General features: G+C 35.4%; 1 protein-coding gene and 1 non-coding gene across 2 annotated transcripts; both read left to right on the forward strand.

Moving 5' to 3' along the window:
• Window positions 1–28,107: 28,107 nt before the first annotated feature.
• Fsip2 (fibrous sheath interacting protein 2) lies at window positions 28,108–100,502 on the forward strand. The gene is made up of 24 exons (XM_034496493.2): window positions 28,108–28,328; window positions 28,603–28,728; window positions 32,026–32,187; window positions 33,404–33,493; window positions 34,608–34,747; window positions 36,116–36,257; window positions 36,864–36,974; window positions 40,459–40,582; window positions 43,681–43,767; window positions 48,536–48,651; window positions 51,071–51,107; window positions 52,066–52,169; window positions 53,994–54,057; window positions 56,402–56,459; window positions 59,983–60,016; window positions 61,866–70,818; window positions 71,531–77,767; window positions 77,930–81,369; window positions 88,060–88,554; window positions 89,817–89,908; window positions 91,807–91,853; window positions 94,941–94,984; window positions 98,996–99,065; window positions 100,293–100,502. The coding sequence occupies exons 1-24, from the start codon at window positions 28,230–28,232 to the stop codon at window positions 100,427–100,429; spliced, it is 21,009 nt and encodes a 7,002-aa protein (XP_034352384.1). The 5' UTR covers window positions 28,108–28,229; the 3' UTR covers window positions 100,430–100,502.
• Window positions 100,503–102,023: 1,521 nt separating this feature from the next.
• LOC117704739 (small nucleolar RNA SNORA38) lies at window positions 102,024–102,165 on the forward strand. Its single transcript, XR_004606274.1, has one exon. It is a non-coding gene; the product is annotated as a small nucleolar RNA SNORA38 (small nucleolar RNA).
• Window positions 102,166–144,179: the final 42,014 nt, after the last annotated feature.

A 144,179-nucleotide genomic window follows, 5' to 3' on the forward strand; every position in this document is an offset into this window, starting at 1 on the left:
TTTTTATTTTATCTCATTCTATTCTATTCTATTCTATTCATTCTACTTTTAGAGAAACATATTTTACAATTTATCATTTTAATCCTAGGCTCACCCAAATAAAGTCAAATATTTGCCCCTGTCCCCCAGCTGATATCACCCTTCACTGGTCCCTTATCACTCTGAACTCACTATTGTGATCATACCAGGTTTACTGTAGCATGTTTGATTTACATGTTTTCCTTGACTTATACCAAAAATCAAACAAAACAATCAATCAAAACAGGTATCAAATATCTGTTTGCAATTCCTCTCCTGTTCTCATATTCTCAGAGCACTGTTACCACCATAGTTCTCACTGCTTTCCAGTGTCTTACTCCATACACTGAGGAACTCCCTTCTCAACTTGATAATTTACATCATGGCATGCATATCCATTTATATTCTAGATTACTCATTATCTTTATATCTGTTTATGCATTTGTGAGGGAAGATTCCTGTTAAGAACTATACCTTCCACTGAAGACTTAGCAAAGCTGATTAACTAATTGGAACTTCAGTGACTATAGAAGTGGGATGTTGCAAGTCCAAAGCCCAATTATAATTTATCTTAGGTTCTTCTCAACCCTCTTGATAGCTATTCCATTTGGACCTCCTAATAATCCTGTGACAAATGGGTAAAACCTTTCAAAATATATTAACAAACCACTAAGTTTTACCTACCAAAAAGCTAAGAATGTCATCAGATAGCATCTGAATCCCGTTTGAATCCATATATTAATGTTTCCGTCATTGTATTTGACAAATGCCTTTATGTGTTACCTACTTCATTCTGTTACTATAAAAACTTCATTAAACTGTTACCAACTTGGAATATGAAATTGGCTGTAACTTAAATCTCCAATCCAGGGCTATGGTCTCCCATACTCATCTCCATAATATACTATTTCTTATCTCATCTAGGATGAGAGTTTCATTTTGCATTGATGGTTTGTTGGTATTTACTTGTCTGCTTTTTTGCTTAATAATCAGCACCAGAAAGATAATAGTTTTGTTTGATTAATTAATCTATCACAATTAATTAAAACAGTAGATACATAGTATGTGGTAAATAAACATCTGTCTAATAATTAAGAAATATATGGTTGTTCGTATAAAAGAAAACAATCACAGTCACCAGAATAAAGGTCACACTGAATCCCCAATCTCTGGAGTCTGATACCTAGGAATGTGATCTTATTGGAAACAGGGTCATTTCAGAGAAACCAAATTAGTGTAAGATTATTAGAGTTAAATCTAATCAAATATCACTGGTATGTCTACAAAAAGGAAATTTGAGCATAGGCATAACCACAGTGGAGTGCATTACCTGAAGAAACAGCTACAGACAGACCTTTAAATAACGGTGAAGACAGAGACTGAAGTGCTGCAGCTGTAAGTGGAGAAACCCATGGGGCCGTCAGCAAATGACAAAAAGTCAGGAAGAGGCAAGAGAGATCCTTCCAGACCTCAGACAGGTGACCTTGCTGACACCAAGTTTCGTGACTTCAATACACAGGAACACCAAGATCTCTTATTTCTGTTTTAAGCCCCATGGTTTGTTTTACCTTCTTTGAGCAGTGCTAGGAAACTGATACAGTAAGATTGAAATAGTTCATTGCAAAGAAAAGTTATGACAAAGTTATCACCAACAAATTCACTGATTTTGAGGAGCAATCTGATGCCAATTTAACTATTTCATTCGTTTTCAAAAACCATTGTAGAATATCTAGAGGACCTTTGAATTTTTATACTGAAAATTATTTCAAATTCATTGATCCTGTTTGATAGCTGTTCTTATTTTATAATTTTATAAATTCTATAATTTATAAATTAAAATTTTAATTGTTAATTAAAATTATAAAATTTATAATTTTATAAGTTACAATATCTTCCTCTTAATCTTGTCTTTATTATTTCTGCACAGTGCTGTAGATTTATTTTCTACTTTTTATGCAATATGTTTATTTCTATTCACTATGATATGTCTCTAAAATTACATAGTTTTCCCTATATGTATTGTATTTATGTTATATATAAAAATATATTTATACATATATGTATAGTTTATGTTACATTAACATTTTAGTAATTTAAAATTTCTTATTTAATATTCAATCAAAGCATTAAAACATTAATATTATAATATAAATATTTTTAATATAACTTCTAATCTTCATCATCTGAAAGATTAATCTTTTTTATACAGTCAAATAGGAACACTATGTTCTAGAATTCTAGAAAGAATGTGATGAGGACAGCCTAAGATTCAAACATAAAGATGTATAGAGAATCTCTTAAGTACTGTATGGAAGCATTACTGCTCAATAAAAAACTAATGGGCTTTTAGGTGAGGCAGGAAATAGAAGGTAGGAATTCTGGTAGAGAGAGAGAAACTCTGGGATAGAATCAGGCACAGGAAGAGATTTACCCCGAGCTCTGAAGGACTTATGAAACTGAGGAGAGGTAACTAGCCATGTGGCAAATATAGCCTACTATAAATGGGTTATATAAGTTACAAGCTAGTTGGGGAATAAGCCAAAGCATGACCTACATGTTTATTCATACATAAGTATCAGAGTTATTATTTCTGGGAACAAAGAGGCCAGGTACAAACTTTGTGATTATATAAAGAAATAACTAGCTGGTAGAAGTTATCCTGATTTGATTGTCACACATTCTATAAATATTAAAGTATCCCATTTTTACCCCATAAACACTTATAATTATAGTGTATTGATTAATAAATTTTAGAAACTTGAAGTTCTATGTTTGATTTCATACATTAATTAAAGCAATATATTTCCTCATTAAAAATCAAAATCTCTAATTCTACTATTAATCTCTTCAGATTTTAATTACCAGGGCATCTCTCTAGGTTTGGAATTTATTTAACTAAATGCACCAAATAAAAATGCAAGTAAACTATGTGCTTTTCATTTTTTCTACCATATTAAAGGCTTGTTTTTAATGGCACTCTGAGGTTATCTAAGAGTCTTTATTATCCTTTGGGTTCAAACTTTCAGCCTCATATCCCATTTCATTAAAATATATTTTCTTGCCTGGATTATTAGTGCTTGCCAAATAGCCGTAGATAAAATTAAGGAAGTAAATCAAAAGGTAGTCTTCAATTGCTATGCATAGGTAGTTCAAAAAAAAAATCATGTGTAAACCATGGGCTTGAAACATGACACCAAACAACCTTTTTCTCCTTCAGTGTCTACTATAGTCATTTGCATTACATGTCTTGTCCATAAATACAATGCCATGAATATATTATTTATTATAATAACAACTCACTTTAGGATGATCAAAAGAGATAAAAATGAATTTCCAGTTTTATGACATATTTGATCAATTCATACTTCATCATTAATATAGTTCTTGAGCTTATTAGCAATTAATTGGAATATGAATTGGTAAGGGGAGAAGACAATTTAATTCCCTTAAAATTTTGTCTCAGTATGAACTAATAGTCCTCTGCACATCCATCCTTATATCATTTCAAAATACACACACTTTAAAAACAAATATAGATTGTATTGTCATTTTAGGTACTTTAAACTATTTTGCAGTACTATCTCCATCCTTTGTGTCTATCTACTCTGTAGTTTCTATCTGGTGCACAGAATGATATTTTATACTTAAATCAATGTAGCCCATCCTCTTAACAAGAAATAACAATTAATATTGTCTTCATGTCCTTGTCATTATAGATAACATTTTAATAAACAGTTTTTATGCATTCCCAGTATTAAATTATATATGCTAGCTGATAGGCAGGATATTTGTGCCCAACAACAACAGCTAGGATTAGAGTAGAAGCCGTTGTCTTTTGGGATTGATGAACCATTAAATATTCCCATAGGGAATTTATTTTTATCTTCTTCAAACTCAGAAACCTTGCTTAAGTTTTATGTAAATGCCTCATTCTGCTATGCTTAACTCTTGGATAAAAAGTTAGTCTGTCAGGCAGAGATAAAGGGATTAAAGGTAAAGATTTAATTATTGGAATCAAATGTACAGATTCTGTAAGTACAAAGACAGAAATAATCTGGCTCTGAGTAAGGAAGGTCTCAGATTCTGCAAAGGACCTGCGAGAGAGAGACATTAATGAATCCTTGTATCCCTAGAATTGCTCCCACCATCTTCATGAAAGACACTTCTCTAAAACTGTGATGACTATCATAAATTTAATTGGCTGTAGGCTCTGCAATTCCTCTGCAAATAACTCTAGCTATGAACTGTTTGTCATTGCTTTTTACCTTTCTGCCTCTAGCCTCTATATTTATGCAAAAAAAGAAACCCATATTTATTCTATACCTTCATTCTCAATTATTCTGTGGGGGTGTAACGGAAGCCACCTATTTAAAAAAATAAACAGGCAGGACACATTGAATTAACTGCCCTCATGTAATCAACTGAAACTTTGCTACATTAGAGGTATTTTCTATATAAGTCTAATATTGATCCCATTGAAAAGGGAGACACGATCATTAAAAGCGCTACTTTCTTTGTGGGGTCATATTTACAGGATTGTATATCTTGAGTGCAAGCTGATCATGAATGTACTTGTTTTATACAAACCCAGTGATTGTTTTTTGTTTTGCCTTTAGAGTATTCATAAGTACATTTCAAGTAGTTTATACAGCTCTCATTTGATTAAGGAGTTTGGGAAAAACAAGAAATTTAGTTTAATGTGTATAGCACAAGAAAATTGTCCAATACTAGTAGTCATTCCATTAAGAAAGTTGCTACCTAATTTGTCCCTAATTTTAGTTGAAGTAATTGATGCCAAGTGAGTCAGAAAATGAATTCTGCTCAGTTTGAACTCCCTAGACAGGGTAACTACATACTGTACTGCTTCCCCAGAATTCTTTGTGAATCAAAATGAAGACTGTACAATGACTAATACATATCACTATATCTGGATTAATGCTTTTGGTCAGGTGGAAAGGTCAAAAAATGTTTTAAAAAGATATTTATGTACTTACTAAGTAGATTTCATTAGGCTTTCAACAAATTGAGGTTGGCACTCTAGGAGTAGACTTAGATAATAAATAACACAGATTAACAATCCATTGTGATAGTTTAGTCCTTTGGTGGAGGCTAAGTGTGTGCAGTATGGAACAAGGTGAATGGTTAGAGTACCATCTTTTTTCTCTGCTCCCACCTCCAGGCAGCTAAGCAGATCTTTTCCTACACCACTTCCTTCTTCATGCCACCATTCTGGCAGATCCCCATTACTGTATGACAGGTTCCCCAGTAATCACACCAAGCAGGCAAACCGCAGATAGCACATGCTCCTAAAATCCAGGGAAGAAAACAGAAACAAAGGAACAAAACACAACTTCCCACAAAGACAAGACCAATATAAATACCTGGAATTCTAATCATCCTAAACCAGATGCGCAGAAGCCAGCATAAAAACACAATGTTATTACAAGAGCCCAGCAATCCTACTGAAGTAGGCCATAAGAAATGCAATACAGCAGAAGCACAAGACAAGAACTTCAAAACTGATGTTATATGTATGATAAAGAATCTTAAAAGGGATATAAATAAATCCGTTAGTAAAACCTATAAAAACACATAGTGGAATGAAATGAAAACTGCTCAGTATGTGAGACAGGAAATGAATCAATAAAAATCTCCCCAATATATTTTGGGGATAATACATTGCATATGTATATGATATGATATATATATATATATATATATATATATATATATATATGATACATGTATATATGAAGCCTATGTCTATGTACATATATATATATATAAAATGATATAATATATGATGTATATGCGTATGTATATATACGCATGCATATGATATATGCATGTGCATTTGTATACATAAATGTGTATGTGTGTATATGTATATGTACATGCATATGTATACTATGGGAATTTATTAGAACATCTTAAAGGCTGCAGCTCAGCTAATACAAAACTAGCTAGCTGTGAATGGAAAAATCTAGATCTAAAAATTTCTCAGTACCACAAGGATGGGTATCTCAACTGGTCTTTTGTATATGCTGGAATCCTGAAGAAGTAGGCTCCAATGCCAGTGAAGGAATGAATGTGCTAGCAGAGCAAGGCCAAGCAGACAATGAACAAAACCTTTCTTTATCTTCCATTGTCCTTATATAGGCTTCCAGCAGGTGTGTCCCAGATCAAAGGTGCACAGATTAAAGATATGTCTTTCCACCTCAAGATCTGGATTAAAGGCTGGTGTCATCCTGCCTCAATATACAGATCAAAAACATGTTCCAGCTTCAAGATTCAGACCAAAGGTATGTTGTGATCCAAAACCTGGATCACAGGTATACCCTTCATTTCTGGCTTGTAGTTCATTCTAAATACAGTCAAGTTGACAATCAAGAATAGCCATCACAAATAGGAATATAGAAAGACAACCAAATCCAAGTCAAAGGTTCAGAAAATGTGTTGTACAAAATCATAAAAGAAAAGTTCCCTAACCTAAAGAAGGAGATGTTTATCAAGGTATGAGAAGAATACAAACACCAAATAAACTGGACCAGGAAAGAATTTCCTCCAGCACATAATAATCAAACACTAAATATACAGGACAGCAACAACAAAAAGAAGATTAAAAGCTTCAAGGTAAAAAGACTAATATATAAAGGAAGACATATTAGAATAAGAACTGACTTCTCATTGGAGACCTTCAAAGCTGGAAAGGCCTTGATAAATGTCTTATAAACTCTAAGTGACAAGAGATAACAGCCCAGAATGTTATATCCAGCAAACTTTCATTTACAATAGATATATCATTAAAGACATGCCAGGATAAAACCAAATTGAAACAATAACTATCTACAAATTCAGCCCTACAAAAGATGCTACAAAGGAAAATTCAACCTGCAAAAGTTAACCACACCCAGAAAAACAGAATGAATAATCTTAGACCAGCAAATCAAAAGAGGTGAGGAGAATCCACACCTTAATAACAAAATAACAGGAACCAACAAACACAGTCCATGGATAATACTTAACACCAATGTTCTCAATTCCCTGGTAACAAAACACAACTAAACAGATTGGATATAAAAACAGGATTCATCCTCTGTACATTGAAGAAACATACCTTAACATCAAGGATAGGTATCATCTCTGCATAAAAGAATAAAGAAAGATATTCTAAGCAAATGGCTCTCCCCCAAAATAATCCAGTATAGCCATTTAATATCTGACAAGAATATATATCAAACAAAAACTAATAAGGATAGGGAAGGATGCTTATATTCACCAATTTTTAAGGTGGTAAGTTCTGCCATGCTTATGAATCTATAGGAAAACTACAGTAAAACACAGCATTCCTACCAAAAGCAATCTATAGATCTAATGCAATCTCAAATAAAATTTAAATACATTATTTGCAAAAATTGAAAGGACAATATTCAGCTTCATATGTAAATACACACACACACACACAGAGAGAGAGAGAGAGAGAGAGAGAGAGAGAGAGAGAGAGAGAGAGAGGTACACACATGCACACAACCAAAACAGGATAGATAAAACAATCCTAAATAATAAAAAAACTTCTAGAGGTATCACCATTTCTAAACTCAAATTATACTATGATGCTATAGTAATAAAAACATCACAGAAGATGCAGACATAAATCTGCATAGCTAAGTATAAGCACATGCCTATACTTACAAAATCACCTGATATGGCCATGAGGAATTAAATCAGGCTAGGCTGGAGGAGGTCATAGCACAACTGAGGCTGTGGCAATTTTATTGAGAGGAATCAGATTTTTTATACAGAAACAGAATAAAATGGCAATTACCAGGACCAATATAGTTGTAATCGCCAGGATACAAGGATGCTTGAAAATTATACAGGATATACAAGATTAATATCTAAAACCAACTGTCTTGTCAAGCTTCCATGCTTCCTTGCCTAGTAATGGAACATATAGAGAAACACAAAGCAGCCTGAGTAGTTCTTCTGAGTCTCCCTGATGCCTGGGAGAGTGCATCAGTCTCTCAGGAAGAGGAAGACATATCATATCCCAGGAGCCATGACTATAACCTGAAAAATCTATGATGCATGCTTTTCAAGGAAGCAAGGTCAGAACAACTCAAGCTTTCCTGACCCTATGGATACATTATTTTTGATCCAGAAGCCAGTAATACACAATGGAATACGGACAGCACCTTCAACAAATGGTGCTAATAAAACTGAATGGATGAATGTAGAATAATCTAAAGATCCAAAATTTACCATCCAGTACAAAACAAAACTTCAGATGGATCAATGACTTCAACATTAAAAACAGATGCACTGGACTTGATAGAAGAGAAAGTGGAGAATATCCCTCAACTCATTGACACAAGAAAATATTTTCTAAGCAGAACATTGTTAGCTCAGGCACTGAGAATAACAACTAGTAAATGAGACCTCATGAAGCTGAAAAGCTTATGTATAACAAAGGACAAACCAACAGGTGACAGAATTGGAAAGTATTTTTACCAGCTATACATGGATAGAGGACTAATATATAAAATATATAAAGAACTAAGAAAAAACTAAGCATCAAAAAAAAAAAAACCAACAACAATAACAAAAAACAATCTCAAAGAACCCAAATAAAAATGGTGTACAGGTCTAAACAGAATTCTCAAAAGAGAATTTTCAAAAGAGCAAACAAAAATGGCTGAGACACACCCAAAGAAATGGTCAATACTAGCCGGGCAGTGGTGGCGCATGCCTTTAATCCCAGTACTTGGGGTGCAGAGGCAGGTGGCTTTCTGAGTTCGAGGCCAGCCTGTTCTACAGAGTGAGTTCCAGGACAGCCAGGGCTATACAGAGTAACCCTGTCTCGAAAAAAACAAAACAAAAAACAAAAAACAACAACAAAAAAAAAACAAACACACAAAAAAAGGTAAAGAAATGCTCGATATCTTTAGTCATCAGGGAAATAAAAATCAAAATAACTTTGAGATTCCATCTTACATTAGTCATAATGGCCAAGATGAATAAAACAAATTGCAGCACATGATAGCAAGGATGTACAATAAGCAAAACACTTATTCATTGTTGGTTGGCATACAAACTTGTACAGCCACTATAGAAATAAGTGTGGCAGTTACTAAGGAAAATGGAAAGATATCTACCATACGTTCCAGCTATTCTACTCTGGGGTATATACCCAAAAAACCCTACATCCTACTACAGAGATACTTGTTCAATCTTGTTTGTTGCTGCTCTATTCATAGTTGCCAGAAATTCGAAATAGTCTAGATGTCTATCAGTGGATGAATAAATAAAGAAAATGTATTACATGTACACAGTTGAGTATTTCTCAGATGTAAAAAAAATGAAATTTTCAGGTAAATAGACTGAGCTAGAAAAATAGCATCTGAGTGAGGTAACCCAGATCCCAAAATACAAATGTTATATCTATAAAATAAGTGACTACAGGGGAGGATTGGATCACTCTAGGAACGAAAATAGAATAGATCATTATGCATAGAAGGGAGCATGACTGGAATAGGCAGATCAATTGAGTAGTAGAGGAGAGAGAAAACAAAGTTGAGAGTAATGGCCAATTGAAGAATTGTATGGAAACCTAATACAGTAAAAGCATGCTAAAATTATATACATATATATATATATATAAATTATATATATATATATGTATATATATACATACATATGTGTGTGTCTGTGTGTGTGTGTGTGTGTGTGTGTGTGTATGAAGGATCTTATGGAATCACCAAAGAAGGATCATATGGATTCACCAAATAACAGAGATTTGGAGCCCCAGCTGGATATAGCTCTTCTTGTCAAATGAAGACTCCAGTTCTGGGAATGAGTTATATCTAATTGTGTTGTTGACCAAGGGGAGCCTGTAAGAAGTCTCAACTGAATCAAATTATTGTCAAGACAATTGATGGTTCTCTAAATACTGATGGGAAGGCACTATTGCTGAAGACAACTACATAACTCACTGTACATGGAGAAGTCAATCAGGTGCCTGTCTAGAGCCTTCACCCCTACTGACTAGTGCTTACAGTACTGGAAGGTACTCTGCATACTACCAAAGTATAAATTTAAAGGTCAAGCCAGCTATAAACACATTCAGTAGTGTCACAAAGCTTATGAGACTAACAAACCAGTATTTTATTGGACTTAAGGCCCACTCCTTGAGATGGAACCCATCAGTAATACTGCTTGCATTGACAAGGGCCTGACACTAGATAGGCCATAGATCTGTGGGAAGACCAAATACTATTATTCTACTAAAGAAATGTAGCAACAAAATGACCACTAATGACATTCCACTAATCTTGTAGATCAGGGTGTCTTGCTCAGCCATCATCAGAGAAGTTTTCCCCTGCAGTAGATGGGAGCAAATCCAGAGACCCACAACTGAACAATGTGCAAAGAATGAGAGACCTTGGAACACTCCACCTCAAATCAAATGTCTCCATCAATTCCCTCCCACAGGTTTCATGGAACCCTGGAGAAGAATAGACAGAAAGACTGTAAGAACCAGAGCAGATGGTGAAGACTAAGGAGAAAAGGATCCCTAAGCAAAGCAGGAGTGATGCGTATACAAAGTTAACAAGACTATGGCAGCATGCACAGGGCCTGCAAAAGGTCTGGACCTGATACGATCCCAAAGGTGATTGTGCAAGTGGACACAAGTCTACATTTCTAATCCAGAAGCTATAACCACTCACAAATGAAAACTGAATTTCTCTACGTAAGTCTCACTGAATAGATAAACCACTCTTAAAACAAGGCTCCATGATCAGCTGTAGATGACCAACACAAAACCAAGTCAATCGTAATTTTTGTAAATTTTAAAAAATCTTTTCCTTTGTTTTTTTTATTGTTTTGTGTTTTTATTGCTTTATTTTTGTCTCATAATGCTTTTCTAGTTTTTTAGTTTGAGGAAGTGTTTAAATGAACAAGTACTAACTCTTAAACTATCTTGTTAAAGAAAAAATTGAATCTATATAAATACATTCTATAAGGAAAACATTACCCTGACATAAGATCAGATAAAGCAACTTGAAAAAAGCTGTAGAATCACATTCTTGATAAATTACATAAAAATTATTCATTAAAGATCTAGCTAATAGAATCCAATAACACAATAAAAAACACTATCATGATTAGCTGAGATTTATCGCAGGACAAAAAGATGATTCTTTATTTGCATATCAGAAAACAGCATATCAACACAATGGAGAAAAAAGTATGATCATCATCATAGACATAGAAAAGGCATGTAATAAAATTCAACACCTTGGGATGATGAGAAGGCTGAGCTGGTGATGACACTTGCTTCCAAGCATGGCCATCTGAATTTCTGAGTTCTATCCATAAGACACATATGGTGGAAAGAGAACCACCTTAGCCTTGGATTTACATTTGGCTTGTAAATCCATGTATGTGCTGGACAGATAGCTGATTCATATGACTTTTTATTCCTGGCTGTATTATTTGTCCAGATATTTAATGAATTACTTAGTTTCATAGATATTCTCTCTCAATTTGAAAGCAACATGGGTTAAACCAAATGGCTATTGACCTTCAGGAAATAGAGAGTGGAAGAGATTCCCAACTGCTCTCATTACTCTCAACAGTGACTTCATTTTGAGCAATAGCCTTGAGAATCTAACACTCAAGAAGACTCCTTGAACACTAAACTCTGCTATGTGTTTGTTGTGAGGCTCTAGGTTGCCTAAGTTTAATGGTGCCAATGCCTTATGTCAGTGTCATGTCCATTACTCTTTATTTATTGAAGACCAGTTACTAACAGTTTAATGCCTTTTACATAATGGAGGATATCTGAGTTCAGAATGCTTAGGGTATTGGGAAATCTCCCATTTTTATAACCCTGTACCTAGAACATCATAGAAGCTGATTGAATGTTTACATGAGAAGTGCTAGCCACCATGTTATCAATATTCACAAGCAATTTGCATAAAATGCACCATATAGAAACACAATATGTTGTTATAATTATCTCACTTTGTTTTTCAATAGTGCAATTGGAACATATTCTATTATTCATCCTCCAGATTAAGAACTTTGCATAACCTAATAAATCAAAGAAACTGTACAACAGTACATTTGTCTGCAAAATATTTAGTTGAAAATGTTCTATTTTTCTTCCCTTTTGTTACTATGGGAATAGAATTAAACTAGGTCTGAAATTATTTTGTAAATAATAAAATATTTTCCCAGTAGGTTGTATTTGAAACCCTATGCATACTTATTCTTTATTTCTTACATGCTCAACACATATGCAATATGAATAATATAGCACTACACTCACTAGAAAACTTAAGAGCCCATGAAGCTTGAAGGAAATTGACATAAGAATATTTTTTCTTCCATTTGTGTTGAGTTGCATTCCAATCTGATTTGGCCTGCTATGTGAGGAGCCGCATTTGCCATTAAAAGATGGCGCAGGCTTCTGCTTCCTGGTTCTTCACGGAAGCTTTACTTGAGAATGCGCCTGCTCATGGCACGAAAACCGAGTATGACAATTGGATGAAAGATTTGAGCCAATGAGGGATCTGCAGGTCTCACAAAGCTCTATTTAAGCAGAGGGCTTTCTGAGCTCAGCGTCCTTCCCTCCACCTCACCATATTGAAGAGCTGTTCAATAAATGCTGTCAGAAGAATCCTGAGTGTGGCGTGCTCCTTATCGGCGAGGCTGTTTGCTACATTTGGTACCGAAACCTGGGCGGAGCCGAACGTCTCAGAGTTTTGACCAGTCATGAAGGACCCTGTTGGCTCGCAGAGGATTCAGAACTGGTGGCGCGGAGAGTCTAGACGCTTTTCTGCAAGGTATGGTGGATCTTGTTTGGCTTAACAAGATAGCCTATCAGAAGCAGAAAAGGGAGAGAGCGCTAATAAAATAGAAAAGAAAACTAGGATAGAGAAGAAAACTAAGAAGGAAAGGCTAATTTGGACAGAGTCTCAATGTTAGAGCTCCAGTAAGCAGGATACAGTGAAGGACACCACGGGAATTGGAAGCGGTCATCCTCACTCCTGCGCTGGAGAACTAGTCGACTGACGGAGCTGGCTGAATTCAGAAGTGAAACAAAGGTGATTACATAGTAACAAAAATGGGGCAAGAAATAAGTGAGTAAAAACAGATGAAAAAGGCTTTAAAGACGCGAGGAATAAATAGAAGGCTGCTCTAGACAGAGAGCTAAGCAGAATGATAATGTTAATTGGTTTAACTTTCAAAATGGGTGTGATTCTGAGTTGTATAATATTTTTCTGGATAAAAACTCAATGTAAAGGTTTTTCTGGTTACTGGCTTAAGGAAAGGTTAATTTGGAAAAAAAGGTTTTTCTATGAGTTTTCTGATGAGGTCATTAAGGTAGTAGTTATGTCTTCCAGAATTATATGGATCAGACATGACAGAGGTAGGCCTCCAGAACACTAGATTTCAGAGAATCAAAATAATTATCTAGATACTAAAACTTGTTTTGAGATTTGTATATTGCAGAATACACAGCTTTGGAGAATGAATCTTATCACCTGCATGTTCACTGATGCCCTGGACTTCCAGCTGGATGCAGTTAAGACAGACTTCAGATGCTTATCAACTTACCCTTCCCCTCATCATTCCTCTTCTAATATCTCAACACCCATGTTCAGCTTGAAGAAGTTAATGAAGAGTCGGCGCCCCAATTCCCTGGACTTGGGGACTGAGGTGGTTAATATTAGGCTGTCTTAATCTGTATAATTGTTACTAAGCTGATGCAAAATTCAAGGATTTCATTGGTATAAATTTGTGGTTACAAGGCTTAGACCTTTCACTTCTCAAACAGGGGAAGTTGTGTGTTGCCTTAAAGAGTGTTGCTTTTATATCAACAGTTTAGATATTAAGTCTCTTGTCTCTTGGGTTCATGCTGTTCAAACTGATGGCTTTGGTATGGAAAGTGGCTAGATCAACTTTGCAGCCATCTGGAACCATATACCCTGATGAAAGACTTGGTTGTCAAAAGCCTATAACAGCTGAAGCACACTCTGATAAATATATTGTTTATCCCACATAGCTTGTTTTGCTGTTTAGTGACCTCAGCTGTATGGTGCATGTGGTAAAGTGTTTTCACCTGTGTTCTCCTGCTTGTGTATATAAATACCTCCATTCAATAGGAAAATTTTACTCTGGTAGCTAACCTTTCAAGAATCTTATCTCAGCAGCTATTGCAGAATTGGACGGCTGATTTTGATGAGACCATGCAACGATTGCGGATTGCTATCGTCCAGATCAATTCTACTCGCTTGGATTTCTCCTTGACCCAGGGACTCTCCTCATGGATCTCTTCGGTCTTTTCTTACTTTAAGGAATGGGTGGAGGTAGGGTTATTTGGCTGCATGATCTTTGGGGGAGTGCTGCTTACCCTCTGGTTGCTCTGCAAATTCAAACAACAACATCAAAAGGATAAGGTGGTGATCACACAAGCATTGCTTGCCGTGGAGCAGGGAACATCCCCTCAAGCCTGGTTGAATCTGCTTAAACAATGAGACACCATCACTTAACAGGATATCCTGAGGGCTCGTGTTCCCATTGCACCAGGTATCCTAGTGGTGGTCCTCCACACTTCCCGGAGCTCAGGTTCCCATTGCACGGGATAAAAGGTGTGGAGGGTCTCATACTGTTTAACTGCCTTGAACGCCTATCGGTAGAACGGTGGGCTAGATCGGCAACCTAACAGCCCTCGATTGTTGTTGCAGTTTAATAAGGAAGGGGGAGATGTGAGGAGCCGCATTTGCCATTAAAAGATGGCGCAGGCTTCTGCTTCCTGGTTCTTCACGGAAGCTTTACTTGAGAATGCGCCTGCGCATGGCGCAAAAACTGAGTATGACAATTGGATGAAAGATTTGAGCCAATGAGGGATCTGCACGTCTCACAAAGCTCTATTTAAGCAGAGGGCTTTCTGAGCTCGGCGTCCTTCCCTCCACCTCACCATATTGAAGAGCTGTTCAATAAATGCTGTCAGAAGAATCCTGAGTGTGGCGTTCTCCTTATCGGCGAGGCTGTGCGCTACACTGCTATCTCTTACCAAGGACATCTGAATGTTGACTGATACTAGTCCTCCATTCAACTCTTATTGTCTAATTCAAGAAAAACTGGTATCTTGATGGAATAAGTCTTTGACTCTCAGGACTGCAGATACTCAATGAATAAAACAGAAAGAATTAGGAAAAAAATTTTCTCCTGCTACTTTGAAAGATATTTTCTCTGTTTTATTTACTTTCGTCTTAATTTAGTTACATGTTTTTGTAATATTCTACATTATATTTTCTTTATGATTGAATTTTGAGCATGAAATTAATATTTAATCCAAATTACATATGAAAATATCATAGAAGAAAAGGAAGTTCTTGTGCATTTTTAAGGGTAATAATAAAGAAGAGAGTTTTTTTAAATTATTTTCAATGAATTATACTGAAGTAGAGGTTTCTCAAGAGACATGATTTTTTTTATTCTGGAAAGCTAAATAGCTCAATGCATCAAAGATGACTTTAATACTAAGATGAATCTGTGAAAGTAACATAGTTAACTGTAGTTCTTAAAGAATCTCAGGCACATTAAAGTAACATTAACTTGGGAATAGACTCCTTGAAATAATTAAAAATTGTCTTACTCCAGAGATTGCCTCAAAGTGACTGTGAAGGGAGCTGATTGCACTTGATTTACTATCATTTCAGCCACTTGATATTTAATGTTGTAATAACTTTACCTAGGATCTTCTGCCTACCTGAAGGCAAAAGATTGGTTTTTACTTTGCCTTTTACACTTGACAAATTCACAAGTTAAGAGATATAATGCTATGTTTTCTAGCAAGTATAAGTTTTGTAATGGCTATGTCTGGTGATTAGTATAGCACTACCTTAAAGAGTTGCCACTGATTCACATGCAAGCATTTCATGTCCCCTAATCTACATTTTGAAGTGAACAATACTTATTGTGTATCATCCCATTTATGCAACACAAGAAATAATTACAAGACCTCATGCACATGTGGAATCTAAACATCTGAGATCATAGAAGTCAGAAGAATAATGGTCATTGTAGACTGAGAAAGAATGGGCCTAGAGAATGGTTAGATAAAGATATTACAATTATGATGACAAAAAATACTTTCTCTCATGGGAATAGTTAGTAAATTCCAAGAAATCTATTTGACAATTTTTTTTACTTTTTTTTGTGACATAATAGCTAAGTCAGGGTCATGTTTTATATACACACTGTGGTTTCTATAGATTAATAATTGAAATAAAGGATATTTTACAATAAGATATTTTTGTTCTTACAACTGTAGACAATAGAAAATTATAGGTTTTTCTATGTGTTTTTATTGATTGAATTTTACATATTTGTAATGTACTTTCATTATATTTCTACCTTTCAACTTCTTCTAGATGCCTGACCTGTATACTCCTCTTTAGTCCCCATTTTTAAAAACAGTCCACTATTTTATATCTTGCATTCCTTCCTGACTCTGGCTCTAATGGGCTTTCTTCCTTGTCTCTAAAACAATTTTTTAAAAGGCATGATTTTTAATTTTTCATGAAAGCCTTTTTCTAGAATCAGTTTATTGAGCAAAAATATCATTGTATTAAAAATAGGTCTGATTATAAATTGCTCACATGACAAATCGGCTAAGATTGTTATTTAGATTCATTATGTGTATTTAGATATTTTAGCAGAATTTTCATTTACACTAACTACTAATTAATTGCTGTAGTCAAATGACTGAATAATGTAGAAACTCTACATGTGTCTACATGTCTCATTAAATTTACCTGCTAGTGTTAAATTATGAGATTTATTTGTAACCAGAATTCAGGATTCAAGGAAAGATTCACCTCTTTGCTCTTTTCTACATTAAATAGGAAATAAATTTTGAACAATGGATTATTATAGAATATACAAGATTAATTATATTCAGAAGTTAATCCAAATTGCATTATAGGTGCTTAGAGTCCATACCACAGGTAAAGAGAAATGTTAGAAAAACAACAAAGGAACACAATGCAACATGTGTGAGGACGGTAACCCACAGAATGTAGAAGCATGTTTCACATATTTTTATAATTTGTCTGCTCATGACTTAGAAAATATGGTGGTTTAAATATTAATGGCCCCATATGTAGGCCAGTGGACTGTGCCACTTGATAGAAAAACTAGTAAGTTTGAGCAGACTAAAAAACCCCAGCAATTTTCATAATTGAGAATGGTAGGCATTTAAATATACTCCTGACCAGGTTCCTGTCCTGAAGTACGTGATTGTGACACTCCACTAAGAGGACCATAACAACTGGTCAGGTAGAATAGAAACCCAGAGTTCTTCATGCTAATGACATATCAGGTAGGTTCCCAGGGCCTAGACATTAAGTGTCCCTTCCAGCATATCCCTTTCTACAAAAGGTATTTAATATCTGCTTCACCCAGAGTAAGTTCTATGCATCCTCATTTGCTAAGAATAAACAGTTTGGACAAGCAAGGACTGTCCACTCCATCATGGACTGGCCAGATCAGGGGCGGGCCTTCATATACAGAGGCGCACCTAAGTCTCACACAGAAGGCCCCTCCACACTTCTGGCACTCACCCTGAGCTAAATCAGATCCTCCCATCCCCCATCCCAGGCTCATCTCAGGCCCACAACTTGTTCTCAACTCCTCTTGGTCTTCAGTGGCATCTGGGTACACAGGAGGATGGGAGTCCCATTCTTAACTCTTCATGGTTTCCAGCTTTGTCTGAGTGCCCAGGAGTTTGAGAACCACAGCCTCATTTGGAGAAATATGAGCCAGGACCCTTATCTTAGGCTGACTTTAGTCTCCCCTAAGCAGACAAGAAAGGAACACAGTGTTTTGCCTCCACAAGTGGCATCTCTGTGGCATCTCAGTTTCGAAGAAAAACACAGAACCACACCCATAGGCTCATATATTTGAGTGCTCAGTCATCAGTGAATGGCACTATTTCAAAAGCATTGTCTTAGTTAGGATTTTACTGCTGTGAAGAGACACCATGACCAAAGCAACTCTTATAACAACAACATTTAATCGGGCTGGCTTACAGGTTCAGAGTTTCAGTCCATTATCGTCAAGACAGGAGCAAGGCAATGTCCAGGCAGGCATGGTGCAGGAGGAGTTGAGAGTTCTACATCTTCATCTGAAGGGCACTAGGAGAAGACTGGCTTGCTAGCAGCTAGGATGATGTTTTTAAAGCCAACACCCACAATGACATACTTTTTCTAATAAGGCCACGCCCACTCCAACAAGGCCACACCTCCTAATAGTGCCACTCCCTGTGCCAAGTATATTTAAATCATCACAAAGATTAAAAGTGTGGCCTTGTTAGAAGAGGTGTGTCAAATGAGGTTTCAAAGCCTACACCAGGCCCAATATTTTATTTTTTTCCCTGCCTACAGATCAGGATATAGCTGTCAGCTACTCCTCCAGCACCTGTCTGCATGTCACAATTCTTCCTACCATGATGATAATACACTAAACCTCTTAAGCTGAAAGCAAGCTCCAATCAAATGCTTTTTCTTATAAGTGATGCTTTCATCATTGTGTCTTTCATAGCAATAGAAAACTAAGACAGAGGTTGGTAGCAGAAGGGGGTACTGCTCTGACAAACCTGACCATACTGCCTGTTGGTAGAACATGTACAATGGGACTTTGGATTAATAAAGCAATTGAACAATTTAAGTGGAGCTGAATGGGACATACTAGTAGAAACTTGGAAGACAGTGGTATTGAGAGCAATGTAGATTATGATGGCCTAGTTCAAGAAGTTTCAGAGGAGAAGAATATTAGTAACTGTCCTAGAGACCATTGTTGTGATATTTTTCAAAGAATGTAGCAGCTTTCCGGATGGTCCAAAAAGTCTACCTAAGGCTAAATTGAAGAGTTTTGATTAATGGCATTGGCAAAGAAGATACTAAATAGCCTAGTACTGAGTCTGTTGTGTGGTTATCACTGGCCATCCTTATGCAGATCTAAAATGGAAAAGAACAATCTAAGCAAGAAAAAAATACAAAATGTACAGTTTGAGAAGAAAAGGAGGACCAGGAAGTTTAATGAAGATATAAGTCAAAGATATATGCTCAAAGGGGATAAAACATTTAAAGAAAACTCCTAGCCGGGCAGTGGTGGTGCACGCCTTTAATCCCAGCACTTGGGAGGCAGAGGCAGGTGTATTTCTGAGTTTGAGGCCAACCTGGTCTACAGAATGAGTTCCAGGACAGTCAGGGCTACAGAGTGTTGGGAGCCGACTTTAGCAGAAAGCAGCTAGATCAACTTTGCAGCCATCTGGAACCATATACCCTGACGAAAGATTTGGTTTTCAATAGCCTACAACAGCTGAAGCACACTCTGATATCCCACATATTTTGTGTTGCTGTTTACTGGCCCCAGCAGCAAGGTGCACGTGGTAGTCACGCCTGCAAGGCATGCAGTTCACATGCTGTCCACGTGCTATCTACACCATACATGCTTATAAGGCGCATGTGCTATCCACGCCTGCAAGGCATTGCGGTGCACGTGCTGTCCACGCTATAGACGCCTGTAAGGCTTATGTCATATCAACACCTGCAAGGCACGTGGCAAAAGCCTATAAATAGCTCAGAATTCCCTTCAATAAATGAGACTTGATCAGAATCTCTGTCTTGTCTCCATTCTTCGCGTCTCTTCCCCTTTATCCCCACTCTCTCTCTCTCGCTAGACCCTGACCCTCGGACCGGAACGGGCAGTACGGGCTGCAACAACAGAGAAACCCTGTCTCGAAAAACCCACAAAAAAAAAAAAAAGAAAGAAAGAAAGAAAGAAAGAAAGAAAGAAAGAAAGAAAGAAAGAAAAAGAAAGAAAAGAAAACTCCTGAGTTTGAATGGACTAAGGGGAAAAATTTTGACTGTCCCTACAGTCAGGGCCTCTAAATATTTTTTTTTCCTAGCTTGCTACTCCTGTGAGAGGTACAGATGCAGAGTTAGCTATGCACCATGTGCCATGGTAGCCAGAAAGATTTTGAGCTGAAGGAGTGAGTACACACCCCGATGCTACACCTGAGAAATAAACAGAGCTAGAAAGAAAAATTAAAATGAAGCAAAAAGACAAAGATTATTTACAGAAATCAAAAACAAATACTTTCATATGTAGCTAAGTAAAGCTAGTATTTTGATAGATATTACAAGTAATTGATGCAAATATTAATGTAAATTGGGTAAAGAAAGGAAAAAAATTGTTGGAAAAAATTATAGATAGAAAAATCTCACAAAATAAAACAATTTTCCAAGGAAGACAATAAATTTGAATCAGGGCTATGAAATGACAACTTGAGTTTTATAATTTCTGCTTTGTCTTTCCATGGAAAGACTCTGTCATTCTTTATCATGATAACATATTCTCTGCTACCAATGCCAATAATATTAAATGTCACTAACAAAGTTTAGGTGTTCAGTGCTTATCTAATTAGTCTTTCAAATATAACTGCTGTAAAAATTTAAATTATTTGGTGATTCAATAATATAGGAAATACATACATTTAATTTTGTTATATTTTTTGTTGTCTTGAACATACAAGAGTAAGTTAGATTCATTTAAGTAATAATCTGTATTATGGTTGTTTCTGTGACAATATTCTATTTATGTAACTTTGTTGCTTTTATTACATACTTACTATAAATTTTAGTTCTTTAAAACTTTAGATTAGCCAAGGCAATCTTGAGGAAAAGAGAAAACAGTTGGAGACATTGTAACATATAACCTATGGCAAGCAAAATGGTATGGTACAGGCAAAGAACATGGTAAACAAAGAGAATATAAAGGAAGCCATAGAAATAAATCCATACATCCGTAGTCAATTAATTCGTGACAAAGTTTCCAAAATCATGTGTGCTACCCTTACATATTTTATAAAATAGGATCACATAAAAATTTTAGAACATTAACATTTTTAATGTCAGAATGCTATCAATTAAAAAATGTGTTCTTATTAATCATCAATTTCATATAAAAAGTAGGAATTTGAATGATTGCTTGATGTTTGAATATCATCACAAAATTAATGATTCTAACTTTGAAAGTTTTCTCCACAACAGTAACCTAGCACTCTCCATAGAAATGTAAACATTCTCTCTCATGTTATTTTGATAAAATTGGAGAAAACTGATGGATAGTCTGATTTATTTGAGTATAGACTCGGGGAAAAAAGTTAAGAACATTCAAGAAACTGAGTATTCCTTTGAATTATTTTTGGTCACAGAAAACATAATATATTCAAATTAATGCACTAATGCTTGCTTCCATAGATAGAAAATAAAATGCTAATAAAATGAGAGCAAGACGCAACATGTACTAAGTCACATCTGTTAACGATTGTACAGAATCTTCTTGCATATTATTTAAAATGAGTGCTATAACAATTTTAAATAGGTTTTATAATGGTTATCTTTCATACATTGAGATTCTGATGTTTAATGTCCATTTGGTTAAGAAGGAGGTTAAGAATAGGCTCTGATGTTTAAGTACTTAAGTTTCTCTGACAAAGATACCCACCATATAGGGTTAACAACTGAAAACTATGTGACTAAGAGAGGAATTTGAAAGTTTAAAGACTCCAGCCAATTCTACTTTGTCCTCTCTGCTATGTGCTTACAGTTAAAGACATGCCTGATGCCACACTTGAAGCTCCCCTGTGATGATAATAGACTCTTCTCCCTCTGGAACTGTAAAACTAAATAATTCAACTCTGCCTTTTATAAGTTGCCTTGGTCATGGTGTTTTTATCACAGAAATAGAAAAGTAAATATGTGATATAAATTTACAAATAGGCATTTTTATAAATGTCTACTAGATTTTGCTTTGTTTTATTGCTTGTTTTTATTGTAACGAAGAAAACTTGTTTTACTAAGATAACATACAAAAGCTCAAAAGTATGACAAATATTCCTTTTCTAATTTGTGGAATTGCCCAATCTATTAAGTCTTGAGATAACTCTAAGGCTTACATTTTCAAATAAGGCATACATGATTTGTGAACCTTATTTATTATAAAAATTTACTAATAATTTCAAATGTGTACACAATTAATAACACAGCCTAATCGGATTTCAGATTTATGTGTTTTTAATTTAGTCCTGTCTTACATAAATACTTTCCTATCAGCTATAAGCTCAGAAAGTCACTAAAACATGTTCATATTACAACAGAATTTAGGGAGTATTTTCAGCATAAAATCATTTTGCCAAGAAAACACAACATTGTCAAAGAACAAGTGATAATTCTAAGAAAATACACTAGGTTGCATTTTTGTTCTGTTAACTTTCAACCTTAATTTTTACATATGTGTTTTGCCTGCATGTGTGTCTGTGTGTCATGCAGGTGCCCCTAGAGGCCAGAGATGGTATTAATTGCCCTAGAACTAGATTTTGTGAGCTTCCATGTACATGCTACAAATTGAACCCAAGTCCTCTGGAAAGCAACCAGTGTAACCACTGAGCCTTCTCTCTGCAACACTGGTGGTTAAGCCAGATACCAAAGTACCCTATACATAATGAGCCATTCCCAGGAAATGTTATCAGTTTATCTGGGGAGAGATCAGTTATTTACATTTATTTTACTACTAGAATTTTACGAATCACTACCTTCTTCTCCCTTGGGAACACTTACCACTTTTACTCTTAAATGGAAGGGAAATAGATTTAACGTCATCTGCTTTGTAAAGGTCCAATGAAATAATTCAGGAAAGGAACTTAACACCATGCTTGCCAAATTTAAAAATACAGTTAAAAATTATGAGCATGCTGTTGTGATCGAGCCTGAAATCCCAGCCACTCGGGAAGCTGAGGCTTGAGAACTGCACCCATAAGGCTGATATCTGCACAGACGAGGCTGAGGACTGCACCCACAAGGATGGCTTAAGTGGGAGTTAGCAGGTCCAGGAAGGTCTGTAACTTAAAGAGAGCCTGACAAATAAAAACTGCGGGTAGCAATAATTATAACCATCAACAGCCTTCTTATATTTGGCCATAGTACAGGTAAAATTCAGCCATATTTAATGTGGGAAAACACAAAGTTGTTGCTCTTTCATTCACTTTTGGTTTAATCACTAAATAGAAAATATCTATTCTCTTTTTAAAAGACACCAGTTGTAAGTAATTGTCCCGACACCACAAAGGTGAAAGGTTGAAGAAAAGTAAAGTAACAAGTAACAACTGAATATTGATAAATTTAAAAAATGATACTGATGATCATTACTAGTTTTCTGATACAGACCACTAAAGAATAAAGCAAAGTTTTCTAGCACATCTTTGTAGCAGAGTAAACTCATAGACTTGCTTTAAAAATTTTAAGGAAAATTTAGTTTAAGTATCTGAGCCTCAAAATTAAACTTATGAAAATCAGTTGTCTAATTGTTTCTGTTATAAAAGAAAAGAAAAAACACTTGAGACAATTAGTTAAAGTGCAGTATTATAAGTCCTCCACTGTAAGAACTGTTTCATAAGAGACAATTATCCCATAATTAAATTCACATAGAAACAATGCTCAGAATTTGAAGAGTATCAAAAGCATAACAACTTTAATTTTAAATAACAACAGATCTAAAACAGCTGTAGACCATATTTGAAATGAAGCACCTGTGTGACGTGGGCATATGGGCTATTTAGCCTTCAAAGGACACATTTTCTCTGAGCTCTTATAAGGAGAAATTTTACTTTTGTATCTGTAAAATCACAGAAAAATAGTTCCTAACTTTAGTAATATTCACTGAATGAGTTAGGACAGAGAAAAAAATCAATAAGACTATTAAGATCATACCATGCATGGCAGAGTAGTACACTCCTACAATCTCAGTCCAGAGACTGATGCTGGATTGTGAGTTCAAAAGCCTGGACTACAGATTTAGACCGTTTCTCAAGTGCACAGATATACACAAACAAAAGAGCATATCTTTATGAGTCAATACCATTATATTGTAATATTTTTGCATAAGGCTTTCAAAATTAGAGGCAGCATATATATAGTTCAATTAAGATTCTTTATGCTGAGAGTAAGAGAAAAGAGAGAAAGAACCAAAGATATATTAAACACAAATGAAGGGTATATTTATGCTGTTTATGTATTTATGTATTTATGAGAATAATTACAAAGACTCTTTCAACGTGCACTATGAAGCAAAACCCATCAATGCTCTGCTTGTAGCTAGATAGTTAGGGTTTCCACCACTGTGATAAAGCATCATGACCTAACGCAGCTTAAGGAGGAAAGGGGCTGTTTGGCTTATGTATTCTGAGTCACAGTTCATTGGGGAAAGCCAAGGCAGAAACGCTAACACAGAGAAACCTGGAGACAGAAGCTATACAAAGGCCATGGGGAGTGCTATTTACTGGCTTGCTCTCCAAGATCAGACTAATCTTTTATACACCCTAAGGCCATCTGTGAAAGGGTGGAACCATTCTTAATGGCACTGATCATCCCACATCAATTACTAATTAAAAAAAAAAAAAAGTACCACAGGCTTCCTCACAGGCCAATCTGGTAGGGCACATTTTCTCATTTGATGTTTCCTTCTTCCCAGTAACTCTAGTGTGTACCAAATTGACATAAAACTAGGCAGCACTTAGGGACTATATCTAAAAATAACATGATTGAGAAGTGCAGGTTGCTGTGGCTGGAACGCAGAGAGGTCCTCCACGAAGGCCATAAGTCAGCAGGCCCCAATAACCCGAGGTGGGTTTCCAAAACTGCTTTATTGGCATGATGGATGATGGTTGAATCTGGATGTGCACCCCAGTGAAACTCAGGGCAGACCTGAGTTAAATAGGGAGGGAGAAAGGGGGAAGGGTCTGGGGAAGAATGCTTAATTGGCTACTCCCTCTGGTCTTCAGGTATCTCATTAGTATGTAAATCTTTTGAGGCTGAGGCCTGTAGTCACACCCTCTGCCTGTGTCCTTTGGGAGGAGCTGCTTCCTACAAGACTGCCAGGCGAAGATCAAATGGAGATCATAGACCATGTGTCAGGAGTTTGGAATCTCAGGGCATGGTGAGATATGTGCCATCCCTACCCAGGCAATGGACACCTGTTGGATCTCTGGCTATCTCAAACGAGTGCTCTACCAGAGACCAAATTATCATTTCATGGTCCTACAGAAAAGAATTTTCAAGAAGAAAACTGGAAAAAGTATGACAAACATACAGATGTACTGTATAACAGAATGAATAGCTTATAGCTGACAAGGTATTATGTATGGAAAAGCCTCAGCACGAAGAGGATGGAGAAGGTTTCATTGTTTTCTTTGCTTTGGGTTTTGGTTTGTTATTTGTTTGTTTCTTACAGAATGTCTCCAAAGATTCACCTTATTCTCAACTTCATTACATGTGAAGCCACACTAAACATAAAGCTTTTCTCATACTGTTCACTAATTAGGTAAAAATATTAGCAACAATATAAAACCAAGCTATAACTGATAAGGAGCTACCTTAAATAGCACTGTGATCCCCTGCAATGTTAATATAAACAGCCAGCTGGCAGGAGATGATAAGAATGTAGTAATATTTTAATTGGCACTTGTTCTGAGCACATGCATTAAAATGGTTACAATACCAACTACATGAATCAGTGACAATTATTCCATGTTAACAAAAAAGAAATTTCCTTTAATTTGGTACCATGAAGATTAAAAAGTAAAGAAATTACAAAACCACAATTAGAGGCACTTTGCTTAACTGTGTTAAAATGAATGTTTATTCTTTGAAAAGCGCCACCTTATTTCTATGCTAGTTGTACATAATATGATGTGGTTTTTGCAGAATAAGAATAACAAAAAAGCCTTCTGAACTAAATACTCATTTCTATTTAATAAAAAGAAACTTAAACTTAAATAATTGGATAGTTAGCATGAGCCTCTGCTCTATTAGTATTGATTTGGGTTACAACTTTAAATAAAGACTATTATATTTTTTATGTTTTTAATTTTTCCATATTATTTGATCCAACATTACCAATATTACCCTCCCAACATTATCCAAATCCCCCCAATCTTCCTATCCATACCACATTATGTTCTTTCTCCCAAAAGAAAAATAAAAAAAAAAAAACCACAAAAGTAAAGATCAAAACATTCAACAAGTCAATAAGACAAAAAAACTTCCAAAACAAAACAAAAGTCTAAAAACAAAACCAAACACTATGGCATTCACTTTGAGTTGATCAACTACCCCTGAGCATGGAGGCATGAAGCCTCCCTAGAGTGTGATTGATATACACTTCTCAGTGCTAAGACTCTGTCTGTCTTAAGTTTGTACAAGTCTTGGACATGCCTGGCACATTTTTGAGTTCATATGTCTATCAGGTTTTGCATCTGGAAGACACTGTTTCTTGGAGTGGTTCATCTACTCTGCCTCTTATAATCTTTTCACCTCTTTTCAAATGACCCCTAAGCCTTCAAAAGGAAGTTTGATGGACATATTCCATTTAACACTGAGTGATCCCAAATCTGTCACTCTGTCCATTGCCTACCTGTGGGTTTCTGTGTTATCATCTACTATAAGAAGATGATACTCTGATGTATGGATTATCAGTATATCATTAGAAGCCATTTTACCTCTGTGTTCTTTTAACAGAATAATAGTGTAGGCTGTCACCTGTCACCCATGCCCTACCTAGCCCCAGGTTTTTGGCCTCTTTAGCAGTCAGTGTCAGGTATTGGTTCCATCACATGGAATATACCTTACAACCACTAAAGAGTGATTAGTTATTCCCATAACTTTTGTACCACTATTGAGCCAGTGTATTTTGCAGACAAGTTGCTGTTGTGGGTAACAGTATTATCTTTCCCCTCGGTGTGTAAAGTGCCTTCCTGTACCACAGATCTATTTCTTCATGTTCAATGACGTAAGTAATGTCATCAGCACCTTACAATCAGGTTGCCAAAAGCCACCACCAGCCTTGACAACAGTCTGTGATATTTGGGAGTTTCCATAAGATCCTTTTGGCCAAATATTTCACAAAATGTAATCTAGTCTTGGCACTGGAAGTTTTACTCATTGGCATAAAACGTCATTAGGACATTGTCTCCCCCATGTTATTATAATCAATTGTGAAAGTAATTGCATTTCAGTCTCTGGATCATTTTTATACAAGTATTCAATCAAACGATACACAATAGTAATTTCTATTGTCATTTAGAAGGATTTTGGTTTTGAGATTATCATGTCCTTCCTTAATTTTGAAAATAAAAAGGTAGCTCATTGACAAGGTGTCTGTAAATTTATAGAAGAATTTAATATGTAGAGATAATAATTTTAAATGGCCCAGAAAGAGTGGCAATGAATCAAGGAACCCAAACTGACAGACATATGAACTCAAAAAATGTGCCAAGCATGTACAAGACCTGTATAACTTTGAGCCAGACAGAGTCTCAGCACTGAGAGGGGTATATCAACCACACTCCAGGAACCTTTGAAACGAAGTTCTAGTTCTTGACCAATCACATCTCTGCCTAGTACCTACTTTTAGATGTAGCTGCTCAAAGATGAGCATCATATTTTATGGTTATGTTCTACCCTGTTCAATCATGGCTGACTCAAAGCTGAGAACTTTACAAAACTGGGTTGGATGGTTATCAACAGGGAGAAGTAGGGTAAAATGGGGGATCCAGAAAGAGCAGGCGAGATACTAAAGTTAAGAGTAGAGAAGGCAGGAGACAGAAAGGAGCAGGATTCTATGTGGGATGTGAACCTGACATGGAACAGCATGAAGGCTTGGGAATGAGATGGTACAATGTAATCGTTGGATAATATAGATGAATAGACAGGCCTCTGGCCTCAGGTGTGCCTGGAAGCAGTGTAGAGTATTGGTGAAGGAGATATTAACTACCTTGGCTCTCTTATCTCATCCCCTTACCCAGAACAATTTAAAAATTTTTTGTTTGTTTGTTTGTATTGTCTGAGAGAGGAGGGTTTCCAAGAGAACCAGACTTTTGATTGAGGTCGTCATAGTCCGAGTCTCTTGGCCGAATTTCCCAATCTGAGGCACTCTGTCTCCTACGCGGCTGCCACTGTTCCAAGTGGAACGTAAGCTCGTGGGGCCGCAGGGGGCTGGCACCGGTCATTCGGAACTGAGGGACCAAGGCGAAGGAAGCCAGGAAGCATCCAGGGAGGACTTGAGCCCAGGCTGCCATGGAGCTGTACCTCAGCGCCTGCTCCAAGACAGCCAATGTGGCTGCCAACAAGGCAGCCTCCAGCACCGTGGCTGAGGACAGTCAGCAATGCGGAGATGTAAGTGAAGTGGCCTTGGTGGTGTGGATGTCGGGCCTGGGCCTCAGGCTTGAGTAGCCATTATGGGCCTCGAGTAAAAATCGACTCATCAGCTCTTGTATGGCTATAGCAGGGAGCCTCTTAGGCTGGCTGGAAAGAGGCACTGTGCAAGGCTGTGCCCCTTCAGACCTTACCCGTTGATTCTTGGGTTTGTATTCTTGTTGTGTGAGGATTTGGGTCAAAGCAAAAGACTATTAGCAAAAGAAAAGACAAATTCTCTGATTATATTTGACAGGGCGCACACAAAACCCCAATTCCAGGGGTAGGAGCTGCTCAGCTCCTAGATCTTCCTCTTGGGGTCAAGCTGCCTATGATCCCAGGAACTGATACTGTATATTTTACTACGAATATCAGTGAAAAGGTAAGGAAATTCTTATAATTATGTTAATTGTCTTATATTTCTATACTCTTTTTCTCCTTGCAGTTAGAGAATATAGCAAACCACGTTAGGAGAACGTGTACTAAGAGACATCTTACCCCAGGTACTGTTTAGATGATATATAAAACAATTCCATCGAATATGGTTTTATAGAATCATGGTCAAAAGGATTTAGATCCTTGGCCCAGTTTTCATTTATGTTACATAGCAACATATTAATATTTAATTATAATCCCTTTCATGCCTGTGTATTAAGTTTTTTTCTTAGAAACATTTGATTCAAAGGCTATGACTATTGGCTGTTAATTATGGTATTAGATTTTTATCCAATGCTGAGTCTAATCTTTGAATGACTTTTTTGTCGGTTGGTTTTTCTTTGAGACAACTGCTATCTCATGCAATAAGATTCTAAAATAGATTTGAAGTAATTTTCATGTTTATTATTATAATTCTTGCAAATAAGAATCCCTGCTTCTATGAGGATAACGGCCCCTAATCATCTTAACCCTCTTTCTCTACTATAGCTTCAGAATGAGCTCTTCCAGGCCATGTTCTTGATGCCAACGGGAAAAAAAAACAACCACTACATTTTTATCCAATTTTCTTTCAAACTTACTTTAGTTTCTCTTTTCCTCCTCCTCCTCCTCTTCCTCCTCTTCCTCCTCTTCCTCCTCCTTCTCTTCTTCCTCTTCCTCTTCCTTCTCCTTCTCCTCCTCCTCCTCCTCCTCCTCCTCCTCCTCCTCCTCCTTTTCCTCCTTCTCCTCCTCCTTCTCCTCCTCCTCCTCCTCCTCTTTCTCCTCCTCCTCCTCCTCTTCCTCCTCCTCCTCCTTCTCCTTCTTCTTCTTCTTTTCTTCATTTGTTAATCTGAGTCATCCCAGAGCATCACAGAGTTACCAATTTAGAACTCACATTTATTTAGGTTGAATGCCTATACTCATCATGTATAGTAGATTGTATGGTGCTGCTTGCATTTCTTAAAATGCTTAGCTTTTTGACCATCCTTAGCCTCCTCCATTATTAAGTGATACTGAAGAACGCTTAATATATTTTTGTTGAGTGGTTACTTCAATTATTATTGAGAAAAATGTTTGTCAACATCTAAAAAATAAAAATTAGCAGCCAAATGTCACCATCTAACAGAGACAAATGTCACCATCTAACAGAGCCAAATGTCACCATCTAACAGAGACAAAAGGTTCCTTTGTTTTACTGTTTCCCTCGTGATGAAATGTTTATTTCTTGTATGGTCCAAATTTCTCTGAATTAGACTTTGAGCTATAGGAATTTGGGAAGTTGATGCTCTCTGGGAAGCTTTGGTAGTCATTCAATCTACCTTTCTAATTAAGCCCTTTGAAAAGTATTAAAGTTGAGGCATTAAGAATTCAGTAATGAGATTAAATATTAGGTTAGAACAAAGAAGTAATTTCAGGCAGGAATCTAAACTTTAGGCTAGAACAAGGTTGTGGGCTTCAGACATGAAAATGACTTTGAGCTAGGACAAGGAAGTTGGCTCAGATATTTTGGTCATCCTGATAAGCCCCTAGAAACAGTGATCACAGGAGATTTCATGGAATTGTCTTTAACGCCTTGCTTGTTCTTTGACTATTTGTGTTTACTGTCTTGCTTGTTCCTTGACTATTTGCATCTATTGTATTGCTAGTTCCTCAAACTAGAACTGACCTTAATACTTGCATGTAATTAAAATAGTACAAGAGCAAAAAGGAGGAGGGGGGATGAGATAGGGTGTTTCTAGGAGGGGAAAAGAGGAAAGCAGAAGGCATCTGAAATGTAAATAAATAAAATATCCAATTTAAAAAAGAGTTCGGGGATGGAGGGGGAGCACCCTCTCAGAGGCAATGGGGAGGAGAAATGGGGTGAAGAAATCTGGGAGGGGTCACTGGGAGGGGGCAACATTTGGAATGAAAAACTAATTAATTAAAAAAAAAGAACTCAGGGACTTAACAAAGGTGTGATTTATTCAAAGGAAGATCTGCTCTGCTATCTTGCTCCCTGGGGCTTCCCCTTTAAAAGCACTTCTGGCTTCTAGTTTGTTTAGAGCCTTACTCCACCCACTTCTACAATATTCATGACATGAACTGAGCTTGTAGCTTTAGGTAGACTAAACAGAGGTCATACACTGGATTGGTGCACAATATTTTGTGGTAATGTGAACTGCATTAGATGCCTAAAACAGGTCCCATGCTCTCTGCTTTTTCAGCTCCTCACTTCAACTCCAACATTCTCACCTTTTCTAGTCTTGTTATTGCATTAGTAAGTTTTAAAGCTGAAAAAATACAAAGGCGGCATTAGTACATTTTCAGACAGACTTCTCTTATCTACGTTTCTTTTCTTCTTCAGAAGCCCTTGTATAAGCTATTATCATTCTTCCCTTGAAAAAACTAACCGAGAACTCATACCAAAACCTGAATCCGATAATGATTTACTTGATAAATGAGATTAAATAGCTTAAGTATTTCCTTCATAATACAAGACTAATAATTCATGAACATTAAATGGAAAGGAACAGCCTTTTCATTCTTTTATATGGCTATGTTTATTATGGTATTTATATGGTAATATTTATATTTATTTGGCAAAATTATATTTATATAATAGTAATTACTGTATGAAGTTGTGTTTGGTATTAACATATAGGATGAAAACCCATGTTTTTAAATTTGCCTTAAAACTAGTATTTCAATATGTTGAATTATATGACTTTCTATATGACTGTAACCTCAAAGTATATTTGGCTTATTAAAGTCCCTAAGACACCATGATACTTTATTCTTAGACTTTAGCACCTGAATTCTACTTCTACTGTTATACATTATTTCCATTTAAGAATAGACAAAAATTTTCCACTACTTTTCTTCATTTTCAGACTATTGAAACATAATAATTGCTACTATCCTTTTTTTCTTCTGAATATAGTGTTTCAATTTAAGGTGGAAAAGAAAAACAGAATCCTGGCATTGGCTTCATTTCTTACAACAAATTATACACGATTCCCTTCTTTTTCTTCTTCTCTTTTCTTGTCTCATGGCCAAAGTCTGATGCATCAGGGAAAGAAGTGATTTAGAGAGACCAACTGTTTAAATTACTTCATGTGGGCAGGGGTAGAGGGAAGCCTGCAAAAGTAAATCCTCTGGTTGCTTGCTCATTCCCAGTTCAAATTTAAATTGCATGTTTGATTTTTCTAGTCATGTCAACAGGTTAATTAAAAGTGAAAATACATTAATTTATATTTGTAATATTTTAATATCTGCTTTTTTGCAGCTTTTTCGACCTTCCTATGGTTTTAACCTGAGTGATCCTTACTGTCGACTTTTGGAAACCCAATATAAAAGTCTCCATGATCCACATTTAAGAACATACTATAAGCGCAAAGATATTCTGAGGAGACTAAAGAAAGGTGGCTACATCACCAGCAATAATAAAGTAAGTTGAAGGTTGCTAGCTTTGTTTTTTTTTTTTTTAATCAATGAGATGTTATACCATTTTGTGTTTACTTTTCTACCCTAATGAAAGGCAGTCTCTTAATGCAAAAACACAGCTCTCATCTCAAAAAGAATGAGAAATAATTCCTTCTAGAGCCAAAAATGAGTGACCATAGCTCAGAAGCACTAATATAAGTATTCCCAAATTCCATAATCTAATGTAGAAGTAACTTTATAAAGTTCTTATAATAACCAAATGGAGAAATTATAAATCAAGAGACTTTTCAAATACATTGGTGGAAAAATCAGAAAAGTCGTTATATCCAAACAAAGAAATCACAGCTCTAAGCCCTGGATGCTATGTGAATGGCGTTCTTAGCCCTTTGATGAATAGAAAATTGGGGTTTGTTAATACATTTAAAAGGGGGGTTATCTGTTAGTGACAATAGGTAAGTGGCAATACAGATAAGCAAGGAATATGTAAGGATACTCTACAATCAGTCATGCTTGGGTTCTGGATCTGTAATAATCTAACCTCTCCACACCACTGAAGCTCTAGTCAGTAGGTCAGCCAGTCACTAGATTAAGCTTTACAGCTTTGTTCCAGAAACCATTTTTCAGGAGTTTCATCATTAACTCTGTTATAACGAGATACTTCTTGGTCAGTTTTATAGAATACTCAGGGATCAGACAATGACAGCTTCCACTTCTGATAATTTTAGTCACCTTTTTCTGTTTAATATAAAAAAAATATTGACAAGTATTTTAAAGAGGCAAAGATATTGCAATGTCTTCCACTGAATCGTGGTTCTCTTTTTCTTTCTGTAATGGTACTGTTTTCTTGTATATGATTTACATTTTTAAAAGTTAAAATATGAATGTAGGGAATGTTGTTAGAATCCTGTGAGATTATTCTTATTGCATTGAACATTTTATTTATAATCATAATCCAAGTATAATTAATTGGAATTATTATTTTAGTAACTACAATTACTTTTGAATAATAAATCTGTTATTATAGTACAGTAATAAAATTTTATTTTTATGTAGCAATTTCTTTCTTACAAATGCAGAGGTACCACCTATGAAATTTACGCTTCGTGCACAAATGTCATTAAATTGTCATTGCTCTTTTTTTGTCTTCTAATAAGCAATTGTTATGACTATTCAATCTTCATATATGTAAAACATTTATACAATTTGGGTTTTGATTTTAGATTGTATGTAGCTTGAGGGAGCTGAATAAATACCGCCAATACCTGACCAGCCTAAAATTAGACTTTGAACGAAACTATTTAAGAGAACAGGTAAGTTACAAATTTAAAATTAGTTTAAATAGAATCTAAAGTTTAATTTACATGTGTAATATTTTCTTATAGTTTGAAATTTAATTGCTCATTAAATAATATTGTTTGTGAAATTTGCAAAGCAGAAAAGAACAATATTTGGAACTTGCAATATTTGTCCAATAAAAAAGGTTAGGTCATATCATCAGTATACTAACATTTAGTATTATATTTTATATTTAGCTGTTAATTTAGTAAGTAATTCAGTGAACTCAAAATTAAGTAAGGCAGATAAGTTATTGAGTAGCTGACACCAGAAGCTGTCTATTGTACTAAAAGTTTTAAAGCTGAAACCAAAGCAGTTTTAGAAACAGGTGATTTGTTTTGTCATAGCTATAATATCCTGCCTAATAGTTAAAACTGTGATGTAACTGTGACTGTGAAATTATCTATATGCATATATACCTGTATTCATGCACAAAAATTCATAAAAGTGATGAAGAATTCTTAGGTTATAGACGATGAGTTTCTTTTAGTCTTCAATCAAACATGTGTCTAGAATGCTTCTCTCTCTGCTTCTCCCTGTCCCTCCTCCCTCCTCCTTGTCTCATTGTCCCCTGCCCCTCCTGTCTGTCCTCTGTCTGTGGAACATGCATAAATGGATTCAAGTTTTTCTTGAGTCAAGAGACATCGGAATGAAGCAAGTGTGTACTCACAATTTTAGATTACAAAGTAAGAAAGTTAAAGAAAAATGAGCATGGCTAAGATCTGCATACATTTGAAGTTGTAGAATGCTGAAAAACTAGAGCAGAAAAACAATGAGTTCAAGTCCAGCCTGAGCTACATATTGTGAGGCCTTGTGTCACTTGAAATACATATATAGATAAATAAATAAACAGGAAAATAAGTGGAAACAAAAACATAGTATTAGTGAACCAAAAAATTATTCATCTTATATGTGCAGAGAGACAAATTTTTATTTTAGTTCAGCTGTCGACATTTGCAGTGGATTCAAAATAGAATTAAATGTCTTTAAACAATTTATCATTTATAAAATATGGGAATTTTAATGATGTCATTTCTGGGAAATGTAAAAACATATATTACTGACTTTTTTTTTTTTGAAAAAAAATAGCAATTGATTTCAAAACAACTACATAAACTGCAAGAAACCAGCCAACTTCCTCACTGTTCTGATGTCACACGTTTCCAGAGCTGGTTATTACAGGAAAACACTCAGTCTATTAAGGACCAAGAACGTTTATTAAGGCACAGGTGAGAATGAAGTGTGTGTGTGTGTGTGTGTGTGTGTGTGTGTGTGTGTATGTGCGCGCGCGTGCACACGTGTGTTTGTGTGTCTGTGTGTGTATACCTGAAATGAATTATACTGAAAGGCTTGTAAGCAGAACATTTTTTTTAAGTAGTATTGTTTTGTTTTCCAAGGGAAAATATGTTTATTTATTATTATTTTTTATTGGTTATTCTATTTATTTACATTTCAAATGTTATCTCCCTTCCCAGTTTCCCCTACACAAACCCCTATCCCACCCGTCCTCGCTCTGCTTCTATGAGGGTGCTCCCCCACCTACCCACCTGTCCACTCCTGCCTCACTGCCCTAACATTCCCACAAGCTGGGGCATCAAGCCTCCAAAGGACCAAGGGCCTCCCCTCCCATTGTTGCATTGTAGGCAGAAGTTTTATTTTTTAAGTACTAGATAGTGTTTAATGGTTGTCAGTGGAGAGGGAAAGAAAGGGAATCAGAGAGGTACAGGAATTAGGAATCCTGGACATAAAACCATGAGTGGAAACCTCTTACAGGAGAGTTGAGTTTTCTGGGAACCCAAGGGTGACATCTGGAGAAAGCACCAGATCCTAGAACCTTTCAATAGGAGAGATTATTTTAGTAGCAGGAAAAAAAAAAAGCAACTTTTTATAATTGCTCTTTAGAGAGTGACAGCATTAAGTGGGAAGAAATAAGTTCAAGTCAAAAACAGGAGTTTTAATCTATCTAAAGGAAACATAAATAACTAACTGTGGATTTATTCAGATATTTCCTATGCCTGATCACTAATCAGCATTCCATTACCCGACTTATGTACCTGAAAGCATAATGATGTTCCACCCTTTTTTCTTTACTGAATGAGAGCTTTCATGTTTCATGACTGTTTTTTCACTGTGTAGTTTTGTCTCACAACAGTAACATAAGATACACTGCTGTTGCTGCCTGAGACCATCAGTGAGTTTTGTGTTGCTACCAAGAGCCTAGTGCCTCCCCTGTTCTTTCAGTGAATGCATTTGAAACCTCGCGTGTTTTCTGTCACATTTGCAAGTTTAGATTCCTAAGCCCACTGAGTTGTTATTGCTCACTGTGTAGAAGAGTGAATCACTTTGCTCCAAGCCCCACTCTTTCTTTGACCAAGATAACAGACATATATTCAAAAGAATAGTGAGTGAGCCAAGCATTATGAGTGCATCTAACCTGAAGAGCAATGAATGGAACTGATAAAACAAAACCAACAAAATTAGGAAAATCCTGTGACATTTATGTGGTTCAAACCATGGCAAGCAAGGCAGGGCTGTATTTTGAGTAAGGGTATAAAGCTCCCCAAATCACCTGCAATCCTGTGTTCATCCTAATTCAGATATTTGGATATGATAAGTAAAGAATTAGAACAACTTGAGCGCACAGCAGAAGAACAACGCTTACTCCGCATGGACAGAGAGGAGAGGCGGCAGCGGGAATACACAAGAAAGAAACTTAGTCTGCGTAGAAAAATTGAAGAGGTAAGAGGTAAACTTAAATGTCGTGAGGAGAAAAATGGGTGGAGTTTCCCCATTTGTAAACAATTTTAAAACTATTCTGCTGTTTGGAAACATTCCAGTTTTAAGCTCTCATGTCCCTCTAGCGCTCCAAGTTACACTGTAAAATGTGGAGGCTGTACAAAGTTTTTGATCATTGCTTCATTTCCGATTAGACCTCTGTGTGTACAGGAAATATTTTTTTAAATTAAAAATAGTAAAAATTAATCAGACCTAATTTTATTTTTAATTAAAATTATTCATTTATGTGCACACTTGGCATGATGCAGTGGAGAAGTTCAGACAACTATGTGAATCGGTTCTTTTCTCCGACCATAAGGGTTCTGGGAAATAAACTCAGGTTAACAGGCTTGTCATCATGACCTCACTCCCTAAGCACCCCCACCCACATCTCCTTATCTATTTTCTTAATACAAGTGCAATAAGAAAAGCCCATTTGAAAAGCGCTGGATGACTTTCATGTATATGCTGGGCCCTTGACCTTTCAGTTTTTTCTTGGTGGTGGGCAAAGCACACCTGACCTGAAAACAGAATGCACATGCAACGGTTTCTTAATACTCTGGTCCTTAGGAATGGAAGACAAAGGAGATGATGCTTCTCACAAAGATCGGAGAAGATGTTAAGAGAGAACAGAGGGTAGAGGAACAAAGGCGGAAAAGCCGAGAAGAGAGTGACAGAAAGGTAGGGTAAGCTTTGAGTTCTTCCCTGGAAAGTTTAAAGAGATAAGTTGGTGTTTCAAAATAAATATTTGTGTGACCTAGCATTATAATATACTATATATTATAATTAATTATATATTATATAAATATATAAAAATATTCAACACAATATTATCTGTCTATATGATCTATATAATATATATATAAGATATTTTTATAAATATATATAATTGTATATATAATATATAATATAACATACAAGATATTTTTATATATTATATAAATATACATAATTGTATATAATATTATATATAAATATACAAATATATAAAATATAAATATATTATAATATACTATATATTATTATAATATAATATAAAACTAATGTTAAAAATTAGAAAAAACAAAAACTGGGGTTATGCTATGTGGACCAGCCTGTTCATGAACTCCTGGCTCCAAGAGGCCCAGTGACATCAGCCACCTGAATCACATGCAGGCTAGTATTTACTGCTGGAATCAAGTTACCCAGATAGGAACACTTTGACATGTCATGTCTAATGCATTTTTATAGTGTAAAAAGCACTGCTCCCTGACCTGATGTAACCTCTTTTGGATTTATCTCCAAAATATAATGATAGCTCTAGTCCTTATGAAAATCTTACTCTTATAAATATGTTCTTTCAGACAACTAGATTTAGTAAAATCTTTGTTTTTCCTTCATGTTTTAAAAGTTTTACTCTTTTTCTGTTTAATGGCATGTTGCTCTTTGGTTTAGAATGTAAAGCAGAAAAAGGAAAAATGGCAGAGTTTAGAGTCCTTTTATCAGCTTACTAACTGTTAGGTATATAAAAACAAACACAATATACATTATCTTGTAAATATTCATTTACTCCAAAACTAAACACATACTTTTATATCTTTTTTAAAAGACTTATTTTTAGTTTTTGTTTCTAAGTGCTTAAGAGCATGTATGTGTGCACGCTACATGAATGCATGAGCCTGCAGAGGCCAGAAGAGGGACACAGATGCCCTGGAACTTGGATTACATAGGGTTGTATACCACCATATTGGTGCTGGGAACTGAAGCCAGGTTTTCTTCTGCAAGCATTTTGTTTTTTTTGTTTGTTTGTTTGTTTTATGTTTTTTGTTTTTTAGGTTTTCGAGACAGAGTTTCTCTGTAACTCACTCTGTAGACTAGGCTGTCCTCGAACTCAGAAATCCGCCTGCCTCTGCCTCCCAAGTGCTGGGATTAAAGGCGTACGCCACCACTGCCTGGCTCTGCAGGTGTTCTTACCCCACAAGCTTTGTCTCCTGTTTTTATTTTATGTATTTTATATGATTTGTAGGCTGATTCTTTAATTAATAAAACACAGTAAATGATCCTTATGTTAATAAATGTAGATCTAAAATTCTAAATTTGGGGTAATTTATTTTTGACAAACATATGTAAAATTTACAGTTTGGTTTGTACAGCAGTGTGTCATTTACTTAAACTTCATAAAATATTAGAAATGGAAGTATCTCATTTTCCTATAAAAATATCATAAACTGAAGTTTATATTTTATTTTCCATTCAGCTTCTCACATGTATATCTTAGTCTTGCTTGAGATTCACTGTTCATCTGAGTAAGTAGGCTTGTCGTATTCAGTGTAATCTGCATGTCACTTTATGTTCAATGTTTCAACATCTTTTTAAACACCTATAGATAGAACACAAACATATATAAATAGAAATAGTTAATTACAGTAGGTTTGTTATGGATCTCAAAAACAAAACACCTCAATATTTTACTAGAGTTAACTATGATATCTGTGTGTGTGTGTCTCTCATACATACTTTTTATTAGGTTTTAAAATGCTAATATTACATTGCCAAAAATGTTTATCAAGAAGGAATCTTGGTGAGTTGTCAAATATTTTTTTTGTTTAGTGTCTTTGTCTACATCTGGGATCAGGGTAGCACTGTTTCTTTCACTTCTTCTGAAACCCTGAGTTCAATGCATTTTTTTTTTAGATAGCTATTTTCAGATATTTTTGTTATATCTCAGTTTAGCTACTCTTCTTTCCATGACCAAATATCTGAGAAGAAGTGATTTAAAGAAAAGAGAGTTTATTGTAGCTTTCAGTTGAAGGGAAAACAGTCTATTGTCATAGGTAAACACGACTGAAAGATCATTGACAACTGCTTACATTGTATCCACTGTGGAAACACAAAGAAAGGAACGCTTGTGCTCAGCTCACCTGCCTCCATGTTATTCAGTCTGAGGTCTATCCCCAGAGCCAGTACTGCCCACAGTTAGGGTATATCTGCTCTTTTTAGTTAAATTTTTCTATAAAAAACTCATAAACCCATCATGTGGTATGTATCCATGGTGATTCCAAATCCCAGCAAGCTTGCAATGAAGATTAACTGCACACACACGTATATGTTTTCCTCTTTCCAGGATACTAACTATTACTGTCTCATACATCTCAGAAAGTCTGAGTCTTTCCCCTCCCACTGTTTTCTATAAGGTACTTTCTATTACTGAATTCATACAGCTGTTCTCTACAATGTCAGATCTGTTACCGATGCTTCTTTTGCATTCCTCTTCTCACATACTAAATTATGTAATCATTTTTTTCTCTTCAATGTCATTATTATATTTCGCAAGCACACGGAATGCAACTCTGCTGAGTATATAGATATTCTTGGCTTGGATTCTAACTTCTTTGTCTTTTCTAAGTTAATTGTAACTGAATGATTTATTTCTATAGGTCACATGGCCCTGTTTCTTTAGAGGTCTAGCACTCTTCAACTTGGTGCCATATACTGACTTTATGTATTTGGTTATTTTATACCTTTGGAAACAGTTTGATTAATCAGGTTTTTAAATGATTTATTAGCTCTGGCTAGTGATACTTTTTATCTGAACTTGTTATTGCCTATTATTGAAGCAAGACCCATTTTTTGTATTCTAGACTATATAGCTAACAATACCTCTATACTGTAGCTTGTGGAATACATGTAATTTTCATCTTCATGGAAATACAAACTCTCTTCTAACTTACCCCTTAGAATGATCCTTTATGCTATCTTGAGTATTACTTTATGTGTACTAATTCTTTCTCTTAGTGAGTGATCAATAAAAATTTCAAGGTATTCTCAGTACATTTGTCTCATTCTGCCATGCCCATGCTCAGTAGTATCCCAGAGATTCACAAAGAAAAGGGACATTTCAAAGAATGTAATAATTCTACCAAAGTATTCAGGCAGGTACCCTTGACCTAAGTATTTGATCATTAATAAAAATGGGCTTCTTATTATACTCTCTAAGTTTCATACTCTTTAACTTGTAAGTAACAATGGACTCCTTACTGCCCTCTAAGGTTTTTTCTCCTTAAATTTACAAGTCACATGACAAGAAAAATTATTTATTTCTACTATACTACATGGTTTAAATATTTGTTTTGCTTTTATGGCTGCCAAACTAATACTAATCAGTGTACTTTCTTTCATATTTTAGAAACAAGCAATGCTAGAGAAAAAAATGGCTTATCATTTACAAAAAATGCAGGATACTGGCTTAAAAGATGACATGGGAAGAAATGGATATGACTATAAAGGACAAAATGGAACTATGTTTGAATGTGAGACTATTATGCCACTAAGTAGGAAACATTGATCTCTGTAACATGAAATATCTTATATACCTGTACCTGCTACCAGCTTTATATGAAATGCTAAACTAACCATGTCCATATTACTATTCAAGTTGGAAAGATCACATATTCACATGCATACACACACACACACACACACACACACACACACACACCCCAAAACTAAAACAATTTTATCAACTGGTTTAATAGACAAATTTGATTGCCTTACAGTTTTTATACCAAATTCCCTATACTTAAGATAATGCATATTTTACTTCCAACACATTAAAAACAATGTGTAAGATAATTGTCCTTATACATCAACATGGTGCTTTTGTATGTTGTCAACTAGTGAGAATAGAAAGAACCTGGGAAAATAAGAAAATGAAGATGAAGGGGAAAGTAGAAGGAAGAAACAAAATGGAAAAGAATGGGAAAAGGTGTAAAAATAGCAGAGCCTGGCTTGGCTGTGCCAGATGCACACATTTTGTGTAACATCAAGTAACCCCAGCAAAACTCCATGTATTAGTTATTAGTTATCAGGTAGAATTTTTTAAAAATTTCTAGGGACACATACTATTGAGAAAGAACAGGGCCACCATCAGTCTTGTCCATCCTCAGCCTCACTTTCAGGTGAGACTGTCCTTTTATCATATCATTACCTGGTCTTAGCTACATTTTGTCTTTTACCTTCACCCAAACCATCTGGTGCATCTATTTAATTCTGATAATTTCTTCTGCTAATTCTAAACTGCTATCCATTAAATTCAGTTTAAAGGTATATAGGGAAACACTCATTGCTATATGAAGTCCAGCCCAGATTTAAACTTCTAAATTTTATTTTGCACTATATACTTGAACATGGCAGCTGTCCTCTACTGGTGATAGGTACAGGCTCTGGAGCCAGGCTCCAACTGTATAACTCTACTTTATAATTTTCAAGATCTCTCTTTTTTTATTGGTTATTTTATTTATTTACATTTCAAATGTTATCCCCCTTCCCAGTTTTCCCTCCATAAACCCCCTATCCCATTACTCCTCTCCCTGCTTCTATGAGGGAGCTCCCCGGCACACCCACTCACTCCTGCCTCACACCCTAGCATTTCCCTATGCTGGGGCATTGAGCCTCCACAAGACCAAGGGCCTCCCCTCCCAGTGATGCCATAGAAGGCAATCCTTTGCTATATATACAGCAGGATCCATGGGTCCCTACATGTGTACTTTTCAAGATCTTTAAATGATTTGGGCAAGTTATTTAGCCTTTCACAGATACTTTCACCATCTATAATTGAACATAATACACTAAACAAGTTCTATGAAGACTTTCTTTCAAAATTGGAGCACACAGTCAGGCCTCATATAGTGCTGTCAAATAGGAGTAAGAACCATTACTAAACAGATTATATTTCCCTCTTTTTTGTCTTTGTGTCTGTTTTCTCAGCCAATAATCACCTACTCACTGTTTCTTTCTAATCTTTCACACTCAGTTTATATTAAATCACATATTCCCTGATGACTTTAATTGCATGTTCCCTCTATGAGTCTGGAAGCTTGAAAATCCTATACAGCTACAGATTTATCACAATTTTAATCACTTCAATACTAAATTTATATTTTTGCATGTCATGAAATTTTGAAGAAAATAAATATGCTAAACAAGTTTCCCAGAAATTAACTCAATCTATTTACTTCTTTGAAGTAATACTGCAGCCCATTTCAGATTACAAATCACTGTATTCATTTTGTAATGCAATATCTTTTTTTTCTCATGAAATAAATAGAAGAATGTGAATTGTCAATTTTTTTCATTCTTTTGAAAAATTATCTATGAGCATTTCCATACATATTTCTGTATATACATATGCACAGTGTGTGCATGCTTGATATCTATGGATGTAGGAAAAGGGCAACATATCTGGAACTGGTTGATTGTGAACCATGTGAGTCCTGGGAATCAAACTCAAGTCTTTTACAAAAGAAACAAGTATTCTTAACTTCTGAGGAATCTGTTTACCCCATGAAGTAGTAGTCTTAAACATTGCTGCATCAAGTCACCTTTAGAAAACAATATATTAAAAATGATGGATTTGGTATTAGGATTATCTTGTACCTCACTGGTACAAATAGGCATGATTATGCTCTAATTGTATTTTGAGAGAAAGTTTTATTTTAACAGGAAGGGTGATGTGTAGGAGGAGCTAAGGTGGGAGGAGTACCGAGAAGAAGAGAAAAAAAAAGCAAGGAGAGGAGAAGAAGAAGGAGAGCAGAAGCTAGGTGATGAAAGAGAGAAAGAGAGAGAAAGAGGGGGGATATGGAGGCAGATGTTCATGTGTCTCCACCAGCCAAAGATAGCTGATATATCTAGGTTGGGTATTGGGTTACACTTCTGATTGAGCATTACCAAACTTATAAAGCCTTTGATTAACATTTTTAAAAAATTGTAAAAAAGCAAAAAGGAAAAGGGGGCATGGGATAGGGGTTTTCTAGGGAGGGGAAATAGGGAAAGGGGATGGCATCTGAAATGTAAATAAAATATCCAATAAAAAAGAAAACAGTATATTAATATTTTTATAATACTGAAGTAACAAGGAACAAATATCAATTTCATATATTTATAATTGTATAAAACTGCAGTAATATCCTCTTCTACCAAGTAAAAATCTTCTAGAGAAACTTGCATACACACACACACACACACACACACACACACACACACACACTTTGTTCATCTCTAAACAAATCCAAGAACTTCATAGTCATTTAGTACCAATGGGTCTTCATCCATATCACTATGTTGGTGTATATTTCTACAGAAAGCAAACTACATGCTCCGGTAGACTATAATGAATATCTTCTTCTTTCTAGCATATAAAATATCAGTCTCTCCAACTCTGCCCCTGAAGTTATAGGCATATTACAAAAATAATTATCTCCTCCCATTTTACATTATGTTATCTTCTTCTATCTGTCCTGCAAATCCCACATATAGATTAGCAAGCACTTACTTCTTGAGCATGAAAAGATAGTTGATCTTTGGCAACTTTTCTGTCACTACTACTAATATGTTTCATTACATTTTTAAGCTTCCTCAAGGAAGAAAAAGAAGCAGTTTGATGATATAAAAATAGTTTATCCTGACGGCGACCCCAAAGCATATAAAGGAACATCAGGTAATTAAATATTTTAATAAACACCAAAAATTTAGGGTAATGATTTGGGGAAAGACTGAGTTGTGGTGACTTTCAGTTGAATGTAGGTAAAACTTGGGTTTATTATTATGAATGACTCATTTTAAGGCTGCCTGTCATGTACTGTTTTCAGAATAGATAACTAATTTGGTGTTTTCAATTGGTCATCAAACTATTCCTTAAGAACAGTTAAATGCAGGATTTATTAGTACTAATTGTAGATACAGATTGACACATTGTAAAATACTTTAAATTCTCAGAATAATTTTAGAAAACTCAAAAATAGTCTAGAAGCTAAACAAATTTATTATAAGCTACCGTGAACATTTGTTGAATAATCATTTTCTATATTTCTTATGTTGTGTCACTTTAGGTTCCCAATTTAAACTCACCAGATTATACTAGGAACTCTCAAACAAGAAGTACTCTAATAACAAACTATGAAAATGAAAAAATTAAATACTATATTTTTTCACTAACAACTCTCAAAGTTACAGTTAATGTAAAAACTTAGAATAACTGATATTTACTAATAAAAAACTAAGAAAACCACATTCAATTTTTTCTTCCCTGTGTGTAATCGTGGGTTTTTTGTTTTGTTTTGTTTGTTTGTTTGTTTTTTGGTTTTGGGTTTGGTTTTTTTTTTGTTTTTTTGTTTTTTTTGTTTTTTTGTTTTTTTGTTTTTTTTGTTTTTTTGTTTTTTTTTGTTTTGTTTTGTTTTGGTTTGGTTTTTGTTTTTACAAAATCCAGAAACAAGAAGATAATGCTGCCTAATCTTCATGTGTCTGGTCTACCACAGGGATTACTGAGTTTGAGGGGATCCATCTCTATGATACCTAGAATGAGTATGTCCTTGCTAGGTTCCTAGTTTTGAAGGCTTGGTACTTAGTTGAAAGAGCTGTTTGGGAAAGATTGGTAGGTGTAGTCTTGTTTGTTGGACAGAGTGTGTCACTGGGGTTGTCACAGCTTCTAGATTTCAAAACCTACCCCATTCTTAGTTAGCTTTTCTCTGCTTCCTACTAGAGTTTGATAAACGTATCATGATCTTTAAGTAAATCTTACTGTTCTTCCCCCAATAGCTATCACAGCTAATAATCACTTTTGCTTCAGTTTTTAATACTATAGTACATGTAGTAGTGTTGCTGTTGCTGACGTTGCAATTATTGTTGTTGTTTTCAGAATCTTCTCTTGTAGCCCAGGTTAGCCTCAAACTTCTAATAGTCCTTCTGCCTCAGTTTCCTTTGTGCTGGGATTACAATCCTAAACCACTAAGCCTATTTTCAAATTGGTTTCCAGCAGGCTATTGTCTTTTTTATGTTCCTCGAACAGTTTTATCAGGAATAGTCTAGGTTATAATATGCATTTTTCTTCTGAATAAACAATGACTAAGCACTAAACTTCTTTCAGTGGACTGTATCATTCCTACTACGTTATCATACTCTTTTTCTCCTTCCGAATTTTCCCATGTAATACATCTACATACATCCCATAGTCAATTAGATGTGGTAAATTTCCCTTTTAATTTTGCACATTGATTAAGAGAAAATGTATTTGTTTTCCATGCTTGTTACCATTGCTTTTGCTTTAGTGCTTTTGTGACAGGTTATCACTCAGGTGTTACTTCATCTCTATATTCTTTGGTGTCCCTTTTATGTCAGCTTCTCTAGCATTAAATAACTCTAGTTTTCTTTTTTCTTTTTTTTCTTTTTGGTTTTGGTTTGTATTTGCTTTTTAAATTTCATAAAACATTTAATCTCAGTTTCTGAAATTTATTGCCCCCATTTAAAATAGACTTTAGGTTGAAAGCTGATTTTAAAAACCTGAGGCCAAGGAAATGCCACAACCCTTAAAATGCCTGTTATACAAGGATCTGAGTTTATATCCCCAGTATTCATGTAAAAATTCTGAGTATATAACTCAGTGCTATCACCGGTGAGGTGGGGAGGAGATAATTGAATGCCGGGACCTGATTGGCCAGCCAAAGTGATGATCTCCTGTTTCAGTAAGAAACTGTGGCTCCAAATATTAAGGTGGAGCCTAATCAAAGTAGAAACTTATCATTCACCTCAGGCTTCCACATACATGTATGCACAATTAAGTATACATATGTACATTGTAACAAACATGTACACATACACACAGGTCCACACACAGACTATTTAATAGTTTTTTCATAATTCTTACCAAATATTTATATTTTAATTACTATTTATATAATGTATCCAATGTGATTTTATATACTGTCTTCTGTGCATTGCTATTCATCAGCACTGAGGGTTTTTTTGGTAAATATTTTTATAATTATAAGGATTTTTAAGCATTCCCTAGTAAATAATTCAAATGCAAATAAAACTCACTAGGAGATGATAATAAAGCTTTATAGAGCTGTTACTACCATTTTCAACAATTCACAAGGCATTTTTTCTGTCTTTAACATTTATCTGTTGCCAGATTATTTTGAAGCCCATTCCACATAAAACATTATCATCAATATTTCAATACGCATTTTAAAATGATAAGTAACATTTTTAGTAAATGGTACCAAAATACCATTATCATACCATGCATACTAACAATTCATAATTCCATATCATTAAATAATTAAGCATTCATAAATTTTTCAGTAGTATTAAATGTCACAAAAATGTTTCAATTTAGTTTGAATCTACATTGATCAAAATAATAAACATGGTGTTATGCCTTTTCCTCCCCTCTTTGAATAAACTCCAATTAGTTTTTTGCTTTGATTTACTTTTACCTTATTTGTAAGTGTTAATTATGAAATATTAGGTTTTATTATAATTTTTATTACAATTCTAACATCATATAAACAGACTCAAAAACAAAAATCCATGATTTTCCAATATTTAGATATATTTGTCCAAAATATAGATTTTTTTGAAAACATCTCTTCATGGAAAAGGTTATGAAGAAACTAGGAATATAAAGAACCTGTCTCAACATACAAAAGCCTATGTGTGACAAATTTGTATCTAACGGTGTACTAAGTTCAAAGCTCAAAGCTTTCCCACTAAAATAAAGAACAAAATATGGCTGTCTACATTCTAAACTTTTATACATACAGTGCTTGAAATCTTACCTAAAGCTATAAGCAAAGATAAGGAAATTAAAAGGATATAAATGGTAAGGAAAGAAGTAACATCATGATTCTTTGTAGTCATGTGATCCTATGTATAAGAAGACAATGAAGCTATAATAACAAACTCCTGAACCTTTGAACATTTTGGAGAGAATAGAAGGATGCACAGTCATCATACTCTCTCCAGAATACTAATATTCTCCTAATATTAACATAAAACATGTTGAGAAAGAATACAAGGAAACAATCCCATTCCTAATAGCTTAAAAATATCCAAGAGTAAACATAATCAAGAAAATAAAAGAACGCTACAGTGAAAACTTTAAAATACTGAAGAAATTGAAGATTTGAGAATATTGAAAGTCCTCTTATGTTGTGGATCAGCATAATTAATACTGTGGAAATTGCTATACCTTCAAATGCAATCTAAAAGTTTAATTTAATGTTTATCTAAATTCTTACAAAATTCTTGAGATAGATAAGATAATCTCCAAATTCCAATGCACACACTAAGATGCTAAATATTCAAAACAATCCTGAGCAGCAGAGACTGAAGACAGATGCAGTAACAAAACAACATGGTATGGTTACAAAAAAAAAAAAAAACCCACATGTAAAATAATGGAATAAATTCAAAGGTTCAAAGGACCCTCCCTATACTGCTACACTATCAGATAGACATTTAGTTTTTGACAACTATAACACAAAACAAAAATTAAACAAAACAAAAAACAAACCCAAATAATCAAACATCAATCAACAACAAAAACAAAAGCCAAAAAAAAAAAAAAACCAAAACAAAACAAAAAACAAACAAAAACACCATCAGCAGCAAATGAATCTGGGAAGGCTGGATATGTACATGTATAAACTCAATGCCAATTTCTTATAAAAAAAAAAAGTCAATTTCAACATCAAATAATGTAAAACAATCTGAAACTTGGGTGAAAAATAAGAAAAAGGTTTAAGAGATAAGCATAGACAAGAACTTAACAAGAATTAATAAATGTGAAGGCACAAAATTAAAAGCCTTTACTCTCAATGTTTCTAGGCAATAAAATGAGTACCAAATAGAGTAAAATCTTTTGTAACTCCACACTTAATTTTGGATTAGTATCTGAAATACACACACACACACACACACACACACACACATGCGCGCGCGCGTTTATGTACAAAAATTCAAGCTCATTTCAGAAATCGCTGAAATTGAGAACAGCTGAGATGTCTACAAGCTGATGATAAAATACAAAGTACTATGTATACAAATAAAAAAGGACAAACTTGATACATGTTACAGCATTATGTTGCATAAAATAAATCATGTTATTCCCCAAAAACAGGGACAAAGGAGTACACACATTGTGTGAATGAATTTATGTGTAATTTCTGAAAGCATGAACTAATTTAATGGTTACAGATTAGTAACATTGGGACTAGAAAAGTCGACTGATTGCAACCATGCCGGGGAGAACTTATATGAATAATTCCAATACGTGATGGAGTGAATGATGCTTTCAGCTGTACCTCCTTCAGAGATATAGCTACTCATGAATATTTTAAATTTTAGTGATTAATTTAAGAAAATTAAATTCATTGCACTTAACAAAACGTTCAAATACCAAAGATGTCATTCTCTCTCTCTCCTAGGACAAGTATCAGCCACTGTTAATCAGTCTCAGAGTAGTTCCAAGAATGTTACAAAAGTGTCAGGGTCCTCAGTTGCTTATCAGGCAGAAGTACAGAATAGCAGCTCGGAACAAAAGGTAAACCATTTCAAAAGTATTTTATTTCATCTCCTTAAATTTTATTTACATGTATTTTTTTTTTTTTACTAATGTGGTATTGATTACTTATAGGGCATGAGTTCTTGCAAGGAAAAATGATTCCTCTCTGGGGCAAGAAAGAATCAATTTAGCTTTATTATTGATGTAATGTGACACATGGCAGAAATAAATCCAAAGCCCAGTATCAGTTCTGATGATGATGTTGCTATTTTCTGGTAGCATACGCAATCAAAGCTCAGATTGTTGACTGAGCACTGAAATGAGCCAACACATGGGAAGATAAGAAAATTGGGGTCCATAGAAATACAAAGGTGATTAAGATATTTACTCATCTGGAGGACACATCTTCTAGTGAGGCATAGACATCTGAATGTTACATTAATCTGGAGTGACTAATTTTTACCCTGGCTCTGGTTCTAAGGAGTATTTTAAATATTATATAGTGCAGGAGGGTTTGAATTAGAAGAATTTTATTATTATTATTATCAAATCATAATTTTTACTTTTTAACACAGGGGTTATAAACACAAAAATGCAGGATGTGGGGAAGGGGATGACACAGGAGCATAGGTGTTGAGGGGAGTACAGATATCTTTCAGAATAGGGTATCAGCTGGGTAAAGGTTTAGGGGACAGGTCACTATGACTCTGCCTATGATTCACTTGTCCTTATCTAAGTTGGTACTATCCACCAAGGCTGCCTATTTACAAGGTCTATGACTACTCAGGCTGGTAAATTTCCACAAAAGCTGCCTGTTTACAATAGCTTATAGCCATCTGTTTCAGTGTTTTTTCCCTGAGACCCAAGACTTTGAGTTAGCAGGCATGTATGTCAGGCCTATTGCTGATTTTAGGCTTATAGCTGATTTTAGGCCTTCAGTGTATAAGCAGGGCTGCCTCTGACATCTCCTCCCTTCTCCAAGTATAGAAGGGCCGTGGCGGTTCTAATCTTGCCAAGGCAGGGATAGAGGCCTGACCTCCAGTAATTAAAGGGAAACTTGTAATGGCTCCGGTCCTCTTGTCATTGTCCAGTGAGGCATGAGGGCCAAACCCATCCCTACGTCTTTTTCCTGGAGAAGGGATACTTTTGACATCAACCCCTATGCAGTCAGGCTTGTCCCTCAGGGAACCCAGAAACATATTTTTAACTTTTATTTATATTCCCTTGCAATGCTTAGCCTCGCAGCCTAAGCAAGAATTCAGATCGCCAGTCAGAAGGGCTTTGGGTGGCCCCTCTCTGCTTGGACTAGGGGTGGAAGTCCCCACTTTTAGGCTGGGTGGATGGGATTTGGGAAGACCCTGGATAGAGTAACAACCTCATCTTGAGTCTCACTGTCCTCCATAGCTAACTTATGATAATATATCTGAATAGATTTTGCTATCAGATTATCTATCTGTTGTTTCACAAAGTTAGTCAACCTATTTAAGGCCCAGGGACCAAAAATTAAGCAAAAATAACCCAATTAATGGTCCCAAGATGGAAGAAAGTAGGGTTGACAACCACGGAGAGGTTGAAAACCAATTCTTGTACCGGCTTTCATCTTTTCTTTCTGTCTTTTCTCAAGACCTTCTCTGGACTTTTTCATGCTCTCTTTAATCATCCCGGTTTTGTCTATATAAAAGCCACATTCTTCTTTAAGGGATGTACGAAGTCTAGAGCTGTACACAGTCTTTTCTATTGTAAAAGAAAATCAAATTCAATAAAGTCCTTTGCAATTTTTGGAGATCACTTCAGACAGCGAAATGAGGGATTTCTTTAGATTAGTGATATCAATCTCTAGCTGTTTGATGCCCTTGTCAAAGGCCCATCAAAGGTCTGAGTAGTATAAGTCCAGAAGCCAACATCAGGATTAGAACTCCTAACAGCCAACATCACGGGTGATTCATTTTTACCTGAGATACTGCCCGGGTTAGAGCTCCTGGGAGCCCGACTTCCTCTGGGTTTTGTGAGGTTGGATGCAGAGCTGCTGCTGGTGATCTGCTCAGTGCTCGGGCCCACACCAGAAGTGTTGAACCTGAATTAGAAGAATTTTAATTTTCTGTCCAATTGAATGACTTTAAACATTTAAAAACTGTATATATATGCACATGCATAAACACACACATACATACACTCACATACACACACAGTGGCTTTAAATAAAGTACAGAGTAGAAGATCAGTAAGCTCTGTCTGTATTGCTATAAATTGAGCTCAGTTTTGAACTAAATTTGAAGAAGTGAAAGGTATCCTGGGAAGTTAATGATATACACTGTGACTGGTATACTTTTTATGACAGATGTAGAGCATGGGAGTAGAAAAGCATCTGGATTCATTTGGTTATCTGACAGAAGACAGATTCTCTACCAAAAGTATTGTTACTTATAAATATTTTTCTCTTTAATATTTTGCCATATAGAGAAATGAAGTAACGAAACAATTAAGTGATGAAATAGGTAAGATTACGAACAATACTGACGATTCTGGCAGTAAGTACATAGCTATTCCACTGTATACTTTTGAAAGCTGTTTTACCTAATTTTGAAAGGTTTGCTTAGTTTCTCTTTATTATTAGAGAACCCTTCCTCCATCTACTTTTTTTGAATTCACTGTATATCTTGCTGTGAAAAAAAAAAAAAGCTGAAGGGGTTTGCAGTCCCACAGTAGGAGCAATTATAGGAACCAACCAGACCCCCCAGTGCTCCCAGGGACTAAACCACCAACCAATGAGTATACATGGAGTGAGCCATGGCTCCAGCCGCATATGTAGCAAAGGATGGCCTTTTCTGGCATCAATGGGAGGAGAGTCCCTTGGTCCTGTGAAGGCTCAATGTCCCAGTGTAGGGGAATGTCAGGGCAGGGAAGCAGGAGTGGGTGAGGGAACACCCTCATAGAAACAGGGGAAAGGGGTATGGGATAGGGTGTTTCCAGGGAGGGAAAACCAGGAAAGGGGATAACATTTGAAATGTAAATAAAGAAAATATCTAATAAAATTTTTTTAAAAAAATCTCCAAGCAGCTTTTTATCATTTTTATGTCTTTTGCCTAAAATCAGCTTAAAATACAGCTTTGTTTATTCCTTTGGACAAGCTGTAAGCTGTCATTGCAGACTGACTACAATGAAAACGGTCCATTTTGCCAACAGGCTCTATTACTTTCATGAGACTGAGATAAGGATTTCAGATTTTTTTTTTTTTTTTTTTTTTGGAAGCAATTGGGAAAATGACATTTTGTGAGAGTAAACATACAAAAAAGATTTGTTGTTCTTGAAGGAGCTTCCTTAACTTGAATAGATTGCTAATGGTGATTTTTCTAATCAGTGTACTGGGTAGAATGCTAGAGCAAGCCTTCAAGTTATGATTCATCCTTGACACTACAGTGCTATCAGGTTTAAAGATAACTCTTATTTCTCTAGTTCCTGGAACTACGTCCGCTAGAGAATCAATTATTTCAGCTCAACAATCACCCACAAAGAACACTAAACTTTCACAGACATCTTTGGTCCATCAAAAAGAAGAGGTATGTATTATTTGATTTACTCTAGCTTCAGTCAAAAGAAAAGAGATATCTTATGGTCATTTTAATACATGAAAATGTTATCCTTTACCTTATGATATAACTTCATCCCACTAAATTTATCATACCATATTAAAATTCAATAACTCAAGTTCAGTGTATCTAAATATAATCTGCAAGGCTTAATGTTTATTTTGTATATTGAGCATGCAAATTATTCAGTTGAGCTTATTTGGTGTTCTGATAATAATGCTGATTTAGCATTTTCAACAGTAATCAGGTATCTGCTAATGGAAAGTTATCAATAGTGATTGATCAGTATAGCCATTATATATAAAATACATACTATTTATAAGTAGCATGTTATCTTAGGAATAAAATCAATACCATTAACTCCATTATTATCATGATATTAACTGATTCACTATGCTAGGAGTTTACATTTTTATCAGTTTTCAGTACACTAAAAATTTAATAGATTCTCTCCAAATAAATTCTTCATGTTAAGTAGAAAAGAACATTTTATGTGACTTAGAATGCATAACAATTGATATAAAATAATGCAGAACATCTAAAATGTATTATGATTACCATGATGTTATGTCTGTGATACAATTTATTATAAATATATATTTGTCAACTATAGTTTTTCATAGTTCATTATTCTAATATGTCACTAGCCCTGTTAAATATACTCACAGTCACAAAATTTTAACTGCTAAAATAGTCAAGTTGTTTACCATATTTTAAAGCCTCTAAAATTAAAGAAATGATGAAGACCTGTTCAGATGGTCTTTAAAAACACTGCAGCACAGATCTGTGTCTCATACATTTCAAGCATTCTGAGGAACAGGAGACAGAAAGGCATGTATCAATGTTGTTCATGGGGCTGGGGAGGAAAATTGGCATGATAATATACTGTGTAGGTTGATTAGTGCAATATTCCAGATTCCACAATGAAAACACTACTATATTATACCTAGATAACTGTTCAGTACAGTACAAGAAAACAATCTACCTCAGCATACAAAAATAGTATATGTAAACTGTATTATTAGCCTCTCTGACTATTGCATATTCTATTCACTCTCCATATTAACCTGAAAGGGTTAGCAAATATTCACAGATACCATATTTATGACAAGAAATTTAATTGTTCTTCAGAATACTGTGAAAAATCGAATATTGTCAGGCATTTTCTCATTGCCTGCAGTCCCATTTCAAATGTTGAAAAATGAAGGCACCTATTGTCATGATTTTTGCAAGCAGATTTAGTGGCCAGGAAAGAATGGAAACTCAGTCACTTGTGGAGGTTGCATGCCCTCTCCTTTTCAGTGACACTGAACTAATTTTTTTCAACAATATTCTGCACTACCTCTGATTACATCATCTGACTTCTTTGCATTCGTTATGTAGTTAATTTTGGGTTACCATCAAATGATCTATTTGTAGGAAAAGGGTATCATAGCGGGGACACAAAACCTTTCTCCTAACCATCTAAACTTCATTTTTTTACTCCTGATGCCATTTCCAATTGTTTATAAATTTATTAAATTGTATGTTACTGTATTATACATGCATACAAGTAGACGCTGACCATCGAAGTTGGAAAATCATCAGATGTTGAAACGGTATTGTGGACATTATGATTTTTTGATTTTGATAAACATTCATTTTAATTTTTAATTAATAACATAAGTACAAAACATGAATATTTCTTATAAATGGAGGTTTGTAATAAATTTAACATTACACTTTTGAAATTTAAACATGCAGATAGCAGTTGATAGTAAAACTATGGAGAAATCTCTCTTGTTGTTTTTGTAGAAGGAGATGCAAGGTAATTGGAATGAAAGGCCAAGCAAAAAATCAAGCTATGCTGGTGAAGCAGGTAAACATCAGTGACAAACCATGCAGCTAGTAAAACATTCTTTCATCTGCTACTTATTATGCTCATCCCCAAATCTTTGCTAACTACTGTATCAATGCAATAATTTCTGCTAGATCGTGTACAAAGTACTGAATATAGAAGATAAAATTAGGCATGACTAATACCCAGAGCTTTTAATCTGTAATGGAGGAAATCGTCTTGACAAACACACAAACCATATGACATATTTTCACCTCCCAGTTACAGTTGTGTGTGCATGTTGTATATGTGCCTGGTTAAAACACTGAAGATCATCTCTCCCTAACAAGTACACAGCTGAGGACTGTTAACAATAGTCACAGTACATATTAGATCTGTAATATTTATTTTCTAAAATACAAAACTGTGACCAATATCTCTCCATATCCTCATTCTTCCATTCCTCTTGTTATGAGTTTGACAATCCATATTTCACACATAAGGGAGAACACGTGACAGTTTCCTGTCTACCCTTTTGACTTATTTCACTTAATATAATGGCCATCAAATTTGTGAGTACAGTTTCAAATGGCCTGTTCCTTTTCCTTTTTATTTTTCCTAAGAATGTCATTAAATTTTTTGTTGTCCTACCTTCGCATTAAGATCCACTTTTCAATGTACACCAAAGTATCTATAACAGTGTACCTTGCATTTGCAAACCCACATAGTTAGGAGTTGTACACTATGTATGTCAATGCTAGATCCATGTATACTTTTATCGTGTTACTATTCTGTAAACAATAGAGAACAGCAACTATTTACACATTATAGTGTTACTATTTATCTTTTAGTAATTTATAAATTATCTGGAGAATAATATGTGTAGAAGGCATAGCTAGGTTATGTGCAAATTCTATGTTATTTTATAAGAAAAACCTTCAGATCCATTGACTTATCTCCAGAGGCCCCTCAAACAAATCTTTTAATGAGACCAATGGTTAACTCTATATACCAATGTTCTTTATCCATTTACCAGCAATAGATATTTCTCTATCTCAGTATATTTATGTTCCTCTAACAAAATATCCATCTTGAAATAGATAAGACCTGGTGTCTAAATTTTCCACATCTTGGGCTTGAGGAATTGGCTCAGTAATTCCTTACTGCCTATGAGCCAATGTGATTGTCTGTGATGATTATTTTTCTTAAACACTCTTTTGTGTTGCCTATATGTGTGTTGGGGGTAGATGTGCATGTATGAGGGTGTGCACATTTATATATATGCAGGTACACATGCATGTGAGAGTATGTGCTCATATGTATTCAAATCCATGTTTCTATTTAGGTCTCATGTTAAAGCCAAAGGAACTACTTTTGCTTATCATACCTTGAGCAACATATATTTTTTCTTTTTAATCAGAGATTCTCAGTGGTCTGGAAGGCAAGAAACAGGCTAAGCAGTCTCGCCAGAAAGTTTGAGGGATCCATCTCAGTCTATCTCCCTAGCACAAAGTTTATAAACAAATGCCACTATGACTTTTCTTTGTGCATTATTAATCTCAGTTTCTTCTCCAAACCAAATACATGCAAACACACACACACACACACACACACACATACACACACACACTGAAAAATATAGAACTTAGTAGTAAACTTGTGATTATAAGAATCTACTGAGCTTTTAGTTTTTTGTATTTAATGCATTTGTTTTATTTTAAAAACCATATTTGTGTGTATGTCTGTGTGCATGTGTACAAGTGCAGGTGCCTGAAAAATATAAAGCTTGGTATCACATCATTTAGAGAAGGAGTTATACATCTCTGTAAGCTGCTCCACATGGCTTCTGGCAACTGAACTCAGACTCTCTGTAAGAGCAGAATGTGCATTACATAAGGATTCCCCTCTCCAGCTCCTATGAAGTCTTTAATATGAGCATTGTAGAGTGTTTTGGAAATGCTAAGGAAGGATATGTATTTATTTAGATAAGTTTCATGGAATGGTTTCAGAGGTTTTAACCAAGACTCACCAAAACCTTATGTTATGAGAAGTGTAAGTACAATTTCTCAAAAGGAAACGGCCACAGCAATAGTCTAACGGCATTGAGAGACCATTACAGTGATATTTTAAGTTGTATTCTATGTCTATAGGCCATAGCATACATACAAAGACTAGACTTCACAAGGTATTACAGGGTTAAATAAGAGTTGAGATTTTACTCTATATTAAATTCTACACTAAGGACTTTGGAAATTGCTGTGAAATGTTCTTAAAGGCATGTAAACTAGTCAGTTACAAATGACTACAGGTATTTGAAAATGGTATTGGCATTTTAAACATTACTGAGGATGAATGTAAATTACATTTTTCTTTTCCTGATGCTTAGGAACACAGGGTGGTGCTCCACCGCCAGGTATCTTTTCTTCTCCTGTTTACTCAACTATGTAAGTATCTAAATTATTAGTGTAGAATTATGAATTTCTATTTTAATAATTGCTTAAGTACATGACTACACGAAAGCTCCTCCTTTTACAGTTTTCCTTAGACTTAGTGAAACTTTATTGTTGAGAACTTCCAGAACTGAGCTCAAATTGTAGACAAAGTGAATGTTGTCCTCCTCCGGTCTATCCAGCACTTCGCTCTCTGTACCCAAGGTCTTTGTTTCTTCTCTCCACGTGGCTTCACATAATTTCAGAGGACTTCTTTGTATTTTTCTTTGAAATATTTACTTCTAAAGGCTGATAAAATGTATTTTATCAATATTTTTTCACCATATTATTTTGATGACTTGGTCATCTTTCTGCTTCTTAAAAATATTTTCAGTGTTGTCCAGAATAATACTAGAGTGTAAGTTGAAAATTTTAGAGAAAAGATGTTGAGTAGCAAAGCTTTTCATTTATGAAATAAACATTAGAGAACAGCTATTTTAGCTTTTTTTCAACTTGTGAAGAAGCCAGTGTTTTAGAACCATTGTCATTCTTCAAAATATATTTATGTGGGGGTGGTGTGTGTGTGTGTGTGTGTGTGTGTGTGTGGTCAGACAGATGTTAACATCACTGGTTGTCTTTGCTTTGATATTTTATTTTTATGAGGCAGACTAACTCTCTGAGCATGATCCAGTTTTATGTATGTGCTCAGGATCTGAATTCAGGTCTTATGCACAGCAAGCTATATATACACAGGACTATCTTCTTAGCAACCCAGTGCTAAAATCTTAAAAACAGATCAAATGAAGTTCAAACTAAACTACATTCTTTGCAAAGCTATATTTCTATATAAGAGAAAAAGATCTCTGGTGCCAAATGATTTTCATATTCAGACTGTGTTTTGTTGATTAAGACTTTCAATGAGGTCGACGGGTGTCAATATGTACAATTTAGTGAATGCTCATAGAATACAAAGCACTGCACTAAAGCCAGAATGAATGAATCTCATCCAAATGGGATAAAATGAGGAGGAAAGATGCCTATCATGTGCAGATAGTGATCACTTGCATTATGGAATAAATAAATGTTAAAGAAAGATTACATTGCAAAGCCTTTTACTGTCTGCTCATCATATGTACTGATTTAACTATGTATCATGAAAGACTTTATCATGGAGATCCCATGTTTGTCCTGTTGTCAAGGACTTTTCCCCTCCTCAAATACTTTATTTGTCCCGCTTAAAAGTATGAATGCAAAACATTGCTAAGGTAGAAATGAAAATCCAGGCTAGAGCATGAAGATAAGCTGTATTAGCAGTGGGAGTAGAGTTGTAATGTGTAAGCATTAGGTTATAAGTTTGAAATCCTTTGACATATACTATGATTAGAACCTTATGGTTTATTAAGTAAAACTCAAATACTTTGGATCAATAACAATAGGATCAAATTAGCATATAATTAATTACTTCGTCAGCAATACATAGATAAAACCATAAGCAAAAAAACATTCAATAGTATTATTAATTTGTTATTCAATATAGGTAGGCATATCCTTAAAACCTATTTATCAAGCATCTATTGAGAACACACTGTGTTTAAGGGCTAATGACAGATCTTAGGGAAGTAATAAGATTCACAGCATTAGTGCACTGTGATTATGATGAATTCCTCTTAAGGAATTAGTATAGGCTTATTTAAAACTCCCCATGTTATATTCACATCATTCTAAAAATAAATGTTTGAGATACTGCAAGCCTCTAAATATTTTTCTGAACTGCAGAATTATAGTTCTGACTGCCTTTGCCAGTGTCCATTTCTTTTATTTAAAAAAAGTGATTTTTGAAAGTTTTTAATCTTACATTATTATTGATTCTATGGCTTGCCTTAAAAACAATTGTTTCTGTGGATTCTGGGGATTTAGTGATTTCATATGTCTTTGCTCCCTGTTTCGACCTATGGCACACTACTAGTAAGGGAGCTATAGGACTCTATTCTATGCCTTAAGGCAAAAAAAAGTCCAAAAGTTAAATTTAGAAAATAGTAAATAAATGAAACAAGGAAAGTGGGGAACATTGAGTTAATTTAACAAACCACATCTGAGAAGAAATTGTAGTCTACAGATTTTACCCCTTCTCCCTCTCTCTCTCTTTTCTTTCCTCTCTTCTTCAAGCCACAGTCCCTCTTTATTATCTCCCCTTTTCTTCCTCTCTCTTCTCTTGCCACAGTCCCAGTGGCCTGGGAACTTATGGACTCAATCTTGCTACCTCAACGTCTTACTTAGCTGAAAGCCCAGACACTGTGCCAGGCACCCAAACCCATTTCTAAGCTTCAACGATTGAAGTTTTAATTTTTTTCTCACAAATAAGTTGCTGTAGAAGTAATTATTTACAACGGCCACTGTTTAAGCCAACTATCTAAGCTAGAGCAGCTCTGCCTAGCTCAGCCACCATGTTCTATGGCCAGAGGCCGTGTGCACCACAGCTAGAATCCGCCAGCCAAAAACACCAGCCCTACCACCCACGAGACGCCAGCATGGGAGTTGGCTCTGCCGATCTTCCATGCTGTCTCCACAAGGCTAGGCATTGCTCAGACTATCCAGCCATCCATGCGGGCCCAGTAATAAAATAAGACTCTAATGTTTAAAGATTAATCAAAGGCTTTATAAGTTTGATAATGCTCAATAACAATATGCCCATACAAAGAGAGTTGTTTTCCAATTAGCTAACCTAAATAAAAGTTGTTACCCGCAACTGCTCTCCATACCTGTATGACTTTCCATCTCCTCCTCTTCCTTTTCTTCTTCCTCTCCTTACTCCTCCCACCTTAGCTCCTCTTACAAGTTGCAATATTTAGACAGCTTTTGTTTTCAAAATCTAGTTTCAGATTTAGAGAAAAATGTTTAGAATGTATAGGCTTAAGGAAATTAAAAGGAGTGGCAACTTGACTTTATAAAATTGGAAGTAAATTTAATTGCAACACATAAAAAAATGGGTTCATCACATCATTACACAAAGATGATTGAAGTTAGCATTGAATGTACCCAGAAACCCATCAATCTAACCAGTAGTTATTGAATAGTGATCCTCCACATACTCTTTTTCTACTATGAGAACTAGCAAAAAGATGATGCAACTATAGGACTCAAAAGGCAGATAAAAGATTACCAAAGAGCTATGATCAAAAAACTTACTATTCAATAGTCTCTATTAGCAAATCAAAGAGACTAATCATATTGTTCCTTCACAGAATAAAAAGCTAAGGTATACCAGAGTTCCAACTACCAGAGTCAGGCATTGTTTATGTATGTAATAGGTACGCTGATTCCACTCTTCTGAATAATTGAAGCCCAGTTTTTAGACTACAGGCCCATATCTTAGCATAACATTAAATAAGAACATTGAATAAACAAAATAAAAGTTTTGTATTTATATAGAAGAATTCTCATAAAAAGAAAGTGAATAGATAATAGGAAATTTGACATTATCTTCATAAATTATTTGTCCTATCTTAACTCAATTATACTTATTTTCTTGATTTTACAGGCAACAAAATCTGCAACATTGCTTGAAAGATAAAGTATGTACTATAAAGTGAACCAATAAAACATTATATTAATTAATGTGTGCCATTCTAGAAAAAAATGTAAATCAGATACTAATAATTATCTACTAATATTTGTTATTACCTTTTGCCTTTTATTGTTATTACCTTTTGCCTTTTATTGAAGTTTATTTTTAAGTAATTTTTATAGTCTATTACTCCAAGGTTATTTTCAGAAGATACTCTTGACACTTTAGGAAGGCCTCTTGGGTGTAGAGTGGGAAATCATTCAGAGACCAGCCTTGATGACTAGCATGAGATAACAGAACCTCATCTATCATGGATATTACTGACCAGCATAGCATTGCAGATATTACTGGTGAATTCTGTAGCGACTGAGTTGAGATGCCTGTATTTGTCTACAGCAGTTTTTATAGGAAGAACCTACTACCTAATATCTCATGCATAGATACTTGGTCACCTATGATCTGAGACATGAAACAGAAAAAAAAAATAAAGATTGCATATTTTAATGAGACTGAACTCTAAGTCTAGTCAGTCAGGGACAATGAAGAATATCATAGCAGTGGACAGTTCCCCCTGGAATCCTGCTCATTTCATAGGGAATGAGGCACACACAAAACTTCAATTTAAGGAATGTTTCTCTATTTTCCATTACAATAGAAAGAAGTTGAAAAACTAAGATTCCTTTAGCCTCCTTTTGTTATATGCAAAACTTTAGAAGTTTCCTTCTTTTGTATATTACAGTTGGAAATGTGGTCTTTCACCTAGTTTAAGAAAAATATTGGTCTATCATTCATTATATATTGTAATGATTAAAAAAATTTAGGCAATATATATATGTATATATATGTGTGTATATGTGTGTGTATACATGTACATATATATACATATATATATTCTCTATTGCTCATTTACATAATTTTCTTCTAAGTGAAAATGTATGATTTATTATTAGAATTATTGGTTAAAGGTACATTTGTATAAATAATGCTTTTATACTTGCTGTGGGTATAATCTGTGCTAGCCATTATCTATGAGTAGTAAAAAAATATTTTAACTACTTGGGGAATTAGAGCTAGGTGGCTTTTCAAGAGGTCTAAGAGCTCCAAAAAATGGATCTGGGAAGATGGTGCTACATAATTTTTTAGCTTTCCCTGTAATAGTGACTTAAAACATGAATAATTTACACTTATTTTAGATATATTTTGAGTGGGAACAACCTGTCAGCCTTGATATCATGTCTTGTGTTTTCGTTTCATCTATTTTCTGCTTTATTTGGATAATTTATATTGGTAAGTCAGGTTACCTACAAAGCCAGTCTAAAATGCACTAACTAGTTTTTGTATTCCATGAAAAGAGATTGTGTACTTAATGTTATGGCATGAAATAAATATAAAGTTGATTTTCATCCTCGTATATAAACTAGAAAAGTACTTCTGAAAAATCCCAAATCCTTTTGTTTATATGAACACTTGGAAATATTTTAACTGTTTTCAAAAATGTAACAGAGTAATGAATACCACAGTGTATTTTTTATTCCAAAAATATGTCATGAGATAGGACTAGATAGCAATTTGCTAACTTTGATTTGAAGATAATAAATGTTGAGAATCAATTTATATAGCTTCTTAAGTCATATAAATAAAATAAAATTTTATATACAAATTATTTCTTTCCAGTATGAAATAAACTAGTTTAAAACAGCCTGAAATTCTGAAAAAAAATTCTTTCATTTTCTTATGAATCATGCTGGTATTCTACTTATAAACTGTTTAATATAAAAATTTGAATGAAACTCCTTATCTCCCAAATTCAGAGTAAATATTTGTGTGACTTTCTTATATGGTTATCTTCTTTCTAGGTAACTTCTGAAGAATTAAATAGCATAATCCAAAACATAATGACCTGGGTTGTAGCTACAGTAACCAGTATATTATATCCAGCTATCACAAAATATGAAGAAAGAGTACGGAGTAATACATACCCAGTGTCTGATGATTCCGACCTTTCTTCAGATAGTTCAAGCTTCTGTAGTACATGCAGTGAAGGCTTTACATACAGAAGCTACACAGCTAAAACATTTCAAGCTGATCCGTGTACATTTGCCAGTGACATGCCAGTGAAGAAACCACCTACACCTTTGAAACCTCCTTCTGCACATGTGGAAAGAACAGTTATTGGTCAAACATATCAAAGGAAAGGACAATCTATATCTTCACAAGTCAATTACAACAAAACCAGCTTAGACTATCCATTTCCTAAGATAGGAAGTAGTAAATCAGACAGTCACCTCTTAACATCATTAGAAACATCCACTAAAAAATCCAAAGATGCTACTACAGAAACAGAGAGTTTAGAGATTCCATTTCTATATGATAAAAAAGCAAAGGCCATGGATCAGATAAAAAACTTAAAGAATGTCTTTGTAAACTTTAAATGTCACTTGAAAGGAGAGACACAACTTATTTTAGAAAGTATTTTTCAAGAAATAATGTCTGACTTAAGTCAGGCCATTCCTTGTCTCTCTTCTGTGACTGCTGAAGTTTTTGTTGATCAGACTGAAACTGAAAGAGAAGAGTTGCTCTCCAATGTTGACATATGCTCAGTAGCGTCAGAGATTGTGGAGAACATGCTTGAGAAGCTGGAGTCTGCTGTTGAGAAAAAATGTGTACAGATTTTTTCACAAGAAGACTTGTCAGTTGATATTAAACCAAGTTTATCAACTAGTGGTGAATATTTTTCATCAGTAGAAACAAAACCTTCAGAAGATACATTGAGTTATACTTTGGAGCCAATGTGTGATATTGCAGATGATATGGTACATGCCATTTTGGAAAAATTGATGATTCTTGCATCTTATAAGAAGAATGAAGTTTCTCCAGAAGATACAACTAAACATTTCCAACAAACTAAGACAGAGCCAATACATAAAGTCCATCAACAAACTGACCAAAAGAAAGCTAGCCCTGCATCTGAACCTGCTAATCAGATTCTAAAAGAAGAGATACAAAACTTAATATCAAATATTTTTTCACAGTCCTCTCTGGTTGGTTATGTAGAAGAAGCTATCAGCACTATACTAGGCTATGTCCAAACTGAACTCAATAATGAGAGACTTATTGCATCTGAAGAAACAGTAGTACTTCTTCAGCTGCTGGATGATGTTTTAACTCAGCTTCACCAGCAGCCAGTAAAAGCAGGTGCTAAAAAACATAGACGACCTAGAGTAAGAAATCTTTCTAACACTGAAGAAAAGTATAGACTCACTGGCACTAGATCATTTAATAGTCTTAAGTCTAAACGACCATTTCCACCTGTTAATGTTCCCGGAATGGTTCTTTATTCTGAAGATGATGAGGAAATAGATAACTTTGTGCAAAGTGTGCTTGATTCATCTTTCAATGATGAGAAAGCAAAATCACAAGAGCATGTTTTTGACCATTGGCCTAAAAAGAGAGGTACTTTTTATGAAACCAAAAGAACCAATAAACTGCCAACAAAATCTACTTTTCAAAACAAAGTTGAATCTGACTGGGGTGACTGGGGATTACAGTTGGACTTGTCTCTTAGTAGTGAAGACATTGTGAAGACAAAGCACTGCTTGAATAATGAGGCTTCCATTTTCAGCCAAGATCAAAAGCACCAAATACAAAAGGCTTCAGAAAACATAGTTAAACATATTTTAACAGAAATGCTCAGGGATATGTCTTCTGATTCATCTAGTCATTTTGGAAGCCAAACTGGCAAAGGAGCTTCTGCTTTTTCCTCTGAGAAATCTCAAGGACTATCAGATCAAGAGTGTATGGAACAGATGTTCTCTGGGTCAGAAATTTGTGCATTTGCACATGAAATAACAGATTCTGTGATAAATATACTTCATAGGGCCTCAACTTACATTCCTAATACCATTAAAAATGCCTTTACATCAGTTCATCACACTTGCATAGATCCTTCTGATACTGCCCATAGATCCAAAGAAACATCAGGTAAAATGCCATTTAAAGTATGGTTTGACAGTGAAAAGAAAATGAAATATTTATCTTCTCTCAACATGGAACATGAAAAGACTTCCCAGTTAAGATCTGGAAAATGTGAACCTAAGCGTGTAAATGATATTACTGATAAGATCATTAATACAATTTTTAAAAGGCTGAAGCTATTTGTTTGTCCAAAATTGCAAATAGGCAACAAATCTTCACTGGTAGAAAAATCATTACATTCTCAACTTAGTACTTACACAATGAAAATTGTCAACATCGTTTTGCATGCTATACAAAGTGAACTAGAAATCAACAAGGTAAACCCAAATCTTAAGAAGACAGACCGCCACAAGTGCCATAAAAACAAAGGGTTGTTCACTGATTCCAATAAAGTTGTAGAGTCCCATGTCACCAGTGTCAATGATGACATTATGGAAAGTCCATTATTGACATGTATTTGTGAAATGATATCAAATACAAATGAAGATAAAAAAAATACTTCAACCTGTACAGATAAGGCAGCATCTACAACTATATGTGGGCCTGGCAATGTTTATAAACAAAATATTTTGTCAAATAAACAGGATAAAAATTCTTTTCGCCAATTTTTGGCTAAACCTTGCTTTCAGCACAGCTTTGCTGATGAAAAGGATTTCAAGGACAGTTCCAAATTGGAGGTGTTAGATCAAATTGGGGATACACTGCATGAAATGTTAACCAAACTCACAAGGGATCACCCTGATTCTCAGCCATCTTGCAGTCATCAAAACACGGAAACCTTAGATAAGGACCCTCCAACACTGTCTAACACTCAGCTCATTTCCAAAGCAATTCTGGAATACGTCCTTGCAAAATTATGTGATGTTGACGTAGACACCAACACCAAAAATTCTGAATTGAAAACTGTCTCTGAATCATTTGACATAGACAACCTATCATTTGCTTCAACCATGGAGGAAATGGCCAAATGCACCAATATAATCTCTAACATAATTTCCAAAATTATGAAGGATGATAATGAGGCGACCAAAAGCAAAGCAAAAAGTGATCTTCCAATGTCTTCCAAAACAGAGATCCCAGAAGAAATGTGCCCCCAAAAACTGAAACGTATTGCTTCAGATATTCTCAACATGGTTTTTGCTAAACTGGAACATTTTGCAAGTGGAAGTATAGAAAATGGTATTCTTAATGATGAAAATAAAAAAGAGCGTACAGTAGACTGGGAATGTGAAAGCAACAGTTCTCCTGCAGATTCTCAGGATAAATCATTGCAATCCACTTTATACAGTCATGCAAAGAAGGTATCAAATGGTATTTTGAAAGCCATCCAAACAGAATTAAATATGAACCCATCTGATTGTAGAATAGATAAAAAGAGATCACCAGAAGAGACACAAATGCTTACAAACATTGTTGATTTAATTTTAGATGTAGTATCTTCAGATATGTTTGCTGAACCTGAATCTGAGAACCAAGACAATGAAAATTACGGATACCGACCAACTTATGGAAATTTTCTTCCGGGAGGAGCAGAATCAGATTCATTTCTAGATGATGACACACAAAATAAAGAACTTATTAGAGATACAACATCATCCAGTGAGGAAACTAGAACCCTTTCTACTGACCAGATGGTTCTGGAAAGAACCTTAAGCAAAATTGAAGTGAAACTCAAAGAGCCACACAGATCTCCAATTGTCCCCATTATAAAAAATATTTTGAATGAAATTTTTCAAAGTGCTCTAATCAATCAATTAAATGTGGTTTCACTCTCACGAGCTCATTTTAGTGGAATGCCTCACAATGTTCCTGCATCCTCTACTCAAACATCTGCTCATTTTACAGATCAAATGATGGGCCCTTTAGTATCTGACACAGATGTAAGTGTAGTGGTAAATGATGTTGTTAGGACAGTATTTCACAAGCTTTATTCAGCTGCCATGACAGAAAAACATGTAAGTGAAAACAGATGCAAAACCATCATCTTTTCAGCCAATGTTTCTTTCCGTGAGCATACCTATGGAGGAAATGCTTCTGTCACTGGCTTAAATGGAAACGCACGTGATCTTCAGTCCAGCTGGAATGTTGACAAGCAGACCAAAATAAATGTAGTTGAAGATATTGTGCAGGCAATATTAGAAAATTTAGAAACTTTTGCTGCTTCCAAAGTAGAATCTCTCTTTTGTCCCCAAGTCAACTTCACAGTTCCAGTGACTTTGCCAGTACATCAGGAAGAGGGATCATTAAGCCAAGCATTATCAAGTAAAGATTCATATTCTGATAATCAACTTCCTTGTTGTTCAGTGGATCATAGTAATCCAGAACAGATGGACTCATGGTGTCAAATGTCTTTGTCCAAATTAAATATTTATGCAAAAGAAGTAGCTAAGAAAATTTTACAAGGTATCAAACATGAGTTAGATAAAGAACAAGAAAGTTCTCTCTTGAAAAATAACATTGTGGTTTCTGAGAATATTGCAAGTCAGGTTGTTAACACAGTGCTTGATATTGTGTCATGCAAAAGCAAGTCTGACAAAAACAATTCTGACAAAGAGAATTACTCAGATCAACAAGTTGGCATTTTTGAAAGGCTAGTCAATAAAACAGAATATCGAAAAATACTTGAGTTTCAAATTCAAGATACCATTGAAGGCATCTTATGTGATATTTATGAAAATATTGTGTATCAGAATAATTTCTCATTTGTCACACCTACTCTGAAATATGATATACCTGCAAAACACTCAGAATCAAATTTTGAGCCAGTAGTTATGGGTACAAATATTATCCCTAAAGTCTCAGTTCCTAAAGCAGATGTCATTTTGGTGTCCAAAGATATAGTGGATATTGTCCTTCATAATCTTACAAGTTTGGTCATGCTTGCCATAAATGCAAAGGACTCTGCTCCTACAAGATTGGCCATCTATGATATTTTTCCAAAACCACAGTGCCAACAGCCTCTTTATATAACACAAAGAACTGAAGGAAAACTAGGGCATTTTTTACATTCAAAAAATAAGAATGTAGGTTATCCTGATGTTTATCAGATACCTGTAAATGGCAAAGAAGACACCAAAGAACCTGCTCCTGACCCATGTGAAGAAAACGTAAACTGCATTACTGAAACTATTTTCAATCGGTTACAGTCTTTTGCCACAGAGAGAATAAACTCACTAATGACTCTTGCCTTTCAGTCTAAAGGAAATGTATTCGTTAGCCCACAATTTGAAAATGGTAAAGATGACAACTGTATTTTTCATGAACCAGGCCAAGCTGATTCTGATGTGAATGCCCTAAAATTATCAACAACTAAAACAGTCCCTAGCCAAGAGCTTGCAGAACCCATTCTTGCCAGCTGCAGAGATAATTTTAGAGCTACAGCCCATTTATCACAAACTAGCCTTAAGGACTATGCTGCCTTCATTGCTGGCACTATTCTGAAGCTTATCAAAACTGATTTAGACTTAGAAATACAAAGTGTGCACACATATTCAAACCACGTTTTATTTCAAAAGAATATGATTGTGAGTGAAATTGTTAGTAGTATCTTAAAGATTTTACACAATAAAGAATCTGTAAAGGAATTTTTTTTATCCTCATCAGAGAACTCTAGCTGTTCACAGTTAACCATATCAAATGAAACTTTGCTGGAATACAAAGATAAGGAAAAAGCTACTGCATTACCACAGTTTACAAATGACTCCTTAGAGGAAAACCAAATAATAACAGTGGAAAAAGAAAGCCAAAGAGATGTTTTGGAAGAAATATTTATGAGAAAAAGAGAATCAAAACCAAGAGAAAAAACTGAAATACTCAAGACAGTGGAAGAGGTTTTGAAGAAGCTGAGTCAGAAGATAATGGAAATCATAGGCCACATAGCCCCATTTAATGAAATTCCCTATATAGTGTCTAAGTCTAAAAGTAAAACAGCAGCCACGACACAGAAGAAATTCTTTCAGTCACATATTAACAATGTATCAAATGATATACTTGAAAATGTTTTGGGAGAGATGCACTCTGCAGTTGTAACATCCTTGTACAAAAAAAATAAAAGCAGGCGAGAGGGAGAAATGCATGACAGCAGCGATAGCTCATCAGAAAAATTGCCAGGCTTTAGAGAAACTAAGCCAACAAGAAAACGAAGTAGTCCCCTAAGACTGGGGGTACCACAGACGCATCCTTATGCTGACAATTTAAATGCTCTCGTGTTAGAAAACACCTTTTTACCATACTCACCATTGCAAATTGGAAAATATTTAGTTCAAATAGTTCTTGATAAGTTAACAAATTTTGTCTCCCTGCATCTAGAAGAGGGATATCCACCTGAAGGTAGTTATGATGACTTGTACCTTCTTAGACTACATAATTCTAAACTCAGCCCAAAGAACAGCCCGAGGCCAGGATGTAAAACAAGTTTAAAAATGAGATCAAAAATCACCTCTCTCTCTAAATTTAAAACAAAACCACATCTTGGTATTAGCGCTACTAAGACCAAAAGCAAGACCAAGTTATCTGCTGGAGAAAAGACTCCAAGAGAGAACAGATCCAAAACTGCCCTTGGACTGCCGCAGAATCCACAAGCAGAAGATGCCAAAACCACACTGAAAACAAAATTACCAGTTGCAGAATTAAGAGTATATGTCACGAATATAATAACTGACATTTTAGAAGTAATTATGAGCCGACTTGAGAGAGCGGCACAACACAGAGCCATGTTTAACACTAAAGTCTTGCAATCTAGTCAAATCCTTGAAGCAAGTAAAATTGTTAATGCAGTGTTACAAGAGCTGTATGCTACAAACAAAGACAATGTGGCCTCTCTGATTAACATTTCAAATCTAAGTGATCACCGCCTATCCAGGCAGAATCTGGGTGCAGGTTACCCTACAGAGCAACCATGTTTTTACTTAGAAAATGTTTCCTCACAGTTAGAACAGATTTTTCCTAAAGAGGGTATATTGAAAAAAATGTTTGACAAATGGCAAACAGAAACAAGTGATACAGAAACTGAAAAGTCTAAACTTTTAACCATAGCTGAAAACATTTTAACTGAAATTTCAATTAAAGCCAAAGATTTAGAGTATTCACTTTCACTTTTAAACTTGCCACCTCTTGAAGAGTGTGAAAACAGATTCTACGACCACTTTAAAGGTGTCTCTACTAGAGCTGAGGACACAAAAGCGCAGATCAATATGTTTGGACGGGAAATTGTCGAAATGCTCTTTGAAAAATTACAATTGTGCTTCTTGTCTCAGATGCCTACTCAGGATAGTAATGGAGCTCTAACAAGTAGGAAAGAATATGTTGCTGCAAAAAGCAAGCAGGGTTTTCCAACTAAGCACATCCTCAGTGGCATACAGACCTGTAACATGAAGATGAAAGACCAACTGTCTACGAGCTCTAGCAACCAAATTGTGCATGAGATTGTTGAAAGAGTCTTAAACATGTTAGAGTCATTTGTGGACTTAAAGTTTAAGCATATCTCTAAATATGAGTTTTCTGAAATAGTGAAAATGCCAATAGACAATCTCTTTCAAGTGCAACAAAGACAATTAAGCAAAAAGATGCTGCCAAAATTACCATTTAGAAAGTTTGGTGATGAGTCCAAGTCAAGCACTATTATATCCAAAGAAAATGTACAGAATACACTCTTACAGGTTCATTTATTCCATTCAGAATTACTGACATATTCTATCACTACTGTCAGTGGCATGCTTGGAATAATCAAGAATAAGCTAGACAAAGAAATAAGCCAAATGGAACCATCTCCAGTTAGCATATTGAAAGAGAATATTGCTGCAAGTGAGATCATTGGTACACTAATAGACCAGTGCTCCCATTTCGGTGAGTCTTTGATCAAAAACCTTCCTACCAAAAATTGGTTCAATGGAACTGAGAATGTTTACATTGTTAATCAGGTTGAATTTGCACCTCCTGTAAAAATGCCACCATTAAACACAAGTGAAACGACTGGGAGGAGTCATAGTCCACAAAGTAGTGTATCTGGAATGGGGCTTACTTCAGAGGATGATACGAAAGAAAAGCATAGCATCGCATCTAATTCGTCTTCACACATCAGTTCCTATGTAGAAAACACAAGTAAAAGCTCGGAGCCCACAGGGAGGCCCAGTTCAAAAGCTATGCCATCATGTTCTAGACACAAAGCACAAGACCACAGCCAGAGGAATCCAAACTTGACACCATTTGATGAAGTCACAAAAGCTCACAGCTTTGTCCCTGAAGGGAGTATGTTACAAAAATTGTTTAAGAAAGTAAACGATTCCACAGAAGAATCACTAAAACAAGTCTTATCATTTATAGAAATGGGGAAAGGTGAAAATCCAAGGGTTTTTCATTATGAGACCACCAAATCAGCTGAGCCAAATGAAATTAAGACAACTGCTTCCCCACTCAAAATATGTTTAGCTGCAGAAAATATTGTAAACACAGTACTGTCGAGTTATGGCTTTCCCCAGCAAGCAAACACTAATGAAAGCACAGAGACCATGAAACCATTTTTTATGTCAAGGCAAAATCCTTTGTCTGAAGTATGTGAAGGACAAAAAGATACAGAGAAAACCTTGCTCAAAACATGGTGTAGTCGAACGACCCTCATGCAGGAGGAAGAAAGTGGAGGTCCTGAAGCCTGCCAAGAGGATTTTTCTTTATTACACAAATGGAAAAGTAAAAATCCCAAAATGACAACAGAGACTTTGGAGGAAACCAACACTATTGCTTTTGCTGATCATGAACTTGGTCCAAATGAAATGCATTTGGTTGCAAGACATGTTACAATGTCTGTGATCACACATTTGAAGAACTTCAAAACTGCAGGTAAGCAAGAAAAAAACTTAGTTTTTGACCTAGAATAACTTAGGGAAAACAGGAAAAGTTATACTTAAAGGATCTCTTGTCTTGAGAATGTACATTTTGATTTTCTGAAAATAGCTTTAGAAAGGTAAAATAACTTTATTTTTAATGTTGATGCTGCATTAAAATGTTGCTAACTTAATTGTTTATGGATTGAATCTAGATTTTTTTTTCTCTAGGTCTGCAGTTAAGAGGGAGATAAAAAAAAAAATTACAGAGTTTTGGTTGAGCATGTACCATGAATTAAAAAATGTAGAAAGCACTTATGCATTTCTCTGCTGTTTTGGTCTATCTGGAGTTGATGCACTTGTATTTTATTCAAGATGATAGTATAACACAACTCTTTATACCTTAAAGTAAAATTCAGCATAGCATCAAATATTTTGACCTAATATATTTTTTAATAATCACATCACTGGAGCTATAGCAGGATGTTTCAGTAAACCAGAAAGTCTGGTATCTTAATGCCCATTATAATACAATCAAGGTAGAGACACCAACCTATGACTTAGATATTTGCATATGGAAGACCTGCTTTCTCAATATACATGCCAAGATTTCATGATTGAGAAGTATTTAGGGAAAATCCTCTTTCTTTTTAAAAATGTTTCCACATTTCATATAACCCATACTAAAAATGCTTGCATTGTTCTGTTTTTCTTTCCTATTTTTTTAGTTTCTACTGAGAAGTTGTCTCATGTATCTTCACTCTCAAAGAAAAACGATGATGCAAAGCAGCCTCTAAAAAGCATTTACAGTAATTCGTCAGTTTATCAGTTTTGTGTACATCTCTCTGAAGCAGTTATCTGCTACCTAATTTCAAATATTTCTGATGGCATCAAAGAAGGTGGCAAAGAGAAAGCATGGGAAATCCATGATGCAGTATTTGACAAAAATATCTTAATTCACTCTCAGCTGTATAAAACCAGGTCTATTTCCATCAGAGATCTTGCTTTAAGTATTTTTAAAGTTATTATTGAAGTTCTTTCCAATGGAAACATGATAAATGCTGGCAAGACATATCAGGCTTCCACAAAAGCAAAGTACATGTTCTGCCCAGGAGTGACTCCTTCTGACTTTGATGATATCTTTCAAGATCTCTTAAAAGGAGTGATCTTTGTCTTGTCCAAAGCACTAGAAATAAATCATTTTGAAAATAATGTAAGAAACAAATCATATCCTACACTTAAAAACAGTTTGCCCATTTTCAACAAAGTCAATACCATGGAAAATCAGATAGGCCCCAGAGAGCTAGAATCATCTCCTCGCCCAACTGATCACCTTGCTCAAAAAAATAAATTAAATTACCTGGCACGTAGGTTAAACAATCTGGTTGGCAGCCTAAGATCTCATGAATCCAAAGAAGTCGTCAATGAAGTCTTTAATATTGTTTTAGATTTATTTTTACCAGATGAGCTCCCTGATGGGGATATGAGTTCTGGTAAACTAGCAAGAACATTTTCCTCCTCAAATAACCGACAAAGTAATAGAAACTTTACAAACAATCTAGGGCTTTCCCCTAAATCAATTTTTCTTCTCAATGTTGTGTGTGAGAAACTTATTCGAACACTTCTAGAAAAGTGCACGGGGGGCTCCGCATTTTTTGAGGATAGTTCACTTTTTCATGAAGTACCAGAAGAATGTCATCATGTCAAAGTTTTTCCAAGTGTTCAAGGTGGAGGTTTTGATTATCGTAAAGCACCAATGGACTGTGAACAATTTCAAGGAGATTACATGTCAGACCTGTTGGAAAATCTGGCAGACGTTGATCAAGATTTATTATCATCAGACTGTATACTTAATGTTATTTCCCACAGCTTGGTTAAATCTCTGATGGACAAGCTATCTCATGGTTTACAGCAAGCTCCTTTTGAAAACAAATACAAAAACTATAGAACAAGAGAAATACAGCCTTTTATTCCAAAAGCAAAAAGGCAAGAATTAATAGAACCAGAACAGACTAAAGCCCATGTAGGTTTCATGAGCTATGACAGTAACTTTTTAACCAAGTCCTTGAATAATACCAATGCAACTAGCTTTAAAATGCACACACGATTTGGCAAACAACATGCAGGAAAATCTATCTCTTTGTCATGTCCTGACAGAAAAGAATCAAGGGGAATCAACAGAGTATCCTTTCATAAGCTATGTCAAAGAGGTATAAACGGTGGTGTTTTTTCAGCCACATTTTTAGAGGAGATAATCTCAGAATTATTTTTTAATTTGTCAACATCATTGTTGAAAAAAAATCTAAACATCACTGAAGCCTGGCTTAATGAGATAAATACATTACTTATCAACAATGTAGTGAAAAAGTTAAATAATGCTCAAATTACTGTTCTAAGGTATCCTGAAGAAAGATTATATTTTCCATCAGCCCATAAAGGATGTATTACTAAGATTGTTGATTCCATTTTTTATGATGTCTTACAACAATATGAATTTACGGTAACCTGTGGTAGTAATCTACCATATGATAATTCTCCAGTAGCTGAACGAATATCAAATAGCATATTGTTAGAGATTATAGACTATCAGCTTCCATCTTGCTTCAAGAAAAAGCTCAGATCAAATTTATATCATACTCTCAATGATGAAATCATACTGTATAAACTTCAAAATAGTTTAAAAAAATTAAACTCTGAATCCATGTCTTCAAAAGATTATAGTACCATGTTACCACACTCATTTTTAGAATATGTTATCAGAAGACTCTTAGTTCAGCTTATTCCCTTGCCGACTAAGTCTTCATCTTTAGAAAAAAAGTATTTGACAAGTTCAGATTTTAATGAAATGTCCAACTGTATAACAAATAAGGTTATGTCAGCCATTTCAAAACATAAAATCTGGTTCACCATCTATGACAATCAGTGTCTGCATACAGATAAAAATCTCCAAAAGATGGTAGATTCTGTTTACAGTAATATTTTGCGAATGTCTGATTCTCTTGATTTAATACAGAAAAATATAATTAGTAGAAGTCCAATTATGATTGACCAAATAGCCAGTTTCATTATCCAAGAGATTATTGAAAACCATCTTCAACCATTTTTGTGTGGAGAAACTTTATCTCGCCCCAAAACTCCACTGGATGAGGTATCTTTCATGGTAAAACAAGTTCTCAATGAAGTTGTAGAGTCTCACAAGTCCCAGAAGCCATCACCTTTTGGCATTTACCCTGATAAGTTTGTAGGAGAAATTGTCACCAGAGTTTTATCACAGATTTTTAGTCCTAATCCAATTACTAATGTTGAACTGGAAAATATGACCCAAAAAATAGTAAGCTCAGTGAATAACCATTTAGACAAAGCTAAGATTCCAATTCTATGTGATAAGCAATCATCCTTTCCCTTTAGTAATACAGATATTGTAGATGAACTTGTCACCTCAGTATATAGGAATGTTTTGAAGCAGCATGGACTAGATCCTGACATTGATGAATCTGAAAATGGTGAAGTTTTTGTGGAAAATATTACTAAATTAATCACAGCCGCTATTTCAGACTACTTTCTTCACCCCCTGTTTTCTGGTGATTTGTCAGCTGCTTCTTGTTCTAATTCAATGACTGATCATACTGTTTATGACATTCTTGGTGATATCAATAAATCTAGTAAGCCAAACCAGACTTTACCTCTATATAATACATTACTACCATATACATTTTTAGAAGATATGATCAGAGTACTATTATCTAAATTTTTTCCTTCTTCCCCTAAAATTGATTCATACAAAGCAGCTTCAAAAGGTAAAGAAGGAGTAAACTTTAATGAAATTGCTTCCAATCTGATCACTGATATTAGGAGAAAAATTTCCCAACATGAAATTACATTTTCAAAAGATGAAGAGAAAACCAAGCCCTTTTATTCAGAAAATGATGTTCAGCATCTTGTTGATGCAGTTTTCACAAATATTTTAGAAAACTCTGGTTCTCCAGAACTAGTGGAAGAAAATATCACAAAAAGTAATGATGTTTTCATTGATCAAATAGCAGGTTTTATTATTAAATATATTTGTGAACACCATCTTCAGCCATTTGTGGAAAGAAAGCAATTATCTACTTCATCGTACAAATACTTTGATGATGACAGGCAGGAGTTATTATATGGTAGTGCTTATTCCTCAACATTTTTGGAAGATGTGGTCTCTGGAGTAGTGAGCAAAATATTTCACAGGGTGGTTGGCATTGTACAAGTGGACTCAACAAGAAACACAGAAAATGTCTTGTTTGATAAAGCTGAAAATCTCATATATTGGATAACAGAGGAATTTTCAAAAGCTCAGGTTACCACTATAGAGAACGCTGAAGAACAGTTGAATTTATCCCCAATAGGAGGAGATATAGTCAAAAAAGTTATTGACACTGTGTACAGCAATGTTTTAGAAGAATATGAAATGGAAATCATGCCTGATAAAGATTTTCTAAATGATACAAAGGCATTGGCTGTCCAGATAACCAAAATCATTCTAACTGAAATTTCTTATTTCCAAATTCCACCAGATCTTGTAGCAGATCTTCCTTTACACTTACATTCCAAACTTAGTCAAAATGTCTTGGTGAATAGAGTCCATTATGACATTAGTAAGTCAAGATTCCGAAGACAGGCTTCAACAATATACACTACCATGCTCTCACATGTTCATTTAGAGAAAATAGTCACTCAGCTTATGTCTCAGATAAATCCATCAGATTCCAGTGTGGAGCATTATGACACTTGTCAATCAGACTTAAATAACACTGTCATAAAACTGATTAATGAAATCATGTCAATAATTTCAAAACATGCAATATGTATTGTAAAACATGGAAATGAAAAACAGAGTATGATTTCAGAGAAGGACATACAGTCAATGGTTGACTCCATTTATGCTGATCTTTCCCATTCAAATCTGTACCAGTCTCTTACAAAAGATAAAAGAGGCCTAAGTAGCATACCTGTTTCAAAAATTGCAAGTTTTATAATAAAGGAAATCTTCAATCATCATCTAGAGTCATTCTTATCAGGTGATAAAAGTATTCTTTCGGCTTCAGTGACTCCTTCAGTGACTCAAACCTGCAAGAAGAAAGCAACAACAAGCACTAAGCAAAGAGAGTTGTCATTCATTGTGAACTCAGCTGTCTTTTTGGAAGAAGTAATTACTGAGCTTTTATGCAAAATTCTTCAGACATTTATACAGAATTCCTTGAGTACTGAAACCCCAGAGAAAGCAATAGCAGAAATAATGGACATTGTTACAACATTAGTAAAATCAATTGTTTTTGAGTTCACTACATCTGAGATTTTAGTTGCAGAACATTTGGATGAGAGTCTATGGTTTTCAGAGACATATAAAGAAATGGTTCAAAAAACAGTCAACTCTGTTTATGGAAATATATTTGATGAATGTAAATCTCTGACTCAACTACACAAGGCTGTACAAAATGACACTTCATGTTTTGGAGGGAAAATATATCATTTTCTATTGGAAGAAATGTATGATTATCAGGTGCAGTCATTAGTTTCAGGAGAATTAATGCCTTCTTGCTATTCTTCACCTCAAGCTGCAAATATCATCAAAAATGTGCTCAATGTCATCTTGAAGGATACCAATGCATTACCATCATGTATTACAGTACTCCCTTGTTCTCTGATAGAAAACATGATTTACAAGCTTTTAGAAAACATCTTTCCTTCAGATGACACTGAAAATGAACTAAAGAAGGCAGAGGCTGGGCCAGATAATGTTGATGAGTTCATGGCTGCAGCTTCCAAACTGACTGATGAAATTATACAAGAAATTTCTGAACATGAGATCAGGTTTGCCACTGCAGAGGATACAGCCAGTATGATATATGAAACAACTGAGAATTTCATTGACTCCGTATGTAATAATATTTTGAAGAAATCCGAATTCCAAGCAGACGTACAGAAAGATGCACGCAAAAAGGGAGGTTCATTTCTCAGTAAAATAGCTGGTTCAATTATTAAAGAAATTATGGATCATCATTTGCAGTTATTTTTATATGGTGAAGACTCATCTTTTAAAGGTGGTGCTTCTTCTGTTGTTGCTAAATCTGGAAAAGAAAAGGCACCATCCTCTCTATTTTCAGCTGCATTTTTAGAGGATGTAATTGTTGACCTTGCTCACAAATTTTGTTCTTTCTCAACTCTTACTGGAGATGCAAGAAAAAGGGATATGCCAGAGGCAGAAATTGTAAGCTTAGCTATTAAGTTTGCAAACTCTCTCATACGAGATTTTAGAAAAAGTGGAATTAAAGTATTACCACATGCTGAAGAAATATTTTCTTTCCCACCAATTGCAAAGGAGACAATTGATGAGATATCTAATTTTGTCTATGATCAGTTTATAGGGAAATTTGGAGCTGATGGTATTCAGAAGGATGGCACTGGCAACATTGTTATAGAAATGATTTCTTCTTTAGCACAAAAGGCAATCTCTACATTCAAGATTCAACCTCTATTTTCAGGAGACTGGTGTTCAACTTTCTTTTCATTTCTAGATCCAGAAAATATCTCCCAAAGGGTTCAACTCCTCCCACAGAAGACCTCCATGCAGATTAGTGGCTCCTTAAAACAGAACCAGCTTGCACTATCTAAAGACACATCAATTAAAAAAGATGATACCCAAGATCCAATATTTAACTCTATAGCTACCATTATGAAAAGTAATATCATCAGTCTCCTGACAGGACCAAGTGCAGGTGTCACAGATGCAAAGAAAGAAGAAGATGAAAGCCAAGTCAAACCTGCCACTGAAGACACCACCTCACCAGCTATGTCTCCACCCACCAGCATGAAAAGCAGAAGTGCTCAGGTGCAACCTTCAGCTACATCTCCACCCACCATCATGAAAGGCAGAGGTACTCAGGTGCAACCTTCAGCTACATCTCCACCCACCATCATGAAAGGCAGAGGTACTCAGGTGCAACCTTCAGCTACATCTCCACCCACCATCATGAAAGGCAGAGGTACTCAGGTGCAACCTTCAGCTACATCTCCACCCACCATCATGAAAGGCAGAGGTACTCAGGTGCAACCTTCAGCTACATCTGCACCCACCACAATGAAAAGCAGAGGTGCTCAGGTGAAACCTTCAGCTACATCTCCACCCACCATCATGAAAGGCAGAGGTACTCAGGTGCAACCTTCAGCTACGTCTCCACCCACCACCATGAAAAGCAGAGGTGCTCAGGTGCAAACATCGGCTACATCTCCACCCACCATCATGAAAGGCAGAGGTACTCAGGTGCAACCTTCAGCTACATCTCCACCCACCATCATGAAAAGCAGAGGTGCTCAGGTGCAAACATCGGCTACGTCTCCACCCACCACCATGAAAGGCAGAGGTACTCAGGTGCAACATTTGAGCGCCAAATGTAAAAGCAATAAAACTGGGAAAGAGAACTTAGTACTAGTCAACGAGCAGGGGCAGATTCTTGAAATATTCACCCATTTTGCTGTTGCTACAACTGTTGAAAACAGTCCTGAGAAGGAGGTACTTAGATCAGATTTGAAAATACAAAATGAAAAGAAGATTGATGTCAGTAAAAGGCCAGTAAAAGCAGATGACAAGCCCAAGAGTAAGAATAAAGAGACCATGACAGAAAAGAATGTACTAATACCTCAACATCCAGTCAAGGAAGAAAGGAGACAGTCTGTAGCGGAAACTGATATAGCGGAAGAATCGTACTCAGAAATTGAACATGTTGAAAATGTCATTGAAAATATTTATGACAATGTTTTTATAATATCTTCTCAAGAGCCATTAGATTTTTCCAGACCAATATACAGCAGAAGCCGCATAAGTGATAAAGCATTGGTTATACTTCAAGATTCTGCACAGCATGTTACAGCAAAGGATTTAGCCTCATCAGTTCACAAAGACATTGCTGCTAAAGAGAAACCAAGTGAAGAAACAAAAACTAAAAGTAGAAGAGAGGAGAGTGAGACCAAAAAATTGAAAGAGATTAAAAGTAAGCCTAGTATTACAGAGCATCCTAAGCCCTCATCAGAAAATCAACCTAAAATTGTTCCCGCTAAGTTTCTAGAAGATGTGATAACTGAACTGGTGAACAAATTAGTATTTACATCTTCACCAGAAACAGAAAAGTGTGATAAAACTACAGATACAAATGATCGAAAACCAGGTGAACTTTATGACACAGCTATGAGACTTGTCGATTCAATGATGAAGGAGTTTTCAAATGCAGAAATTAAGGTATTTAGGCCAGATAAAGAAAATGAGGTACTCTCACAAGCAGTCCAAGAATCAGCTTGCACAGCACCTTCTGAGTTTAAAGAAACAACTATAAAAAAGCCACCATCCAGCACGAATATTAAAAATGAGGATAAAATGTCACAGGTGCAGAAAACACCAGAACAGTCCTTTTCTGACAAGTTGCCTTCCACAGAGAAAGTACCATCAATTGAAAAGTCAATGGTCAATAAAATTGTTCACTCTTGTGTTTGCAATGTTTTAAAGGAGTGTAAATCTCAAGAGTCTATTTGTGAAAACATCAACAGTAATGGGGAGACTCTAGCCAAAAGGCTGACTAGCACAGTGATAAATGAAATTTTTCAGCATCAGCTAAACTTGATATTTTCTGATGAGGTACCAGCTTCAGCATGTGTGCCTCTGGAATCAAAAGATGTTGAGAAAAAGGTCCAAAATGCGGTGCAGTCAGTCAGTAAAGAATGTCAGACCTCATCTCCCTATACCATACAGTTGCCTCACAAATTTTTAGAGGATGTGACTTCTGGTCTTTTAACAAAAGTCTTTTCAAAACTATCCAATGTCAAAACAAAACTAACTCCAGAAAATGTGTTGACACAACTCGACTTCCTTCAAATGAATTTAGTAAAAACGATTGCAGCAGAGATTTCCAAAAATGAAGATTTGATTATACAGTATGTAGAATCCTTGCATCCAAATGATGACGAAATTGTTCAACCGGTCGTTCAGACAATTTATAATAATCTTTTGCCACAGTTTGGATCACAAGAAATCTTACAAAAATGTATAATTAGTGGATGTAAACTCCTTTCAAAAACCATAGTTGACTTAGTTCTACGAGAGGTAACTGGCAACCAGTTGCAGAACTATTTTGGTGGTGAGCTGACTCCACATCAGTGTGCAGAAGTTGACAAGGTTGTTGAAAATATCCTCACCAATGTTATCTTAACTACTCCATCACAGCCATCAAGTCCTCGTAAACTATCTTATAACATAATAGAAACAATTGCTGTAAAGTTCTTATCAAAGCTTTTATCTGTGTTTCCAAAAGGCCCTTCAGAAAGAACTAAATTTCAAGAAACTGAAATGCGAAAAATAACCTCAAAAATATTAAATTCGATCCAAGAATTTTTCTCCAAAAGTAAAATCAAAGTTGTACAGCCTGCTAAGGAATCAGAAGCTGTGCCTTCAGCTGACAAGGCAACTATTGAGAAAGTAGTTAATTCTGTTTATGGCAACCTTTTGAAACACTCTGGCTCCCCTACATCTGTAGTTGAAGATTTAATGGGAAAGAGTGATGTCGTTTCTGACATAATAGGTTTTTCAATGGTAAAGGAGATTTCCAATTCTGAATTTCAACCTCAAGCAGAAGAGGAACTTTCAAGTTCAGAGTTAGTTCTAGAAGCTGTCAAGATTATGGAAAAGGTGGTGAAAATTATTGATGAACTTAAGTCCCAGGAAAAATCCGCATCCATAAAGGATGTAACGTTAGACTCCAGAGTTTTAGAGGAAGCTTTGGCCTTGTTCTTGGCTAAACTAGTAAGGACACCTGATCCTGCAAGTAAAGACACAAACAGTTTAACAAAGCCTGAGTTAAATAAAATTGCATCGCAGTTGACAAAATCTGTAACAGCGGAAATTTCCAAAAGTAACATTAGTCTTGTGGATTCGAATCATGAAGAACAATCTTTAGATAAAGAAAACATTGAAGTGATTTCTCAGGTTGTTGAATCTGTTTACAGTAATATAATAAAACAACCTGGAAGCCAGAATGAACTCTATGATATCAAAAGTACAAAGAAGGCCTTCCCTAAGAAGGTAGCTAGCTTAATTGTTGATGGAGTTTCCAGTGTCCCATCATGTAGAGTTAGCACAGAGAGTTCTTATACTGCCGCCTTTGGAGATTTAGACACAAACAGGATCATTGAAAAGGCACAAAAGCATGCTGCACTAAAAAGCTCTGACTCAGACAAGGAGTCCGAGGATGCATTAGAAGATGAACTTCCAGTTAAAATAATTCCACATGTCAGGAATAAACCAATGAAAATCGATCCAAATATTGTCTCAGAACACCTAGCAGTTATTTCTATGAAGACTCAGCCGCTGGAGACACTTAAGATGGACTGTATAAAGAGAACTGGATGTAGTATAGCAGAACTGAGAAGAGCTTCCATAAGTGGCAAAGGTCACTCTTCCACAGATGTGTCTGAAATAGGAACGAGACAGAAGGAGAGACGCATCTCATTGGATAGGACTGGACGACTTGATGTAAAACCCTTAGAGGTAAGAATCACAGCAACGGGGAAAATGGGCAAATAGCAAGCCAGTTCTGTGAGTTCCTCCCTCTCCTGGATAGCCATGCTTGTTATTTTGCAAATTAGCTACCCCAGCTCATTTCTATACTCATGATTTTCAAGGACTTGCCATAACCATATTTCACATGAAATGCCTAACGCTAGTTTTTATGAGATAATACACTAAAAGTGGTCTTTTAAGCATGGAAATATACATATCCTTATTAACACTGGACTGATGCAAATATAATTTAATTGGACATTTATAAGAATATGTGTGTAAAGGCACAACAGAACTCTTTTTACATATCCCTGCCACCAATTCCTCCTAGATACTCCACACCTTCCTACCCACACAGTTTTATATTCCTTGTTTCTATCTCTCTTTCTTAGAAAAAAGAAGAAAAGAATATCAAAATTAAAAAAAAAGAAACCAAAAGAAAAAAACAAAAAGCACACAAAAATATAGAGAGTTAGGATTTTATAGATCAATTACTCCTGGGTATGAGGCCTACTCTGGAGTGTTGATATATCTAGGGATACTCCTTTAGAGAAAACTGATTTTCCCTCCCCAGTATGTTATTAGTTTAAAAAGGCTTCTTGCTTAGGGGCAGTGGCCCCCATCTCTTCTCGCTGCTGGAATTTTGTTTGGTTTGAACTTGTACAGGTCTTGTGTATGCGGTCACCTTCTCTGTACATATGCATAAAAGCCCTGTGGTTTGTCTAGAAGATACTGTTTCCTTGTAACCCTCCACCACCTGTGACTCTTACAGCCTTCCCTTCTCCTCTTCTCCATAGATCCCTGGGTCTTGAAGGTAGGAGTATGATAAAGACATGGCTTTTAGGGCTGAGTGCTACAAGGTCTCTCACTTTTTAAATATTTTTTTCACTTGAGGATCTCTCTGTGTAGGTAAAAATAGCTGGGAAATTGCTGAGGGTTCCACAGCCCAACATCTCTGTTAATTACCAAGAAGATTATTTTCTGATGAGTGTTGTGTGAGGCACTGATCTATGGGTGGAGGAATATGTCATGAGAAATCATTTTATTGGATTAATAGTAACTGGTTTCTCTCTAAGGTAATGGTATAGCTAGTCTTAGGACACTTGAGCAGTGTTAGGTATGGCTTCTATCTCATTTGATTGGGGTTTAAATACAATCAAAAAGTATGTACTGTCACAAATGTTGTACCACTATTACAAATATTGTACACTATTATTGAAGTCAGGTCAATGGGCTAGGTTTTAGGTTTAGTAGCTAGATGATATTGAAAGCTACTTTTTACCTCCTATAGCGTGCAAAATACCTTCCTGTCTAATGAGAGTCAATCAATAGACATGAGCCTTCTGTTTAGGCCCCAGCTCTATTTCTTTATATTTGAGAACATACATTTGTGGTGTCTAGAGCAGTAGTAATTTACTGTCAGATTATGGAAAGTAACCAATCGCCTTATCAATAGCTTGTGATATTTTGTAGGTTCTGTAGGACCCCTTTGATCATAAGCTCAATAAAATGTAACCCGTCCTGGAATGGGACTACTATTTAAACTCTTCACATTGAATGTGTGAATTTTTGAGAGTTCTGTGCATTTTATTTATTTTTATTGGATATTTTATTTACATTTCAGATGCCATCTCCTTTCCCCATTTCCCCTCCCTAGAAAACCTCTATCCCATCCCCCTTCTCCTTTTTGCTTTTATACAATTTTTTAATGTTAATCAAAGGATTTATAAGTTTAGTAATGCTCAATATCAAGATGCCCATACAATCAGAAGTGTACCAAATGCCCAACCTAGATATATCAATTATCTTTAACTGGCAGAGACACAGGAACATCCGCCTCCATCTTCCTCTCTCTGTTTCTCTCATCACCTAGCTCCTCCTTTCCTCCTCCTCTTTCTCTCCATACTCTTCCCACCTTAGCTCCTCCTACATATCACCCTTCCTGTTAAAATAAAACTTTGCTCTCAAAATAAAATTAGAGCATAATTATACCAATTTGTGTCAGTAAGGTACAAGATAGGCCTAATACCCAGTCCATCATTTTGTTTACTAACCAGACCCTCTATCATCTCTCCTAACTAAAACACATAGTTATGAACCAGGATTTTTCTTGGCTTTAGAATGAATGTCAGCTGAAAACCATCTTCTCAAATCTTTTCTCTCAAAGTAAATAGCCAGGATTGGCTATGAAACTATAAGTTTTTAACCCCATCAGAAATCCAGATGACTGAGTTAACTGAAATCATGGGAATCACAAAGCATAGGTTCTAAAAATTAGCCAATTTATAGAGACCACTGAACACATAGACAGTCCCTATACTACAACACATTGGAGCATTCGATCTTCAGCCTTCTGGCCCAGGATCATCTGACAGACCTAGTGATGCAGAATTATTAAGGGCTGATTACTCTGTCTTGGCAGATATAATCAATCGACTATTCTGCAAGTGTGTCCTTTTCTGGACAGTAATTTGTCTGTAGATGAAAAGAGGCAATTCTTGTCTAGTGGCTGACTCACCACAACTAGAGTAACTCCAAAGATGCTCAATTTCTTCTTAGAATCAAAGACAGGAAGCTGTCAGGAGCAGACAGGTCTCTAATCAAGATGAACATTAATACAGAAATGTTTGTAACATCAATTCTATGGACTTCTGACGTTTTGAAAACCAACTATCCATGTAAGGCAATCTGGACTGTTGTCTGTTAACTCCTCTCAGCTATTTCTAAATAAAATATAGAAAACAGCCTAACAAGAAACTCAAAGCCATGAATTTGCTATAGTCCCTTAACTCACAGGCTGACCATCTCAAATCAATTAGAAAAGTTAAAGAAAGACTGGATTTAAGCCTTGTATTCTTAAAAGTGTTAGATAGGCACAATGCCTATAAGAGTAACAATCTCACTTTTATATCAATAAGAAGCTCATACCAATGAAAACCTTAAATTTGAAATCAAAGTAAATTTTGTACCATTTAAGAAATTGTAACTTTATCTTAATAACAATTATACATATTTCTACCAATAGGTTACAGCTATGCAATAAATCCTAGCTAATCCTCCCTGTTCCAACAAAACCAATAATTTTCCCTAGAAAGACAGCCCAATATTAACCACCTCAGTGCCCAAGCCCAGGGAATAGGGGCATCAACTCTTTATTAACTTCTTCGAGCTGATTATGGGCATTGAGATATTAGAAGAGAGGCAGGGGGAAGAGTAAGTTGATAAGCCTCTGACACTGTGTCTTCACTGCATCCAGCTGAAATTCCAGGACATCACAGGTTCAAGCAGGTCTGCTCAGCTTGCTTGATGAGTAGATACATCAAGGCTGTGTATTCTGAAATATACAATTCTCAAAACAAATTTTAGTATCAAGATAATTTTTTGTTTGAATTCTAGATTCTAATCTCTGAGGACTGCTTCTATCATGTCTAATCCATATAATTCTGGGATTTTCTATGAGAGTGTGCTCCCATCCTCCCATTTTCCCCTCCTTGCTCTCAAATTCCCCAACACTAGGGAATCCAAACTTTCAGGCACCAAGGCTGTCCACTTCTACTGATGCCTAGTAAGGACACCCTCAACTACTTATACAGGTAGAGCCATGAGTTTCTCCCTTTGTGTTCTTGGGCTGGAGATCTTAGAATGGCTACTCCAGCTTGTTTCTTAGGACCATTTGCTTGAAAATTTGTTTTCCAGCCTTTTACTCTAAGGTAGAGTCTGTCTTTGCACTGAGGTGGGTTTCCTGTATGCAGCAAAATGCTGGGTCCTGTTTATGTATTCAGTCCATTAACCTATGTCTTTTAATTGGGGAATTGAGTCCATTGATGTTAAGAGATATTAAGGAACAGTGATTGTTGCTTCTTGTTATTTTTGTTATTAGAGATGGAATTATCTTTGTGTGGCTATCTTCTTTTGGCTTTCTTGGAAGAGGGTTACTTTTTTTGCTCTTTCTAGGGTATAATTTCCCTCCTTGTATTGGAGCGTTCCTGCTATTATCCTTTGTAATGCTGGGTTTGTGGAAGGATATTGTGTAAATTTGGTTTTGTCATGGAATAGCTTGGTTTCTCCATCTTTGGTAACTGAGAGTTTTGCTGGGTATAGTAGCTTGGGCTGGCATTTGTGTTCTCTTAATGTCTGTATGACATCTGTCCAACATCTTCTAGCTTTTATAGTATCGGGTGAGAAGTCTGGTGTAATTCTGATAGGTCTGCCTTTATATGTTACTTGGCATTTTTCCCTTATTGCATTTAATGTTCTTTCTTTGTTTTGTGCACTTGGTGTTTTGATTATGTGACAGGAAGTATTTCTTTTCTGGTCTAGTCTATTTGGTGTTCTATAGGCTTCTTGTATGTTTATGGGCATCTCGTTCTTTAGGTTAGGGAAGTTTTCTTCTATAATTTTGTTGAAGATATTTATTTGCCCTTTAAGATGGGAATCCTCACTCTCTTCTATACCTATCATTCTTAGGTTTGGTCTTCTCTTTTTGCATTTTGCGTTTTCTTTGACAGTTGTTTCAATATTTTTTATGGTATCTTCTGCACCTAAAATTCTCTCTTCTATCTCTTGTATTGTTGTGATGCTTGCGTCTATGACTCCTGATTTCTTTCCTACGTTTTCTATCTCCAGGGTAGTCTCCTTTTGTGGTTTCTTTATTGTTTCTACTTCCATTTTTATGTCCTGGATAGTTTTGATCAATTCCTTCACCTGTTTGGTTGTGTCTTCTTGTAATTCTTTATAGGATTTTTGTGTTTCCTCTTTAAGGGTTTCTACCTGTTTACCTGTGTTCTCTTCAAATTCTTTGAGAGTGTTATTTATGTCCTTCTTAAAGTCCTCCATCATCATCATTTGAAGTGATTTTAAATCTGAATCTTGCTTTCCTGGTGATATGGGAAATTCAGGACTTTCTTGTGTGGGAGAACTAGGTTCCAATGATGCCAAGTACCCTGGGTTGCTGATGTTTACGTTCTTGCACTTGCCTTTTGCCATCTGGATCTCCTTAGTGCTACCTGCCCTGTCTCTGATTGGAGCCTGTCTTTCCTATTATCTTGGTTGTATCAGAACTGTGTGGGGTGGGTATTACTACTGGGGTTAGATCTGGGGCCCAAGATCTGCTCAGTGCTCAGGTACAGACAGGAAAGAACCAGTGCTCCAGGCCAGGAGTGACTTCCTGGGTCCTGGTGGGTCTCAGTTACTCCCTGTTTAAGGTGGGCATTGCTGTCTCCTTACCTAAGATACTGCCCGGGCTAGAGATCCTGGGAGGCCCCCTTCTTCCTCTGGTTTCTGAGAGGTTGGGGGACAGGGCTGCCATCCAGGATCTGCTCAGTGCTTGAGCCCAGACCAGATGCTGAATTCTGTGTTTTTATTAAGTGTGTAATCTGTGCCATGTCATTGACCCAAGTATAAAACTATATTCTCTGGAATATAAATGCTTCAATTTTTTCCAATATGATTCTGAAAATCTCTAAATTAAGTCTTAATGTATAATTAACTAGCTATTAAATAATTAATTATTTAAAAATAATTTAATTAGTTAAATCTCCATTAAATAATAAGTTAATTAGCGATTGATTGAGTGGGTGATTAATTATTAAGTTAAAGACATAGCCACTATTTAGCCCTGGTCAACCTGAAACTCACTATTAAGGGTGGAGATATTTAGCTATTTCTTCAAAAATATAACATTCCCTTTTAGACAGATATGACTCAAGGATTAAATAAAATTTAAAGTCTCAGGAAGTTCCTGATGATTATAAGATTCACAAGATTATCCTCAGAGTTATTCCAGTAGTAACAACTACTAGAAAGTGGAAAACTGCACTGTAATAAATTACATTTAATTAAGTTGCTTAGATTATTTAAAGAGTTGCTTCTAAATAGTTAATTTCTTCAGAAGATACTTTTAAGACATTATCACTTGAAAATATAGCTTGGAAAGTTGCAAAAAAAGATTGAGTCAAACAATAATTATAATTAATAATAAAATAAGAATAAAATGTTAATTAATAATTAAAATAATTGCTATGATATAGCCAAGGGCTACAGAAATAATGTGATTTGGTTATTGAATTATAGTTACCATTTCTTGATTTATCTATTATAATAAAGTAGTAAATGAGAAAATTTGAGTGGAGTATAAGAAAGAAATGAAGATTACATATGTTTTTGCGAAAAACAAAAAATTGTATTATGAAGTTAAAAAAAGATAGTATAAAGATCACAATTATAATGTGTCATTACTTTTATGAGTAGAATTGGGTACACTTATAACATCTTGACATTTCTTTTAAAAAAAGGATGTCTAGATATTTTTAGAGTTCCTTATTGACTACAGAAAAATACAAGTAGTTCTACAACAATTTTTAAGAGAAACAACAAAAAATCAAAAACAGAAAGTTCATTTTAAAATAATATACAAAGCTTAAGCCATTCTATTAGACTGAATATTTGGGTTAAATTTTGATAGTTTTATATCATCTCAATGTAAAAATAATGGCATATACAAGCAAACATTGCATATGATTTTTATCTATATCATTCTTTTAAAATATACTAGTAATGGTATTTGAAGATATATTTTAGATTAAATTTAGGAATCTTAAATAAGAATTATGATGCAAAGTAATATCAGAAAAGTTACTAATATATTTTTCTAAATATTTATTGTACTTTCAATTCTAGGCTGTTGGCAGAAATTCGTTTCAAAACATAAGAAGGCCTGATATCACCAGAGTAGAGCTTTTGAAAGATATTAACAACAAAAAAGATCTTATCATTCGGCTAGTAGCTCATGATATCGGTCAAAAAGATTCAGATAGTAGCTTAAGAGAGGACACGGTTTCTGATGATGAGGAAATTGTCCTAGGCGAAGTTGTTGGAGACCAGTGCTTAAGAAAAATAGCTAGAGGTCATGTTCAACAAGCTGGGAAGCCTGCAGAAAGCCAAGTTGTTTCTCCCACGATGACAACAAGCACCAGCAGCCTGAAAAAGTTCTTAGCACTGAGCAAGTGCTGCCAGCCCACATCTGGCGAAAACATTGAAAGTATTGAAGCAACTGAAAGTCAGATAGTGGAATCTAACAAGACATGTGTTAAAAGAGCTGTTGCTGAGCTTGACATGCCCACTTCCAAAAGCGTGGCAGAAGCAGCTTCTTCTAGGGATAAGTTACAATATAAGGTAGGTGACATGCATAACTCCCATCAGCTGGGAAAGTAAACAACCTCATGCATTCTGTTACTAGGATTCCACCTGACTACACAGCAAAGTATCTTAAAGTAGAATCATTATCTACATAAGCCTGTGGATATATAGTATAGGTTAGATAATTAACAGAACATGAAACTCATTTAAGTATTTGATGGAAAGAAATCTAGAACAACTAGCAGAAGGAAAATGGAAAGTGGAAACTGCTTAAGGGAAACTCAACCTTGTTAATTTGTAACAATACATTTGAATTTTGTATTGAGGCTGTAAATATTTGATGGACATCCATAGAGAACTTCATGTCAATAGGAAAAATCCAGATGAAGGAAGTTATAAATGATCTGTGGAAAGTCAGATTGCTTCATAGCATTTGTTGAGACCTGGCCCCAATCCATACCACTGGAAACAACAAGAAAAAGAAAACCATTACCTAGGTTTTAATTCAGATTTTCATTTGATAGATGCATTACCTTTCTAAGTTTTAAAAGGTGAATGCTCTTCTTACATACTTTTCAAGACCCTACCTAAATGTAACAAATTATTGAAAGTATCTTTAACATCCTTTAAACTTCTTAATCATGATGGGATACAGTCCATGTTACTGCATCCAAGCTGCCAAATGATAAGAAACTCAATGGTGCCTTTGGTTTCACCCTGTCCAAAAGTCTGTACTAATCATATTTTTGGAAATTATATGATGTGGGATTTCCTAATGAGACCATTGCCTTAATTAACCATCCTAACAGAGCTTTTGTACTTTTGTATTTAGGCTAACACAAAAGCTGTAGTAAACCACAGAAAATAAACACATGTAATTTCAGTCACATCAGAAGCACATGGTTTTTTAACACATAGAGCAGAGTATCTGTTAAAATGTATGTTCAAACAAGCTTATGAGATGCCTAGAGTTCCATCTCTGCTCTTTTATTTAGTGCAATATACTGTAAATAAAATACTTTAAAGTCTAAATATTGAACTTTACATTCTTCAACATCTGTGCTACATTTATGTTTAAACCATATTCAAAACAAAGTATCATAATTTAGAATATCTTCACAGAACCATTCAAAAACTTATACTACTACAAAAGCTTACTTTAATTTTTAAAGAATATTTTAAGTACTATCTAAAACCTTCTTTTCATTAAAATGTTTATTGGAATATAAAAATGCCAATGAGGGAGAAAGTACATATTGAGTTCTGTTGTTTGTAATACCTGATTTATAATATTACAGAAAGAAGAAATCCTTGCTCCTGAACCAACGCACTACTTCATACACAGAATTATGAGCACATCATCATACAACCAAGAAGACCTCCTTTCTGGGTACATAAAATTTAATGCACTGCAAATGTGAAAGCATGAAATGAAACCAGGGCTTATGGCAAGAATGGGGTTGCTAGTAAATGTGTAGTTGACCAAGTGTCCAGGATCAAAACCTCTTCACTTCTGATTCTCCATCCTTGATTCCACTATACATCTTAAGTTTCTTCTTGCCAGTGATTCTGTACTTCTAGTTACCTAGTCTCTACATACTCATTTCAACACTTGCAGTCCAGTGTATAAATGTCTTTGATCAGATCATTGCTGATGTAATAGAGTATTAGAGTATTGTTGTTTATAGTTGTTATTAAAACCTGAAGGACATTGATAGGTCAGTACCAGAAAGTATACTGTCAGCCCAGAAAGATTACTGCTTACTTTTGTTTAGTAATCTAAAGGTTATAATATATAGCCCCGACTTACAAGAAGAATCTGAAGTCAACATGGTAAAAGGTTTAGTTGGCGCACTCATTCATTTTAACAATACAAACTAGCTATATTAATGTAAAAACCTACAAAAGTGAAAATATAAACTACTAAACATAATAAGAAATATACTGTGTTCTGACAAAAATGGTTGATTCAAAATCAGAATAAAAAAATCAATACAAAGAATAGAAAATAGTTGCAAATTGCACACACATATACACACATATGCACACACACATATATATGTATATATACACGTATATATACTATATATACATATGCATACATATGTATATATATACATATGTATACATGTATATACATATGTGTGTATATATATGTATATACATGTATATATATATACATGAATGTATATATATATGTATGTGTATATATACACATACATATATGTGGTGTCAATATCCAAACCACTCCCAATACCTAAAATAAGCAACAAAACAATAAAAAACTGTAAAATATTTTAAGATTACAATTTTCTAAAGTGGTATAGAAAAAGCAGACGAAAGGTACTCCACATCACTAATCACTACGGAAATGCAAATTAAAATCACAGAAGATGCCATTTTGAACTGATGAGAATAGTTGAAAAAAACGGCGGGGGGGGGGGAAGATAAGAGAGTAAGGAAAGGGAAAGAAAGAGGGATGCAAAGAAACCAAAACCTTTATGCACTGATGGTAACATTATACAATTTTGAAATTGCTGTGAAAAGCAGTGTGGAGCTTTCCTAAATAAGTTAACATAGACTTATCAAGTGACCCAGCAATTCTGAGAATATTCCTCAAAGAACTGAAAGCAGGCACTGCAATGGGTATTTGTTAACCTGTATCATTAACAGCATGATTCACAATAAACCAATTAGGAAAGCAACCAACAGTGTTCATCAGTGGGTGAATTCATAAGCAAAAGTTGTATTGCATATTATTTAGAATATTATCTACTATTTAAAGAAAATCCTCACATACTATGCTATTCATGAATATGGATGGCATTGAACTAATTAGCATAAGTCACAAAATGATGAATATGATTAAGACTCTACTTATCTGTATTATTCAAAATCCTGAAGACACAAAGTAAAAGTGATTTTATGAAGAGGCAAAAAAAAAAAAAAAACAAAAAAAACAAAAAAAACAAAAAACAAACCTCGGTGTTAGTGTTTAAGCTCAGAACATGGTCAGGAAGTGAAATATAGTGATGTTTGCAGTGCCAAGTAAATGTTCGAATGACATGAAACAGCACATTGCAAGTTTCTAAGGTGTTCAGTTTTATGTATATTTAGTCATACATTTAAAATTGGGAAAATCAATTTATAAATTATTCTTCTTACATTTTGAATTTTGGCAACCAAGATCTGTGGTTTGCTTCCATATGAAGAATGGCAGATTGTTGTTAACCAGTAGCTTCTTCATTTATTAAATATTCATATTAAAATTTGTTCTTTTTATTTTAGCGAAGCAGAAGAATTTACACCAGATCCAAAGGCTAATGCATTAGAAGGTTGGATTTTTTTTTACTTTTAAAAATTGATGAACAAGAAAATTTATTGACTATATTGATAACTTAATTGTTTCCTAGTTAAAAAAATGTTAGTTATCAACCTTGAAAGTGATACTAGTTTATTTTTCCATTAGGTGGGGCTACTTTTAGGAAGGGATCATTATCAGTTCAACCATCTCTTGAAACAAGCTTAATACTTTGTCTTATATGAATCTGGTATGAAGCATATAAATTTATACTGACCATCTGCCTGTAAAAAGAGAAGTATGTTAATATGCTAACTTATATCTAGGCTATAACTGGATCTAATTTCCTTATTGAAAACGTATGCTTCCTTTGTATCAGAGCTTACTCCAACTAAGACGCAAAAGGCCTTTTATAAAGACCAAATTGATTTGGTCACATTAAAATCTGGCTAGAATGAACTGTTTAGGGTTTTTAAAATATCATCTTTTATGGATGATAAATATGCTAGCCACATATTTAGGGTGTTTTAGTACAATATTTGTTCAGAACTCAAGAGATAAATCTGATTAAATGGTAACAATATAGATGAGAGGTATAGGGGTCGTTTTTACTACAGCATGGCCTTGAAGTTCAATCCACAAGTTTATCCTGACTACTGCTCTGCAACTTATTCAGGAAACACCTTTAATCCTTTTCACTGTTTTGAGTGATGATCCTGTCTGAACATCATTATCATACCAAAATCTGTAGACATGATGGTCATGTGCAGTTAGATTCCTGAGTTATGGATCATAGATTATAAGATTCATCATGGAACTGCTTAACTCTCTTCTTTGTTTTTATTCTGTAGTATAAAATAATTGTCTAAGAGTCTAACTGAGGCCCATACCCTGTGGTTAAATTTTATGTCTTATTTTGGTTTGTCTTACTTTGATATTTGGACTACATATATTATATTCTTCAGTGATATTTTCACTGACTAAGTCATTTCTTCATTAAGTCACCTGAAGATTCATCAAACTGTTCTTTCTTTTTAATTTTATTATAATATCCCACGTGTGAACATTATTGACCAAGCTTGTTCTTAGAGAATTTACATGTTAACTTGAGGTGAAGAGTCCAATGATAAGAACATCAGATAAATCCAGGTGGAAAAGTCCTTCCCATTTTACTACTGACATAATTTCAAAACATTCCAATGGTTACAAGATTCTCCATCATTAGCCCATACTAGCCCAATTAACTTTCTTATCTCTTCCTCCATTTCTCTTGTGGCTTCCTCTACAAAAGCAAACTCTACTTCCTAACTCCCTGGCTGTCTGTCAATCCTACAGACTCTCTTGCCAAGACTTCTGGAGTATTCTTCCCCCTTAGTCTGCCTTATTCCTTCCTCTCTTTAGACTTTTCCCACTTAGCTCTCCTAGAGCAATCTCTTCTGATCACAGTCCCAGAAAATGATACTTATTGCCTTCTTTGGCATTACCTAAGCCATGTCTTTACTTTCCTTTTCTCCCATGCAGTTGTCTAAAGAGCATTTATGTTAATTATTTGATCCTGACTGCTTTTTGTCAAATGCAAACTTGCTAAATTGATTTCCATTAAAGTCTAAAACAGTATATTAACATATAGAAATTAAAAATATTAAGTAATACAAGATATGGATGAAGCTAAAGGAATGGAGAGGAACAATTTAAAAACTGTTTGAGTTATGAGATTAGAGTATCCATTAAATAGTTAAGCTGAGATAACTTGGGCAACTGGATATTTCAGGAAAAACTTCAATGGAGAGGTCAGACTGAACATAATTATTCCTAGTTTCATACAATATAAAATAAAAATTTCTACTGTGAATAGCTGAGCTGCTTAAATTAATAGAACTTTTATACACTCCTTAATCAAAGCAGCTTCTTAGATGATCCTGGAAGTCCAATGCCTATGTACTGTAGAAACATAAACTGATGGTTACAATTATGGCTCTCATATGAAACCCAACTATTTTCAATCATCTCAAAGCAAAACTCAGTTCAGTTGTATACAATGTAAATCAGAATCAAATTCTTTAAGAATATAATTAATCAATCATAAAGTTACTAATTTTTTTCAGATATCTCAGTCATTCTTATTTACTTGAAATATTGCCTTTACTCTTTTTGCTAAAATCTATATTGCTCTCAAAGGATTATTTATATTTACTGTGATAGTTTTTGATGACTTCATATGTATAGAGTATATAGTACTTAAATGTACTATATTTCCATCTTCCCTCATGTCATCTTATAATCAAAATAAATAGTCTCATTTCCATTTTGATTATGATGAAACTAAGGCAGAAAAGTTAGATTTACTTCTTCAGCAAGTTCTAAGCAAGAAAGTTAAGACTCAACCGAACTTCTTTTCTGGCAGATAACTTGACTCACTGCCCAAGTGTCTCCCAGAAACTTTGCTTGCAAAGTTATTTCTAATTCCTTGTGTTTCAATGATGTGCTGTTCTGAATACTGACTCAAAGATTCCCCATTTAAAACATTTTCACTATCTTTTTTTCTGTGTGTGCGTGCATGTGTGTGTATGTGTGTGTGTGTATTTTGTTTTTGGGACAAGATCCTACTATGTAGTTGTGGCTATACTAGAAATTGCTATGGAGACCATGCTGACATTGAACTCACAAAGATTAGACCCCCTCTGCTGAGATTAAAAGTGCGTGCCAGTATGCCTGGCTCATTTTAACTTCTGTAAGTAAATAAACATAAAAGCATGTTAAAGTTGAAAGGCATCTTAAGATTTATCATGAAGATAATCTTTCTTTTATAGGTTAAAGAATAACTGGCACTGGGTTTGTGTGGCTTGAGCTTTTATCTCCTGATGCATCACAATCATCTTTCATAATTTCCAAGTAGAAGACAAATACAAGTTCTATATTCTAGGGTTCTCATTTGTGTCAAATTTGTTCCAATTTTATTAACTAAAAATGATAATAACTCTATATGCCTATATTATATGATTTAATGATTTAAGGTGAAAGCATTTTCTTTGTATCAACAAATAAATGTATGTGTATATTTATGCCTATATGTATTATTTATTTATATTTGTAAGAGAAATATTTTTTCTGCCTTTTACAGAAAGTTGTCAGGAACCACAAGAAGGAAACTCAAAAAGTATTGAGGTAAATATTTTTCAATATCCTCTAATTTCTGTACTATGGTGTCCAGTTGTTAAATATCTCAATTTTCTAATTCTGTCAGATGCCAAGTGGCATTATTGAGGAGCATCAGGAAACACTCCCGATTCACAACTCCTTCACACTCAAATCTCTTATCCAAATGAGAACTGTCCTTAATATCAGAAAACTCCTTTATGAAAGTTTTTGGCCTTGGAGTTGAATCAGAGTTCAGTGGTTTTGACAGTGAGCCTCTGATTCTCAGCACCTAGCTTCAGTTCCAATAATAGTTCTTTCAGTTTCGGAAGAAAAGCCTAAACATGAGAGTTACTTGATTCTGTCTAGTGCTAAGGGTCCAGTGATGATGCAGTACATACAGACGGCTCACACAGGGTAATTTCAATGATGGGCAAGAGGGTGATGAATGCCTGGCTCCATTATGTTTCTGTATTCTTTACAAACTGACTTTACATGAAGCTAACTCCTACATGGTGTGGACTGGGGAGCTTTCCACTTCCTCAACCTTTTTTTGTTTTGTTTTGTTTTGTTTTGTTTTGTTTTGTTTTGTTTTGTTTGTGTGTGTTTTGGGTTTTTTGTTTTTTATTGTTTTGTTTTTGTTTTTGTTTTTTTATTGGATATTTTATATATTTACATTTTAGACGTCATCCCCTTTCCCCATTTCCCCTCCCTAGAAACCCATATCTCATCCCCCTCCTCCTTTTTGCTTTTATACCATTTTAATTACATGCATGTATTAAGGTCAGTTCTAGGTTGAGGGTCTAGCAATACAGTAGATGCAAATAGTCAAGGAACAAGGAAGACAATAAACACAAATAGTCAAAGAACAAGCAAGGCATTAAACCCAATTATGTGAACACTCCCGAGATCACTGTTTCTAAGGGCTTATGAGGATAACCAAAATATCTGCGCCCATTTCCCTGTCCTAGCCCAAAGTCATTTTCATGTCTGAAACTTACTTTCTTGTTCTAGCCTAAAATTTAGATTCCTTTCTGAATTTACTTCTTGGTTCTAGCCTAATATTTAGATTCCTGTCAGGAATTACTTTTGTTCTAGCCTAAGATTTAGATTCCTACCTGAAATTACTTTGTTCTAGTGTAATGTCAGATTCCTGCCTGAAGCCTACTTCCTTGTCCTTAGCCAATGTCATATTCCTGCCAAGCAGCCCATTTCCTTGTCCTTGGCCCATGTCGGATTCCTGCCAAGCAGCCCTAAAAGCTCTCCACCTCTCCCCCTTTTTTTTTATTTCATTAACAAGACTGAGCCTGTCTTAGGTCATTTTGACAAGAATGCCTTCCTTACCCATCATGAAATATGCATTATCCAAAGCAATGTACTTCTATCTTAGGTTGGTAAGGCTCTGTGCAGTCTCTTACCTGTCCTTGGCTTGCCAGCCTGTTAATTTAATAACTCTGTCTGGAGGTCCATTTTCAGGTTCAACCCATGTACTTTGGCTGCCAATATGTTCATATTGTTAAAGACAAGTTTTAACACAATGGGCAGGAATAAAAGTATTCCCAGGACAAAAAGGGCTAGCATGATCAAGCTATATATGCCATTCTTCAAGCTTGACCATAATAGAAATACTGACCTTAGGCCTTGGGTAATTTTATCAGCAGTATCTACTGCATCAACACTCAGCAGAACAGCATTCTTGAAATTCATAAGCTCACTATGTAACATTAAAACATCCAGAGAGGTGTTAGAATTATGCCAAGTACACTGCAAATGTCTTTAAACTTCTTCCTAATTATAACGACTACCACTGTAAAGTTTAGAACTAACATGAATCCAATGGTATTTGGCATGACACTCGAGATGGCTTCTTACCCTTAAATTCTGAACCTCCTTCTAATAATTTGAATAGTATAAAGAATATCCATTCATTCTTCCAAATGCCTATCTAAATTCTCTTATATATTCAACACATTAGTAACATTTTTTTTTTGCTAAATGATTAACAAAAGTAGCTGTCTTAACTTCTTGTGTCACAGCAATTGCAGAAGCACTGGTGCTAGCAATTAATGTTAAAGCTGTTATACCAGCACTATTCCTCAACCTTTTTAATTTAATAGATCCAGCTGTATCTTCTGTTTTGTTCTTTTTTACAGTGTCTTCTCAGTTTATTTAATTCAGTTTAGTAATTTCTCCCACATCCATTAATAGAGAAAAACAAATTCACTAGTGATTCAACAGTTTTCTAGTATTACAAAATAGTTCAATTTCAGATCCAATTCATGATACATAAACTCCTCTATAACACTTAAGAAACTGTCGCCAATTTTTCAAAGAAACTAGTTGCTTCTGTACTCAAACTAATCTTTATTTATGGGTATAAGCATCTATTTAACAATCTCTAATTGCATTTAATTCATACCTTTCAAAAACTAAAATCATATGTTAATGGAAGTGGGGCCATGAAATTCTAGTTTGGGTGTCATTATCATTCTTTGCATGATGCTAAATTCCTAACTAGTCTACACCCTTCTTCTCCTTTCCTTTCTCCTTGTTTAATACCTTGTCCATACCCAAAGTATGGCTAAAATTGTTACTCAGTGCATTTCTAAATAAAGTTGCATAAGGTCTCGTCATATACACATATCAATTAGTTGATTACACCTGAAAATTGTCGACAATACTCACTACCTGAAAATAAATAGTAGGTATTTAGGCTGAGAAATGTAAGAAAAGATAGGATGAAGTTTGCTTAGAAGGTCTTGATACTTAAACTCATGGACAGTAGGAAATGGGCTGTTCTCTGCTGCCCTATTTGCTTTGAGATGGCATCTCCATTTCTGAAAGAGTTTTTTTTTTTTTGCTTTTGTTTTTATTTTTATTGGTTATTTTATTAATTTACATTTTAATGTTATCCCCCTTCCCAGCTTCCCCTCCACAAGCTCCCTATCCCCTTCTCCCTTCTCCCCACCTCTATGAGAGTGCTCCCTACCCACCCACTCGCACCTCCCACACTGGCATTACCCAATACTGGGGCATCAAGCCTTTACAGGACCAAGGGCCTCTTTCCCCATTTATGCCAGCAATGCTATCCTCTATTACATATTCAGCTGGAGCCAAGGTCCCCCCCTATGTGTACTCTTTGGTTGGTGGTTTAGTCCCTGAAAGCTTTGGGGGGTCTGGTTGGGAATGTAAAGCTTCCAAGCTGGCCTAATGTCTGGGGTGGACCTGTTGGTTTTGTTTTGTTTCTGTGCTTTGTTTATTGTTTGGAAAAAATAGAAGTGGATGCAATCCTAAAGGGTATGAAACATGACATATAAGGAGACCAGAGCCCTAGAACATTATAACCAGATGATTAAAATGCGGAGGTTCTGTTAAGAGTCAAAGGCTGAGAGAAATTATGTATACAAACTTAATAAAAGCAGTACATACATGTCTGTCTGAAGTTTCTCTTGAGTACTTCAAACTATATTGAGAAAAGATTTTGAGAATTTAAATTTGGCAACGGCAGCATCTTACCTTTTAGAGACAGTTAACTGCTCTTTTATTCAAAGAAATGACACAAGTCTCCAGAATAAAGCCAGTATCTGGCATGTTCCTGGTAATGGCAAAACAACTGACTTTATGACTTCATAACCTATAAATTGCTAAACTCTCCACAGAGAAACCTGAGAGTTGTGAAGTGAAGCATTTTGGCTTTTCCCTTATTGTTTTATCTTTTCTCAGAAACATGTTTTCAATTTATTGCAATGAATGCAAAGGAGGCAGTCAATAAGCAGCTAATATTTCCCAAGAGTCAATAGACATTAGCCTTTGGTTGTCATGTGGCTTATAGCCAAGATCAAAATTCATCACAAGAACAAATACTAAGAACTATAACTGGCAAAAATTCACTTTTCTGGGTCTCAGAGGAGGCTTATGTGATGTGGAAAAAGACAGATTTCACTTGCATAAAATTGTTCAATATTGATACATCTTTAGATATTTCTTGGTATATGTAATCTTTCCTGTCTGAAGACTAAGTATGTCAATGTGTTTTGGCAGTTTGTCACCATCTATGAAGGATCAAAACATATGGCCAGCAGTGCACGTCTTCCAAAGGAACATGTTTCAGGTATGAAATGCTCTAAACTTTTAACCATCAGTGAAATAAAGCACTTCTTAATATTATTGTAAATCAAAAAGTTTTATCATTGATCTTTCCAACATGAGTGACCTGTTTCTTGCTTATTTTTAATACGCAATTGGAATAATATCCATACCATTTGTATAAAAATCTACAGGTTATTACATAAATTGTCTTTAGACACCAAGGGACAACAGATGGTGTGACTAGCATTTGTTAGTTTGTTAGACTAGCTATTCACACACTATGAAAAAATAAAGTGGAAATAATTGAAGAGAAAAACTATAACAAGTGCTCGAAAGTTATATAGCTGCTGTGCTACAAAGAGCCCTGTGATTTTTTTTTTTTAAAGGGGGAAGGTGGCTACAGTCATTCAGTAGCAATACTGTTCACATGAATGTATTTCTTCCAGACCAAGGTGGATGATGTAATAAAGATGTTGTAAGTGGGCCAGTGGAGCTACCATGAGGCATTGGCCATTGAAATATGCTAGATTCTTAGCAGCCTTCTCAGAGCTTGCTTTTTTAAATGAGAAATTAAATATGGATAGTGAAAGATTCCCAACTTTGGAAAGTTATAGGTAGTGCATTAAGTAAAATATTATGAGTTATCAATCATAAATTGATACATTTTCTTTCATACTCAAGTTATTAATAGCTGGCACCAAAAACTAAATCTTAATACTGACATTTTCATTTTCTATGCAGTGTATCTTACAAGACAAAGAAATATACCCATAAACTTTCAAAAGGAAACGTGTGCAAAATAGGAGAGAAATGACAGCATTTTAGTATATTTGTGCTTTTACCTGAGAACTACAAACTAGAATTCATGTACAGAGCATTGAGATATATCTCCCTGTTCAGCTCATTAGGTATTTTCAAATAGTTTTCAGGACAGATAAGAGGTGGACTTCACACAGCTACCTAGAGATGCCTCAGGTTACTAAACCCTGAAAGATAAAAATCATTGCATTGTATTGCCTGCTTATGCTCATTTTACCTGTATGATCCTAGGGCAAGGTCTTTGACCTCACAAAAGTTGATCAGCCAATGAAGACATTGCTGTGCAAAATTCCTTCAGGAGACCATAATAGATCAAATGAAAACATGCCAGCAGTGCTTTGTCTTTCACAGATTATTTTACAAATGCCAGTTTCTGAATTCTAGATCGCTATTGTAATGTAACTGCTTTTACTAATATCTTTTCCCACAGAAGTGCCCAGGAGTAGTATTTCCAAACAAGGGTCCAAAGTGCTGGCAAAAGTATCTTCAACTCTATCAAAGGTGTTCTCCCGATCGAGCGGCAGTATTCCTAAATCCTCCTCACCACCTCACCAGGATAAGTGTTGAAGCTTCTCCACATGATAAAATTGTGATTCTCTATAAAATAAAATGATATTTAAAGTAGAACATATCATCCAATTATTATAGTAAATGGATTGTTTCTGTTTAAATCTTAGAAGATATATCATAATGTTTAGCATGTAGGTGACAAAACTAATATGAGTTATACAACACAATTATGAAAAAGACTTCACTGTCTAAGGCACGTTCAGATAGTTCATGTTTCAACAAATTATACAGTTCATCACCTATGAAGTGTTTTTTGCAAACTTCTATCTTTATCACTAGAAAGTTAGAAAAAAATGAAGGTGATGCCCTAGCTAGGTTTCTGTTGGAAAAAAAAAAAAAAACATTATAACCAAAAACAACTTGGGATGGAAAATATTTATTATACCTTATAAACTTTCAGGTAACAGTCCATCATACAAGGAAGTTAGGGACAGGAACCAGGAGACAGAAACTGCAACAGATCCGTGAAGCATTGTTTCTCCCTGACTCAGTCTTTGTGGCTTACTTAACCTATTTTCTTATCCAGACAAGGACCAAAAGCCTATTAGTAGTACTTTCCACAGTGATCCACTGGGTCCATCCATACCAAGTATTAATCAAGACTTCATTCACTACAGATTATGTTACAGAGACATTTTCTTAGCTAACTTTCCCTCTTCTCAGTTATGTCTAGGTTTGTGTTGAGTTAACATAAACTTACTGACACAGGAAAAAAGTATTTAGATTTAAAAAATAAAATTATTGATGCTAAATTTATTAATAATAAGTAAAAGAAGAAATTTGGAGAAAGAAAATATAATGACACTGTATACAAGAATTGTATGAGTCCTGGAATCAATTAAAGGCAAATTGCTTGGCATTCCTGTGAGAGATTTTTTTTTTTTTTTTTTTTTTTTTGGTCAGATAATTTGAGCAAATAGAGCCACTCTAAATTGTGGGTAGCCCACATAAAATATGGCAGGAAGCTTTGATTTTGCCTGCTTGCCATTACTTATTCTTGCTGGCAAGTTCATCTGTTTCATCCTTGCTACGGCTGCATTTGTTCTTTGACATTAGGGCTTAGTTCCAGGCTTACAATGTAGAATGCAGACATGGGCCTCTCCTGGAATGTTATGATAATTTTTGGAGGATCTTTTCATCGATATTCATTAAACAAGTGGATTGCTGTTTTTAAGAATCTTTGCTGAACATGGTGTGATAAAATGTGATAGTAACCGATAACAAGAAGCACTCTGGTAAACCCACAAATCCATCGAAACTGAGCAAAATTCTCTTCAACAATGACTGAGTGAAAGAGAAAATAAGATGTATTTTAAAGATAATTTGAGAAAAATTAAAATGAGAACATTGTAAATCAGACCTGGTTGATTTAAAAGAATACTAAAGGGGAATTTTACACAGATAATTGTCACCAATTAAAAATATATAAAAAAGCTGAGAAAAGCATCAATTTATCTCTCAATGATTCAGAAAAATAAGTACAAATTAATCCCAAAATTATCATAAAGAAGGAAATACAGATATAAGATCAGAAATAATTCATATAGATAACAAAAGTCAACATATAAAAAGTTTCTTTGAAAAAATAAACTCCTTACTACAAAGGCGTGTTTTTGGTTCCCTGACCTTGGATACGTAAGAAGTAAGAATCAGAGGCAAAGAAATGAGGTGGATTTGGAAAGGTCTGGGACCAGCTTGCCCCTGGCAGGCTCATGAACAACCATGCCACAAAGGAGTGATGAAAAAAAGAAAAAAAGAAAAAAGAAACTCCTACCTAACATAAGAAATAAGACACAAATGAAATAAGAGGATTATAAAAGATGTATCAGAAGCAAAAAACAATCATAAGCCATTATGAACAATGCTGTATAACAGATTGGGGGAAAGAGGTATATGAAACTGTCAAATAAGAATCAAACTGAAGTTAAAAATGTAGACAAATAACAAATTTCAATTAAAAAAATCCCATAGAAAGGCCTACTAGCCTATGCCTTCATAGATGTAGCCTGCCAGTACTCAAAGAATATTTAGTAGCAATTATCCCTAAACATTTCTAAAGTATAAAAATGTTGGGGGCCGACTTTTAGCAGAAAGCAGCTATCAGCTTTGCAGCCATCTTGAGCCATATACCCTGACATGTGACTTGGATTACAATAGCCTACAACAGCTGAGCGCACTCCGATAATCTTGGTTTAGATACCTTGAGATTAAATGTGCGTGAGATTAAAGGTGTGTGACTTAAGAGTATGACTTAGAAGTGTAGAGATCAGATTTAGAGACAAGACCTAAGGGCATGATTAAAGGTGTAACTTAGAGGCTTGGCTTAGAAGTAAGACATATAAAAGGCAGAGACAGACAGTAGAGAATCAGACATTAGGGAGACACAGAAAAGAGAAGGAGACACTTCAGAGAGTACAACTTGGAGTAGGAATTAGGCATTAGGTAGCAGGCACTTGGAAGAGAACTTGGAAGAAAAAACTTGGAACTTGGAGGCACTAGGGACTAGGAACTAGGGACTAGGAGCTCAAGACTTGGGACTTGGAGAGAAGAAGAGAGACTGAAGAATAAACGGGATTGAAACACACTCTGTCTGGTCTCCATCCTCGAGTCTATCCTCACTCTCTCTTGCTGAACCCCGACCCGACCAGCGGACTGGAGCGGCAGCTTGGGCCAGGATACAGTGGCCGCCCAAATGTGGGTCGGCCCGGGCCTCAACATTTTGCTTGGGCCGCGACATTTTTTGGCCGCCCCAACGTGGGGCTAGTGTGGACCCCAACATAAAAATATAAATACTTCCATGCTCACTTTATAAGACTATTGTAATCCTGTTAAATAAAGTCCCAACGAGACAGTCATTAATTTTCTATTTAAAATTTGCACTCTAATTATAAAGAATAAACTTTATTAACAGACAAGTGGTAGATATATTACTATATTAAATTTTAAATTGATAATATAAATTTTGAGCATAAATTACCAAATTGTACATTTTCCAGTATCATAAAGAAAAACTCTGGTCTTCACTGCATGTTGCTATTTGTCAGGGTTTACAAGAATCTTAGTGACTGAATCTTACAACATTTCTGTGAGTTACATTGTTTAATACAGTGCCATCTGAGGCCAAGAGAGGGCATTGAATCGTCTGAAACTGCTTTTATAGAAGGTGTGGGCTGCTGTGTGGGTACTGGGAATCAAACTGGGTCATTGGGAAAAACAGCAAGTGCTCTTAACCACAAAATCATCTCTCTAGCCTTTGTTTCTTCCTTTTTTACCGTTTAATTATCATGATCCCTTTTTTACAGTACAGCAGCAAAGCTTACAATTGTTACTAACCACAGATATACAGTCAAAAAGTATACATTTAATAAAAAATTGATATATATGAAAATTTTCATATATATATGTATATATATATATATATATATATATATATATATATATATATCAATACAAACTAGCCAGCTACACTTGATTCAGCATATCAAATGCCTTTGCTTAAGTAAATAAAAAATTAATAATTTCATTTAGAAGTTTCTAGAGTCATAGAAATGTTTTATTTCTTTTCAAAGGGTATCATACTATCATATGGGCACTAAAAAGTTTCTTTTTTGCTATTGTAGAAATTATTCAATTCCTGGTTAAACAATACAAGTGGCCTTATATTTATAATAAGCCTTAATCAGCACTAGAGTTGGGCAGATGTCTACCCTCTATGCTATTACAATCTACTTTTCTCAGGATCCCAAGTTATTACTTACTATGTTCCATGTGGGCTGCTCTTAACTCCAATTGCCAAGCCTTCATGGCCATGATTTTAAAACTTTTATCCCATGTCTTCTTCTCTTATCTCAACTTTCCTTTCTCCACCTGGTGATTCTTCTCCTACATGAAGCCTGGGAATCCCAAACCTGCACTGTGTCTCTTCTGCCCAACTATTGGCTGTCAGCATCATTATCTAACAATAGTTCTAACTTAAGAAGCAAAGTCACATAGTACATGCAGATTCTCTTCTGCCTGGGAGCAACCAGGCCTAGGGGGCCAGTATTTATCAACAATATATAACAAAAGATGACCTCAACATTTTTCTAATTTTTTTTAATATTATTCACCCCTCTCCATCACTCCCTTCCACTGTTATTGCTTGGCCATTCTCTCAGTCTCTGCTCTCTCTCAGGTCCCTGTATTTACTTGTATCCAGGATAAATTTGGGGTTGAAAGCTTTGTGGATTCAAAGGGTTGGTGTCCTTTTTGCTGCACTGAAGTTCCTGCATGACTATAGGTATCCTCTTTAGGTTCCATATCATCAATGCTGTGAATCTCAGTACGATCATGATCATTGATCCCTGGACACCTCTCCTATCCCAGGTCTCCAGCATGTCCTCTACATGGCCCATACCTCCCCACCCACACCAGTTGTAGATTTGAATTTATTTGTATGGACATCTGGCCATCTATCCTGATCCTGAACACCCCATTCCATTCCTCATCACATCCAGTTTCCTGGCACCATCTGCCTCCTACAACTACTTTATTCCTGCTTCTAAGTGAGATTCAAGCATCTTCACTTGCCTTCTTTAGCATCTTTGTGTCTGTGGAATACAGTGTAGGATCCTGGATTTTATGGCTAATATCCATTTATAAATGAGTACATACAATGCATGTCCTTGGGGGCTGAGTTACCTCACTCAGGATGATAGTCTCAAGTTCCATCCAGTCCCTGCAAAATTCATGAAGTCTTTGTTTTTAATAGCTTAATATTAGCACATTGTGTAGATGTACCATATTTCTTCATCCATTCTTCAGTTGAGGGACATTTAGTTTGTTTCCAATTTATGGCTATTACAAATAAAAATGCTATGAGCATAGCTAAGCAAGTGTCTTTGTGGTATGGTGGGTTATCTTTTCGGTATATTCCCAGGAGTAGTATAGCTGGGTCTTCAGGTAGAACTATTCCATTTTCTAGAAAATGCCAAATTGATTTCCAAAGTGGTTGTACAAGTTTGCACTCGCACCAGCAGTGAAGAACTGATCCCAGTGCTCGACATCCTTGACATCATGTGCTATCTCTTGAGTTTTTTATCTTAGCCATTCTGCTGGGAGTAAGATGGAACCTGAGAGTTGTTTTGATTTGCATTTCCGTGATGACTAAGGACTTTGAACCTTTCTTTAAGTGCTCCTCAGTTGTTCAAGATTCCTCTGTTGAAAATTCTGTTTAGTTCTAGAACCGATTTTTTAATTGGATGATTGGAGTTGTTATCTAACTTTTTGAGTTCTTTGTAAATTTTGGATATTATGTAGGGTTGTTGAAGATCTTTTCACAATCTGTCCGCTGCCCTTTCATCCTATTGACAGTGTCTTTTGCATTTCAAAAGCTTTACAGTTTCATGAGGTCTCATATTCATCAAGTGTTGGTCTTAGATCCAGAGCCATTGGTACTATGTTAAGGAAATTTTCTCCTGTACCAATGAGTTAAAAAATATTCCCCATTTTCTGTTCCATTAGATGTAGTCTATCTGGATTTATGTTGAGGTTATTGATTCACTTGGACTTCAGTTTTGCAGGGCTTGAGGTCATGAATAGTGATACCTCTGGAAATTCTTTTACTCAGGATTGTTTTAGCTATCCTGGGTTTTGTTTTTTTTTTTTTTTTTTTTCCCATAAGAAGTTGAGAATTGCTCTATCAAGGTCTGTAAAGAATTGTGTTGGAATTGTGATGAAAATTGCATTGAATCTGTAAATTAATTTTGGTAAAATGGCTATTTTCACTGTTAATAATTCCAATCCATGAACATGGAGATTTTTCCATCTTCTGATAGCCTCAGTTTTTTTCTTCAGTGACTTGAAGTTCTTGTCATCTAGATATTTCCCCTGTTTAGTTATAGTTACACCAAGATATTTTATATTATTCATGGCTGTTGTAAAGGATGCTGTTTCTTTTTTTGGCCCATTTACCATTTGTAAAAAAAAGGGCTACTGGTTTCTTTGAGTCAATTTTGTATCCAGCTACTTTGCAGAAAGTGTTTATCAGCTGTACGAGTTCTCTAGTAGAATTTTTGGGTCACTTATGCATACTATCATATCATCTGCAAATAAAAATACTTGGACTTCTCCCTTTCCAATTTGTATAATCTTGATCTCAACTTGCCTTATTACTCTGGCTAGAACTTCAAGTAATATACTGAATAGATGGGAAGAGAGTGGGCAACATTGTCTTGTCCCTGATTGTAGTTGAATTACTTTAAGTTTTTCTCCATTTAATTTGATGTTGGCTACTGGCTTGCTATACATTATTTTTTTTTTTTTAATTTTTAGGTACATGCCTTGTAGTACAGATTACTCTAAGACTTTTAACATGAAAGGGTGTTGAATTTTGTCAAACGATTTTTCAGCATTTAAAAGATAATCATGTCATTTTTTCCCTTCAGTTTATTTATATGGTGGCTTTTTGTATATTGTACCATCCATGTATCCTGGAATGAAGCCTGATCATGATGCCGTTTTTGATGTGTTCCTGAGTTCAGTTTGTGATTATTTTATTGAGTATTTTTGCATCAATGTTTATAAGAGAAGTTGGTCTGAAATTCTTTCCTTGTTGAGTCTTTGTGTAGTTTTTGTATCAGAGTGACTGTTGCTTCAGTGAATGAGTTTGGCATTGTTACTTTTGTTTCCTTTTTGTGGAATAGTTTCATGAGTATTGCTATTGGCTCTTTTTGAAAGTCTTGTTGAATTTGACACTAAATACATCTGGCCCTAGGAGATGTTTTATGACTGTCTCTATTTCCTTAGGGATTATAGTGTTGTTTAAATAGCTTACCTCATCTTAATTTAACTTTGGTAAGTGGTATCTGTCTAGAAAATCATCCATTTCATTAAGATTTTCCAATTATGTAGAGTACAGGCTTTTGAAGTAAGACCTAATGGTTACTTGACTACCTCAGTGTTGTTATGTCTCCTGTTTCATTTCTCTTTCTCCACATCTTCGCTAGCATCTGCTGTCACCTGAGGTTTTGATCTTAGCCATTCTGACTGGTGTGAGGTAGAATCTCAGGGTGATTTTGGTTTGCATTTCCCTGCTGACTAAGGATGTTGAACATTTCTTTAGGTGTTTCTCAGCCATTCAGGTTTCCTCAGTTGAGAATTCTTTGTTTAGCTCTGTTCCCCATTTTTAAATAGGGTTATTTGGAGTCTAGCTTCTTGAGTTCTTTGTACATATTAGATATTAGCCCTCTATCGAATGTAGGATTGTTAAATATCTTTTTCTGATTTATTGGTTGCCTTTTTGTCCTATTGACAGTGTGCTTTGTCTTACAGAAGCTTTGCAATTTTATGAGGTCCTATTGGGTGATTCTTGATCTTAGGGCATAAGCCATTGATGTTGCGTTAAGGAAATTTGTTCCCTGTGCCCATGTGTTCGAGGCTCTTCCCCAAATTCTCTTCTATTAGATTCAGTGTATCTGGTTTTATATGAAAATCTTTGATCCACTGGACTTTAGCTTTGTACAGGGAGATAAGAATCGATTGATTTGCATTCTTCTACATGTTTACTGCCAGTTGAACCAGCAGCATTTGTTGAAAATGCTGTCTATATTCCTCTGGATAGTTTTAGCTCCTTTGACAAAGATGAAGGTGACCATAGGTGTGTGGGTTCATTTCTGATTTTCTTTATTTTGATACTGTCTCTTCATCTTTCAGTTAGTTTGGCTAAGGGTTTGTCTATCTTATTGAGTTCCTCAAAAAAAAAAAAAAAAAAAAAAAAAAAAAAACTCTAAACTTCATTGATTCTGTGTATTGTTTTCTTTATTTCTGACTGGTTGAGTTCAGCCTTTTCCTTAGTTATTTCCTACCTTGTTCTCATCTTTCGTGTGCTCACTTCCATTTTGTTCTGTTTTTGTTTGTTTGTTTTTTGTTTTATTTTGTTTTGTTTTGTTTTGGCCGTCAGCTGTACTTTTACATTGCTGACAGAAAAACATATGAAGGAACTTAGGACCATGAGCTTTGCTCTTAGCACCGCTTTCATTGTGTCTCATAAATTTAGGTGTGCTACGCCCTCATTTTCATCGAATTCTGGAAAGTCTTTCATTTCTTTATTTCTTCCATGACCCAGAAATCATTGAGTCGAGAGTTGTTCAACTTCCATGAGTGTGTAGGCTTTCTGTTGTTTCTGTTGTTGTTGTTGTTGTTGAAGTTCAACTTTAATCCATGATGATCTGGTAACCTACAAAGCATTATTTTAATTTTCTCATATCTGTTGAAGCTTGCTTTGTGACCAACTTTGTGGTCAGTTTTGAAGAAGGATCCATGATGTGCTGAGAAGAAACAATATTCCTTTGTGTTTGGATGAAATATTCTGTAGATGTTTGTTAGGTCCATTTGATTCATAATATCTGATAGTTTCATTATTTCTCTGTTTAGGTTTTCTTCTGGATGACCCATCAGTTGGTGAGAGTGGAGTATTGAAGTCTCCTACTATTAATATGTGGGGTTCAATTTAATGTGTGGGGTATGATTTAAGCGTTAGCAATGTTTCTTTTACAAATGTGGGTGCCCTTGTTTTGGGGGCATAGATGTTCAGAGTTGTTTTTTGATGAGTAAGAAGTGTCCTCTCCTGTTTCTTTTGATTAATTTTGGTTGAAAGTCTATTGTATTAGGTATTAGAATAACAACTCCAGCATGCTTCTTAGATCCTTTTGCTTGGAAAACTTTTTTCTAGGCCTTTACTCAGGGGTAATAGCTATCTTTATTCTTAAGATATATTTCTTGTATGCAGCAGAATGATAGATAATGTTTTCACATTCATTCTGTTAGCCTGTGTCTTTTATTGGGGAATTTAGTCCACTGATGTTGAGAGTTATTAATGACCAGTGATTATTTTGATGTTGGTGGAGTTAGTGTGTGTGTGTGTGTGTGTGTGTGTGTGTGTGTGTGTGAGAGAGAGAGAGAGAGAGAGAGAGAGAGAGAGAGAGAGAGAGAGAGTATCCCTTGTTTTTGCTGGTATAGAATTAATTATTTGCTGTGTTTTCTTGGATATAATTATTCTTCTTGGGTTGGAGAGTTTTTTTTTTTCTAATATTTTCTGTAGGACTAGATTTGTGGATAGATATTGTTTGAGTTTGAATTTGTCTTAAAATATCTTGTTTTCTCCATCTATGGTGATTAAGAAATTTGTTGAGTATAGTAGTCTAGGTTGGCATTTGTGGATTTCAGCGGTTGTAAGACATCTCTCCCTGCCCTTCTAGCTTTTAGAGTCTCTGTTGAGAAGTCACCTGTAATTCTGATAAGTCTGCCTTTATATGTTTCCTGGTTTTTTACCATTGCTGCTTTTAATATTCTTTCTTTGTTATGTAAATTTTGTGTTTTAATTATTATGTGGTTGGAGGATTTTCTTTTCTAGTCCAGTCTAATCGATGTTCTTTAAGCTTCTTGTATGTTTATAGGCATCTCTTTCTTTATGTTAATAAAGTTTTCTTCTATGATTTTGTTGAAAATATTTTCTGAGCCTTAGAGCTGAGACTCTTCCTTCTTCTATTCCTATTATTCTTAGGTTAGGTTTTATCACGGTAACTGAAATTTCTTGGATGTTATGTGTCTAAAATTTTTTAGATTTAACATTTTCTTTGACTGCTGTATCAATTTCTTCTCTTCTATCTTTTATGTCTAAGATTGTCTCTTCCATCTCTTGTATTCTGTTGCTGATACTTGTATCTGTTGTTCCTGTCTTCTTTTCTAAATTTTCCATCTCCAGAATTCCCTCAGTTTGTGTTTGCTGTATTTTTATTTTCATTTTTAGGTCTGAGCAGTTTTATTGATTTCCTTCATCTTTTTAATTGTATTTTTTAAGGGATTTGTTTGTTTCCTCTTTAAAGACCTCTACCTGTTTGATTGTATTTTCCTGTATTTCTTTAAGAGATTTAATCACTTTCTCTTTAAGGCCTTTATCATCTTTATAAAATTGGATTTAAGATCATCTTCTTGTATTTTGACTGTGTTATGATATCCAGGGCTTGCTGTAGTAGGGTAACTGTTCTCTGAAACTGTCACATTGCCTTGGCTTCCGTTGATTGTGTTCTTTCAAGGACCTTTAGCCTTCTGGACAGCTTTGGTCCCTGGATGTCCTTTGCATGGTAATTATTGTGAGGGGGCTTAACTTGATGGTCCTAGTGTGGCAAGCTTCTGATGGGTATCCTTGGGCTGTAGGGTTCTGGAGCAGCAGATCTGATAAAAGTAGAGAAAGAGAGTTATTGGAAAAATGGAAGTTCAGGGTGGCTAGCAGAGTGCTCAAGGCAGATTGGGGTTCCCCAGAGGACATAGGGGGAAGGAAAGATGGCTTAGGGGAGGGATTCTAACCTCTATGGTATGGGATCTACATTCTGAGGATCAAGAATTTTCTTAATCTTTAGATTCAAAGTCAATTTTTTTAATATTTTAACAAATCATTTTTAATTAATTTATGTATTCACTTTACATCCCAATATCAGACCGTCTCCCCCCCCCCCAGTACTTCCTTTCACTTCATTGTCCCCTCCACTTCTCCTATGAGGAGAACTTCCCTTTGGTATTACACCCATCCCTAGTTCCTCACCCCTGGGCACATCAGTCACTACAATACTAAGCACATCCTCTCTCACTGAGGCCAGACAATGTGGCCCAGTTATGGGAACAAGATCTGCAGACAGGCTACAAATTCAGGAACAGCATATTTCCTGGAAAAATAAAGATTAAAAAGAAAAAATTCTCATTGTCTCATTAAAACTTAATAAATAGTCTCTAAATCTGCCACCAAATCATTTCAGATTGGATTTTATACCTATAAACATTATACTTTTAGGTTATTTTTTAAATAACCTAAAAGTCCATGTTTATTTTTTAATAAATTATATTAAGTGATACCTGTGTGGTCTTGATGATTCTTATAGTGCTGTAGACAACATGGTTAACTTCTGTATACAAAGATAAATTTTCATTACAATTCACTGAAACTAAGATAATTATTAAAATAAAACGATATTTTTACATAAAACCAAAAATATTTTAATAATTTATTTAATCTCAACTTTAATAGTTTTTCAAATACAAGCCATGTTTTAAAACCCTCTTCTAATGTTTTTCTGTTGAGTAAGTAAAATGATTTTAAAGACCTTGAGAAATGAGTCTAGTTTATTATGAAATGTTATCAGCAGTATATCCACATTCAATTTGCTTCATAAAATTCCATATGATTTCCATAAGGGAAACACCAAATGATTGCAGATAAAACCTGTCAATATTTGTGTATTCTAGTTGTTACAATTTAAACTTATAAAGACTATTTGTAATGTGAATTTGTAATTTTTTCACAGTTCTTTCTCCTCCCAATAATCTATACTAAAAGGTCCAACTATAAGCATCCACTGCAGATACAATGTGTCTCAAGTTGTATTTCTATGTGGAAAACATATACATGGTAGAGAGATGGTTCAATTTGGATAGTTTATATTAATGTATGTGTGTTACATCCCAAATAGGAACATAATGCAAGTCAGTATCTATTTAGGAGAAATCTCATCCAGAAATATATATATTTCCACTACTGTTGATATTACCTTTATTCTCCTTGTACATACACACACACAAACACACACACACACACACACACACACACACACACACACACACATTTGTAAAAAATGTTCCACAATATGGTTTTGGTTTCCTTGTCAAAGATCAAGTGTTCATAGATATGTGGATTTATTTATATGAGTCTTCAATTCTATTCCATTGATCTGTCTAAAAGTGAAAGCATCTTCAACAAATGATGCTGGAGTAACTGGTGATCTGCATGTAGAAGAATGTAAATTGATCCATTTTTAGCTCAAAATTCCAAGTGGATCAAGGACCTCAATATAAAACCATATATACTGAATCTATTAGAAGAGGAAGTGAGAAATAGCTTTGAACACATTGACACATGGGAAAACTTCCTGAACAATGGCTCAGTCTTTAAGATCAACAATTGACAAATGGGACCTTATGAAACTGAAAAGCTTCTATAAGGCAAAGGACACTGTCAATGGGAAAAATGGCAGCCTACAGATTGGAAAAAGATCTTCACTAACCCTACATCTGAGAGAGGCCTAATATCCAAAATATATATTAAAAAAAATCTCAAGGAGTTAGATTCCAAAAGCCAAATAACCCAATTTAAAAATGGGATACAGAGCTAAATAGATCTTTCAACAGAGGAATCTCTCGTATGGCTGAGAAACACCTAAAGAAATGTTCCACATCCTTAATCAACAGGGAAATGCAAATCAAAACAACCCTGAGATTCCACCTTACGTAAATCAGAATGCCTAAGATCAAAAACTCAAGAGACAGTACATGCTTCCAAAGGTGTGGAGAAAGAGGAACTCTCCTCCATTGCTGATGGGTAAAACCACTCTGGAAATCAATTTGGTGATTCCTCAGAAAATTGGAAATAGCTTTACCTGAAGACCCAGCTATACCACTCCTGGGAATGTACCCAAAAGATGCTCCACCATACCACAAGGATATGTGGATGGATGGAACCAGAAAATATCATCCTGAGTGAGGTAACCCAGACCTAAAAGTAAATGCATGATACGTACTCAATGATAAATGGATATTAGCCAAAAGTTCAGAATACCCATAATACAACTCACAGACTATAAAATGTTTAACAAGAAGGAAGGCCCAAGTGTGGATAACTGAAATCCACTTAGAAAACGAACATAATAATCATGGGAGGCAGAGGGAGGGAGGAAACTGGGTGGAAGAGTGGAGGAAAGGTATGGGGGGAGACAGGAGGGATTCTCAGAGCTCCAGGAGAATGAATCAAAATATGCAATATTGAAGGTTAGTGGGCAAGGGCAACCTCTAGAAAGTTCTGGAGACATGGGATGTGAGAGGCTACCAGGACTCAATGGGGGTGGCATTAACAGAATTGTCCAACACTGGGGAAATAGAACTGGGAGAGATCACCTTCAGTAGATAGGCATGGCCCCCAGCTGAGGCAGAAGGCTATACAACTATCTTCAAAAATTTTAACCCAGAACTGTTCCAGTCTAAACGAAATGCAGGGACAAAAAATGGATTAGGGACTGAAAGATAGGATCCCACTGGGTGGGATCCATTCTATGCATGCACACCAAATCCTGACACTATTACGGAGGCCATATTGTGTTTGCAAACAGGAGCCTAGCACAGCTGTCCTCAGAGAGGCTCCATCAGAAACTGACTGAAACAAATGCAGATACTTAGAGCCAACTGGATGGAGGTCGGCTATGGAAGAGTTAGGAGAAGGACTGAAGGAGCTGAAGATTACAATCCAATAGGAAGAATAACAGTATGAACTAACCAAGATCCCTCAGAGCTCCCAGTTAGAAGCTAAAAACCAAAAAGCATACATTGACCAAGCAAGCACAGTCAGTCAACAGGGTCTCAACAACAGGAGTGAGGATTGAAAAGAAAAAGACAATTAAACAACATTATAACATGACTCCAGCCAATGCTGAGGCTGAAGCAGGTTTATTTTTTCCCCGGTTTGCTTTCATACCATTCTAGGTACTTGCAGAGAATAGGGTCAGTTCTTAGATCAAAGACAAAGTAAATCAAAGAAGGCAAAGCACAGAGAGATCACACCAGGTAGTAATCAAACAAAGCAATAAACAAAGTCCCAGAGTCACTGGATCTGAGGACTTAACAGTATTAGCAAGACAGAAAGGAAGTCACACCTGTGTTTACCTTGATCCTTGCATTAGCCCAAAAGTGAATACACTTATCTGATCTTACTTCTTCCTCCAGAGCCCAATGACAAGTACTTGCCAAATTTCTATAAGCAGCTAATTTCTATAAGCAGCATCAAAGGCTCTCCACAACACATGGGCTGGTGTTCGGGGGCACATGTGTTACAGAGGACTTCCTTGTATGGCCTCAGTCAGGAAGAATGTCATTAATCCTATGGAGACTTGATGCCTCAGGAAATTGAGATGCTTCTGGTGAGGGTGAGGTGGTGTGAGCAGGAAGGTGGGGGAGCACCCTCTCAGTGGCTTGGAGGGGAGGAAGGATGAGGTGAAGAACTCAGGGAGGGGGACTGGGAAGTGGGGCAACTTTGGAATGTAAATAAATAAAATAATAAAAAATGTTCCACAAAACTTATGGGAAATTCTGATCCTATCAAATGTTGCCATTTGATAGGTAAATAATAAATCATGGAGATGTAACATGATTTTAAATCACACACCAGATGGAAGAACTGTTCCCATCAGTCTTTTGCGAGAAGAAAAGTGTGGTACTGAAAGGCAAAATTCCAGCTATAGATTATGTAAGTTGATAATAAGAGCAGAGAACCCTCGAACCTTTGATCTAAATCCCATATGTATTGTTAACATTGTTCAAAATACTTGGAATCAGACAATTTAATTGTCCTGAAGTGTAATATGGAAAAACATGCCTCTATCTCATGTAGCCCAGTTTTAATATACAGTACTTACAAAAATTATTAGATAGTGTACAAGCAGAATGATAACATTACATTTTTTTTACCCCAAAGCATAAGCTAATAGATGTGACCTTCGGATCAAAGACTAGCCTACCTTAAAATTATTTGCCTAGATTCTTGACTCCAGTCCAGTTTAGCACTCTTAGCACAGCTGCAAGGTCAACGGACATAGAGAAAAGTATGGTTGATAGTGTGTTTTGTTATAGAAACCCAGAATGACTTTGATGACAGTCAAATCTTAGAAGATACAGAATCTAAAGATTCTCACAGTAGCAGTAGGGACAACTTTATAAATAAGCTGTTAGACACTTGCATGTCCACTTCCATGTAAATATGAAAAGCAGGATAGTTTGTCTTTCCAGCATAATATACATATTACGTTTGTCATAAGTAGTTTGTGATTTCAGGCTTTCTTTTTTAAATTTATTTTTATTGGATATTTTATTTACATTTCAGATGCCATCCCCTTTCCCCATTTCCCCTCCCTAGAAAACCCTGATTCCATCCCCCCCTTCTCCTTTTTGCTTTTATACAGTTTTTTAAATGTTAATCAAAGCCTTTATAAGTTTGGTAATACTCAATAACAAGATGCCCATACAATCAGAAGTGTAACCAAATACCCAACCTAGATATACTGACTGTCTTTGACTGGCAGAGACAGATGAACATCCACCTCCTCCATGTTCCTCATCTCTCTCTCTCTCTCTCTCTCTCTCTCTCTCTCTCTCTCTCTCTCTCTCTCTCTCTCTCTCCCTCTCTCTGTCTCTCATCACCTAGTTCCTCCTCTCCTTCTCTTTCTCCTCCTCCTCTCCCTCTCCTTAATCCTCCCACCTTAACCTTTCCTACATATCACCCTTCCTGTTAAAATAAAACTTTTCTCTAAAATACACTTAGAGCATAACTATACCAATTTGTGTCCATAAGGTAAAAGATAGTCCTAATACCCAGTCCATCATTTTGTTGACTAACCAGAACCTCTGTCATCTCTCCTAACTAAAACACTTAGTTCTGAACCTGGCTTTTTTCTTGGCTCTAGAATGAATGTCAGCTGAAAAGCATCCCCTCAAATCTTTTCTCTCAAAGTAAATAGCCAGAATTGGCTATGAGACTATAAGTCTTCAACCCCTTCAGAAATACAGAATGACTGAGTGAACTGAAATTTTGGGAAGTACAAAGCATAAGTTCTAAAACTTAGATAATTTATAGAGAATACTGAACACATAGACAATCCCTATACTACAAAACATTGGAGCATCCAATCTTCAGCCTTTTGGCCCAGGATCATCTGACAGACCTAGTGATGTAGAATTATTAAGGGCTGATTACTCTGTACTGGCAGATATAATCAGTCGACTACTCTGCAAGTGTGTCCTTTTCTGGACAGTAATTTGTCTGTAGATAATAAGAGGCAATTCTTGCCTAGTGGCTGTCTCACCACAACTAGAGTAACTCCAAAGATGCTCAATTTCTTCTTAGAATCAAAGACAGGAAGCTTTCAGGAGCAGACATGTCTCTAATCAAAATGAAAATTAATACAGAAATGTTTGTAACATCAATTCTATGGACTTCTGACGTTTTGAAAACCAGCTATCCATGTAAGGCAATCTGGACTGTTGTCTGTTAACTCCTTTCAGCTATTTCTAAATAAAATATAGAAAACACCCTAACAATAAACTCAGAGCCATGAATTTGCTATAGTCCCTTAACTCACAGGCTAACCATCTCAAATCAATTAGAAAAGTTAAAGAAAGACTGGGTTTAAGCCTTGTATTCTTAAAAGTGTTAGATAGGCACAATACCTATAAGAGTAACAATATTTATCTCACTTTTATATCAATAAGAAGCTCATGCCAATGAAAACCTTAAATTTGAAATCAAAGTAAATTTTGTACCATTTAAGAACTTATAACTTTATCTTAATAACAATTATACATATTTCTACCAATAGGTTACAGCTATGCAATAAATCCTAGCTAATCCTCCCTGTTCCAACAAAACCAATAATTTTCCCTAGAAAGACAGCCCAATATTAACCACCTCAGTGCCCAAGCCCAGGGAATAGGGGCACCAACTCTTCATTAACTTCTTCAAGCTGATTATGGGCATTGAGATGTTAGAAGAGGGGCAGGGGGAAGAGTAAGTTGATAAGCCTCTGATGGTGTGTCTTCACTGCATCCAGCTGAAATTCCAGGACATCACAGGTTCAAGCAGGTCTGCTCAGCTTGCTTGATGAGTAGATACATCAAGGCTGTGTATTCTGAAATACACAATTCTCAAAACAAATTTTAGTATCAAGATAATTATTTGTTTGAATTCTGGAATCTAGTCTTCTGGAGGAATGCCTCGTCATGTCTAATCCATATAATTCTGGGATTTTCTATGAGAGTGTGCTCCCACCATCCTCCCATTCCTGCCTCCCTGCTCTTGAAATTCCCCAACACTATGGAATCCAAACTTTCAGGTACCAAGGCCCTCCACTTCCACTGATGCCTGGCAAGGACACCCTCAACTACCTATACAGGTGGAGCCATGAGTCCCTCCCTTTGTGTTCTTGGGCTGGAGATCTTAGAATGGCTACTCCAGCTTGTTTCTTAGAACTATTTGCTTGAAAATGTGTTTTCCAGCCTTTTACTCTAAGGTAGAGTCTGTCTTTGTCACTGAGGTGGGTTTACTGTATGCAGCAAAATGCTGGGTCCTGTTTATGTATCCAGTCCATTAGCTTATGTCTTTTAATTAGGGAATTGATTCCATTGATGTTAAGAGATATTAACAAACAGTGATTGTTGCTTCTTGTTATTTTTGTTACTAGAGGTGGAATTATCTTTGTGTGGCTATCTTCTTTTAGATTTGTTGGAAGAGGATTACTTTCTTGCTCTTTCTGGGGTATAATTTCCCTTCTTGTATTAGAGCTTTCTTGCTATTATCCTTTGTAATGCTGGGTTTGTGAAAAGATATTGTAGAAATTTGGTTTTGTCATGGAATATCTTGAGTTCTCCATCTTTGGTAACTGAGAGTTTTGCTGGGTATAGTAGCCTGGGCTGGCATTTTTGTTCTCTTAGGGTCTGTATGACATCTGCCCAATATCTTCTAGCTTTTATAGTATCTGGTGAGAAGTCTGGTGTAATTCTGACAGGTCTGCCTTGAATATGTTACTTGGCCTTTTTCTCTTACTGCATTTAATATTCTTTCTTTGTTTTGTGCACTTGGTGATTTGATTATTGTGTGACAGGAGGTATTTCTTTTCTGGTCTAGTCGATTTGGCGTTGACTTTTTGTATGTTTATGGGCATCTTGTTCTTTAGATTAGGGAAGTTTTCTTCTATAATTTTGTTGAAGATATTTATTGGCCCTTTAATTTGGGAATCTTCACTCTCATCTATACCTATTATATTTAGGTTTGGTCTTCTCATTTTGTCCTGGATGTTTTGTTTTAAGAACTTGTTGCATCTTGCATTTTCTTTGACAGTTGTGTCAAGATTTTCTATGGTATCTTCTGTACCTGATATTCTCTCTTCTATCTCTTGTATTCTGTTGGTGATGCTTGTGACTATGACTCCTGATTTCTTTCCTAGGTTTTCTATCTTTAGGGTAGTCTCCCTTTGTGGTTTCTTTATTGTTTCTACTTCCATTTTTATCTTCTCGATGGTTTTGTTCAATTCCTTCACCTGTTTGGTTGTGTTCTTTTGTAATTCTTTAAGGGATTTTTTTTTTCTTTCCTCTTTAAGGGCTTCTACCTGTTTACTTGTGTTCTCCTCAAATTCTTTGAGAGTGCTATTTATGTCCTTCTTAAAGTCCTCTATCTTCATCATTAGAAGTGATTTTAAATCTGTATCTCACTTTCCTAGTGATATGGGGAATTCAGGACTTTCTTGTGTGGGAGAACTAGGTTCTAATGATGCCAAGTACCCTGGGTTGCTGATGGTTATGTCCTTGTATTTGCCTTTCACCATCTGGATCTCCTTAGTGCTACCTGCCCTGTCTCTGATTGGAGCCTGTCTTTCCTATTATCTTGGTTGTATCAGAACTGTGTGGGGTGGGTGTTACTACTGGAGTTAAACCTGGGGCCCAAGATCTACTCAGTGCTCAGGTGCAGACAGGAAGGAACCAGTGCTCCAGGCTAGGAGTGACTTCCTGGGTCCTAGTGGGTCCCAGTTACTCCCTGTTTGGCATGAATATTGCTGTCTCCTTACCTAAGATACTGCCCAGGTTAGAGCTGTGAGATTGTGGGCAGAGCTGCCGCCTGGGATCTGCTCAGTGCTTGGGCCCAGACCCGAAGGAACCCGATTTCATGCTTTCATTTTGACTTTCTTTCTGTTGCCCTATTTATGTCATAAGCTTAATTCTGGATACATCAAATCACAAAACATGATTACCGTTTTGACTTTGATATGTCTGTTATCCTGTAATAGTATCAGAAGATAAGTCTGCAAAAATGCTCTGTCTAGTGCCTCTTCTCAATTCCTTCTATATTCTTTGCTCATATTTTGCTGATAACTGAAAAACAGCCTTTAAATTTTCTCTAAATATAGGACTCTTTTTTTCAGCTTTTGCTTATTCAAAAAGTATTGTTTAAACTTGTTCCCAAAACTGTGTTTTCATAAAGTATAGAATTTTAATTTGAACCCTTTTGTGGATAACTTTATTTTTTCTTGTTTTCTTCTCTTTGTTATTAATTAATTAATTAATTTTAAACCCTGATCACTGATACTCCTCTCCCCAGTTCCCTCCTCACACAGTTGCTCCCCCACCACTCCCACATTTCCTTTCTCCTCTGAGAGAGTGTAGGCCTACTCTGAATCTAGTGTACTGTCTTTGCAGGGCTAGGAGGACCCTCTCCAACTGAGGCCAGATAAAGCAACCCAATTAGGGGAACTGAATCCACAGATAGGCAACAGATTTAGGGACAGGACCCCTCTCTAGTTGTTCGGGAATCCACATGAAGACCATGCTCCACGTCTGCTACATATGAGCAGAAGCCCTAGGTCAAGCACATGTATGCTCTTTGGCTGGTTGTTTGGTCACTGAGAGCCCCCAAGAGTGTCCATTGGTTGGCCATTCACTAAGTTTCTGCTTCGTCTTTGTCCCTGCATTTCTTGTAGACAGGACAAATTTTGGGTCAAAGTTTTGTTGGGTAGGTTGGTGTCCTTATCCCTCCAATGGAGGTACTGCTTGGCTACAGGTAGAGGCCACTTCAGGTTCCATATCCCTACTGCCAGGAGTCTTAGCTAAAGTCATCCCCATAGACTCCTGGGAGCATCCCACATCTGGAACATCTTAGAGATTCTCTCCATCCATTCATTCTCCTCTGACCTCTCTCATGTCTCTTCCCACATCTAATCTTGAACACCCTCCCCATTTGCCTCTTCACTTGTACCCAATCTCTTGCCTCCGTCTGCCTCCTATGACTATTTTATTCTTCCTTCTAAGTGAGATTCAAGCATCTTTGCTTGGGTCTACCTTTCTGCTCAGCTTTTTCTGGAGTCTGAGGACTGTATCCTGGGTATCCTATACTTTATGGCTAATATCCACTTATAAGTGAGTCTGTACCATGTTTATCCTTTGGATCTGGATTACCTCTCTCAGATTTCCTTTTACCTCATCTTTCTTTATGTTACTCTGGGTCTTTTTATTTTACTTTTGCTTCTTTTATCAGAAACATGAGCTCAGTATATAAAGGCCTTGAACTTCCTATGCAGTCTAGACTGGCCTTCAATTCAGATTCTTCCTGTTTCACAATGTCAAACACTGGAATCACAAATATGCATCAAAATGCTTGGCTTATTCTAGATTTTCATTTCTGATTCTTTTTCTAGATTTCAGCTTATCTAGATTCTGGTTCTGTTTCTAGATTTTCATTTTACCACTGGGTTAGAATTAGATTAGTATTTGACCTTTGTGACTGACTGTGTTACTTGTATTAGGGAATTATTACTTTCAACAACTGTGGGCAAAAGGGGTCTTTTTTTTCCCCAATTCTCTTTTCCTCCTTAGGTTGTTCCATTTATTCTTTGATAAATGATTTAATACATAGTTTATCAGCTTGGGGCACTGATTCACTACAATCACTTAAGAATGTCTTTCAGGACTCTGGTCAAATGGTATTATTGCTATATTATAAGGTTTATTAAATTTCTGACATCAAACCCAGGTCATCAGGCTTGGAAGCAAGTACCTTTGCTTGCAGTACCTTCTGGTTTCTTTCAGTCCATTATTGTTTTATTTGGCCACGTCCCCTATCTTCCTGTTTGCTTATATGTCTGGCAGGTTTTCGTTAGCTAGCAGATATTATGACCTTTAGATAGATGAAACCAAGATTTTGTTAAACAATTTAAATAGTATAGGACCCTAGTTGGATAGTTATTTATAATCAGCTTCTCTATTTAGGCTTGTTAAATTTTGATAGTAAGGTTTCCTGCAATTATACTACAGGGCAAAAAGTCCTTTACAAGACAATAACTTTCTGAGTAGTCTAAGTATTTTGTACACTACAAAATCCATATGTTTGGTGGCACATCAAAAACGTGATATTTTTATTGTTTGTATATTACTTATCTTAATATTTTCTGGTAGCTCCTATCCTGGTCATCCACGGTTTTCTTCTATGTATTCACAGACCTGCACAAATCAGCACCTGGTTAGAAGTTCTAGAGTATAAGAATCTCTCTGCAGATTCTGTACTCTCTCCTCTCTGTCTGTCTCTGTCTTTGTCTTTCTGTCTGTCTCTGTCTTTGTCTCTCTGTCTGTCTCTCTGTCTCTGTCTCTGTCTCTCTCTCTCTCTCTCTCTCTCTCTCTCTCTCTCTCTCTCTCTTTCTCTCTCTCTCCCACCCCATCCCATATCCAGTGTTCTGAATTTTCCTTGTTAGAAGAGCTTCTGTTTTCTGAGCTCAATGATGGCCTATGGCAGTCTTGTCTCTTCTGTTTCTTGTGCTGCAGTAAGAAATTTAATTTCCTCTGGGGATAGTGATCCCAACCTTTAATCCCAACACTTGGAAGGCAGAAGCAAGTGGATTATTGTGAGCCATCCTTATTTACATAACAAGTTCCAGAACATCTTAGGACTGCTTAATAAAAAAGAAAAAGAAAGAAATAGAAATAAGAAAGGAAGGAAGGAACAATGAAAAGAAGAAACAAAGGAATTAAGGGAGAAAGGGAAAAAGAGAGATGGGGAAGGAAGGAAGGAAGGAAGGAAGGAAGGAAGGAAGGAAGGAAGGAAGGAAGGGAGGAAGGAAGAAAAGGAACAATCTTATTATTAGGATGCCTATAGGACATACCTGAATTTCTTCTCTCAAAGAATATAGGCTTAAACTGGTTTTGTTCAATATCTAAGAAGAATTATTTCATATAAATTTGTCTGTCTTTTGGCTGTCACATAAGGAGGTAGGACATACTCAGCCCATTGTTCTATCATGTATGGAGAAGGAAGAAATTAGATACATTCTATATTGTGCCTGAGAACCCCACCTGAGCTTGGCTACACCAAATATAAATGAGTTGGACCTTTGAAAACAGCCAAAAGGACATTCAAGTACTCACAGAGCAAAGCACAGAAGCATATGAATTCAACTTTTTACTGTCAAAAATAGTGGTTTAGATAAGTAATTCTATTGTACTCCTAACCAGCTTAGTACATCATCAGAAATATGTTTGACATTTCCAGATTTCCATTGCTAATATGAGGCCTGATGATCTGGAAAACTTTTATACAAGTCTCATAAATGATCATCTCTGACAAATGATTACATGAAGTTTCCAAGTTTCACAAGTATAGTTTTCTTTAAAACTTAAATTCAAAAAATATATATTTTTTTTTATTTTTGGTTTATATTTTACTGAAGAAAATTTCAAATTTTACTGCAACATACTTAGAACAGTCGATCACTATTATATCATATATACATATAATATATATTTATTTTCTGACATCAATTCAGTTTTAACTTGCAACAATCCAAATCTAAGTACTGAATAAACTATTGTATTATCTAATGCATTTACCCACATTTTATCTTATTTGCAGTGGAAGGAATAGGAGAGCAGCTGAATTTTCCAGCTGTGGCAAAGTGCTGTTGTAAATGAAACGAGCAACACCAACATTAAATAAAGCAATTTGTTTGCTCCTCAAAATGGTTATCTCTGTTTTAATACAAAGCTGTAGCTGCTGGTGGAGCCCAGTAGCTGCTATGGCTAAACTGAACATGTATGAAGAAATTAAGCTGCCGCTGTATTAGTGATGTTATAGTGAGAAGAGAACACTACATTCCTGTGGAAGCATTTTAAAAACCTTCCCTTTTAATTCACTGCAAAAAGTAAACACTAGTCACTGTTACCAGTTAAGGGATAGACTCCATTTCTACTGTAAGTAATCAACTTCTACTCCCCTTTGTAGACAGGGTTTTCAGCAGAGCCTAATAATAGATGGGAAGAAATGTACTGAATCCACATAAGTGGTGCAGAAAGTGGAGATGATGTTACATCTCTAGAGGCTGCTGCTGTCTCTAAGCATTGTAAAAATGGAGTATATTCCAAAATACAAAGCTTCTTATCATTCGTTGCCTTTATACACACACTTCTGGTTGTCAAGTATCACAAGTTGTAATTCTAAAGCAAATTTATACTTCCAAATGTGTCTGGAAGACTGTCATTTCTAGTGACCATCAGGATCTACAATTAAGCAAAATTCTCCCTACAGAAAAAAAAAAGAAGAAGAAGAAGAATTACCCAATATACATGTATCAATTCCAACCTGGAATTGTATTACTGCACTAAACTAAAGTCATAATTTATGTATAGACCCATAAATATGCCTGTGACTTAAATATTCTCAACTCTAAAAATTAGTATTATCTTCATATTTCTATGAAACAATTATAATTTATGCTTTCATGCATATAATTTTATAACACATATTTTAATGATCATTCAAGACGATATAAATTACTGTCCTATTTGAGATATCAACAATTTTAATAGATTAAATGATAACCTGAAGCTCTGTATCTAGTTACTCACAATTTGACTGTTTTGCAAGACAATGAAAAAGGAAAAGTATGACATAGCTTCCAGAATAAGATCTTCAGGTTCTGCGCTGATTGACATTACTAGTTTCAGTAAGCTTTGTACTTACTGAAACTTAGTAATTTCAACTTAGTAATTTCTTTGACCTTAGTGATTTTCTGCATTATTTTTAATTACAATCTAGCTGATTTCTAGTCTTCATATTTCCCTCCTTTTACTTGATTTGTATTCTTCCAGTTTCTTGAAATGGAGACTGGATTGGTTTGTGCTCCCAAGCAAGAGTGCGTGAAACAGCAAGAATGGTAGACAGAATAAGGTTGACAATGGACAAACGAACCAACAAATGGCATTTAGTGCAAGTGGACGTAGTGGTCTCTTAACTGAGAATCTTGAAAAACTGTCTTACTAACTTATAAGGCCTAGGTGCTGACTGTGCCAATGTGGAGAAAAATACCTTAACCAAGAATTCTAATAATGAACTTTTACCAGTTCCACTTTAAAGGTGATCACACAAACTGAGACTCCCCAAATGGAGACCACTGGGATTTGTCAGCAAATAAACATGGCTTTTCCAAGTACTCATGAATGAGGGTTTTTTGGTTGTTGTTGTTGTTGTTGTTGTTGTTGTTGTTGTTTTGTTTTGTTTTGTTTCTTGCTATTCCTCTCTATGCACCACCCAGGGGAGATTTTGACATCACTTGATAGTTGGCTGTGAGAATAAACGTCGTCTTATTTTTGTCACTACTTTGTGTAACCACTGTTACTCAGTAGATAGCTCCACATCTTTGACCGTGTGGATGGCCCTTGTTGCAAACAGTAGGTGACAAAGCAAAACAAAAAAAAGTATGAAAGAGGAGAAGGGAGCTCAGAAATGTGACAGGAGATAGGTAAAAGAGGGTATGGAGACAAGTGTGACCAAAATGTATCATATACATGAAGAAAATTGTCCAAGTTTGGAACACTTAGAAATAGTAATGACAACACAAAATTGATGTTTATAAATTTAAATATAACCTAAATATATCATTTTAAGTAGGTGTATTATAAAATCAACTAAGCAGAAACTAATCAGTTTTGTATTATAAAATCAGTCCACTAATAAAGAATTTGTGAAACTAAATAAAGCTCACTTAAGGAGATCACAAGAGCAATAGCCGTTTCACTCCCCGTGTATATAGAGACAACCACATCCTGTTCTTTAGGCAGAGATAAGTGAAGGCAAATGATGAGCTGTGTCATTTTGTATAGAATATTCAGAAGGCTCCATGAGTCTTCACTTATATTCACCTAATGAGAAACAAGAATTTCTGGAGGACTGGCTAGGAAACTCTACTTGTCTCTCTTAAATGCTTTCAATGTTTGGCCAGTTCTAGCTGTCTGCACTTAAAAGCTGCTGGCAGAGGGGGAGTTCTGCTTTGAAGATGGTCTGGCTATCATCTGACTTTACTGTCACTCTCTCTCAAATAAAAAAAGCATTAGCTCATAAATTTTTGAGAAATTAGCTCATAATTTTATGAACACATACTGTCAATTACTGTGTAGTTTTATATACATATGTAAAACTACACAATAATTATATATGTGTGTGTGATTATATATGTATATATACACATATACATATACATATACATATATGTATATATATATATACATATATGGAAACTACAGATCACATGTGGAAAAGAACAAAAACAAGTCATATGCTATTAAAATTAAATAGCTAAGTACAAGTGTTTTGAAACACCAAATTATGTTCAAGAACATGAATGCAGTATAGACTTTGAGGAGAAATCTTAGGGTCTGGATTAGTCCAGAGGCTGTGTGATGATGGAAATAACTGTAATAAAAGAGAAGCAGACTGAGGGTTCAGATAACAGATTATCAAGTTTTAATTCATCATAATTTTCAATACCAACAACACATAGAAAATAGTAATAGCATGCCACCAAAGATACCTACTCTAAGGTAGTAACAGAAGGTAATGCCTGAGGAAACTACAAAATGAAGTACAGATGCAAGTCCGTTGCTTTGCTTTCCTTACCAGAAGCAATGAAGAATGTGAAACCTCAGAGAAAAGAAAGTTATTTTTTAATTTGCTACATGTATTGATTTTTTATATTGGGGCTAGGGGTGAGTATGTGTACATCATAGCACATCTGTATAAGTCAAAGGGCAACCAGTAGGAATTGGTTCTCTCCTTTTACCATGTGGCTCCTGGAGACTGAAATCAGGCCCTCCGGCCTGATGTAAAATGTCTTTCCCCACTGAGCCATCTTGCTGGATAAGTGTTTATTTTAAACACTAAAAATCATTTCTCACTCTGTAGTTTGACATGATGTGTAACCATGCAGTCTCTAAAATCAAATCCTACCTCTACTACTTATAAGCAGTTTCCCTCATCACATAAAGCCTAGTTTCCCTCATCACATAAAGCCTAACATCTAGAATTGTTAGTGTATCTTCAAAGTTCACTGCAAATGTGCTGTTCATGGAAGAAATGTCTATTTGTATCTACTATTTTACAGGTGTCGTTCTTTATAACACTCACGGTGGAATACTAAACCAAATGGACAGTTTCCAGTTTTAGAGAGGTTGCATTGTAGAGCAATATAAATGCTATAAAGAGGATTAAGACAAAGAAGGGCCTGCAGAGAGATAGTGAGGAGGTTTGTTATAAACAGAAGGTCCAGGAAGAACCATTCAATAAATAACATGGAGCCAAGGCCAGAAGCAAGTGAAGGAAAAATCCCACAGAGAGGCAGAAAGCCCAATAAACTGAGCATGATTTGTTGTCACTCAAATTCATGATGAGGCTTGGTCCCCACTGTGCTGAGAAATGGCACCTAATGAGAAAAGTCCATGTCATGAGGGCAGAGCCCTTATGAACACTGTAATGTCTTTCTTATATGAATGAGTTTTTGCTCTCCTGAGAGTGGTCCATATAAAGCAAGTCATCATGTCATCTCCTTTTTGCAACTACATTTGATTTTTTTTTTAACTATTTCCCAACACTGGAAGCACTTACTTCCTAATGTAGCTAACTTCTCAAAGTTAATAAAATTCTTTACATCTATCAGTCATTGTTAATAAAACAAACTCTTTACACCTACCAGTCAGGTTAAATTGGGGGCACAACTTTAACTGTTTTCTTTTTTAATCACATAAGCATAATAGTTATAAAACTTATATGTACACAACCTAAATAATTTAAGAAAAATAGTGATTGGTACTTTTATTAAAAATGCATATTGACAATCTCTCAAAAATACATATAAAGGCATATGGATATCAGTAATGACTAAACTGCTTTATTCAAATCTATTATGTAAAATACTCACATTAAGAATTTTGTGACATAATAATATAGCTTACCCACCCTCTTTTATCTAAAATAATTTTAGAAACCAAACCTTGAAGAAATTAGACTCCAAATAACAATACTCCGACTATGTACAATGAAGAATGGAACACGCTTCATGAACCTTTATGATGTTTTTAAATTTACATATTTTAATGAGGATGTCAGCACATAAATTGTAACCTTTGAATAAACAAATTGCTTCGGTAGACTTGAAAAATATAGCTGAAAGTGATTTTTGCCAAGCAACCTGATTTGATAATCAACAATAATGGAATTTTCAAAATAAAGAAAAAAATCTAATTCTTTATGTTAATGAAATTCAACTTTAAAAGAGAAGACAGATTTTTATGTAGTAAATAATTAGTTCTTCTCTCAGAAAGAAAGCCTCCAGCTAACTACCTTCTGAGTAAAATATATTTTTCATAGTTCTAAAATATGTAAAATGAAAGTGTAATGCTTAAAATTACAAGTGTATTTCATAAATTAACATTAGAATATCATGCTTAAATACCATTTAATATTAACAGTGAAATATGTTACAATTTATCAACATATTTGTTTTGTTTCTATTATACTTCATAATTAGGCCAACTACAGCTGTAGTTTATGTTAGCTTTGAAAAGTGAGTATTTCATGTAATTGAATCATAAATTTTACCCATTATACCTGGACTTTACATCTTTATTCTGCATAAGAATTCTAACATCCTTAATTGCATCCTGTGTTGCTTTTAATAAAATGCTTTGTTTTGTAGATTTATTGCACAATTATTTCAAAACAATATGAGCATATAGAGATATCAAATTCACTTCATACATACATTTTTCTTCTCATTTTATTTTATGGTTGAGTGGGGAACTGCTATTCTGTATTTCATGCTTTATATGAATATTGGACAGTACATTAATTTAATTGAAATTATAAAAGTGAAAACTAAAACTCAGTCCTCACAGAACTCTATAGGTAAGAAACTTTATTTCAGCTCTTGGTGAAAGTAGACACATACTGCCAGATTCCCCACATTAGGAAACCCAGTCTTTCTACAACAGAAAATCACAGATCACATTGCTTTACTTCTGCCATTTTTTTGTTTAATAGATATAGGTCAATCTGTAGATGAATGGATAAGGGCACCTGTAGATCTTAAATGCTTTACAACCTGTCTCAACTCCAGATATCAGATTTTATATAACTCCCTGAACTTCTCAAAGGACCTCATCTTATGTAACTGAAGAAGCTAAGGATTATGGAAACAAAATGACTAAATCCCTGTAGCCCACCAGAATGAAACAGTCTCTGAAAAATCTCCCTTCCAGGCTTTGTAGTGAGTTGTGTTACTCATTTTAGTTTTCCTCTACACAGATCAACTTCCAACAGTATTAATATCCACGAAGATCTTTTTAAAATATATAAATTCTTAAACTTGTCACAATTAGATCACATATTCATAAATTTCTATTTTAGCACATCCAGGTGCCTATAGCTGTTGAAGTGTGAGAAGCACTGATTATCCCATTGGATTCTTCTCCCACTGCCTTCTCATTATAGGTGGTAACCAGCAGTTAATGCAGCCCTAGTCTTCAGTACCCTCTGTGTAAGGACTTGCTAGTACTAGCTAGTACCAACATCTGTTTGATTCGAGTCTGTTAACATCAACCTAAAATAATTATGTGTTACCTTTTAAGAGTCCCACAAACTTTCTGTGTCATCAAGTTTTGGTAAATAACAGGCATTAAAATAGTCAGCTCTGAGGAACACACTGATCACTTTTCAGCTTTTAAGTCAATTCACTGTCAAGGGAGACTAAGTTCTCCTCCCATAGTCACTACAGAAAATAAATAGGTTAGAGAGTACAGCAGCTTCCGCTTCCTTGGTCTGTGACCTTTCTTTAATTAAGAGAGCTGCTTTGGAAATCTAGTTCACATCTTCATAAATGAAATAGAAATTCTATGTTATTTTCTCTAATATGAAACCCAAGACATGTTAAGTATTTGACATTTCAGAATCATCAGGTTGCTTGAGTCTCTCTTCTAAACACTAAACAGAACTGGAAAAAAATAGTTTCAGAAGTCTAAACAATGAGGTGGGACATGCTCTTCTCTGGGCTCAGGTCATGCCCAACTTCCCTTGGATTCCCCTCCAAGGGATAGTAAAGGCCTTATGGATCCATGGCTCTCTTTTTCACTTCCCTTATACAAATAGATTCTTGTATTAACCTTTTTTTGTAACTTACAATAAACTCATATAAACACATGACGTTTTCTTTGAGCTGGTTTCTTATACATCAAGATCCTGGAAAAAATGAGAGTCAAGAATAAATTTTATAGAAAATTCCATACAAGAATTAAATAAAAAACCCATATCCCCAATATTGTGAGTCACAGTTAAGGTCACCCACATTGATTCTTGGGTGCTCCCCTTATACCAGGTCCCTCTCTCATCCTGAAGATGCCCCCTACTCCTCACTACCAGTTTCAAATTTTCATGTTTTCACGGCCATTTAGCCATCTCTCCTGTTCTATATACCTGATCCTGAACCCCCCAATCTTCTCCCCATCCTCCTCCCTACCAGTTCCCCACCTACATCTGCCTCTTATGACTTTTTTTATTTCTCCTTCTAAATGAGATTCAAGCTTCCTTCCTTGAGTCTTCCTTCTTGTTTAGCTTCTTTGGGTCTGCGAAGTATAGCATGGTACCTGTATTTTATGTCTAATATCCACTTGTGAGTACATACTATGCATGTCATTTTGGGATTGTGTTACCTCACTCAGGGTAATATTTTCAAGCTCCATTCAAGTCCCTGCAAAATTCACGAAAGCGTTGTTTTAAATAGCTGAAGAGGCTCCTGTAGCCAGACAGGAACCTCAATAAAGTGATAGAGACACAAACCCACACACAAATCTTTCGACCCAAAATTTATCTTGTCTACAAGAAATGCAAGCACAGGGATGAAGAAAAGACTGAGAAAACTGTCAACCAGCCCAACTTGAGATCTATTCCATGGGCAAACACCAATCCCTAACATTATTAATGATACTCTGTAATGCTTGCAGACAAAACATTTTGTCCTCTGAGAGGCTCCACCCAGCAGCTGACTCAGACAGTTACAGACACCCACAGCCAAACAGTGCATGTAGCTTGGGGACTTCTTATGGAAAAATAGGAGAAATGATTACAGGCCTTGAAGGTGATATGAATTCCACAGGAAAACCATTAAAGTCAACTAACCTGGATCTCTGAGGCCCTCAGAGTCTGAACCACCCATATGCAGCAGATCTGTAGCTTGGTCTTCCTGTGGGTCCCAAACAACTGAAACAGGGATTATCCCAAAAGCAGTTGCCTGTATGTGAGATACGTTCTTATAACTGGGCTGCCTTGTCTGGCCTCAGTGAGAGAGGAAGCACCTAGTCTCACAGAGACTTAAGTGCCAAGGTGGGGAGATGGGGTAACCAAGGGGGCCCACCCACTCAGAGGACAAGGGTAGTAATATTGGAGAAGGATTGGTGGGGGTGGGTGACCAGGAGAGAGGCAGTGGGTGGGATGTAAAGTGAATAAGTAAAAAAGTAAAAATAAATTTTAAAAAAGAAATTCAATTATGGAAAGATTACAATGTTTTAAGAAATAGCCTTGTTTTTTAAAGAGTCAATTCATATAAAAATATTAGGACTAACTTTAAAATGGTAAATTCATCTACATCTGATAAGAATATTCTAAATTATAAGTTAAAGATACACTGGGCCAACTTTCCATCCATTAAGAAATGGTGCTGAGGCAGGAAGGGGTGGGTGGATGGAAAAGAATTCTTATAGAGGCAGGGGAGATGTGGAAGGGATAGGGGGTTAAACTGGGAAGGAAGATAACATTTGAAATTAAATAAGTAAAATAACCAATAAAATTAAAAATTACAAATAAAAAAATGTACATTTTCTTCAAACCTTAGGGTTGTGAACAATACTTAATATTATGGACAGTTTTAAATCACTATTTGCACATATGCATATGTTCTTTTAAGTACATAACCTTGAGAATGTTCCTTAAGACTCTAAATTTAAATATGAACTGGGAATATTAACCTATATCTACTAAACAAAAATATGGCAGACATAAAGCAATGTGATCTGTCATATTAGTTCTTAAAAAGACTGGGTTCTTTGTCTTTGGTCCTGTCTTATATTGACCAATTGGAAAAAACTAGGCACCATGCCATGTGTGATGGTCAATACTGACTTTTAACTTGGAAGGCTCTAGAATCACTAAAAAGACAAGTCTCTATGTACACCCGTGAAAGAATATCTAGATAAATGAGCTTGTGGGCATGCCCATGAGGGATTATCATAGGTTAATTGAGGTGTAAAGACCCACTTCAGGTGTGGGTGGCAGAATTCCTGGGCTGCACCACTAACTGAATAAAATGGGAAAAGTGAAGTGAGTAGACTACTCATGGCCTCTTGCTTCCCCATGGTGGATAAAAAACCATGACTCTAAGCCAAGCAGTGGTGGCGCACACCTTTAATCCCAGCACTTGGGAGGCAGAGGCAGGTAGATTTCTGAGTTTGAGGCCAACCTGGTCTATAGAGTGAGTTCCAGGGCAGCCAGGGATATACAGAGAAACCATGTCTCGAATAAACAAAACAAAACAAAAACCCACCAACAACAAAACCGTAACTCTATGCTTTTACTGCAATGACTTCTTCACTATGAAGGAATGCAACTCTTTGAACTGTAACCTGACATAAATCCCTTCTTTTAATTTGCTTTTGTCAGGATAATTAGATCACATCATCATGGAAAATAGCAAGAATTAAAATTTGACACCAGGGTTGTGGTCACTGCTGTAGTAAACATAGTTATGCAAATCTTAGTTTCTTGGAACTGGAACTGGTTTGTGGGGGAAAATGTTGAATAACTAGACAGTTTTGACAGGAAAACCTTGAATTCTCAGCAGAGTTTAATGAACTATGCTGGTGAAAGGTTAGAAGATACGGATGCTGGAAAAAAACATGGGTGATAAAGATGGGGCTCATTAAGTTTAAGAAAGAACAAAGATTCCCTGGGGACCCTGGTAAAGAACCTTTCATGCGATATTGCACAAAGAATCCGCCTGCATCCTGACTCAAGTCCTGAGAACTTGACTTAAGTTGATAATGTATTCATTTGTGTGTAGGATCAAATCTCAAGAAACAGAGCATTTAAGTTGTGGTATGTGTACTGTTTCCTGCACTTGCTTTAGTTTACAATGAAAACCCATAATATGGAGAACAGAAAGATTTTTAAAACTTACAGTTTGGATAGGAAAATATCTAGTACAAGCTGAAAGTTGCAAAACCCCAGAAATTAGACTCTAGCTCATGGGCCTGAGAGATGGCTTGATAGCGAATAACTTGCTGTTTTTGCAGATGACTGGAGTCTAGTTTCTAGAACTCAAATTGGACAGATAACTGTGACCTATACCTCCAGTTCCACAGGATCTTACATGTCCTTCTGGTTTCCTTGGGCATTCAAATAGGCATGTGAAAACACACATACATAAATTTTAAAGATTTTGTCTTATGTAAAAGCACATGGATTTGAAAGAAAAAAGGGAGAGGCCTAGGCTGAGAATACTACTGAAGCTGTTCCTTGCTTGAAAACAAGTACCCAGGGAAGTGCTTTTTCAGGGTCACCCTGGAAGGTATGCAACAGCTGAGGCAACCAAGGTCCAAGGGCTCAGACTACATACAGATGAGGCAGCAGAATGTGGCAGCATCACCCATGTAATAATGGTATTGATGGCAAGAAAGATGCAATTGGGAGAGAGACATGGAGTCTTACCACAGTTCCAGAGTACCACTGAGGTAAGACAAGGTATGGCTGAGTAAAATCTTTGCAAAGAGGCCTTAAGAGGACACGTCATGAAGCTGTGAAGGTTAAGTTGTAATGTGTATCCTGTATGTGGAAATGCCAGAGTCATGGAACTCCTGACCAGAAAAAGCAGCAGGAAAAAAGTAGAGCTGACTCAAAAAAAGAGGCTATGTGTTGTGGGTTTCAAAGCTCAAGGAGTTAGTGTACTCAGGGTCTTTGGAACACAGATAATTCCATTACAAGACATGAATGCTAGACATGGAACTGAGAAGTTGTTGAATTTCATGTTGAGTTTCAGCCTTGCTTTGATCTAGCCTTTATTTGCTATGTACTTGTGATTCTCTTTTAAAATTGGAATATTTAGTTTATACCACTGTGTGGGGATTAAAAAAAACTTGGGACTTTTAAATATATAATTTATTTATTTTTATGACAATGTTTTTCTTCTCTTTGTAATCCTTATAGTCACAGAACATACTTTAATTTTATTGATGCACATCAAGACTTCTTTGAGGGAATAATTGATTTGAAGAATACATTATTGAAATCCCTCATACTCTCCTTGTCATATGTAGACTATAGTTTAAAATTCATGTTTTTGTCATCAAAAATAATAAAAAAAACTGAGAAATGTGGATTCTGAAACTTCTTTCTCTAGGTTTTCAACTTCAGTTTCAAAGTTTATTATGAATTTGAGAATCATTTTAAAAGCAATTTTTTCTTATAATTAAAATAAAAATGGTATTATTAAGTACTTAATTAATTACATAATTATTATGCATTTCTATGTGATTCATTTAAATTTATATAAGGACTTAGAATCTGGCATGTTACATAATACATTCTATTTTTATTTTTCTTAAAGCTAAATTTTATCTGATAGAAGCATCAATTGATACAAAGTAATATGCCAAAATGAATAACTATTCATGTTGATTTGTACTCTCCATGTAATTGTATCAATTATTATTTACATATCTGGAGACTATGTCAAAAGATTAATAAATAAAGCAATCACAGTGGTAACAGTAAATAAATCAATAGTATATTTTATAAAGTGAGGTGGTTAAGCAAAGTTAAAAGCTTATTAAAATTAATTTTTTCTATATAATTAATTTACTAAAAATTCATTTAAATAGCATTATGGTATGCCACTAATTGCAAATTTAATTTTTAAAAAGTTACCATGTATCATAACAGTATCTAATAATTCCACCTAGCAAAGAAATGAAGCTATATAATATCTATAAAAACAACAATATGCTAACTACATTACTTATAGACTATGAAATTAATATAATTCTGATAAAATGCAAAAAAAATTTACCTTATCAGTTTTTCAAGTTATCATCCATAGGCAATAAAATGCACAGATTAAAATATGTTTAACACAAGTTAGCAAATGATATGTGACTTATATTCATAATGTAAAATGTCACCGTTACTACATCCTTTTGAGTCATTAGTCAGATCCACTCCTTTGTTGGTTTGCTCCTAACAAATAATGCTTACAGAAATATTTCTATATACTTGCCTCTTTTGTTTATGGGAATCATAAAATATGCCATATGTTTGGGTGTACATCCTTTTACCTAACATGTTCTTGAAAATTACTCCTTTTATATTTATATTTTCATTAATATTCCATTTTATATACTCATCAAATGGATTTTTACTATTGCAAAACATTCTGCGGAAACTCACATAAATGAGTTTGGAGGATACCTCTATATTCTAATAACTCATTGAAATTACCTAGGAATAAAATGATTGTGTAATGTAAGTTTTCAATATCTTTAATGAAAACTGCTGAAATATTTTTCAAAATGTCTGAATAATTTGAATTTTTTACTCTGCAAGTTAGTAGCATGACTGCTATGAACATATATGACCATTATTTTGACTCCTGGTGCCAGAAATATTTATTTTGTACTTCTTCTTCTTCTTTTTTTTTTTTTTTTGTTTTTTTTGTTTTTTGTTTTTGTTGTTGTTCTTTGAGATAGGGTTTCTCTGTGTAGCCCTGGCTGTCCTGGAACTCACTCTGTAGACCAGGCTGGCCTCGAACTCAGATATCCGGCTGCCTCTGCCTCCCAAGTGCTGGGATTAAAGGCGTGTGCCACCACTGCCCAGCTATTTTGTACTTCTTAACATCATCTTTGGAAAGGCAGAACCTCATGGAAAAAGAACACGTATAGAACAAAACTACACATCTCCTGATAAACAGAAAGCAGAGGATCATTAATTAGAAAGGTCCATGACAAGCCATATTCCCCAAGGACACACCTCCCCTGACCTAATTCCCAGGTCCCACATCCCACAGTCACATGACCCTTAAATAATGCATTCATCCTTGCCAACAATACATGGATTCCTCTTACTCTAAATCCTCAACATTAATGATATAGCCAATCTTTGTAAATGATAATAATTCTCAAAAGCTTCAAACAATGTTTCATTGTAGCTATCTGAATAAGTACTAATGACATTGAATATTTTTCATTTACCTTTTTATTGTTCACTTAAATTTGGCTAAAGATAAGGTCAAAAGCTTTCTTCACTTTTTATTAAATACTGTTCTTCTAATGGTGTTGCTAGTGTGCCTTTTATATATCTATTCAAGTCTTCTTATGACAAAGGGTTTTACATTTTTCTTCCATCCTTAAACTTCTCTTTGTATTTCCATACAGTGTCTATTGAAAATGACTACTTGAATTATGGAGTTCCCACTTAGCCTTTTTCATGCTTATGGCTTATTACTTTTAGGTATAATTTAAAATATCTTTATCTAACCCAGTAACACAATACTATTTTGATTCTTTTCTTCTGTAATCCTCATAGTTTTAGTTATTAGAATTGATTTTCAATTTACCTCAAATGAAGTATTAGTGGTAAAATTTTCAGTTTTTATATTGTGTCTATCATACATGGATGTTGACTTTCTCATAATGTTTTCATTAAAAGACTGTCATTACACCACAGAATTTCCTTGACATCATTGTCAGTTCTGTAATGACAATGTGGTGTCATTCTGTGTCTTAACTCTTCATTTTCTGTCATTGATCTACATGCCTCAATTTAAGTAACACAACATGACTTGATGATAAAGCCTCACATCAAATGCTGGAATTTATTCAGTTCCAAATACAAATGCTGTTGGTATCTCTTGGATTGTCTAGGTCTATTTTATCTCATTCCTAATGTTCAAACCAACCTTCAAGCTTGAGAAAATTCACACACTGAGGTCTTGATTATAGCTATTGTTTGTTACTTTTGTGTATTGTTATTTTAAAAATGTTATTGTGTCAGGAAAAAAAGAATTTTTCTTCAAATTGTTCACCCCAGGAAAACTTAGTTTATTATATACTAATATAGAGAAATATTTTAGCCAGTAGTTCTTTTTAAATTAATAATTTCATGGAATTGGAGAGATAGCTCATTGGTTATAAAAATTTTTCTTGTTCCTACAGAGAACCAGAGTTCAGTTCCCAGCACCTACATTTGCCTGTAACTCCAGCAATAGAGGATCTGACAACTTCCTCTGACCTCTACGGACACATGTACACAAGGGACATATAAACATATCAGCATACATATATGCATAATTTAAAATAAAATTAATTTTTAAAATAATTTTCTATATATAAATATTAATCCACCAATAATAATTATTAAATATAACAATATTTTTTTAATTTCTTTTCAGTTTGTAACTCACTTTCTATAATTATCTAAACTGATAACATAAAAATGTCTTCTTCAGTAGATTATGGGTGAAAATTAAAAGTTTGGTGGAAATTAACAAGACTTATTGTAATAGGTAGCACACACTCTTCTCAAATTTCTTAATATACATTAATGTGACATCAACACATTTTCTTTATGTATAATTCTTCATTATAAACACAATTAACACACATTTGTTTCACATGAATCACTTAATGAGTTTGATTAAACAGTTCTCTAGAGAGAGAAAGAGGGGGGAGACAGGGAGGCAGATGTTCATGTATCTCCACCAGTCAAAGATAGTTGATATATCTAGGTTGGGTAGTGGGTTACACCTCTGATTGAGCATTACCAAACTTATAAAGCCTTTGATTAACATTTTTTAAAAAGTGTATAAATACAAAAAAGAAAAGGGGGCATGGGATAGGGCCTTTCTAAGGGGGGGAGAAATGGGGAAAGGGGATGGCATCTGAAGTGTAAATAATATATCCAATAAAAAAAGAAAAGAAAAAAAGCAGTTCTCTAGAGAATACAGATATACATGACAGAAAGAAAAGTTTCCTCTAACAGTTTTCTTTAGTGGCAGACTTAAAAGTGCTTTGACTCTCAGAAACACATTCAAACTCTGTTTCAATTAGAGCATGCTGATTTTAAAATAAAAATTAGAAACAACAAAGAAAAGGGGGCATGGGATAGGGGCTTTCTAAGGGGGGAGAAATGGGGAAAGGGGATGGCATCTGAAGTGTAAATAATATATCCAATAAAAAAGAAAAGAAAAAAAGCAGTTCTCTAGAGAATAAACGGGTCTGTTGGGGTTAAAGTGAGCAAGTAATTATAAAAAAACATTTCTTTTATCTTTTATTTTTTCTAGTCTATTTTTGCCAAAACAGCTATTTAATGACGTGTATTTAGCCTATGCCAGTATGTTAACACCTTTGTTGGTAAAATGATATAAGGGGATTGTGTCAAATGAACACTTGAAGAAATGTGTAGTTATGTTATTCCCTGGGACCTGAAGGCTATAAAATACATCAGTCTTATCCTTGTTCTGCTCAATGAGTATAGTAGGTGTTTACAGGTGTAGAAGGCCATCAGCAAGGCTCTAGATCGATTCTCAACCTATGGGTCGCAAACCCTGAGGGATCATCAGCTATCCTTCATATCAGATATTTACACTACGATTCATAACAGCAGCAAAATTACAGTTATGAAGTAGTATCAAAAATAATTTTATGGTTGGTGGTCACCACAACATGATGAACTGGTAGTTGACGCATTAGGGAAGTTGAGGACTGTTCTAGATGTTCATCCTCTTCAGTTGGGTAATCATCCCATGTGGTTGTGGTATGTCTGAGTTGGTCCATCAGCCTAAAATTCCAAACCCTTCTTACTGTACCCATTGCAACTGCCCTTTATCAATATCACTTCTCAGATAGATTGTTACAGCCATTTTATAACCAGCTCTTGCTTACATTTACGAGGTCTGTTTTCAACTCAACACCGTTGTAGCCTTTTTTTGGCAGAAGTCAAAGTTCCTCCCATAGTTTATAAAGAATCCCTCAAAGTCTGTGATCCTCAGTAAGGGTTTTTGTACTTTTAAAAATGCCCACTTCATTTGTTAACTTAATTGTTTCCTTTATATGTAATTGTGCCATTATATTATCTATTCTATGTTTGTTTGTTTTAAGTCCATATTGAAGGCTGCAAAAATTAGCCAAATCAACTTGTATGTCCAGCATTGCCCTATTTAGCTCTTGAAGCTTCCTATACTGTAGCCATCAAATACCTGCCCTCCTCACAAAAAGGCAATAAGTCACTGCTTTACCACCAAACAAACTTCAAGTTCCTGATGCTTTTTATTACATTAAGGTGAATCAAATGTCTAAGATTCTAGTTTCAAGCTTTAGGATAGATTTAAGGTACTATTAAAGGCAAAAAGAAGAATATCTCTCAAACTATGTGAACTCAGGTTTTCTCCTTTTTTCATGATAACTTTTCCTGTTACTATGTAGGGCCCCTTTCCCAAGTTCCACCCATATTCTTTCATTACTCAAACAACTGAGGGAATGCAACAGTATAAAGTTTAACACAATCACAGTGGTGTATTTCCCAAGGCCCTCTGAGGCTTTGTAAAGTTATACAAAGAATATCTCATTAGTATTGTTAGGATTTTATGACAAGTTTTCTTAACAGACAGTGACAGAGAAAAAGAGAAACCACAATTTATTTTATATAGATGAAGACTGTGTCTCACACCTGGGGGTCTGGATTCTCAGAGTGACTCATCCAGGTGCTACAATGTGTAAGAAGACGATTCTTTAAGAACTTTTGCAAGCTGGGGATAGGTGTGATTGACAAGAGAAAATTTCCAGTTTTGTTTGTTTGTTTTTGCTGTTACACATATGTAAACTGTGACAAAAACATGTTGAACCTAGTAACATTGATCAAGAAGCCAGTTCTGTATCTTTACTCATAAAAGGGTTTCTATCTTAAAGAAGATGATAATATTCTTGTAGAAGAAATTAACAGCAGGATCATGGTTGAAGCTTTAGTCTCAAGAAATGCTCTGTTTAGCACACCACTGTGAAGCCCCAGGAAAACTGCAGCCTCTCCGCAGGTTAACATGCCTTAAAGCTACACACAGTTAGATCAAAACAGTTATATTCCTTCCTGCAAATTGAAAAAATCTGGAGTATGTTTAATGGAACAAGGAAATGTTTTGGATTTAACATGTTTATATATTCTTAGTATTTTAATAGAAAAATAACTGATCATAACAAAATAGCAAACCTATATGTATTTACCTAAGAAAATATGTAGAATTTTTACACATAAATTTAAAACTCTACTGTAAAGGAAAGCAAAGGGTGTGTATATAAATAAAAAATATCACCCTAAACAGCAGAAAAGAATAGCTATTTTAATGCAGCTATGTGTAATCATAGTGATAGAAACCAGCTATTTTATAAACACGATGTCATTTTCTTAATTAATATAAATACAAATATAGAACTTATATAAAAGGCTCTAAAATTTACATGAAGAAATAGATGCTCCTGATGAACTAAAGAAATTAAAAGAATACTCATAAGAGAAACTGAAGAAAGTGTATACAGACGATCACATCCTCCTCCTTATTATGGTTTCCTTCTTCATTCTCTTCATCTATCACAGATTTCTGCTGGGTGGTCTCCTGAGCATGTCTTTCTTATATCTCTTTTAGGTGGAACCCAAAAGACTGGAACTTCCAACTGAGCTATTTTTTTTCTTCTTCATTGTCTTCATCTTCATCTTCTCATCCTCCTGCTCCCCTTCCTGCTCCTTTTCTTTTTCTTCTTTTTTTTTTCATTTTTTTACTCATATAGAGAAAGCATTTAATTAGTACTTGCTTATAGTTTCAAAGGATTAGTTTACTATAATTATGGTGGGGCATGTAGTGAGCATGGTAGCACTCTTGGCACTGAAATATTAATTAAAAGTAATGTCCTAATGCATAGGCAGAGAGATGGGGAATGGATCTTTAACACATGAGTTGGAAGGCATGCATCCAAATCACACACAATAATTTTCAATCTCTAAAAGACCAGGCAGAGAAATAAGATGAATACAAGTATTTCATTTTTGCTTACAAAGCATAGTCTATCAAACTTTTATGTTAGAGAAAAATGAGAGTGTCCCTGAAACTGCAATAGAATAGAACATTAAAGCATCACCCATACTCAGAATAAAAGCCATCCATCCACATGAGCTCATCACATGCTTAGTAATCAGTTCTTGTTTGGCTGTCTTGAATTTGGCTGCATTGCTAGCCCATCTGCTTCTTAACTAGAATTCTGGAATTTATGACTCCTGGTACTGGTATAGTTTCAAATTTGTTTCAGTGATGCCAGAAGAGAAGTTGGAACCTCTAAGTACCTGGCATAGTCCTTTTCCATGAAACTCTCAAGCAGCTTTTGTTCAAGACAAAGTGCCAGAGACTGCAGATGTTAGAAAGCTTTTTCAGGGAAGCATTAGTGTAAAATTAATAGCTGCTAGTAGGTGACAGATTTAAATTACTGTGTTAACCCAATAGTGATCTTTTTAAGGTAGAAGCTCTGATAGGTATATATGGGCATAATAATATAACTGATAAAATCAGTGGTGTTTCTGGGTTGTGAAATAAGACAGCAAAACCAATCTGAAAGCATGTTAGATAAACTATCTCTGTTGGCCATATATTAACAAGCACAATAATTAACCCCTATTGTTAAGAATGATGAAAGGACACATTCAATTTATAAGCATATATACATAAATTGAATCATCACAGAAAAACTCTTCAGACATAAAATATAAAATCCATGAAATACACTGCCATAGATATAATCAGGATACAGCTAGAAAATGTCAAGAATCCAACAAATTGAAAAATAATTTCTAAACCTAAGTCATCATGAATGATTAGCTGATTGATAATTTGATGACTTTATTAGAGGATGGTAGAAATTGAAAAGCAGTCTTTGCTAGAAGAAATACATCACCAGCCATTTTTCCTGAAAAGATATGTCCTGTCCATGGTCCTGATTTTCTCCTTTTCCTGTATCAGATGATCTTCTTCACCATGGCTGAGAAACAACCCGGCCAGCTCACCATGGACCATGGTGGAAAGACTTTGAATTCATGATCCAAGATAAATCTTTGCTTCCTTTAAAGTTTCTCCCAGGTATTTGTCACAGTGATGAAAAATGGACCGCGACAACCATGGATTCAATTTCAATCCAAAATGGAGTTATATGAAAAAAGAAGGCAACATGCAGGAAATAAATTTATCATGGTGACTTGTTCAGGAAGACAAGGTACATTATTTTAGTGAAGAAAACAGGCTCAGGAAACTACCTTTTTGCTTATAAATTTGGGTCTGTTTATCCCGAGTACTCTATGGGGACTGCTTTGCTTGAGATGAATAATAACTTGAGTTATTGAGGAGTCCACATAAGTGTCAATTATTTAGTTGTCTTAGTTAAAAATTCAAAGACATTGAAGGAAAATCAAGAACAGCATATGTTGGGATTAACGCCACTTTTTCTTGGTCCTTTTGCCTACTAGACCCAAGATGCTGGCAACACTCTCAAAACCTATTAGGGTCCAAGAAGATTTAAGTCAGCAATTAGGGATTAAGTTTTTGATAATTCAAGTTTGCATCCCTACAAAAAAAAGGAGAGGTTGAAGAGAATAAATAGGTTAATAACATCCAGGGTGATTAGATATTCTACTGGTCATAATTTCTCATCTAGGGGTAAGAAAAGGGTCCACAGGTATGCAAAGATCCACTGTCTCTAACATATTCATTGCCTCAAAAATCTTTGCACACACACACACACAGTGACTATATATTTTTTAAAAATTATAATTATGTCAAAATGAATAAATAAAATTTATAAAATTTATGCAAGGTATGTGGACAGGGGGCAGTATAGACAAGACACCTAAAGTTAGAATAATTATAGTTTCAGACAATCAATAAAAGTTAACACTATCATGGGAAACATCAAGCAGTCTGTTGAAAGTTTCGAATTGTTGATTTTTGTCAAAGAGAGGGTGCATATTTATACTACTGCTACTATTGCTTGGGTATTTCCCCAAAGACCTTTGGTCATTGGTGGATCCCTTTAAGGGATGAACCCTGTTGGGAAGTCTGTGTCACTGGAGGAATGCCCTTAACAAGAAAGATGATAGCCTGGCTCCCTTTATGTCTTTCTTCTACAGCTTGGCTATGATGTGAGCATGTCTTCCCATCACATATCTGTGATGTGTGGTCTCCTTCAAAAACACAGAGTCAGTTGGTCCTGGACTTAAATCACTAAAACTCAGATACAAAATAACATTTTCCTCTTTTGAATATCTGTGGTGTTTATGTAATGAAAGGAAAAAAATTGAAAACTAGTACAAAAAACTGGATTAGTATATGCCTATTTTATATTTTTTTCACAAGGATATGGAAGAGCCTTTAATGTTGGTATATAAGAGAAATTTGGAAACTTTTGAAGAAGGTAACAAAACCCTGGCATGCTCTAACAGAACTTAACCAGCAGTTCCGATGGAGACTCCGAATTCCAGGATGTTGCAAGACCATGGCATTAACCATGACCATTGACCATGGGACAACTTGTGTCATGCTGTAGCTGAGTATTTATGAAAACCCGAGCTTAAATGTGGCAGAGCAGTTTACTTAGCAGAAGAAACTTCAAAGAAGGCCAGCATTCAGTGGAGCAGCTGTCGATGGCTGCATTCAGCCAAACAGGAACACAGGGAGAGGTTTTAAGAATTTGGAACTTTTCTAAAACAACAAGCATATAGAAAGATGTGGTCAAAGAAAGGTGTGGATAATTCAGGCAGGTTGAAAGAAAGAAAGAAAGAAAGAAAGAAAGAAAGAAAGAAAGAAAGAAAAAAGAGGGAGGGAAGAAAGAAGGGAGGGAGGGAGGGAAGAAAGAAAGAAAGGAAGGAAGGAAGGAAGGCAGGAAGGAAGGAAGGAAGGAAGGAAGGAAGGAAGGAAGGAAAATGTTTGTAGCAGGGACATGAGACATCTCATGAATCATGAAAACGATAGTTTATTTTCAAGTTATCCCAAGCGAATTTCCTGATTGAAGTCCTGCACATTTCCTTGATTGGCCAGAAATGTTCAACCCAACCAGGCAGTTGCAGGAGTTCTGTGTCTACTGTGTGAGCAGGCCCAGTTATAACTTTCAAAAGAGACTGATCTCAGGAAAGCGCACCTGATGCCAGCGTTCCATACGTGCAGAATGAAGAGCCGCGACTTCACAGAAGTCTCATCTGAGATTTCAAAGGAATATTATTGTGACAATGACCACAAAGCAGCCGAGATCATAGAAATGTGGCTAGCGATGCCGGTGGCTCGCAGTGCAGGCTAAAGGATTTGCACAGTGAGAGAGGCCGCAGGAATGGTGAGCTGAGTGAATGACTGAACCAATGAAACCTTTCCCTTTGTCAGCTGATTGGCCATGTACCTGTTACAATGATGGCAAACTCACACAGAGTTTGGGAATAAGACAGAAATTTAAATGGCATCACTCTGAATCATTTTACTTCCATTCCTAAGGGATTAAAACAATACCATATGACTCAAACATGCAAAGGTTTTATGATTACTATTGGAGAATTTATGTTTTATTAATATTCAAACTACACAAAACCCAGCAGCAATAAAAATTTATACTTACAAAAAACCTTTTAAGATAATTTAGAGCAGTTTTATTCATAATGTTGTAATGGTGGAAACCATGTAAGTGGTGACTGACAGGAGAATAAGTATTG

Source organism: Arvicanthis niloticus, chromosome 2 (assembly GCF_011762505.2).
Source record: "Arvicanthis niloticus isolate mArvNil1 chromosome 2, mArvNil1.pat.X, whole genome shotgun sequence".
NCBI lineage: Eukaryota > Metazoa > Chordata > Mammalia > Rodentia > Muridae > Arvicanthis > Arvicanthis niloticus.

Coding starts and splice junctions, on each gene's coding strand:
- Fsip2 (XM_034496493.2), top strand. CDS start 28,230: ATGGAGCTGTACCTCAGCGCCTGCTCCAAGACAGCCAATGTGGCTGCC. Junction 28,729..32,025: donor CTACGAATATCAGTGAAAAG/GTAAGGAAATTC, acceptor GCTTTTTTGCAG/CTTTTTCGACCTTCCTATGG. Junction 32,188..33,403: donor ACATCACCAGCAATAATAAA/GTAAGTTGAAGG, acceptor TTTTGATTTTAG/ATTGTATGTAGCTTGAGGGA.